Below are 144,179 nucleotides of genomic sequence, written 5' to 3'. Positions count from 1 at the left end.
TTAACATTTAAATTTAGAAATTGAAATGCTGCGTCAACAATAAACTGAAATAAATTTAAATCACCAAAATCATAAAAATTAACAAAAGCTCAAAAAAAACTCAAATAAAAATGAATTCTTGTAGAGCAACTTCAAAAATAAACAAATAAATGTATGTATGTATTTTTCTATTTTTGTTTATTTGATAAGTTGTTGTGTTTAAAAGTTGAACATCAATAAATATATTCTTTAAAGAAGATCATCTAAATAACTTTGTTTAATTGTACATAGAATGTGGAGATGGTGGTCTAGTGGGTTAAACCACTGAACTGGTAAATCAAAGGTTGCTGGTTTGATCCCAGCAGCCACCACCAGTGTCTCCTTGAGCAAGACACTTTACTCCATGTTGCTCCAGGGGGATTGTCCCTGTAATAAGTGCACTGTAAGTCACTTTGGATAAAAGCGTCTGCCAAATGACTAAATGTAAATGTAAAATGTACATAGGTTTACTCATTCTTAGTGAGATCTCCTCTCTGTGTCGAATTTTCATTTTTTTTGCATGATTCTGTGTAGTTTCATTATTGGAAAAATTTTATACATAAAACAAGTAATGACACTCTCTCTCTTGGTCTCTCTCTCTCTCAACCACTCACACAAACACGTGCACACTCACACACACGTGCACACACACACACACACACACACACACACGTGCACACTCACACACACGTGCACACACACACACGTGCAGGTATGATGCAGTGTGTGATATGTGTGGGTGATAAAGTCTTTGAGGTTTTCCTGCAGATGATGGCTGAGAAGGTCAGTTTTTTCAGATTCTCTCAGCAGTAGGATTTGTGATCATTGATTATTGATGATCGTACCGCTCACTGTTTCAGCCCAAGACTAAAGAGCACGAGGAGGAGCTTGAGCGACACGCACAGTTCCTATTGGTCAACTTTAACCACACCCACAAAAGGATCCGCAGGGTTGCAGACAAATATCTTTCTGGACTCGCTGAAACGTAAATGACTCCGTTGTTTTTGGTGGATCTCGGCTTTTTCGGCTGTTACTCTTCCAAAACCCCTTAGAAACCATTCAGCAAATCATGTTCTCAGACGTAGTTTTATGCTTGTAAGAGTTAGCTGTTAGATTAGCAATATATTGACATCTGCTTCTGTCCATGTCTCCTTCAGGTTTCCTCATCTCTTGTGGAGTGGAAGAGTTTTGAAGAGCATGTTGGATATCTTACAGACTCTGTCTCTCTCTCTCAGCGCTGTGAGTCTCCATTAGATCCTACGTGACCACAGTTAAACACATTTACACTTGTATGTCAGCCAAATAACACCATAGTCTGTTTCCATCTGACAGGACATTCATAAAGATCAGCCGTACTACGACATCCCCGACACTCCATACAGAATAACAGTACCAGACACACATGAGGCCAGAGAGGTGAGACCAAACCAAGCCTTACACGTGTCATAGATGAACTCTGTCTGAGACCGGTCTAAGCTCTGTGTTTTTTACTTAGGGCATTGTAAAAGACTTTGCCGCCCGCTGTGGAGAGATCTTGAAAGAGGCCATGAAATGGGCTGCTTCGGTCACCAAGTCCCATCTTCAGGTGAGCACAACACAGATCAAGGCACCACAGGACACCAGAGTATTTTTATAAGGAGCTACAGATGAATACATCTGTTCTTTGTGTTTTGTAGGAGTATCTGAATAAACATCAGAACTGGATGCCGGGTTTGTCACAGCACACCGGTCTGGCGATGGCCACCGAAAGTATTCTGAGTTTTGCAGGATACAACCGTCAGAGCTCAACGCTCGGGGTGAGAAAGCACACACGAGTCTCTGTTACTGCCCCCAAAACACCCATCATTCCTGTTACTGGAAAAGAATAAATGCTGTCATCGCGGTTACTGCCCAAAAAACTTCTCCAGTCATCCCTGTTACTGCCCCTAATCCCAACTCGTCATCCCTGTTACTGCCCTTAAACCCCACACATCATCCCTGTTACTGCCCTTAAACCCCACACATCATCCCTGTTACAGCAAACAAAAACCCGTCATCCATGTTACTTGCCAAAAAACTCCCTTCATCCCTGTTACTGCCCAAAACACGCATCATCTCTGCTTACACTGTGTTCTCAACACTAGATGCTAACTCAGATGGTTTGTGAGATTTTGAGCCAGATTAAGGTAAAACGAAGTATACAGAGGATCAAAATAAATCAATCTGGGAGAAATATTCACTGTTTATTAATGAAGATTTTACTGGTGATATTAAATAAATAAATAATCGTGTCACTTAGCATTAGAATGTTAAAACACTAGTGTAACAAATCTCCATAAAAGGGAAGGAAGGAGGCGGGAACCGGAAGACATTTTAAAACATTTAATAAAGTAATATAACAGCCGGCGGCCCCTAACGGACGATCGCCTGCGAACAAAACATAAATATAAATACAAATATAAATATAAAATTAACATGTGTCCGGGCCTGGTCCTCTTTCTTCGACGGTCCGGTCACTCGTTCCTTTTATATGCTCCCTATCTCCTACGTGATTCGAGCCCGGTGTGCGCACAACTGCTAATTCACAATTACTCACCGGACTCGAACCACGGTCTCGCCCCGCCTACTCTACTACAACTAGCAGCTCAGATTTAGGCTTCAGTAACAAAAACTTTATTTGAGTTTATCAATTTCATTCACTTTTTAAATCATTTTTATTCTCCCTTTCTATAAATCAATCAATAACTACTTAAACGTTCTAAAAAAAGTTAGGTGAAGCCTCTGCATTTTACACATTAATAAGTTTTAGTATCTGGTATATTTATTAAATATTAAATTATTTTGTTTATTTGGTGAAAGAAAGTGTGGTATGCATGGATATTTATGTTGTTTTAAATAAATTCCCCAAACTGTAGAGCGAGAAAACTTAGATTCTGTCATTCTCACACACATGTGCTAATTTGCATTTGACAGAAGATCTGTTAGTGTGTGTTAGTGTGTGTGGCTGATTTTGAGTGAAGTAAAAGGTAACACTTTAATTTCATTTGTAAGTCTCTATATTTGTTTATTTAATTTCATTTATGGTTTGTAAAGCATTGTCATTTTATTCTTTAATTTTATTTTTGGCTTTAAATGTTATGCTGATGTGTGTTGTGCCATATTACTCTTGTTTTATGTTGTCTGTACTCCATCACATCTGCTGGCCTGTTAACTCATCTGTGTGTGTGCCTGATTGGCTGGTCATAGGATTGGTGGGCGTGGTCTGCTATGTGACCCTCCCCCTTCCTCCCAGGCAGCTTTTCCTTAGGTTTGTAAAGCAGCGTTTATTTTTTTAATTGTTGTTTATTAACACTTTGATTGGTTGTACACTGATGTGATGACTGATGTGAATACACGGATGTGATGACACTGATGTGATGACACGGATGTGATGATAGTGATGTTTGAGTTTTATCATCTTCAGGTGACCCAGCTGACCGAAAGACCCACCTGTGTGAAGAAAGATTATTCCAACTTCATGGCATCTATGAACCTGAGGAACCGCTACACTGGAGAAGTACAAACACTTCATAGTGTTTATGATTTAACTTCATTACCTTAAATAGTTAACCACAAAAGTAAAAGACACATACAAAAAATATGTTTTGCATAAAGAAATTCCTGAGAAAGTCTGAAAAAATGTGAAAAATACAGACAAATCACAGCAATGAAAATGAGGATTTGCTCGTGCATTACAGTCATTTAAAAATATTTTAGATCCGTTTTGTTTCAATTTAATGTATTAAAGGGATAATTCACCCAAAAATGAAAATTCTGTCATCCTTTACTCACCCACTGATTGGAGATATTTGTAAGAATGTCAGTAACCGAACAGATCTCATCCCCCATTGACTCCCATAGTGTTTATTTTCCCTACTATGGCAGTGAATGGGCGATCTGTTTAGTTACCGACATTCTTACAAATATCTCCATTTGTGTTCAGCAGAACAAAGACATTTATACAGGTTTGAACAATCTGAGGGTAAATGATGACAGAATTTCGATTTTTGAGTGTATTATCCCTTTAATAAAAATATTTTAATAATGTGTTCTTTTGGAAATGAGACCTGGACATTAACTCAGACACTGTTTATTGTGTGTTTTGTGTATTTCATATGTTTTTCATGTGTGTAGGTGGCAGGGATGCTGCAGTTCGCCCGGGCGACACACAGCGAGTCAAATCTCAGTAAGCTGATGGTGTGTCAGATGTCTGAAGCTCTGAAGAAAAAAGATTCGGATGCTTTCACACAGAACATGTTTAAAATGACAGCGCTCCTCATCAGCACTAAAGGTAACTCACATCCACACTAAACATACGGATGATCTCTTAATGACAAACTTTCTCTCTGTCTGTCTGTTGTCAGAGCTGGATCTTCAGTTACTTCATCATCTGTGCTGGTCTCCTCTGAAGATGTTTGTGGAGCAGGGCATGGAGACGGCCATCGCGTGCTGGGAGTGGCTGCTCGCCGCACACGCCGGGATCGAAGTACAGGTGATGCTCCAGACGTGTGATTGACAGGTACAGCAGTGTGATGTGAAACACGGAGCTCACGCCGATGTGTGTGTAGTTTATGCGTGAGATGGCAGGAGCGTGGCAGATGACTGTGGAGCTGAAGATGGGTCTCTTCTCTGAGATGGAACCGGAGGCGGATCCTTTAGCAGCGTCAGAGGAGCGTCAGCCCGTCCCCCGGCCACCTGACGTCACCCCACATTCTCTCTGGATTGAGGTCTGTATCACACAAACTACTTTAACTCTCGTTGTCGTATACAGCAAACAAGCTTCTTAAAGTGTGCTCATTTTTTTCTATATGCATGGAAAACCTGGATAACCTTCTACAACCAGAGCGCACAGTACTGTACACTGTGTTTATTCTGACATACTGCATACTGTTTCAGATATCACTTCACAATAATACCTGATCACTACCTAGTGCTTTAGCAAACCATATTCAAATGTTGAAACCTTACCATAGTAAATATTATAGTGTACTACGGTTTATTAATTGACTGTAAGAAAAACCTGTACTACAGAATACTATAGTATGCATTACCAGAATGGGAAATGAAAATACTGTACTGTAGTATACCAAAGTTTACTATAGTAAATATTAACTTATACAACAGTATTAAGTGTCGATTCATTAATACTACAGAATACTATAGTATGCATTACCAGAATGGGAAGTTAAAGTATTCTACTTTTACACCACAGATTTCTATAGTAAATATTAGTACAATATATATAATATAGTATAATGGTATTCTACAGTATTGTTTATTCTGGGAGGCTTGTGATATGCATTAAAATAAACATGTAAACCTCACATCATCATAAAGTGTGTTTGTGTAGTTTTTAGTGCAGAGATTTGAAATCGCCAAGTACAGCAGTGCAGATCAGGTGGAGATCTTCATGGGTCTGCTTCAGAGAGCTCTCTCCATCAGTGTCGGTGGACCCAAGAGCGGTCTGAACCGTCATGTAGCTGCTATAGGACCCAGATTCAGGTGATGCTTCACACACACAACACCTCTGCATCTGTGCATGATTGACAGCGTTTATATGATCATTGATGCATTTCTTGAATGCGCACACTACACTGTGTTTCAGGCTCTTGACTCTGGCTCTTACTCTTCTGCATGCTGATGTTGTGACAAACGCCACCATTCGTAATGTCCTCAGAGAGAAAATCTACTCCACAGCTTTTGATTACTTCAGGTGAACAAACACAAACGCACAACAAGAAATAATGAAGGAATATATTTAGTTTTAGATGAGTTAATGCTGTGTGTGTGTGTGTGTGTGTGTCAGCGTGGCGCCGCGGTTCCCCACACAGCCAGACAAGCGTCTGCGTGAGGACATCAGTATTATTATAAAGTTTTACGCGTGTCTGCTGTCAGATAAGAAATATCTCACTGCTTCACAACTTGTACCACCAGGTAACAACTCCTCTACATTCAACTAAAGATTCTATTAAACAACATGGACATAATACTGGTATACTCTAGTATTAGTTTGTATATTGACTAAATAGTAAAATGGATTAACTGCAGTATTTACTATAGTAAACTATAGTGAATTGTAGTATACTACTATCAATAGACTCTAGCAAATGCTGTTGAATATGTCATAATAGTAAATTATAGCATAGTATAATATTTGTAGTATTATATCCATAGTGAATTGATACGCTAGTAAACACTGTAGTGTACTATAGTATATGTCATAATAAACTTTTGTAAATTATAGTATACTACAGTATTTGCAGTATTATATCTATAGTGAATTGATATACTATTGTACACTACAGGTTTTACTAGACCGTATGTCATAATAAACTTTTGTAAATTATAGTATACTACAGTATTTGCAGTATTATATCTATAGTGATCTGATACGCACTAGCAAATACTGTTCTGTACTATATGCCATAATAAACTGAAGGAAATTATAGTATACTGTAGTATTTGTAGTATTATATACATTTACATTTACATTTAGTCATTTAGCAGACGCTTTTATCCAAAGCGACTTACAAGTGGGGTAGATAATGGAAGCAATTAGGACAGCATAAGTACAACAAAAGCATAAGTGCAATCAAAAAGAAGACTAGTCTCATATAGCCTAACACAGTATACGGAACCATTCATACATTTTTTTATTTTTTATTTTTATTTTATTTTTTAAGAGTAGAGAAGAAAAGAGTCAGAACAGATCAGTCAGATGTTGGCGGAAGAGATGTGTTTTCAGGCGTTTCTTAAAGAAACTGTAACTGTAAAGTAAATGTAAATGTAAATGTATTATATATACATTGAATTGATACTTAATACCATAGTGTATGATAGTATATGTCATAATAAACTGTAGTAAATTATAGGATACTATAATATTTGTTGTATTATCTCTATAGTAAATTGATAAACAGTAGTAAATATTGCAGTGTGCTGAAGCATTTATTATAGTAAACTGATACGCTCTAGTAAATACTGTAGTGAACTATGTAGAACAGTATTTACTATAGTAAATGGGAGTATACAAAGTGTTGCTGTTGAATTAACTGTAGTACTTAGTTAAACTAGTGTAAATGATGTATTATACTTTGAAAACACTGTAGTATGGAGGAATTTTACCTTAGTTCACTACAGCCTTTGTCATGTGAAAATAGTCATATGAAGTGTAGTTGTGTTTGTGTCTTGTGTCAGATCCTCAGGATGTGTCTGTGCACAGTCTGTCTGTGATGGCGGTCAATGACTCCAGGAGCAGTCTGGACGCGGCCGTGGGCTCCAGACAGACGGTCACACAGGGCTGGATCAACACATACCCGCTGTCCAGTGGAGTCTCCACTCTCTCCAAAAAATCAGGTTCTCACACACAAAGATCTTACGTCTTCTCCCTTTTCTCCCTGATGATGCCGTGGAATGATATTGTACAAGATGATTCAATTCTCTCTCTCAGGTCTGTCGAAGAAGACAAACAGAGGAACACAGCTGCATAAGTACTTCATGAAGCGCAGAACACTGCTTCTGGCTCTGCTGGTGAGATATAATCTCAAATGTTCTCATGAATGTCTTTTACAGGATCGATTTAAGGTATCATTCAGACAGATGTGTTGTTTAATGTTCTTGTGTTGTGTGTTTGCGTAGGCGAGTGAGGTGGAGCGTTTGACCACATGGTACAGTCCTCTGGGCAGTCAGGAGCTTCAGATATCCGCTGAGCAGTCTGTGGAGACCAGCATCGCCAACTGGAGATCCAAATACATCAGTCTGACCGAGAAACAGTGGAAAGACAACGTGAACCTGGCCTGGAGCATCGCACCTTACCTCGCCCTACAACTGCCTGCCAGGTCTGTGTGTGTGTGATGACATCATCTGTGTCTTCTCTCATCAGATCACGTGTTCTGTATGTTGTCGTGTTTTAAAGGTTCAAGAACACAGAAGCCATTTTCTCAGAGGTGACACGTTTGGTTCGTCTCGATCCAGGAGCGGTCAGCGATATTCCTGAAGCTGTGAAGGTGAAACTCAAAACAAAAGAAATACTTCAAATATCAAAATAATACATCGTATACAGACTTTGATCTTCATGAGTTTTGTTCTTCAGTTCTTAGTGACGTGGCACACTATAGATGCCGATTCTCCAGAGTTGAGTCATATCTTATGCTGGGCTCCGGCCGACCCCCCCACAGGCCTGTCGTATTTCTCCAGCATGTATCCACCGCACCCACTGACCGCACAATACGCTGTTAAAGTCCTGCGCTCGTTCCCACCGGTACATCACACTAGAACACGCTCGCTGATGAAGTTCTTAATCAGAGACGATGCTTAATGTGTCATTCATGTGTCTTTCAACAGGACGCTATTCTCTTCTACATTCCTCAGATCGTTCAGGCTCTGCGCTATGACAAGGTATTTCAGTCCAAATCCACTGCAATTCACATTCTGCTCGATTCCAAACATCTTCTCCCAAATATGAACACTCGGTCATCATTTACTCGCCCTCATGCCATCCTGTAGCGGCCTTTGCTATGCACCAGGGTTAATGTTTAGGGGACTTGAGGGAAAAATGTCGTCAAAATTATAAAAAAAAGAAACTTAAAGAACTTTACTTTCAAAATATCCTGTTAGAGTAATTGAAATACATGCCACCATGGCATTAAATGCAACGTTATGAGATCGCTGGATAAAGGAAATCTTCTCCAAGCTATTTTTGCAAATGTATAAATGTCGGGGTAAGTGGGAAAATATGCTATTTGAAATATAAAGGAAACCGACTTATAAACTTTTGACAACATTTTCCATCTTTAACTTTAGATCTTTACAGCTTACATTTTCTTGTAAAAAATTAGCCTCAAAATGTTTCGTTTTTTTAAACAATCCTTTAGCAAAAATATTTAATGTAGTTAACCGCTTATATTTAATGTAGATTTATGAATAAAAACAAATAAGGATATTGAATAATATAAGGGTCACGTAATTATATAATATTATTATATATATATATTATATAAATAACTGTTATTTTAATAAATACACAATAGAAATAAAACAAAGACAAAATACCTGATATGAAAGGAACGAAATACTAACAAACCTTCTCTTATCCTTTTGTTTTCGCCATCGACTTGACTCGCCCTTAATAAGAAACTTTATGAAGCAGACGCGGCTTAACTCATCTGTAGCGTCCAACTGAACTAAATTTACTTTATTTCTTTAGAAAGAATATTTTAGTGATTGTAAAATAGTAACATAACCAAATAAAATAAAGGGTGGATAGAATTAACTTAACATGCTAGTGGCCGAAATACAGTGATTAAAAAATAAATTCGGGGCCTCGAACTGTTTCTTTGAAAAGACTTGCAAAGGTGCCATCCCTGATGTATATGAATTATTTTTAATTAAGTGAAACCTGGTAAAATATTACATTGAAATGTTTTGATGTTAATATGTGCGGGACACAAATGTTGAAGTTTAAAAGCACAAACATCATCATTAAAGTAATCCAGATGACTGGAGTGTGTTAATAAACGTCTTCTGAAGAGAAACCGCACATTTGTGAGAGAAAACTTGTCATATGTTGAGGGTATATAGCGGTCAAGGTCTCACATATTCATTGTCATAAGAGCACATATTTTATAGCAAATATTGGATAGTTTGTTTTAGTTCACTTTCTTCTGATAACTCGTGTTATGTGAACTACTAAATCTAAACGTGTGTGTGTAGATGGGATATGTGAGAGAATACATCTTGTGGGCGGCTCAGACGTCTCAGCTTCTCGCACATCAGTTCATCTGGAACATGAAGACCAACATCTTCACGGATGAGGAGGGACATCATAAAGATGGTGAGTTAAACTCCTCCTCATCTCTTCTCTCATCAGCCGTGGTGTTCATGTCGTGTTTGTTTTGTGTTTTTTCTAGCTGACATTGGGGATCTTCTGGAGCAGATGGTTGAGGAGATCATCGGTTCTCTGTCCGGTCCGGCCAAAGATTTCTACCAGCGAGAGTTTGACTTCTTCAATAAGATCACCAATGTCTCAGCCATTATAAAGTACACGAGACCCCCGTCTGACATCACTGACCACAGTCTGTATTTATTAGTTGATTAAGAAGTCGATCAAGTTTAATGTTAATAAAATTGTATTTATCTAGACCCATTCCTAAAGGAGACGCGCGCAGGAGAGCGTGTCTGAGAGCTCTGTCTGATATCAAAGTCCAGCCAGGTTATAAAAAACATCTCTTCAAAACCACAACAATCTGAACTTATGACAACTTTAAATATTGATTCTGAAACATTCTTGATGATGTTTTAGGCTGTTATCTGCCCAGTAACCCGGAGGCCATCGTCTTAGACATTGACTATAAATCTGGGACACCAATGCAGAGGTAGAGCGAACATTACGTCATCATCTTCTTCTTTAACAGCTGACGTCCATCTGATGCGTTTCACTTTGTGTTTGTCATTTCAGTGCCGCTAAAGCGCCGTATCTGGCCAAATTTAAGGTGAAACGCTGTGGAGTGAGTGAGCTGGAGAAAGAAGGTACAAACCCACTCCCTTCACGTCAAACGATATGTTGATCTTTCATTTTCAGATAGAAATGAAAGCTGTGCTACAGAACCGCTCTGTCTCCATCTGTGTCTGAAACAAACACTTTTGTGTCAATAGTCGATCTGTGTGTACGATGAACACAATTTCTGACAAAGATCTTTATGTATGTACTTAATACTGCTGTTTTGTTGGTTTTTAAATAACAACTGTAGTTTGCATCCAGTACAGTATATAAACATCAAGGGCCGGATTCACAAAACATTCTTAAAAAGAAATACTTCTTAACTGACATGTTTTTGTTATATTCAAACTTAAGAAAAATGCTAGGTATTCCCGAAAAAAAAAACTTGGTTTAAGAAAGTTCTTAAAATTGTTCTCAAGATTGATTTTAGGAAAAAATGAAGAAGAATCCAAATTCTCGAAACAAAAGCAGTCGTAAATATCATCTTAAAATTACGACAGACGGTAAGATGTTTGATACAAATATGTGGTTGTTTCACATGTGACAAGTATTGTTTTGAGCCGTTAACTTGCCATTAAGGAATATTCCCTTTCTGGGAAAAAGTGACTCGAAACGGAGAGGGTCACAAGTCTTATGCCATAGTATCATATCATTTTTAATGTATTTTAATACATTTATTTTTTTAACGCCAACATGCGGTCGTAGATGACGTTGAATGTTAATACAGTATATATATATATATATTAGTAGTGGGCCGTTAACGCCGTTAACGCAGTGAGACTATTATCGCGCGTTAAAAAAAATGTCGGCGTTAATCTATTCTCAAAGTTGGGTTGGGAGCTGGGTCTATACTACACAAGCTATGATGACTTTCACCTTGATATTTTAGCGCGGATGTATACCAGCTTAACTGCACTGTACGGGGCGAGAACGAGATTTTTCAACTCGCGTGATTCGCGTCATTCGCGGAAGCAGAAGCCGCCTCATCATCTCATAACCAGGGCTTCATTCGCGCGATTCGCGCAGCAAGTAGGTCTATTGGCTCTTTGCATTAACACATAAATCACTCGCGCTTGACACGCCATTCGCGTTTGGTCTGAACACAACATAACGTTACTGTGAAATTACCGCATCAAACGTGACGTGCTAACATGGATGCAGCTATGAAGCCGCCGGGTTTGCGTCAGGGAATATTAATTTTTAAGAAGCTTCCCAATAGAAACATCGACAAGACTAAGGTTGTTTGCACCTTGTGCAATGCGGAATTGGTTTAAAAAAAAACACTTTCTCTCAACAGGTAGTGGTCTAGCTTTAGTTGAAACCAGTAACTTTGTATTGAGATCTAATGTATTATGGCTCCTGTATGACATATCGCTTGTTGCTCCCTCACTCTTTGTAAGTCCCTTTGGATAAAAGCGTCTGCTAAATGACTAATGTAAATGTACTGTAGGAGCTCTTCCAGTCTCAAGTACCACCTAAACGCAAATCATCCCTTAGCTAATGCGGAAGTTCATCTTATTGAACATAATTTAATTTTCATCACCAATTATCATAGTAGAACAGCTTTCTCAAGCAGTTTGTGATGCATTTTGGAAACAGGAGATGAGCCCCTGGTCTAATGCGCCACCTGGCTTGAGAAACCCGTTCTCAAAGACTTACTTTTAGTCATTATTTGGGTAGTACACATATTCTGAATGCCTTCGGCAGAATTCAAATGAGCCATTTTAATCTAGATTAATCTAGATTAATTAATTAATCTATGCCCACCACTAATATATATATATGCTATATAAGTATGCAATGTGCTTGTTACATACATAAAAATAAACATCTACAGTTACCACATGAGCAAACGAGTGTTCATCTTATGAACTATCTTAGATATTGTCTTTAGAAAAGTTTTGTGAATCCGGCCCCAAGTGTATAAACATCAAAATATTTCCGATGTTTGTTTGGAGCTGAATTAATTGGATTAGCGTTTCCAACTAACCCATGTGTACAGTATGAGGTCTGAATACTTCACACTGTTGTCTGAACCAAGAACACTGTAAAAAGCAGAGGAAAACTGTGATAAACCCATGTTACTGTGACTAATCATGTGCCTTGAATTCACTGTCACATTACAAATACATGTATCGTGACACTTTTGAATGTTTTGTGGTGTGTTTGTGTAGGTTTACTGTGTCGAACAGACTCACTGGATGAAGCTGGCAGTGATGAAGAAGCGCAGAAGATCTGCTGGCAGGCGGCCATCTTTAAAGTAGGAGACGACTGCAGACAGGTGTGTGTTTGTCATTTATTTCTTATTATCTCATATAGATCCTCTCCTAAAATCTGATTGAATGAGCCACATTCAAAGTAGTCAATAAGCATATAACCTGTGACCTCACATCAGTTGAATTCTGTGTTCACGATCCTGTTTGCTTAGCAATCGTAAATAGCTTCCTGTTGACAGTGGAAGGGGAGGAGTTAACGGATGCTCCGCCCAAGCCGTCATTTGAGACAGACAGTCATGAAAGGACAGAAGTGCATTTTCAGATTTTAGCTAAAGATAATGAGGATACTCGAATTTTGAAAAGTGAACGACACAAATTGATAAACTGTTTACAATAAACGCTGCCTTATTTCATGAAAAAATAGGCCTTGTCATTTTTTATTTCTCTGGGACTTTAACTGTGATAGATGAAAGTATTGTGTTGTGTTTGTATCTGTAGGACATGTTGGCTCTACAGATCATTGGTTTGTTCAAGAACATCTTTCAGCTGGTGGGGTTGGATCTCTTCGTGTTTCCATACAGGGTCGTTGCGACAGCACCAGGAGTGAGTTTGACTTTTCTGTAGAAATATCTGTCTAAACGTCTTTGCACATACAGTGTGAATTTCGTTTGCGTTTTTTTGTATTTGTCGTTGATTTGTACGGTGTCTCTGAATTGTCAAAACGCCTCTCAAAATGTTTGCTACGGATGCAAAAAAACGCGAACCCAGTCATATACCATATTCCAAAATATCGGAGGCAGTCAGACTCAATGTTCAATGGCCTTGAGTCTGTATGTGTGTTGATGCGCCTGTGAGCTTTGTTTCTAGTGGCTGATAGTAAACTTCTTTTACTCTTCCGTGATCATGTGTGTCTCTCATGTGTGAATCATGTGATTGTATGTTCTGTTTATCATGCAGTGTGGAGTTATTGAATGTATTCCAGACTGTAAATCCAGAGATCAGCTCGGCCGACAGACAGATTTCGGGATGTACGATTATTTCCGCAACCAATATGGAGATGAATCCACACTGGCCTTCCAGAAGGTGAGACAAACCGCGTGCTATCAACGTGGATGAAAGATGTTTCGCTCACTCTCTCTCTCTCTGTCTGTGTGTCTCAGGCGAGGTATAACTTCATCAGGAGTATGGCTGCGTACAGTCTGTTGCTCTTTCTGCTTCAGATTAAAGACAGACACAATGGCAACATCATGTTAGACCGACAGGGACATCTCATTCACATCGGTGAGATCCTACAAACACACTGAAGTGCTCTGTGCACATGTGTGAAAACTCCAAACCTGAAGTTATTTTAATATCCAACTAACTTTAAAACGTAACAAGGCAGATTACATCAGATGTCGATTATGATTGGCTGTCGTGTGTTCGTGTCTGTTCGTCCTCTTCAGATTTCGGCTTCATGTTTGAAAGTTCTCCAGGTGGGAATCTGGGCTGGGAGCCGGACATCAAACTGACGGATGAGATGGTCATGATCATGGGAGGGAAGATGGAGGCCACGCCCTTCAAATGGTTCATGGAGATGTGTGTGCGCGGGTACCTGGCCGTCAGGTGACGTGTGTGTGTGTGTTTTGTTGTCATACAGTGTTAGTGTGTCAGAACTGGACAATGAATATATTTCTCTCATGCTGCAGGCCGTATATGGATGCTGTGGTTGCCTTGGTAACACTGATGTTGGATACAGGACTGCCCTGCTTCCGCGGTCAGACCATCAAACTGCTAAAGTGAGTTTAGAGCAATAAATCTCTGCTATACATTCAGACGTATAGAAATGTCATGCATTAGCATTTAAACATCAGGTATAAGGTAAACACTGTTTCTTGTTTTTAAGTCAATATTTAGTAGTAAAATAAAGAATAAAGTTATAAATTACATAAAAAATGTGTATCTCAGGCAGCGTTTTAATCCTGGAGTGAGTGAGAAAGAAGCAGCAGCTTTTATCATCAAAGTCATTCAGAACTGCTTTCTGAGTAGCAGGTCAGTCTCTCTCTCTCTCTCCCACACACACACACAAATGTAGTTTCTTATATTTTAAATGTTTAAATATAATTAATGATATAATATATAATGTAGTAAGAAACAAAAATGAAATGTATGTTTCAGGAGCAAAACATATGATATGATCCAGTACTATCAAAACCAGATTCCATACTGAAGACCAGACGACACCGTCTTTGTATGTGTTTGTATTTGTATTCATTTATTATATCAGCATTTGCTAACATGTAAGATGTGTATTTTATTCTCAGAATTGTAGTCATACCGCAAAACAATTAAAACCGTTATAAGATGAAAATGTCGATACAGTAAAGAAGTGTAAATGAAACTCTGCAGCAGTTTGTAATAGAGATTTCTGAATAGAATTAAACAGGACATGACTGAAGAATGAGTTTTAATTTGTTTAAGCACAAGCTAATGTGTCATGACCTTGGTTGGACTACTTTATTTTATAAAGCTTAACAAATTTCTCTGTGAACTAATGTGGACAGAAGGAGAAATCTTGATTGAATCAAGTTTTGATTGATTTTTGTTTATTTGTTCAGAGAGATAATTTAGAAGTTGAAATGTTTAATATTACTGTATGTGACTGTTGATTGTTGATAAGAGTAACACAATGTTTTTAATCTGTGGGTTCAATGACATCTGACCAATCAAAGCTGTTTTTTCTGCTTATGTTTTATGTTACTTGGTTGTGCTGTAGAACAATTCTTTTTGAACGCTTGTTTGTAATGTTAGTTTTGAAATGCATGTTCTGTAAAACTGAATTTATTAAATGTCTACAATATTTCTCCACATGTACGCATGCTTATTTAGTGAAATGTCCAACCCAAAACTGGACCTGCGATCCTCTCAATGAGGACTTAACCCTGAAACCCAGCAAAAATGTTTTGTTCCATCTGAATATGATTATGATCAATAATCTGAATATGTTCATCCCGCAAAAACTAAGCATCAAAGTGTCAATTCTGAGAGATTATTTCTGAATCATTCTGAATAGAATCAAAACAAAGTGAATTTTATGTATCTGATGGAAAGTCTTTGTTTGCTTCATTTGTGTACTTAAGCTTTGTTTTGCAAATGTGTCGTGACTGTGGCTGGACTGGACCTTACAGATCATTTTGTTTTGTTTATTACAGTTTGTCAGAAATCTGAAAGAAAAGATTCCTGCATCGTAAGATAACATTTGTTTTATTATATGTTATGATTAATTGGCCTGTACTGAACCAAACACAATTGTGTATAGAGAGCCTTCACCTTTACAATTTAACTCATTTTGTTCCAATATTGTACTGTTATGCCCCACACCCAAGTTCTGTACCTTGATTAGGAGAGATTTGCAAATCGACTTGAAAACTTGAAACATATTTTTTCCATTTATATATGTTTTCATCACGAACACAGTGAATGACGTGTTCATCATGAAAGAGAATCATTTTGAAAACTGCATGAAGTGAGACTTTAACACCGTAAAACAACCGTAAAGTAAATGTATACATTTCCAGATCCTGAATATATATATATAATTAAATACATCTGAATCACCAGTATAGCAAAGACATTGGGGTGGACACTGTAAGGTCAAATTTGTCACAACATTGTATGTAAATGGTATTTAGCAAAATACTTTTAATTTCCCCTTTTTTCCTCCTCTGAATGTTTTGATGACATTTATTTTCCTCTCAAATTCCCTAACAGAGTGACGTGCTTGTATGTATGACCCATAACACCCGTCCTGTTTAATCTGTCTATACCAGAATGTGATATGATGACCTTGCTATTGTTTCCTGAAAAGATGATAAACATATTTTGTTTTATTTTATTTTAAATTAAGTAAAGTTGCATTCTATATCTGGCAGTGATGTGTGACTCAAACAACATTTAATATAAAATGAAATGTAGGCAGTAAAAACAAATATTCTGTGCGGAGGAAATACAAATATCTCTTGAATCTCTTAAATTTGATGGTCTGCAAATTCCTACTAGAATGTTCTACAATTTGACATCATATCAGAATCAGAAGAGCTTTATTGCCAAGTGTGCTTGCACACACAATGATGTTTCTTTGTGTTGAATTTCTGTACTAGAAGCTTCTAACACCAATGACAATATAAAATATAATTCAATGTACAGTCTAAAGATATCGCCTGAGTGTCCTGAAGACTGTTCATTGGATGGATATCTGGCCAATGAACATCTGACACCCGATTAGACACACCTCCTTCAAATGATATAAATTGACCTGTTACTTGCACTTTCCCCATTTCAGTCTCCAGTCTGCGAAGAAAGAGATTTTAAAATCCACTAGAGAAGAAAACGAACACACACTTTTCTCAAACAGAATCATTGAAAAGCTGCCAGGTGTCAAGTCATATTGTCTGGAAGTCCGAATCATTCTTCAAGATGTCTCACGGTTCACTTGAATCCACAGCAATTCATATACAGACGCCTGACACGGCTGAATCAGACACAGCGGTAAATGAGAATACTTTATCTGCTCGGCTTCAGCTTTGGTTCACTCCTGTGAGATGTGTGTGGTCTCATGTATACCAGCTTTGTTCAGGTGTACATCAGATTGCTTCAGGTGTACATAAGATTTATTCAACAGTGAATCATTTGAAAGATGTTTACAGTTTTTAAAAAGTCTGGACAAAAGAACGAAGATTTATATTTCTGATACAAGTTTGAAAGATATTCAAAATTTTCACAAACTACAAGACAAAAGAACGAAGATTTATATTTCTGATACACGTTTGAAAGATATTCAAACTTTTTAAAAACTAAAAGACAAAAGAACGAAGATGAATATTTCTGAGACACAATTTGGAAAGATGTTCAAACTTTTTAAAAACTAAAAGACAAAAGAACGAAGATGAATATTTCTGAGACACAATTTGGAAAGATGTTCAAACTTTTCAAAGACTAAAAGACAAAAGAACGAAGATTTATATTTCTGATACACGTTTGAAAGATATTCAAACTTTTCAAAAACTAAAAGACAAAAGAACGAAGATGAATATTTCTGAGACACAATTTGGAAAGATGTTCAAACTTTTTAAAAACTAAAAGACAAAAGAACGAAGATGAATATTTCTGAGACACAATTTGGAAAGATGTTCAAACTTTTCAAAGACTAAAAGACAAAAGAACGAAGATTTATATTTCTGATACACGTTTGAAAGATGTTCAAACTTTTCAAAAAGTAAAAGACAAAAGAACGAAGATGAATATTTCTGAGACACAATTTGGAAAGATGTTCAAACTTTTCAAAGACTAAAAGACAAAAGAACGAAGATTTATATTTCTGATACACGTTTGAAAGATATTCAAACTTTTTAAAAACTAAAAGACAAAAGAGCGAAGATAAATATTTCTAATACACGTTTGAAAGATATTCAAACTTTTTAAAAACTAAAAGACAAAAGAACGAAGATGAATATTTCTGAGACACAATTTGGAAAGTTGTTCAAACTTTTTAAAAACTAAAAGACAAAAGAACGAAGATGAATATTTCTGAGACACAATTTGGAAAGATGTTCCAACTTTTCAAAAACTAAAAGACAAAAGAACGAAGATGAATATTTCTGAGACACAATTTGGAAAGATGTTCAAACTTTTTAAAAACTAAAAGACAAAAGAACGAAGATGAATATTTCTGAGACACAATTTGGAAAGATGTTCAAACTTTTTAAAAACTAAAAGACAAAAGAACGAAGATGAATATTTCTGAGACACAATTTGGAAAGATGTTCAAACTTTTCAAAGACTAAAAGACAAAAGAACGAAGATTTATATTTCTGATACACGTTTGAAAGATATTCAAACTTTTCAAAAACTAAAAGACAAAAGAACGAAGATGAATATTTCTGAGACACAATTTGGAAAGATGTTCAAACTTTTTAAAAACTAAAAGACAAAAGAACGAAGATGAATATTTCTGAGACACAATTTGGAAAGATGTTCAAACTTTTCAAAGACTAAAAGACAAAAGAACGAAGATTTATATTTCTGATACACGTTTGAAAGATGTTCAAACTTTTCAAAAAGTAAAAGACAAAAGAACGAAGATGAATATTTCTGAGACACAATTTGGAAAGATGTTCAAACTTTTCAAAGACTAAAAGACAAAAGAACGAAGATTTATATTTCTGATACACGTTTGAAAGATATTCAAACTTTTTAAAAACTAAAAGACAAAAGAGCGAAGATAAATATTTCTAATACACGTTTGAAAGATATTCAAACTTTTTAAAAACTAAAAGACAAAAGAACGAAGATGAATATTTCTGAGACACAATTTGGAAAGTTGTTCAAACTTTTTAAAAACTAAAAGACAAAAGAACGAAGATGAATATTTCTGAGACACAATTTGGAAAGATGTTCCAACTTTTCAAAAACTAAAAGACAAAAGAACGAAGATGAATATTTCTGAGACACAATTTGGAAAGATGTTCAAACTTTTTAAAAACTAAAAGACAAAAGAACGAAGATGAATATTTCTGAGACACAATTTGGAAAGATGTTCAAACTTTTTAAAAACTAAAAGACAAAAGAACGAAGATGAATATTTCTGAGACACAATTTGGAAAGATGTTCAAACTTTTCAAAAACTAAAAGACAAAAGAACGAAGAGGAGGAGTAATAGGAGTAATCTATATATATGACAAGAGATTTTGAAAGTTTGTTTCTGCCTGTCAGATGCCTGCTTTAACTTCAATATTTTGCATGTGAATTCTTATTTTATCATGGCAAGATGTACAAAATGTTTAACAGTTCATAAATTCTTAATACTTTTACCATTATTTAAAAGCTCATACATTTCATGTTTATTCATTATGTTGTTCATGCTCCTGTCAAGATTTTCATTGTCTCTTCGTGTGAACAATAAAAAAAATTAAAATAAGAATCTCAATGTGTGTTGTAATGTCCAATGTCAGATCAAAAGCAAAAGTTGCCCTTTATTGGATAATTGTGGTACTGCAGCTAAAACACTCACAGAAGACGCATCGTGTGATCTATCAAGCTCAAACTTCTTTACAAAATTGGTGGTACTTGGGACTTTGACGTTTTTAGGTCGAAACACATAGGATATTTAAAATAAAATCTAAACACTTCATTTTTATAGTTTGTTATAGCAATAAACATAAATGACAATAACTTTAAAAACAAAAGAAAACTTCGATAAACCCAGGGTACAATAACTAATCATGTGCCTTATTCTCTCCTCCATCACGTGTTTTATCTACCCCTCTGTCTTCCTTCTTTTCTTGCCCCTGTCTACTCTCATCAGTTCCTCTCTCTTCTTCACATTCCTCTCCTGTATCTTCAAGCCCTGTCTCCTCTCCACTCTCCTCTAATGTGGACTCACTAGGGCTAGCCTGAGAATCAACACCGAAGATGTCAGAAATGCACAAAAATAAACACAAAATATTATCAATACTCCACCATAAAGAAAAAGGTGATCCAGGACACAGACAAATGGCTAAAATTCATATTTATAATGGCAAAGAATTGAAGAAGTATTATATTGTTTCTTTATATTTGACAAGTGAGCAGTAAAGAAAAAAGACGCATGTACCATTTCGTATAATCACAAATGCAACATTTTAGGAACTGGAAAAAGCTTGTTGTGGAACTGACTTCACACAGGTGATCTTGAATAGGTTTTTAAGCTCATAATATTGTTTTAAATAAATTGTTAGATTGTTGTTGTCATTATTATTTTATAATCATTTACCAGTTGACCACTGATCAACAATAGAGTAAAACAGAGATTAAGATCATTGTGTGATTTATTCTTTCTTTTTTAACACAGAGTTAAAGTTGGGGTTAAGATTTAAATAATAATTTACATAGGCAACATAAAATAGTTGTTGTCTTTTTGAAAACTCACATACAGTTTTACACGCGCCAACAGGAAACGAATTGAGCTTTGTTTTAAATAAAGTTATACTTCTCAGTGGTGGCTTATTATCGCTGCAATTTGAAACAAAACAATGCAGAACGTGCAAGTCAGTCTCACCTCAACACAGTCAGACCAGTCCTGACATCTTCACTGGAGTCTCTTGTGAGTGTATGTGTTTGCATTAATTTATTATATCAGCATCAGAACTAATGTGGACAAAAGGATAAATCTTGTTTGAATCAAGTTTCGATTGACTTTTGTTTATTTGTTCACAGATTTTAGGTAAGAGAGAGATTTAAGAAGTTGAAATGTTTAATATTACTGTATGTGACTGTTGATTGTTGATAAGAGTAACACAATGTTTTTAATCTGTGGGTTCAATGACATCTGACCAATCAAAGTGTTTTTTTCTGCTTATGTTTTATGTTACTTGGTTGTGCTGTAGAACAATTCTTTTTGAACGCTTGTTTGTAATGTTAGTTTTGAAATGCATGTTCTATAAAACTGAATTTATTAAATGTCTACAATAGTTCTCCACATGTACGCATGCTTATTTAGTGAAATGTCCAACCCAAAACTGGACCTGTGATCCTCTCAATGAGGACTTAACCCTGAAACCCAGCAAAAATGTTTTGTTCCATCTGAATATGATTATGATCAATAATCTGAATATGTTCATCCCGCAAAAACTAAGCATCAAAGTGTCAATTCTGAGAGATTATTTCTGAATCATTCTGAATAGAATCAAAACAAAGTGAATTTTATGTATCTGATGGAAAGTCTTTGTTTGCTTCATTTGTGTACTTAAGCTTTGTTTTGCAAATGTGTCGTGACTGTGGCTGGACTGGACCTTACAGATCATTTTGTTTTGTTTATTACAGTTTGTCAGAAATCTGAAAGAAAAGATTCCTGCATCGTAAGATAACATTTGTTTTATTATATGTTATGATTAATTGGCCTGTACTGAACCAAACACAATTGTGTATAGAGAGCCTTCACCTTTACAATTTAACTCATTTTGTTCCAATATTGTACTGTTATGCCCCACACCCAAGTTCTGTACCTTGATTAGGAGAGATTTGCAAATCGACTTGAAAACTTGAAACATTTTTTTCCATTTATATATGTTTTCATCACGAACACAGTGAATGACGTGTTCATCATGAAAGAGAATCATTTTGAAAACTCCATGAAGTGAGACTTTAACACCGTAAAACAACCGTAAAGTAAATGTATACATTTCCAGATCCTGAATATATATATATAATTAAATACATCTGAATCACCAGTATAGCAAAGACATTGGGGTGGACACTGTAAGGTCAAATTTGTCACAAGATTGTATGTAAATGGCATTTAGCAAAATACTTTTAATTTCCCCTTTTTTCCTCCTCTGAATGTTTTGATGACATTTATTTTCCTCTCAAATTCCCTAACAGAGTGACGTGCTTGTATGTATGACCCATAACACCCGTCCTGTTTAATCTGTCTATACCAGAATGTGATATGATGACCTTGCTATTGTTTCCTGAAAAGATGATAAACATATTTTGTTTTATTTTATTTTAAATTAAGTAAAGTTGCATTCTATATCTGGCAGTGATGTGTGACTCAAACAACATTTAATATAAAATGAAATGTAGGCAGTAAAAACAAATATTCTGTGCGGAGGAAATACAAATATCTCTTGAATGTTCGCTAAATGTAAATTGAAGTAAATTTGATGGTCTGCAAATTCCTACTAGAATGTTCTACAATTTGACATCATATCAGAATCAGAAGAGCTTTATTGCCAAGTGTGCTTGCACACACAATGATGTTTCTTTGTGTTGAATTTCTGTACTAGAAGCTTCTAACACCAATGACAATATAAAATATAATTCAATGTACAGTCTAAAGATATCGCCTGAGTGTCCTGAAGACTGTTCATTGGATGGATATCTGGCCAATGAACATCTGACACCCGATTAGACACACCTCCTTCAAATGATATAAATTGACCTGTTACTTGCACTTTCCCCATTTCAGTCTCCAGTCTGCGAAGAAAGAGATTTTAAAATCCACTAGAGAAGAAAACGAACACACACTTTTCTCTAACAGAATCAGTGAAAAGCTGCCAGGTGTCAAGTCATATTGTCTGGAAGTCCGAATCATTCTTCAAGATGTCTCACGGTTCACTTGAATCCACAGCAATTCATATACAGACGCCTGACACGGCTGAATCAGACACAGCGGTAAATGAGAATACTTTATCTGCTCGGCTTCAGCTTTGGTTCACTCCTGTGAGATGTGTGTGGTCTCATGTATACCAGCTTTGTTCAGGTGTACATCAGATTGCTTCAGGTGTACATAAGATTTATTCAACAGTGAATCATTTGAAAGATGTTTACAGTTTTTAAAAAGTCTGGACAAAAGAACGAAGATTTATATTTCTGATACAAGTTTGAAAGATATTCAAAATTTTCACAAACTACAAGACAAAAGAACGAAGATTTATATTTCTGATACACGTTTGAAAGATATTCAAACTTTTTAAAAACTAAAAGACAAAAGAACGAAGATGAATATTTCTGAGACACAATTTGGAAAGATGTTCAAACTTTTCAAAAACTAAAAGACAAAAGAACGAAGATGAATATTTCTGAGACACAATTTGGAAAGATGTTCAAACTTTTTAAAAACTAAAAGACAAAAGAACGAAGATTTATATTTCTGATACACGTTTGAAAGATATTCAAAATTTTCACAAACTAAAAGACAAAGAGCGAAGATGAATATTTCTGAGACACAATTTGGAAAGATGTTCAAACTTTTTAAAAACTAAAGGACAAAAGAACGAAGATGAATATTTCTGAGACACAATTTGGAAAGATGTTCCAACTTTTCAAAAACTAAAAGACAAAAGAACGAAGATGAATATTTCTGAGACACAATTTGGAAAGATGTTCAAACTTTTCAAAGACTAAAAGACAAAAGAGCGAAGATAAATATTTCTAATACACGTTTGAAAGATATTCAAACTTTTTAAAAACTAAAAGACAAAAGAACGAAGATGAATATTTCTGAGACACAATTTGGAAAGTTGTTCAAACTTTTTAAAAACTAAAAGACAAAAGAACGAAGATAAATATTTCTAATACACGTTTGAAAGATATTCAAACTTTTTAAAAACTAAAAGACAAAAGAACGAAGATGAATATTTCTGAGACACAATTTGGAAAGTTGTTCAAACTTTTTAAAAACTAAAAGACAAAAGAACGAAGATGAATATTTCTGAGACACAATTTGGAAAGTTGTTCAAACTTTTTAAAAACTAAAAGACAAAAGAACGAAGATGAATATTTCTGAGACACAATTTGGAAAGATGTTCAAACTTTTTAAAAACTAAAAGACAAAAGAACGAAGATGAATATTTCTGAGACACAATTTGGAAAGATGTTCAAACTTTTTAAAAACTAAAAGACAAAAGAACGAAGATGAATATTTCTGAGACACAATTTGGAAAGATGTTCAAACTTTTTAAAAACTAAAAGACAAAAGAACGAAGATGAATATTTCTGAGACACAATTTGGAAAGATGTTCAAACTTTTCAAAGACTAAAAGACAAAAGAACGAAGATTTATATTTCTGATACACGTTTGAAAGATATTCAAACTTTTCAAAAACTAAAAGACAAAAGAACGAAGATGAATATTTCTGAGACACAATTTGGAAAGATGTTCAAACTTTTTAAAAACTAAAAGACAAAAGAACGAAGATGAATATTTCTGATACACGTTTGAAAGATATTCAAACTTTTTAAAAACTAAAAGACAAAAGAACGAAGATGAATATTTCTGAGACACAATTTGGAAAGATGTTCAAACTTTCTAAAAACTAAAAGACAAAAGAACGAAGATGAATATTTCTGAGACACAATTTGGAAAGATGTTCAAACTTTTCAAAGACTAAAAGACAAAAGAACGAAGATTTATATTTCTGATACACGTTTGAAAGATATTCAAACTTTTCAAAAACTAAAAGACAAAAGAACGAAGATGAATATTTCTGAGACACAATTTGGAAAGATGTTCAAACTTTTTAAAAACTAAAAGACAAAAGAACGAAGATGAATATTTCTGAGACACAATTTGGAAAGATGTTCAAACTTTCTAAAAACTAAAAGACAAAAGAACGAAGATGAATATTTCTGAGACACAATTTGGAAAGATGTTCAAACTTTTCAAAGACTAAAAGACAAAAGAACGAAGATTTATATTTCTGATACACGTTTGAAAGATGTTCAAACTTTTCAAAAAGTAAAAGACAAAAGAACGAAGATGAATATTTCTGAGACACAATTTGGAAAGATGTTCAAACTTTTCAAAGACTAAAAGACAAAAGAACGAAGATTTATATTTCTGATACACGTTTGAAAGATATTCAAACTTTTTAAAAACTAAAAGACAAAAGAGCGAAGATAAATATTTCTAATACACGTTTGAAAGATATTCAAACTTTTTAAAAACTAAAAGACAAAAGAACGAAGATGAATATTTCTGAGACACAATTTGGAAAGTTGTTCAAACTTTTTAAAAACTAAAAGACAAAAGAACGAAGATGAATATTTCTGAGACACAATTTGGAAAGATGTTCAAACTTTTTAAAAACTAAAAGACAAAAGAACGAAGATGAATATTTCTGAGACACAATTTGGAAAGATGTTCAAACTTTTTAAAAACTAAAAGACAAAAGAACGAAGATGAATATTTCTGAGACACAATTTGGAAAGATGTTCAAACTTTTCAAAAACTAAAAGACAAAAGAACGAAGAGGAGGAGTAATAGGAGTAATCTATATATATATGACAAGAGTTTTTGAAAGTTTGTTTCTGCCTGTCAGATGCCTGCTTTAACTTCAATATTTTGCATGTGAATTCTTATTTTATCATGGCAAGATGTACAAAATGTTTAACAGTTCATAAATTCTTAATACTTTTACCATTATTTAAAAGCTCATACATTTCATGTTTATTCATTATGTTGTTCATGCTCCTGTCAAGATTTTCATTGTCTCTTCGTGTGAACAATAAAAAAAATTAAAATAAGAATCTCAATGTGTGTTGTAATGTCCAATGTCAGATCAAAAGCAAAAGTTGCCCTTTATTGGATAATTGTGGTACTGCAGCTAAAACACTCACAGAAGACGCATCGTGTGATCTATCAAGCTCAAACTTCTTTACAAAATTGGTGGTACTTGGGACTTTGACGTTTTTAGGTCGAAACACATAGGATATTTAAAATAAAATCTAAACACTTCATTTTTATAGTTTGTTATAGCAATAAACATAAATGACAATAACTTTAAAAACAAAAGAAAACTTCGATAAACCCAGGGTACAATAACTAATCATGTGCCTTATTCTCTCCTCCATCACGTGTTTTATCTACCCCTCTGTCTTCCTTCTTTTCTTGCCCCTGTCTACTCTCATCAGTTCCTCTCTCTTCTTCACATTCCTCTCCTGTATCTTCAAGCCCTGTCTCCTCTCCACTCTCCTCTAATGTGGACTCACTAGGGCTAGCCTGAGAATCAACACCGAAGATGTCAGAAATGCACAAAAATAAACACAAAATATTATCAATACTCCACCATAAAGAAAAAGGTGATCCAGGACACAGACAAATGGCTAAAATTCATATTTATAATGGCAAAGAATTGAAGAAGTATTATATTGTTTCTTTATATTTGACAAGTGAGCAGTAAAGAAAAAAGACGCATGTACCATTTCGTATAATCACAAATGCAACATTTTAGGAACTGGAAAAAGCTTGTTGTGGAACTGACTTCACACAGGTGATCTTGAATAGGTTTTTAAGCTCATAATATTGTTTTAAATAAATTGTTAGATTGTTGTTGTCATTATTATTTTATAATCATTTACCAGTTGACCACTGATCAACAATAGAGTAAAACAGAGATTAAGATCATTGTGTGATTTATTCTTTCTTTTTTAACACAGAGTTAAAGTTGGGGTTAAGATTTAAATAATAATTTACATAGGCAACATAAAATAGTTGTTGTCTTTTTGAAAACTCACATACAGTTTTACACGCGCCAACAGGAAACGAATTGAGCTTTGTTTTAAATAAAGTTATACTTCTCAGTGGTGGCTTATTATCGCTGCAATTTGAAACAAAACAATGCAGAACGTGCAAGTCAGTCTCACCTCAACACAGTCAGACCAGTCCTGACATCTTCACTGGAGTCTCTTGTGAGTGTATGTGTTTGCATTAATTTATTATATCAGCATCAGAACTAATGTGGACAAAAGGATAAATCTTGTTTGAATCAAGTTTCGATTGACTTTTGTTTATTTGTTCACAGATTTTAGGTAAGAGAGAGATTTAAGAAGTTGAAATGTTTAATATTACTGTATGTGACTGTTGATTGTTGATAAGAGTAACACAATGTTTTTAATCTGTGGGTTCAATGACATCTGACCAATCAAAGTGTTTTTTTCTGCTTATGTTTTATGTTACTTGGTTGTGCTGTAGAACAATTCTTTTTGAACGCTTGTTTGTAATGTTAGTTTTGAAATGCATGTTCTATAAAACTGAATTTATTAAATGTCTACAATAGTTCTCCACATGTACGCATGCTTATTTAGTGAAATGTCCAACCCAAAACTGGACCTGTGATCCTCTCAATGAGGACTTAACCCTGAAACCCAGCAAAAATGTTTTGTTCCATCTGAATATGATTATGATCAATAATCTGAATATGTTCATCCCGCAAAAACTAAGCATCAAAGTGTCAATTCTGAGAGATTATTTCTGAATCATTCTGAATAGAATCAAAACAAAGTGAATTTTATGTATCTGATGGAAAGTCTTTGTTTGCTTCATTTGTGTACTTAAGCTTTGTTTTGCAAATGTGTCGTGACTGTGGCTGGACTGGACCTTACAGATCATTTTGGTTTGTTTATTACAGTTTGTCAGAAATCTGAAAGAAAAGATTCCTGCATCGTAAGATAACATTTGTTTTATTATATGTTATGATTAATTGGCCTGTACTGAACCAAACACAATTGTGTATAGAGAGCCTTCACCTTTACAATTTAACTCATTTTGTTCCAATATTGTACTGTTATGCCCCACACCCAAGTTCTGTACCTTGATTAGGAGAGATTTGCAAATCGACTTGAAAACTTGAAACATTTTTTTCCATTTATATATTTTTTCATCACGAACACAGTGAATGACGTGTTCATCATGAAAGAGAATCATTTTGAAAACTCCATGAAGTGAGACTTTAACACCGTAAAACAACCGTAAAGTAAATGTATACATTTCCAGATCCTGAATATATATATATAATTAAATACATCTGAATCACCAGTATAGCAAAGACATTGGGGTGGACACTGTAAGGTCAAATTTGTCACAAGATTGTATGTAAATGGCATTTAGCAAAATACTTTTAATTTCCCCTTTTTTCCTCCTCTGAATGTTTTGATGACATTTATTTTCCTCTCAAATTCCCTAACAGAGTGACGTGCTTGTATGTATGACCCATAACACCCGTCCTGTTTAATCTGTCTATACCAGAATGTGATATGATGACCTTGCTATTGTTTCCTGAAAAGATGATAAACATATTTTGTTTTATTTTATTTTAAATTAAGTAAAGTTGCATTCTATATCTGGCAGTGATGTGTGACTCAAACAACATTTAATATAAAATGAAATGTAGGCAGTAAAAACAAATATTCTGTGCGGAGGAAATACAAATATCTCTTGAATGTTCGCTAAATGTAAATTGAAGTAAATTTGATGGTCTGCAAATTCCTACTAGAATGTTCTACAATTTGACATCATATCAGAATCAGAAGAGCTTTATTGCCAAGTGTGCTTGCACACACAATGATGTTTCTTTGTGTTGAATTTCTGTACTAGAAGCTTCTAACACCAATGACAATATAAAATATAATTCAATGTACAGTCTAAAGATATCGCCTGAGTGTCCTGAAGACTGTTCATTGGATGGATATCTGGCCAATGAACATCTGACACCCGATTAGACACACCTCCTTCAAATGATATAAATTGACCTGTTACTTGCACTTTCCCCATTTCAGTCTCCAGTCTGCGAAGAAAGAGATTTTAAAATCCACTAGAGAAGAAAACGAACACACACTTTTCTCTAACAGAATCAGTGAAAAGCTGCCAGGTGTCAAGTCATATTGTCTGGAAGTCCGAATCATTCTTCAAGATGTCTCACGGTTCACTTGAATCCACAGCAATTCATATACAGACGCCTGACACGGCTGAATCAGACACAGCGGTAAATGAGAATACTTTATCTGCTCGGCTTCAGCTTTGGTTCACTCCTGTGAGATGTGTGTGGTCTCATGTATACCAGCTTTGTTCAGGTGTACATCAGATTGCTTCAGGTGTACATAAGATTTATTCAACAGTGAATCATTTGAAAGATGTTTACAGTTTTTAAAAAGTCTGGACAAAAGAACGAAGATTTATATTTCTGATACAAGTTTGAAAGATATTCAAAATTTTCACAAACTACAAGACAAAAGAACGAAGATTTATATTTCTGATACACGTTTGAAAGATATTCAAACTTTTTAAAAACTAAAAGACAAAAGAACGAAGATGAATATTTCTGAGACACAATTTGGAAAGATGTTCAAACTTTTCAAAAACTAAAAGACAAAAGAACGAAGATGAATATTTCTGAGACACAATTTGGAAAGATGTTCAAACTTTTTAAAAACTAAAAGACAAAAGAACGAAGATTTATATTTCTGATACACGTTTGAAAGATATTCAAAATTTTCACAAACTAAAAGACAAAGAGCGAAGATGAATATTTCTGAGACACAATTTGGAAAGATGTTCAAACTTTTTAAAAACTAAAGGACAAAAGAACGAAGATGAATATTTCTGAGACACAATTTGGAAAGATGTTCCAACTTTTCAAAAACTAAAAGACAAAAGAACGAAGATGAATATTTCTGAGACACAATTTGGAAAGATGTTCAAACTTTTCAAAGACTAAAAGACAAAAGAGCGAAGATAAATATTTCTAATACACGTTTGAAAGATATTCAAACTTTTCAAAGACTAAAAGACAAAAGAGCGAAGATAAATATTTCTAATACACGTTTGAAAGATATTCAAACTTTTTAAAAACTAAAAGACAAAAGAACGAAGATGAATATTTCTGAGACACAATTTGGAAAGTTGTTCAAACTTTTTAAAAACTAAAAGACAAAAGAACGAAGATGAATATTTCTGAGACACAATTTGGAAAGATGTTCAAACTTTTTAAAAACTAAAAGACAAAAGAACGAAGATGAATATTTCTGAGACACAATTTGGAAAGATGTTCAAACTTTTCAAAAACTAAAAGACAAAAGAACGAAGAGGAGGAGTAATAGGAGTAATCTATATATATATGACAAGAGTTTTTGAAAGTTTGTTTCTGCCTGTCAGATGCCTGCTTTAACTTCAATATTTTGCATGTGAATTCTTATTTTATCATGGCAAGATGTACAAAATGTTTAACAGTTCATAAATTCTTAATACTTTTACCATTATTTAAAAGCTCATACATTTCATGTTTATTCATTATGTTGTTCATGCTCCTGTCAAGATTTTCATTGTCTCTTCGTGTGAACAATAAAAAAAATTAAAATAAGAATCTCAATGTGTGTTGTAATGTCCAATGTCAGATCAAAAGCAAAAGTTGCCCTTTATTGGATAATTGTGGTACTGCAGCTAAAACACTCACAGAAGACGCATCGTGTGATCTATCAAGCTCAAACTTCTTTACAAAATTGGTGGTACTTGGGACTTTGACGTTTTTAGGTCGAAACACATAGGATATTTAAAATAAAATCTAAACACTTCATTTTTATAGTTTGTTATAGCAATAAACATAAATGACAATAACTTTAAAAACAAAAGAAAACTTCGATAAACCCAGGGTACAATAACTAATCATGTGCCTTATTCTCTCCTCCATCACGTGTTTTATCTACCCCTCTGTCTTCCTTCTTTTCTTGCCCCTGTCTACTCTCATCAGTTCCTCTCTCTTCTTCACATTCCTCTCCTGTATCTTCAAGCCCTGTCTCCTCTCCACTCTCCTCTAATGTGGACTCACTAGGGCTAGCCTGAGAATCAACACCGAAGATGTCAGAAATGCACAAAAATAAACACAAAATATTATCAATACTCCACCATAAAGAAAAAGGTGATCCAGGACACAGACAAATGGCTAAAATTCATATTTATAATGGCAAAGAATTGAAGAAGTATTATATTGTTTCTTTATATTTGACAAGTGAGCAGTAAAGAAAAAAGACGCATGTACCATTTCGTATAATCACAAATGCAACATTTTAGGAACTGGAAAAAGCTTGTTGTGGAACTGACTTCACACAGGTGATCTTGAATAGGTTTTTAAGCTCATAATATTGTTTTAAATAAATTGTTAGATTGTTGTTGTCATTATTATTTTATAATCATTTACCAGTTGACCACTGATCAACAATAGAGTAAAACAGAGATTAAGATCATTGTGTGATTTATTCTTTCTTTTTTAACACAGAGTTAAAGTTGGGGTTAAGATTTAAATAATAATTTACATAGGCAACATAAAATAGTTGTTGTCTTTTTGAAAACTCACATACAGTTTTACACGCGCCAACAGGAAACGAATTGAGCTTTGTTTTAAATAAAGTTATACTTCTCAGTGGTGGCTTATTATCGCTGCAATTTGAAACAAAACAATGCAGAACGTGCAAGTCAGTCTCACCTCAACACAGTCAGACCAGTCCTGACATCTTCACTGGAGTCTCTTGTGAGTGTATGTGTTTGCATTAATTTATTATATCAGCATCAGAACTAATGTGGACAAAAGGATAAATCTTGTTTGAATCAAGTTTCGATTGACTTTTGTTTATTTGTTCACAGATTTTAGGTAAGAGAGAGATTTAAGAAGTTGAAATGTTTAATATTACTGTATGTGACTGTTGATTGTTGATAAGAGTAACACAATGTTTTTAATCTGTGGGTTCAATGACATCTGACCAATCAAAGTGTTTTTTTCTGCTTATGTTTTATGTTACTTGGTTGTGCTGTAGAACAATTCTTTTTGAACGCTTGTTTGTAATGTTAGTTTTGAAATGCATGTTCTATAAAACTGAATTTATTAAATGTCTACAATAGTTCTCCACATGTACGCATGCTTATTTAGTGAAATGTCCAACCCAAAACTGGACCTGTGATCCTCTCAATGAGGACTTAACCCTGAAACCCAGCAAAAATGTTTTGTTCCATCTGAATATGATTATGATCAATAATCTGAATATGTTCATCCCGCAAAAACTAAGCATCAAAGTGTCAATTCTGAGAGATTATTTCTGAATCATTCTGAATAGAATCAAAACAAAGTGAATTTTATGTATCTGATGGAAAGTCTTTGTTTGCTTCATTTGTGTACTTAAGCTTTGTTTTGCAAATGTGTCGTGACTGTGGCTGGACTGGACCTTACAGATCATTTTGGTTTGTTTATTACAGTTTGTCAGAAATCTGAAAGAAAAGATTCCTGCATCGTAAGATAACATTTGTTTTATTATATGTTATGATTAATTGGCCTGTACTGAACCAAACACAATTGTGTATAGAGAGCCTTCACCTTTACAATTTAACTCATTTTGTTCCAATATTGTACTGTTATGCCCCACACCCAAGTTCTGTACCTTGATTAGGAGAGATTTGCAAATCGACTTGAAAACTTGAAACATTTTTTTCCATTTATATATTTTTTCATCACGAACACAGTGAATGACGTGTTCATCATGAAAGAGAATCATTTTGAAAACTCCATGAAGTGAGACTTTAACACCGTAAAACAACCGTAAAGTAAATGTATACATTTCCAGATCCTGAATATATATATATAATTAAATACATCTGAATCACCAGTATAGCAAAGACATTGGGGTGGACACTGTAAGGTCAAATTTGTCACAAGATTGTATGTAAATGGCATTTAGCAAAATACTTTTAATTTCCCCTTTTTTCCTCCTCTGAATGTTTTGATGACATTTATTTTCCTCTCAAATTCCCTAACAGAGTGACGTGCTTGTATGTATGACCCATAACACCCGTCCTGTTTAATCTGTCTATACCAGAATGTGATATGATGACCTTGCTATTGTTTCCTGAAAAGATGATAAACATATTTTGTTTTATTTTATTTTAAATTAAGTAAAGTTGCATTCTATATCTGGCAGTGATGTGTGACTCAAACAACATTTAATATAAAATGAAATGTAGGCAGTAAAAACAAATATTCTGTGCGGAGGAAATACAAATATCTCTTGAATGTTCGCTAAATGTAAATTGAAGTAAATTTGATGGTCTGCAAATTCCTACTAGAATGTTCTACAATTTGACATCATATCAGAATCAGAAGAGCTTTATTGCCAAGTGTGCTTGCACACACAATGATGTTTCTTTGTGTTGAATTTCTGTACTAGAAGCTTCTAACACCAATGACAATATAAAATATAATTCAATGTACAGTCTAAAGATATCGCCTGAGTGTCCTGAAGACTGTTCATTGGATGGATATCTGGCCAATGAACATCTGACACCCGATTAGACACACCTCCTTCAAATGATATAAATTGACCTGTTACTTGCACTTTCCCCATTTCAGTCTCCAGTCTGCGAAGAAAGAGATTTTAAAATCCACTAGAGAAGAAAACGAACACACACTTTTCTCTAACAGAATCAGTGAAAAGCTGCCAGGTGTCAAGTCATATTGTCTGGAAGTCCGAATCATTCTTCAAGATGTCTCACGGTTCACTTGAATCCACAGCAATTCATATACAGACGCCTGACACGGCTGAATCAGACACAGCGGTAAATGAGAATACTTTATCTGCTCGGCTTCAGCTTTGGTTCACTCCTGTGAGATGTGTGTGGTCTCATGTATACCAGCTTTGTTCAGGTGTACATCAGATTGCTTCAGGTGTACATAAGATTTATTCAACAGTGAATCATTTGAAAGATGTTTACAGTTTTTAAAAAGTCTGGACAAAAGAACGAAGATTTATATTTCTGATACAAGTTTGAAAGATATTCAAAATTTTCACAAACTACAAGACAAAAGAACGAAGATTTATATTTCTGATACACGTTTGAAAGATATTCAAACTTTTTAAAAACTAAAAGACAAAAGAACGAAGATGAATATTTCTGAGACACAATTTGGAAAGATGTTCAAACTTTTTAAAAACTAAAAGACAAAAGAACGAAGATGAATATTTCTGAGACACAATTTGGAAAGATGTTCAAACTTTTCAAAAACTAAAAGACAAAAGAACGAAGATGAATATTTCTGAGACACAATTTGGAAAGATGTTCAAACTTTTTAAAAACTAAAAGACAAAAGAACGAAGATTTATATTTCTGATACACGTTTGAAAGATATTCAAAATTTTCACAAACTAAAAGACAAAGAGCGAAGATGAATATTTCTGAGACACAATTTGGAAAGATGTTCAAACTTTTTAAAAACTAAAGGACAAAAGAACGAAGATGAATATTTCTGAGACACAATTTGGAAAGATGTTCCAACTTTTCAAAAACTAAAAGACAAAAGAACGAAGATGAATATTTCTGAGACACAATTTGGAAAGATGTTCAAACTTTTCAAAGACTAAAAGACAAAAGAGCGAAGATAAATATTTCTAATACACGTTTGAAAGATATTCAAACTTTTTAAAAACTAAAAGACAAAAGAACGAAGATGAATATTTCTGAGACACAATTTGGAAAGTTGTTCAAACTTTTTAAAAACTAAAAGACAAAAGAACGAAGATGAATATTTCTGAGACACAATTTGGAAAGTTGTTCAAACTTTTTAAAAACTAAAAGACAAAAGAACGAAGATGAATATTTCTGAGACACAATTTGGAAAGATGTTCAAACTTTTTAAAAACTAAAAGACAAAAGAACGAAGATGAATATTTCTGAGACACAATTTGGAAAGATGTTCAAACTTTTTAAAAACTAAAAGACAAAAGAACGAAGATGAATATTTCTGAGACACAATTTGGAAAGATGTTCAAACTTTTTAAAAACTAAAAGACAAAAGAACGAAGATGAATATTTCTGAGACACAATTTGGAAAGATGTTCAAACTTTTCAAAAACTAAAAGACAAAAGAACGAAGAGGAGGAGTAATAGGAGTAATCTATATATATGACAAGAGATTTTGAAAGTTTGTTTCTGCCTGTCAGATGCCTGCTTTAACTTCAATATTTTGCATGTGAATTCTTATTTTATCATGGCAAGATGTACAAAATGTTTAACAGTTCATAAATTCTTAATACTTTTACCATTATTTAAAAGCTCATACATTTCATGTTTATTCATTATGTTGTTCATGCTCCTGTCAAGATTTTCATTGTCTCTTCGTGTGAACAATAAAAAAAATTAAAATAAGAATCTCAATGTGTGTTGTAATGTCCAATGTCAGATCAAAAGCAAAAGTTGCCCTTTATTGGATAATTGTGGTACTGCAGCTAAAACACTCACAGAAGACGCATCGTGTGATCTATCAAGCTCAAACTTCTTTACAAAATTGGTGGTACTTGGGACTTTGACGTTTTTAGGTCGAAACACATAGGATATTTAAAATAAAATCTAAACACTTCATTTTTATAGTTTGTTATAGCAATAAACATAAATGACAATAACTTTAAAAACAAAAGAAAACTTCGATAAACCCAGGGTACAATAACTAATCATGTGCCTTATTCTCTCCTCCATCACGTGTTTTATCTACCCCTCTGTCTTCCTTCTTTTCTTGCCCCTGTCTACTCTCATCAGTTCCTCTCTCTTCTTCACATTCCTCTCCTGTATCTTCAAGCCCTGTCTCCTCTCCACTCTCCTCTAATGTGGACTCACTAGGGCTAGCCTGAGAATCAACACCGAAGATGTCAGAAATGCACAAAAATAAACACAAAATATTATCAATACTCCACCATAAAGAAAAAGGTGATCCAGGACACAGACAAATGGCTAAAATTCATATTTATAATGGCAAAGAATTGAAGAAGTATTATATTGTTTCTTTATATTTGACAAGTGAGCAGTAAAGAAAAAAGACGCATGTACCATTTCGTATAATCACAAATGCAACATTTTAGGAACTGGAAAAAGCTTGTTGTGGAACTGACTTCACACAGGTGATCTTGAATAGGTTTTTAAGCTCATAATATTGTTTTAAATAAATTGTTAGATTGTTGTTGTCATTATTATTTTATAATCATTTACCAGTTGACCACTGATCAACAATAGAGTAAAACAGAGATTAAGATCATTGTGTGATTTATTCTTTCTTTTTTAACACAGAGTTAAAGTTGGGGTTAAGATTTAAATAATAATTTACATAGGCAACATAAAATAGTTGTTGTCTTTTTGAAAACTCACATACAGTTTTACACGCGCCAACAGGAAACGAATTGAGCTTTGTTTTAAATAAAGTTATACTTCTCAGTGGTGGCTTATTATCGCTGCAATTTGAAACAAAACAATGCAGAACGTGCAAGTCAGTCTCACCTCAACACAGTCAGACCAGTCCTGACATCTTCACTGGAGTCTCTTGTGAGTGTATGTGTTTGCATTAATTTATTATATCAGCATCAGAACTAATGTGGACAAAAGGATAAATCTTGTTTGAATCAAGTTTCGATTGACTTTTGTTTATTTGTTCACAGATTTTAGGTAAGAGAGAGATTTAAGAAGTTGAAATGTTTAATATTACTGTATGTGACTGTTGATTGTTGATAAGAGTAACACAATGTTTTTAATCTGTGGGTTCAATGACATCTGACCAATCAAAGTGTTTTTTTCTGCTTATGTTTTATGTTACTTGGTTGTGCTGTAGAACAATTCTTTTTGAACGCTTGTTTGTAATGTTAGTTTTGAAATGCATGTTCTATAAAACTGAATTTATTAAATGTCTACAATAGTTCTCCACATGTACGCGTGCTTATTTAGTGAAATGTCCAACCCAAAACTGGACCTGCGATCCTCTCAATGAGGACTTAACCCTGAAACCCAGCAAAAATGTTTTGTTCCATCTGAATATGATTATGATCAAAACTCTGAATATGTTCATCCCGCAAAAACTAAGCATCAAAGTGTCAATTCTGAGAGATTATTTCTGAATCATTCTGAATAGAATCAAAACAAAGTGAATTTTATGTATCTGATGGAAAGTCTTTGTTTGCTTCATTTGTGTACTTAAGCTTTGTTTTGCAAATGTGTCGTGACTGTGGCTGGACTGGACCTTACAGATCATTTTGTTTTGTTTATTACAGTTTGTCAGAAATCTGAAAGAAAAGATTCCTGCATCGTAAGATAACATTTGTTTTATTATATGTTATGATTAATTGGCCTGTACTGAACCAAACACAATTGTGTATAGAGAGCCTTCACCTTTACAATTTAACTCATTTTGTTCCAATATTGTACTGTTATGCCCCACACCCAAGTTCTGTACCTTGATTAGGAGAGATTTGCAAATCGACTTGAAAACTTGAAACATTTTTTTCCATTTATATATTTTTTCATCACGAACACAGTGAATGACGTGTTCATCATGAAAGAGAATCATTTTGAAAACTCCATGAAGTGAGACTTTAACACCGTAAAACAACCGTAAAGTAAATGTATACATTTCCAGATCCTGAATATATATATATAATTAAATACATCTGAATCACCAGTATAGCAAAGACATTGGGGTGGACACTGTAAGGTCAAATTTGTCACAAGATTGTATGTAAATGGCATTTAGCAAAATACTTTTAATTTCCCCTTTTTTCCTCCTCTGAATGTTTTGATGACATTTATTTTCCTCTCAAATTCCCTAACAGAGTGACGTGCTTGTATGTATGACCCATAACACCCGTCCTGTTTAATCTGTCTATACCAGAATGTGATATGATGACCTTGCTATTGTTTCCTGAAAAGATGATAAACATATTTTGTTTTATTTTATTTTAAATTAAGTAAAGTTGCATTCTATATCTGGCAGTGATGTGTGACTCAAACAACATTTAATATAAAATGAAATGTAGGCAGTAAAAACAAATATTCTGTGCGGAGGAAATACAAATATCTCTTGAATGTTCGCTAAATGTAAATTGAAGTAAATTTGATGGTCTGCAAATTCCTACTAGAATGTTCTACAATTTGACATCATATCAGAATCAGAAGAGCTTTATTGCCAAGTGTGCTTGCACACACAATGATGTTTCTTTGTGTTGAATTTCTGTACTAGAAGCTTCTAACACCAATGACAATATAAAATATAATTCAATGTACAGTCTAAAGATATCGCCTGAGTGTCCTGAAGACTGTTCATTGGATGGATATCTGGCCAATGAACATCTGACACCCGATTAGACACACCTCCTTCAAATGATATAAATTGACCTGTTACTTGCACTTTCCCCATTTCAGTCTCCAGTCTGCGAAGAAAGAGATTTTAAAATCCACTAGAGAAGAAAACGAACACACACTTTTCTCTAACAGAATCAGTGAAAAGCTGCCAGGTGTCAAGTCATATTGTCTGGAAGTCCGAATCATTCTTCAAGATGTCTCACGGTTCACTTGAATCCACAGCAATTCATATACAGACGCCTGACACGGCTGAATCAGACACAGCGGTAAATGAGAATACTTTATCTGCTCGGCTTCAGCTTTGGTTCACTCCTGTGAGATGTGTGTGGTCTCATGTATACCAGCTTTGTTCAGGTGTACATCAGATTGCTTCAGGTGTACATAAGATTTATTCAACAGTGAATCATTTGAAAGATGTTTACAGTTTTTAAAAAGTCTGGACAAAAGAACGAAGATTTATATTTCTGATACAAGTTTGAAAGATATTCAAAATTTTCACAAACTACAAGACAAAAGAACGAAGATTTATATTTCTGATACACGTTTGAAAGATATTCAAACTTTTTAAAAACTAAAAGACAAAAGAACGAAGATGAATATTTCTGAGACACAATTTGGAAAGATGTTCAAACTTTTCAAAAACTAAAAGACAAAAGAACGAAGATGAATATTTCTGAGACACAATTTGGAAAGATGTTCAAACTTTTTAAAAACTAAAAGACAAAAGAACGAAGATTTATATTTCTGATACACGTTTGAAAGATGTTCAAACTTTTCAAAAACTAAAAGACAAAAGAACGAAGATTTATATTTCTGATACACGTTTGAAAGATATTCAAAATTTTCACAAACTAAAAGACAAAAGAACGAAGATGAATATTTCTGAGACACAATTTGGAAAGATGTTCAAACTTTTTAAAAACTAAAAGACAAAAGAACGAAGATGAATATTTCTGAGACACAATTTGGAAAGATGTTCAAACTTTTTAAAAACTAAAAGACAAAAGAACGAAGATGAATATTTCTGAGACACAATTTGGAAAGATGTTCCAACTTTTCAAAAACTAAAAGACAAAAGAACGAAGATGAATATTTCTGAGACACAATTTGGAAAGATGTTCAAACTTTTCAAAGACTAAAAGACAAAAGAGCGAAGATAAATATTTCTAATACACGTTTGAAAGATATTCAAACTTTTTAAAAACTAAAAGACAAAAGAACGAAGATGAATATTTCTGAGACACAATTTGGAAAGTTGTTCAAACTTTTTAAAAACTAAAAGACAAAAGAACGAAGATGAATATTTCTGAGACACAATTTGGAAAGATGTTCAAACTTTTTAAAAACTAAAAGACAAAAGAACGAAGATGAATATTTCTGAGACACAATTTGGAAAGATGTTCCAACTTTTCAAAAACTAAAAGACAAAAGAACGAAGATGAATATTTCTGAGACACAATTTGGAAAGATGTTCAAACTTTTCAAAGACTAAAAGACAAAAGAGCGAAGATAAATATTTCTAATACACGTTTGAAAGATATTCAAACTTTTTAAAAACTAAAAGACAAAAGAACGAAGATGAATATTTCTGAGACACAATTTGGAAAGATGTTCAAACTTTTTAAAAACTAAAAGACAAAAGAACGAAGATTTATATTTCTGATACACGTTTGAAAGATGTTCAAACTTTTCAAAAACTAAAAGACAAAAGAACGAAGATTTATATTTCTGATACACGTTTGAAAGATATTCAAAATTTTCACAAACTAAAAGACAAAAGAACGAAGATGAATATTTCTGAGACACAATTTGGAAAGATGTTCAAACTTTTTAAAAACTAAAAGACAAAAGAACGAAGATGAATATTTCTGAGACACAATTTGGAAAGATGTTCAAACTTTTTAAAAACTAAAAGACAAAAGAACGAAGATGAATATTTCTGAGACACAATTTGGAAAGATGTTCCAACTTTTCAAAAACTAAAAGACAAAAGAACGAAGATGAATATTTCTGAGACACAATTTGGAAAGATGTTCAAACTTTTCAAAGACTAAAAGACAAAAGAGCGAAGATAAATATTTCTAATACACGTTTGAAAGATATTCAAACTTTTTAAAAACTAAAAGACAAAAGAACGAAGATGAATATTTCTGAGACACAATTTGGAAAGATGTTCAAACTTTTTAAAAACTAAAAGACAAAAGAACGAAGATGAATATTTCTGAGACACAATTTGGAAAGATGTTCAAACTTTTTAAAAACTAAAAGACAAAAGAACGAAGATGAATATTTCTGAGACACAATTTGGAAAGATGTTCAAACTTTTTAAAAACTAAAAGACAAAAGAACGAAGATGAATATTTCTGAGACACAATTTGGAAAGATGTTCAAACTTTTCAAAAACTAAAAGACAAAAGAACGAAGAGGAGGAGTAATAGGAGTAATCTATATATATGACAAGAGTTTTTGAAAGTTTGTTTCTGCCTGTCAGATGCCTGCTTTAACTTCAATATTTTGCATGTGAATTCTTATTTTATCATGGCAAGATGTACAAAATGTTTAACAGTTCATAAATTCTTAATACTTTTACCATTATTTAAAAGCTCATACATTTCATGTTTATTCATTATGTTGTTCATGCTCCTGTCAAGATTTTCATTGTCTCTTCGTGTGAACAATAAAAAAAATTAAAATAAGAATCTCAATGTGTGTTGTAATGTCCAATGTCAGATCAAAAGCAAAAGTTGCCCTTTATTGGATAATTGTGGTACTGCAGCTAAAACACTCACAGAAGACGCATCGTGTGATCTATCAAGCTCAAACTTCTTTACAAAATTGGTGGTACTTGGGACTTTGACGTTTTTAGGTCGAAACACATAGGATATTTAAAATAAAATCTAAACACTTCATTTTTATAGTTTGTTATAGCAATAAACATAAATGACAATAACTTTAAAAACAAAAGAAAACTTCGATAAACCCAGGGTACAATAACTAATCATGTGCCTTATTCTCTCCTCCATCACGTGTTTTATCTACCCCTCTGTCTTCCTTCTTTTCTTGCCCCTGTCTACTCTCATCAGTTCCTCTCTCTTCTTCACATTCCTCTCCTGTATCTTCAAGCCCTGTCTCCTCTCCACTCTCCTCTAATGTGGACTCACTAGGGCTAGCCTGAGAATCAACACCGAAGATGTCAGAAATGCACAAAAATAAACACAAAATATTATCAATACTCCACCATAAAGAAAAAGGTGATCCAGGACACAGACAAATGGCTAAAATTCATATTTATAATGGCAAAGAATTGAAGAAGTATTATATTGTTTCTTTATATTTGACAAGTGAGCAGTAAAGAAAAAAGACGCATGTACCATTTCGTATAATCACAAATGCAACATTTTAGGAACTGGAAAAAGCTTGTTGTGGAACTGACTTCACACAGGTGATCTTGAATAGGTTTTTAAGCTCATAATATTGTTTTAAATAAATTGTTAGATTGTTGTTGTCATTATTATTTTATAATCATTTACCAGTTGACCACTGATCAACAATAGAGTAAAACAGAGATTAAGATCATTGTGTGATTTATTCTTTCTTTTTTAACACAGAGTTAAAGTTGGGGTTAAGATTTAAATAATAATTTACATAGGCAACATAAAATAGTTGTTGTCTTTTTGAAAACTCACATACAGTTTTACACGCGCCAACAGGAAACGAATTGAGCTTTGTTTTAAATAAAGTTATACTTCTCAGTGGTGGCTTATTATCGCTGCAATTTGAAACAAAACAATGCAGAACGTGCAAGTCAGTCTCACCTCAACACAGTCAGACCAGTCCTGACATCTTCACTGGAGTCTCTTGTGAGTGTATGTGTTTGCATTAATTTATTATATCAGCATCAGAACTAATGTGGACAAAAGGATAAATCTTGTTTGAATCAAGTTTCGATTGACTTTTGTTTATTTGTTCACAGATTTTAGGTAAGAGAGAGATTTAAGAAGTTGAAATGTTTAATATTACTGTATGTGACTGTTGATTGTTGATAAGAGTAACACAATGTTTTTAATCTGTGGGTTCAATGACATCTGACCAATCAAAGTGTTTTTTTCTGCTTATGTTTTATGTTACTTGGTTGTGCTGTAGAACAATTCTTTTTGAACGCTTGTTTGTAATGTTAGTTTTGAAATGCATGTTCTATAAAACTGAATTTATTAAATGTCTACAATAGTTCTCCACATGTACGCATGCTTATTTAGTGAAATGTCCAACCCAAAACTGGACCTGTGATCCTCTCAATGAGGACTTAACCCTGAAACCCAGCAAAAATGTTTTGTTCCATCTGAATATGATTATGATCAATAATCTGAATATGTTCATCCCGCAAAAACTAAGCATCAAAGTGTCAATTCTGAGAGATTATTTCTGAATCATTCTGAATAGAATCAAAACAAAGTGAATTTTATGTATCTGATGGAAAGTCTTTGTTTGCTTCATTTGTGTACTTAAGCTTTGTTTTGCAAATGTGTCGTGACTGTGGCTGGACTGGACCTTACAGATCATTTTGTTTTGTTTATTACAGTTTGTCAGAAATCTGAAAGAAAAGATTCCTGCATCGTAAGATAACATTTGTTTTATTATATGTTATGATTAATTGGCCTGTACTGAACCAAACACAATTGTGTATAGAGAGCCTTCACCTTTACAATTTAACTCATTTTGTTCCAATATTGTACTGTTATGCCCCACACCCAAGTTCTGTACCTTGATTAGGAGAGATTTGCAAATCGACTTGAAAACTTGAAACATATTTTTTCCATTTATATATGTTTTCATCACGAACACAGTGAATGACGTGTTCATCATGAAAGAGAATAATTTTGAAAACTCCATGAAGTGAGACTTTAACACCGTAAAACAACCGTAAAGTAAATGTATACATTTACAGATCCTGAATATATATTTACAATTTTACATTTTAGGCATTTGGCAGACGCTATTATCCAAAGCGACTTACGTTGCTTTATCCTATACATTTATACATACATTTTTCAAGATATTGAAACTTTATAAAAACTACAAGACAACAGAACGAAGATGCATATTTCAGAGACACATTTAAAAGATAATGAAACTTTTGAATAACAAGACAACTGAACAAAGATTCATATTTCAGAGACACATTTTAAAGATATTGAAACTTTTTAGAAACTGCAAGACAACAGAACAAAGATGCATATTTCTGAGACACATTTTTAAAGATATTGAAATTTGAAAAACTACAAGACAACAGAACGAAGAGGAGGAGTAATAGGATGAGTAATCTATTTATAAATGACTAGAGTTTTCGAAACTTTGTTTTCGCATGTCAGATGCCTGCTTTAACTTCAATATTGTGCATGTGAATTCTTATTTTATCATGGCATGATGTACAAATTTTTTAACAATTCATGAATTCTTAATATTTTTGCCATTATTTGAAAGTTCAAACATTTCATGTTTTTGTGATTTTGTTGTTCATGGTCCTGTCAAGATTTTTAATGTCTCTGTGTGAAGAATAAAAAAAGCAAAGGTTGCCCCAATTAGATTCATGTGGTACAGCAGCTAAAACACTCACAGAAGACACAATAGTAACGTTACTCCTGTTGGATGCAGCTCTGCTGCGCTGTTATGAACTTGAGGGCGCAAGAGGCGCGTGCCAGTTATGAACTTGAGTGTGCAGGAGGCGCGCACTGTTCCCACAACAGAGAGTTGCCTGCATGTGGCGTGTTAAATGTCGCTTGGCTTATTTAATCAAAAGATGTACAATATCCTGACTAAAAACGTAATAAAAACGCATATTTAAAAAGTAAACGGCATGTAAACCATTAATGTAAATCCCAAAAAATGATTAGTGATGACATTACGTGCCCGCAACGTGGTATTCACTTTACCTGTAGGTCATTACCAAAATAGTACGAATGTTTTACGTAACAGGACCGTCCTTGGTTGTCTTGTAATCGGTCATTTAATGATAATGAAAATACGTGCATGGGATGTCCCAGCTACGTTGTCAGCTTGTAAGTCGTGAAATTACCAAAAATGAACACGTCGTGTGTTAGCTGGGAATGCGTTTGAGGAAAATGAAAGTGATGATGTTGGAAATCCCCAGTCAGAAGGTTCTAGCTTTGACATCATATCACCTGAGATTTACCTGGCCAACTACTATCTGACATCTGTTTTGACACGCCACGCCCTCTCTTTATGGTATAAATTCACCTCAGACCAGAGCTCTTCGCTTGACTTTGTTTAAGCCAGAAGGGGAGTCAAGCACGCAAACTCGCTGAAGGACGCAAACTAACTACCGATAGAGTCTCGCACGAGACTCCACGTGAACGAGAAATCAAGCGACAAAATCACCGAGGAGAACTCAAGCCGCCACACGAGTATAAACACGTGTTCTATTACCATCTACAAATCTTGATCCATCATCATGTGCGGATCACGGGAATTCACTGAGGTGATGATTCCTGAAGTCACACAAGCGTCAGTCACCGCAGTAATGCAAACTGCTCTGACGCCGGTTCGGCAGTGGTTTGCCCGCGTCTGGTCGAAAACACATCTTCTATTTTCAGCGGTGTATCGAGTTGGTCGTCTTCTCTACGAAATTAAATTAACCCGTGATGCGTTGGGTGAGCTGTTTTCCACATAACCAATACATGGTTCAACAACATCCTAGCGCTATAACTTCTACTCTATTGATGACAAATGGATCGACATCGTCTTGCCTTGCTTAACTAATTCCTGCCCTGTTCTAAATCATTAAATTGATACATTAAAATACGATGTATTCGTTTGAATATGTTTTTACCTGAGTGACAATGATTTAGCCAACACTATTAAATTATAGATAAAAACACAATGTGTTTTCTGACTCAATTGATGTTGAACTACGGACGAAAACGCGATAAAAACAACAAACTAAACATCACGAACGAGAAAACAAGCGACAGAATGACCGAGGAGAACACGAGCCAGAACACGAGTACAAACATGTGTTCTATCATCATCAAACCCGGATCGTTTATGTCTCGCGGTTCACGGGAATTCACTGATGTGATAATTCCTGAAGTCACACAATCATCAGACACCGCAGTAATGCAAACTGCTTTCTCATTGACGGAGGTTCAGTGGTTTGACTGTTTATGGTCGAATACACACCTTCTAATTTCAGCGGTGTATAGAGTTTGTCGTCTTCTGTACGAAATAAATTTAACCCCTGATGGGTTTGGTGAGCTGTTTCCCACATATGGCAAAATCATACCAAGTCCAACACCATAGTTCAACAACGAGATAACTTAACAACTATTGATAACACACGGATCGACATCAGCTGGGCATGCTTAACTAATTCCGGCCCTGTTCTAAATAATTAAACATTCCCTCACCATCGATGCACGTTGCTATAAAACGATACATTAAAATACGGTTTATTCGTTTTAATATGTTTTTACCTGAGTGACCGACCGGTTACATAGTGCATAAGCACACACCATTACATTTTAATCATCTCTCTCCTCTCCTCGTGAGCGCGATCTCTTCACGCGCTCGTTAAAGCCTGTCTGTTTAGAAACTCAAAAGCATTATGACACAAGAAAACAATGGAAGTGTCTGAAACTCAAAACGGCAAACAAGATTAGATGGAATATTTTTATAATAATATTATTATTAGTTAACTTCCTGGTTACATATACAGTAAACTTTTTTCTTACATTTCTACTGCTTTTGTGCTAAAATGTGCTTGAACTTATTTTGTAACACTTTATATCACGGGTTCATATTTAATGGGTAGTTATGCAGAAACTAATGCAAAACAAATGGTTAGTACTGCATCAGCACTGTAGTCATAACTGATAACTAATAAGGAAGAAAGATGAACTAATCAGCAGGTAACAGCATATTGATGTTTAAGGGAAGTAACAATTATTTACTTATTACTTAATTAAAAGTCATTAATAAATTCATAATGTGCTTATTATGAATCTGGTGGACAATAGCTGAAGCTGTGTTTTCATTATTAACTATGAAGAATTTATTGGTTACTCATTATAAATTATACAAAAATATACAAATCTGTTCTTATTATGGAAGTATTCTGTGAAAATCATGATAACTTTTTAGTGATTACTCAGGTGTTACCATATCAGTATTAAGTTATTAATTATGATCCAAACAGTATTATAAACTGAAAGCCATGGTAACTATTTAATAATTATGGTCTTACCATATGTTAATGGATAGTTATTTTAAATTAGTTATTGTATATTTCTGCAGGAGACATATGTAGTTTGTTATTAACAACTATTAAATAAGTGTCTAATTGTAACTTACTTTAAACATTAGTATGCTGTTACCTGCTGATTAGTTCATCTTTCTTCCTTATTAGTTATCAGTTATGACTACAGTGTTAAAGCAGCACTGACCATTTGTTCTGCATTAGCTTCTGCTTAACTGCCTATTAAGTATGAAACAGTTTTATAAAGTGTTTAAACTTATTTCTTACATTTTTCCTGTCTCTATTTAGGGCTTTATTCTGTAAAGTTGCATTGCAACAATGCAAAATTGTGAAAGGAACTTGTAATAAGGTATTTATTATTTAAATATTGCATGATATTTAATGATGTGAGCAGAAAGAAATAAAAGTATGACTTGATTTACAAGTCTTCCTTATTTTTTATAAACGGTAAAACACCTTAAAATTGGTAAATAAACAAATGAATAAAAATACATTGAAAGCTCTCCTGTCGTCTGATAATAAAAGGGTTCTTTATAGCACCAAAAAGGGTTCTGCTATTGCTATCAGCCAAAGAACCCTTTGTTGGTACTATTTAGAACCAATTTTGTGGGGTACAGTAAGAACACGATGACTGCCACAAACTGTTTCCTGGTGAGTATGGCCTTGGTCGATCACACTGTTCTTCTGGAAGCCTGGGTTCTGAAAATCTTAAGGTTTTTGTTTCATGAACCTAGAGTTGTGTTGGTTGTCTGTGTATCACAAACCTGAACGATCTGGGCATCAACGACTTTTCATGTTCAGTCACAGCTGTGATGATTTATCTTTATATAGCTGTCTGCAACTCAAAGCCCTGTTAAACCGCTTGAGCCAAGAAGATCTTTCTTGTATTTGAATCTTCACCTCTGTGCTGTCTCATGTGTTTTAAAAATTTATCATGGACATGAATGAGACTGATTATGAAAATAAAGCTGTGGTCAGGTCAGTTAAGGGTATTGCATCAGTTCTGTGCTGCATATGCTGCGTTCAAGACACGTTGGATTTAGGATGTTTCCCACAACGAACCCTGGAAGTAACGTCTGGATTTAGAAACATTTAAAGTATTTAATATCATTAATGGATAATGTTACTAATAAATACAATGACCATTTTACAATAAATCATTAATATTGATATGTAAAACAAATGATAAAGTTGATGATTCTTCTGAATGGTTTGACAAAAGGTTAGACCCGCAGGTTTGAGACAAATCAAAATCTTGGGTTTGTTTTTTAATTTCATTTAAACAAACAGAGTGTAAGAACAAATAAGATTAAATTTAATGTAGAGATTTTAGTGGCATCTAGCAGTGAGGTTGAGAAATTGCAACCAACAGCCCACTCCACCCCTCACCCCTATCCTTTGATGCGGTGGCTGCACAAATCAAAGATGTCCAAAAAGAGGAAGAAGAAGAATATAGATAGAAACAGCTCCTTCTAAGGAAATAAAAACATGATGCTTCATCATGTAAGTTCTTAATACACCTCTGAAAACATTGTTATGTATATTATATTGCATTTCTGTCAATAGATCCTCCAAAAAATTATACATGGGAGTAAATACTCAGGTTTGTATGTTTTGTAAAACTGCCGAGGGTCATGTGTGCATAGAGCCCATTCCAATCACACGTTTTTGCATGCCGTACCTTTAAGAGTTGTGGGAACCTGTAAACAACACACACATATTAAGCATGAGGTCACTTGGCAGGCTTTTCTGAAATGATTTGAAATACATGTTGTATAGATGAAACTTCTGCTTGTTTCTAAATGTCTTCAGGGCAGGGCCTACGCAAGGGGGGTACGAGGCCCTGTGCGACCTTGCTGTGCGAGGCCCTCTAGAGAAGAGAATGGTTTTTGTGGAAGTATCAAAATGATTTTTCTAAAAAAAACAGTTTGGTTACTGACATTCTTCCAAATATCTTCCTTTGTGTTCGTCACAACAAAGAAACATATACAGGTTAGAAACAATTTGAGGGAGAGTAAATCAGGACAGAATTTCGTTTTTGTGTAAAAATTAGATCTCTTGTGTCTTTATCCAACAAAGGATTAATCTGGCAGTGATTTATATGTTGTGCTACACCCAACAAACACAACACAACCCAGAACATGGAAAAATACTTTACATGTCATGCTCACACTTGTATAGCATGATCTAAAGAAATCTGTTTATCGAATAACCCTTTTATGTAGCATACGGACATGGCCAAAAGTATTGGCACTGACATTAATGCTTCATTTCTGCTCAAACTGTCGTGGTGTTCATTCACACGGTTTAAAGATTATAATGCAGAGTGATCAAATGCATTTTAAATAATTGCAGAAAAAGCAACTCCCCAGATTTCAATCCCATATAGAGAACCTGTGGTCAAATGTAATTATTTCAGTTACAGACGTCTGAAACCTCTGAGAAGATTTATGTTTTATTGTTTAATGTCTATATTAGAATGACCTTTAAAATACTGTATACACAATAGAAAAAGTGATGATGTTGGAAATCCCCAGTCAGAAGGTTCTAGCTTTGACATCATATCACCTGAGATTTACCTGGCCAATTACTATCTGACATCTGTTTTGACACGCCCACTCTTTTTGGTATAAATTCACCTCAGACTAGAGCTTCTTTGCTTGACTAAGCTCAAGCCGAAGGGACCGACTGACCCACGCACGCACCACGCACGCATTGAGCGATCGACGAAAGTTTCTCGCTCGTACAAGTTGGGAACTTGACTTGCAAGAGACTCCACGTTGCGGACGTGCCTCGCACGAGACTCCAAGTTGCGATCGTGACTCGCACGAGACTCCACGTTGCGATCGTGACTCGCACGAGCCTCCACGTCGCGAACGTGCCTCGCACGAGACTCCAAGCGAACGAGAAATCAAGAGACAAAACCACCGAGGAGAACACAAGCCACCACACGAGTACAAACATGTGTTCTATTATCATCATCTACAAACCACCCGAATCGTTTATCATGACACGCGGATCACGGGAATTCACTGAGGTGATGATTCCTGAAGTCACACAAGCGTCAGTCACCGCAGTAATGCAAACTGCTCTGACGCCGGTTCGGCAGTGGTTTGCCCGCGTTTGGTCGAAAACACATCTTCTATTTTCAGCGGTGTATCGAGTTGGTCGTCTTCTGTACGAAATTAAATTAACCCGTGATGCGTTGGGTGAGCTGTTTTCCACATAACCAATACATGGTTCAACAACATCCTAGCGCTATAACTTCTACTCTATTGATGACAAATGGATCGACATCGTCTGGCCATGCTTAACTAATTCCTGCCTGTTCTAAATCATTAAATTGATACATTAAAATACGATGTATTCGTTTGAATATGTTTTTACCTGAGTGACAATGATTTAGCTAATACTATTAAATTATAGATAAAAACACAATGTGTTTTCTTACTCAATTGATGTTGAACTACGGACGAAAACGCGATAAAAACAACAAACTAAACATCACGAACGAGAAAACAAGCGACAGAATGACCGAGGAGAACACGAGCCAGAACACGAGTACAAACATGTGTTCTATCATCATCAAACCCGGATCGTTTATGTCTCGCGGTTCACGGGAATTCACTGATGTGATAATTCCTGAAGTCACACAATCATCAGACACCGCAGTAATGCAAACTGCTTTCTCATTGACGGAGGTTCAGTGGTTTGACTGTTTATGGTCGAATACACACCTTCTAATTTCAGCGGTGTATAGAGTTTGTCGTCTTCTGTACGAAATAAATTTAACCCCTGATGGGTTTGGTGAGCTGTTTCCCACATATGGCAAAATCATACCAAGTCCAACACCATAGTTCAACAACGAGATAACTTAACAACTATTGATAACACACGGATCGACATCAGCTGGGCATGCTTAACTAATTCCGGCCCTGTTCTAAATAATTAAACATTCCCTCACCATCGATGCACGTTGCTTTATCAAATAAATTGATACATTAAAACTCGTTTTAATGTGTTTTTACCTGAGTGACAATGCATACGCAAACACTATTAAATTATACATAAAACACACTATGTTTTTTTACTCGATGTTTGTGTCGTTTATTGGACTGGAAGTGTGAGTGGACGTGCTGTGGAAACTTTGAAGACCTCGAGGAACAAAGAGTGTAACGAACTCCCCCAACGAATTGTCTCATCAGGTCACTGACTTCCTCCGCCGTTGATTTGTGTTACCCTGTCAGATTTTGCCACATCCATACAAAGCAGGACAACGCCGTCCTCCAACCCAACCCCTAAACTTAAGTTATCCCCCCTACCCAATCACGACACCATTGCAAAATCTGATGAAAGTGAAAGTGATGATGCTGGAAATCCCCAGTCAGAAGTTTCTAGTGTTGACGTCATCTCACCTGAGATTTACCTGGCCAATTACTATCTGACATCTGTTTTGACACGCCACGCCCTCTCTTTATGGAATAAATTCTCCTCAGACGAAAGCTCTTTGCTTGACTTTGTTCAAGCCAGAAGGGGAGTCAAGTACGCTAACTCGCTCAAGGACGCAAACTAACTACCGATAGAGTCTCGCACGAGACTCCACGTGAACGAGAAATCAAGCGACAAAATCACCGAGGAGAACTCAAGCCGCCACACGAGTATAAACACGTGTTCTATTACCATCTACAAATCTTGATCCATCATCATGTGCGGATCACGGGAATTCACTGAGGTGATGATTCCTGAAGTCACACAAGCGTCAGTCACCGCAGTAATGCAAACTGCTCTGACGCCGGTTCGGCAGTGGTTTGCCCGCGTCTGGTCGAAAACACATCTTCTATTTTCAGCGGTGTATCGAGTTGGTCGTCTTCTCTACGAAATTAAATTAACCCGTGATGCGTTGGGTGAGCTGTTTTCCACATAACCAATACATGGTTCAACAACATCCTAGCGCTATAACTTCTACTCTATTGATGACAAATGGATCGACATCGTCTGGCCATGCTTAACTAATTCCTGCCGGTTCTAAATCATTAAATTGACACATTAAAATACGATGTATTCGTTTGAATATGTTTTTACCTGAGTGACAATGCATTAGTTAACACTATTAAATTATAGATAAAAACACAATGTGTTTTCTGACTCAATTGATGTTGAACTACGGACGAAAACGCGATAAAAACAACAAACTAAACATCACGAACGAGAAAACAAGCGACAGAATGACCGAGGAGAACACGAGCCAGAACACGAGTACAAACATGTGTTCTATCATCATCAAACCCGGATCGTTTATGTCTCGCGGTTCACGGGAATTCACTGATGTGATAATTCCTGAAGTCACACAATCATCAGACACCGCAGTAATGCAAACTGCTTTCTCATTGACGGAGGTTCAGTGGTTTGACTGTTTATGGTCGAATACACACCTTCTAATTTCAGCGGTGTATAGAGTTTGTCGTCTTCTGTACGAAATAAATTTAACCCCTGATGGGTTTGGTGAGCTGTTTCCCACATATGGCAAAATCATACCAAGTCCAACACCATAGTTCAACAACGAGATAACTTAACAACTATTGATAACACACGGATCGACATCGGCGGGGCATCCTAACTAATTCCTGCCCTGTTCTAAATAATTAAACATTCCCTCACCATCGATGCACGTTGCCATAAAACAATACATTAAAATAAATAAATAAAATAAATAAATTTAGAATATAATGACATTCCTTTTAGTGTATTTTTATTTACTAAGTTGATGTGTGAGACATTTTGGTGTAGCAGTCTGTTGGAAAGTCTTTAAGTCTTTATGCTGTTGCAACTTTGGAGACCTCGGAACACAAACCCGAGAAGTGGAACGAGTGTCTCATCAGCGCTGACTCTTAATCATCTCTCTCCTCTCCTCGTGAGCGCGATCTCTTCACGCGCTCGTTAAAGCCTGTCTGTTTAGAAACTCAAAAGCATTATAACACAAGAAAACAATGGAAGTGTCTGACACTCAAAACGGCAAACAAGATTAGATGGAATATTTTTATAATAATATTATTATTAGTTAACTTCCTGGTTACATATACAGTAAACTTTTTTCTTACATTTCTACTGCTTTTGTGCTAAAATGTGCTAGAACTTATTTTGTAACACTTTATATCACGGGTTCATATTTAATGGGTAGTTATGCAGAAACTAATGCAAAACAAATGGTTAGTACTGCATCAGCACTGTAGTCATAACTGATAACTAATAAGGAAGAAAGATGAACTAATCAGCAGGTAACAGCATATTGATGTTTAAGGGAAGTAACAATTATTTACTTATTACTTAATTAAAAGTCATTAATAAATTCATAATGTGCTTATTATGAATCTGGTGGACAATAGCTAAAGCTGTGTTGTCATTATTACCAAATTAAGAATTTATTGGTAACTCATTATAAAAAATATACAAATCTGTTCTTATTATGGAAGTATTCTGTGAAAATCATGATAACTTTTTAGTGATTACTCAGGTGTTACCATATCAGTATTAAGTTATTAATTATGATCCGAACAGTATTATAAACTGAAAGCCATGGTAACTTTTTAATAATTATGGTCTTACCATATGTTAATGGATAGTTATTTTAAATTAGTTATTGTATATTTCTGCAGGAGAAATACAGCATGTAGTTTGTTATTAACAACTATTAAATAAGTGTCTAATTGTAACTTACTTTAAACATTAGTATGCTGTTACCTGCTGATTAGTTCATCTTTCTTCCTTATTAGTTATCAGTTATGACTACAGTGTTAAAGCAGCACTGACCATTTGTTCTGCATTAGTTTCTGCTTAACTGCCTATTAAGTATGAAACAGTTTTATAAAGTGTTTAAACTTATTTCTTACATTTTTTCCTGTCTGTGTTTAGGGCTCTGTTTCATTCTGTAAAGTTGCTTTGCAACAATGCAAAATTGTGCAATGAACTTGTAATAAGGTAGGTATTTATAATTAAAATATTGCATGATATTTAATGATGTGAGCAGAAGGAAATAAAAATATGACTTGATTTACAAGTCTTCCTTATTTTTTATAAACGGTAAAACATCTTAAAATTGTTAAGATGTTTTACCGTTTAGATAAAATATATTTAGAATAAATTAACAAATGAATAAAAATACATTGAAAGCTCTCCTGTCGTCTGATAATAAAAGGTTTCTTTATAGCACCACAAAGGGTTCTGCTATTGCTATCAGCCAAAGAACCCTTTGTTGGTACTATTTAGAACCAATTTTGTGGAGTACAGTAAGAACACGATGACTGCCACAAACTGTTTCCTGGTGAGTATGGCCTTGTGTTGGTTGTCTGTGTATCACAAACCTGAACGATCTGGGCATCAACCACTTTTCATGTTCAGTCACAGCTGTGATGATTTATCTTTATATAGCTGTCTGCAACTCAAAGCCCTGTTAAACCGCTTGAGCCAAGAAGATCTTTCTTGTATTTGAATCTTCGCCTCTGTGCTGTCTCATGTGTTTATAATTTTTTCTCACGGACATGAATGAGACTGATTATGAAAATAAAGCTGTGGATATTTCAGCTATCTTTGTTGTTAATGCTGTGGATATTTCAGCAAAAAGTTTGCATAAATTTAACCACATCAGATTAAAGAGGGTAAACCTTTACTGTGCACATCTGTTACGATGTATCCAGATGGGTGAGAGATGGGCTCTTTTTTTTATCAGTAATGCCTTCGAGTCTCTTGTTCAATAAGTTTAACAACATTATTAAAAATGTAAACTTTATCATTCAATCATTCAATGAACTGTATATTGAATTTGACAAATCAACTGGATTACCTCCAGGCTCAAGTCAGCTGTCACTTTATTTTGACATATTAAAGTGTGATTCAGTTCCTTACAACTCACTGAACAATTCAATATTTTGGCTATAATAATATATATTATTCAGTTTTCAAATTTGAAACTGACAAAAGGAAATTTGTTGAAAGTTTTTTTTACTGTAAAACCTTTTTAGAAAAAACTTTGTAATGTGGCAGTTCCTAATAACTTTTAAGAAAAAAATTGTGTGGTTCAACTTGACAAAATCTTCAAACCTTTTAATAAATGTTTTCAACAAACACTTATTACTCATCCTGAAAGGTCTTCTCGCGGCTCGACGGTAGTAACAGAGGTAGTGTTGATCGTAGCATCTTCATGGTGGCTAAAATTAAACCTTCACAAATTTATTAAATGTCACTGAAATCGATCACCCTCTTGTGCTGCAGCCAACATTTTTATTCTTCCTCAAAGTGAGCGGATACGTACATAGAACGAGCACGGCATGGAGCGAGCATGCAACACATACATAAGGAATTGTCAAAAATAATAATATAAAATGTTATAATTTTCTTCATGTGTTATTATACACATCAGAAAATTGTATTTTGCTGGGTGAGAAACAAAAAACAAAAAAAACATTAAAAATAAAATTCAGGTCCGAACGGAGGCCTGTGAGGTCGCACATCTCAGAGGTCACACAGCCCTTACGACGGCTCGACTTCAGGCCACAGTGACAGGCAGCTCAAGGTTAAGAGTTTCATGTTTTGTCATAGTTTACTATTAAAAATAAAAGTATTTTTATTCTAAAAATTGTATGGTTTAAAAACATGATAGTATTTATAGTTTTTATTTTTAGGCAAAGTATCTCTTTAAGACAAAAAGAAGGATAAATGACTTATGTTTTTATTAATAGTTAGCCAAGAGTTTATTTTTATATGTTTTAATTTTGATTTCTGTGATCAGACTTACACAGTGTTACCAATCTTTGGGTCACATGACCTTGTATGTTAATTGATCAGTGGAATGTGTGGTGAAAGTCATGTAGCGACACGTTCTGCCTCTTCTTCTGGAATATGTGTTCTGTCAGAAATACTGAATTTATAAGCCTTAATGTCCACAATAATTCTTCTCCTTATGACATACTTAAAGCTGCAGTATGTAACCTTGGTATTTGACCACAAGAGGGCGCATTTCCAACAATAACAAAGGCGAAGCTTGATGACGCAATGAAGCAGGAGACGATGGGAGATGTCGTTTTAAATGAGTTTTCGCCAAAGCGATGTATCTAAATTGGATAAACGAATCATGATCACGGATGAGGTAATTTATTTGATTTTGTATTACCTGTATATCTGATCGTATTATTTTATGTCATCATAATTAATGAACTGCAAGGAACGTGAAATGTTATGCTATATTATCCCGTTACAACTTACAGCTATTTGTTAAATGATTTGTTGGGTTAATGTTGTGCAGTGTTACGTGTTTATGGTTAATGCCGTGTTGTTTAACGTGCTCAAACCAATCGTTCTAAAATAAATAATTGATTTGCTTACCTGTCTATCAATACACTCGCGAGAGCAGAGTCTCTGTCAAGTCCAAGATTGTCGCGCAGCTCTCTCCATCTCGAAAACGCCTGGCCGATATTTATCCTGGTTTTATTCCTCCGTTTGTCACACAGTCTGCGTGTATCCAAATATGGACGCTTCCGTTTTACTGGCACTTCAATACTCGCCAAAGAGTAATCGTGATCCATAACAACCACTTCCGCATTTGACCATGTGATATTCTGGTCTACACCGGAACAAAGTATAGAGCGGACATTGCGTCACTGAGAGGCGACATTTCTTTTCCGGGACGGCCAGTTATTTAAAATCGGAATTTCTCTGAAATAAAAAATCTTTAGAGACTTTTGAAATATTGTAAGTACACAACTGGTGGAAATATATCACACTGTGCAAGTTATTTTCTGAAATTTTATTACAAAATTATTACATACTGGAGCTTTAACTATTCATTATGTTTGATGTTCAATCAATCATAAAAAAGTAAAAAGGCAAATCATTTGAAATTTCTATGTTATTTCACTTTACATACAGCCAGTCTACTAGCTGTTACTATTGAGATCCTATCCAGTAAGAAAACAGTCTCCCACAAGTTTAGAAAAGCGTAAACAGGAACTGAAATCAAATAAGCGTCAATGTTTGTTTCCTTCTTTGTTTCTTTGTTCTTTTTTTTTATCTTTGCTTAACTTTAACTTTAAATATGAATCATATCTTAAGAGTACACTTTACGTCAGTGAACATGTCAGTGACATCCAAATGACAAGTCTTTGTGACATTGTTAACAAACAAGACAGTCAAAATGTTGTTGCCAATACAACAAGAGTTCACTGTTATAATATTTCCTGATGTTAACAATATCAGTATGACAAATTTTACTTTTAACACGCAGTTCCAAGTTACACATTACTTTGTGTTGTGACTGTAAGAGGTTGGACAGGATTCACTTTACACTTATACTAGTGGCCTGTCAAAAAAGAACCAGAACAAAGTAATTGTGACATCATTTTTATTTGAGCGTCTAGTTTTAATATAGAAACGTTTACTGTTCTTCAGGACAACTCTTAGTGGTAAAATAAAATGTTTTGTGAACACGGCCCATAATGTTTAAGAATGTAAATATTTGTAGGGATCATTGCTTTCCCCGGTTTGATGCTAGTCAAAGTTGTCAAGACTTTCTTATATTTTCTTTCAAAGAGGTCAGTATTGTGTAATTTCTGAGTGATTTTGGGCACAAACAAGACATATTTAGATTTATTTTACATACACTGGGCTCTGGTCTTCACCACACCACGATTCTTATGTCCCTGAGAAACCTGAACAATATTAAGGAGACATGTTCTGGTCCCAGTCATGCCTGAGGACCAAATTTGGGCATGTTTCGCCTTGTTACTATGACAACAATCTACATTGAGTTTTGCAAGGGAAAGCAGGTCATGATGTCCATTATGTAATTGTGGTGGACAAGAAATAACTAAACAGTATCAAGAAGACTTGTTCTGGCCCCAATCACACCTGATGACCAAATTTGAGCATGTTCCGCCCTGTTACTATGACTACAAGCTACAAACAGGTCATGATGACCTTGTGCTGAGCAGGTGCTGAGTGAGGATTATATAAAAATTCACAAAGATTTCTTTTTATTCATTCATTAATACCTAAAAAGTATTCAGAAGTATTCATAGGATCAGTAGGAATGTAAGTTTACATGTGTATCAGTGAAACATCTGAGAACACATTTAACTAAAAATAATTGCATACAAATTAGTTTGTGATGATGATTTAATGATTTGATGTTATGGTCGGTGTTCAATGATTATTCACATTAATGCACTTTATGTCATTTTAAGCATGTTTAGAGCACATTTGAGCACTTGTAACAATGTAAAATCCAGTGATGTTTCTGAGGCCTAAAAACCAGAGGCCTGAAAGTTTGTGACATGTTGTCCTTTCATAACCTTGAGTACTTTTCCACTGTTTATTGGGTGATGATCCAGCAGTTTTTGATGACTTCATACCTATTTGAATATTGCCCACGGAATTTATATATGTTTTGAAAATAAGACAATAACAAATGAACCACCGTTAGATACGTACCTCGTTGCCTACGAAATAAACATGGCAGATCAAAAGCCTTGGATGAGGAAAATAAGAGATAACGTGATTTCACCTGATTGGTTTTTGAGGAGAACTCTGAGAAGTTTTGCTATAACAGTAGACTGGAAGGCACTGGATTTTCAGATGCTCTGGGGAACATCTCACTTTGTTTGATTCAAACAAATAAAGTTAACTCTTTGACACCTGGATCTATAGCCTTGAACCCTTTGTTTACCTCGTCCAACCTAAATACTGAATGCTTTTTTTATTTACTACCTAACATTTACTTTGTCTCGTTCAGATATTCTTTGTCTTATTAGTATTTACCCATTTTCAACATATCCACATTTGTTTTTTTCCACATTTTTATGTTTGAAACATACTATGTATAAGGATTTCTGTTTCAGGAGGGAGTATACTGTGGATTTGTAGACTTTTAGGCGAGGAGGTGTGTTGTCTGGAAAGTGAAAAAACATTCATTTGCATGTGATTTGGCTTTGATTCATTTGTTTTTCAAATTTTGCTAAGAAATTGTTGGAGGCTGCCAGAATGTTATATAGACTGTAGTTTTGTAACAAAATTAGTCTCCTTGTCAATAGTGTCTGGAGTCTTCTGCAAACCGTGGGACTAAAAGGCGTAATAACATAATGGATCGACAACCAGACTTGAATAACAATGTGGTTTGGGTCTGCAGTGGAGAAGCTTATCATCAAAAACACACAATTTTATTGTATAAAATATTGTGTCACTCTAAGTATTTTTATTTAATGTCAATTTAGAAAGAGATTTTCTCTGGCAGCTTTGTAGAACTCAAAGAACAGACATGTTCTGTCTGTCTGTCCCAATAAGGGACAAGGGAAGGGCTTGATTTAAATCTGGATAAATAGGCAATAAAAGGGTAATCATGAGGCGTTGTATACAAAAAAACATTCTCACGCAAGTTTCACAAGTTAAAATAGGTATTGAAAAACACTCAATAGGTTGTGCGTTCACGTATTTCATCTTTAAATAAAAACACACACCAAGAATGTATTTTTTACATTTCATTTTATAACATTTACTCTATCAAAATAACGAATATAGATAAACCCCGTCCTTACCCTTCCTTGTCCAACTTCAGCATTGAAAGGTAAAAAGCTCAGTTTGAGTTCTGTCTGGTTTTGAGAGTGGCTATAACCACATCCATTCTCTGGACACCTGCGCACCTCTGTTCATTCTTCACATGCAAATTATACACTTATTATGACACATATAATAACTCTTATTGTTTTATTTTCAAATAAAAACACAAACCAATAATTTAGTTTTTTACATTTTATTTTATAGTGGATAATAGTAATACTAGTAATACTATCAGAGGTTGTTTGTTAAAGATGTTTTTTTGATCCATTAAAGTTGTCCAATCTGTAGATGGATGAATAGATATTTTCAAGGCACATTTGCAATTGCTCTTCCATATAACTGTAGTCAATTGAATATAGTATGTGTTCATCTCTGGGTGTCTTCCAGTTTTCCTATTTAGTTGTTCTTGAGAAATGTTGTAGTTTTGCTGTAGTTGTTGTAGACATTATGATGTGATCCACAATTCTCATACGATTGAGCAGATATCAGCCATGTTTTTAGCACCTGATCTTGAATGGGGAGGTGTCTAGTTTTAGTCAGGTGATTAGTAAACGTCCTCATCCAATGAAATGTGTTCAGGACACTCATGTGATTTGATGTAATATTCTAGAAAATTCTAATGGGGAAATTCCAATCCATATCTTTCAATTAATTTCTGTTAAAAGCCTTTTGGTTCTTTTGTTTTTTGTTGGTCGTGGCTTTCTGTTATGTCCCACGGTTCTTTTTGATCACACCATTCTTAAACTGTGATACTGTGGGAGTTATATATATTGTGTTGGTTTCATTCCCGTCACCTGCCTGTGTAATTATCCTTCGCTAGTGTTCCATCCTTTTGTACCTAGTTTCCTATTTCCCGTGCAGTTGCTTCATTACAAGTTCATTGTTTACCCCAGTTTTGCTACCTTGTTCCTGTTTCACCTTGCCTTGTCCTTGTCCTTCTTAATCTCTTGTGATCTTGTTTGTTTTGCCTCTCGTGGCATATTTTTGTGTTTTTACCCAAGTTTTGGGTTCTCGGTTGCCCCACCGTGGGAATATTATTTAATTAATGTATTTTTGTTACCTCTACTATGTGTGTTTGGGTTCTGCGTCAGATTCATGTGTTTAATAATATCTGTACACTTCACTTTGGTCTTTACTTTGATGTACAGTTCACAGGACACTTCACATTGTCACAGTGATTATATGTCGCCATTTACAGTATGTCGTAGTCATTTATATTTCTGTGTTTTGTGAGCTACAACTATGTTCTTTATTTGTTATGAGACCACAGCTTTTACTTAGCCACAACAAGCATATTGGATTAGCTTTATTTTTCATTTGTAAACATTCATCAGGCAAATTTTATATTTTTATTGGGATTTGAATGTGTAGCTATGCGTACTATGTAATTTTATGTTTTATGTTATTATTTTAAGAAATTAAGTAGCCTATATTGAAAAGTATAATTTTTTTTGTTGTGTTTACAGAATCAATTTCACATGATTTTAACCAGATTTCATAAGACATTGAATATAAATGAATGTAGTTCGTCTGGAATTCCCATACTAGAATATTCTAACATTGACATCATATCACATCCTGAAGACTGGCATTGGATGGATGTTTTTACCTGGCCAATGAATGTCTGACACCTGTGTAGACACCCAGTCACATGACTCGTAGGATTGTATATAGGTTTGTGATCGAGTCAGATTTAGCCAGATCATCTTCTTCATGGGCTCATTCTTCACCATGTCTTTTACTCCAAATGAATCTTGTCAGGTAAATATACAAATATCAGATATCACAGCTGAATCACAGACCGCAGAAGCACAGACTGCTTTGGAACGTCTAGAAATTGGGAAAACCGTGTACAAGATAGTGTGTGGTGTGGACCAGGTGCTGTCTGGTGCGTACAATGTCGTCTCTGGTGTACTCACCTTGTGGAACCTGTTGAACCGCAGGGCTCAATAACATGATGGATGGACAACCAGCGACCGGCGCCCGGTCCGGCCCATCGACCGGCACCCATCGACCGGTGCGGCCCATCGACCGGCACCCATCGACCGGTGCGGCCCATCGACCGGCGCCCGGTCCGGCCAATCGACCGGGGCCTGGTCCGGGCCATCGACCGGCACCCATCGACCGGTGTGGCCCATCGACCGGCACCCATCGACCGGTGCGGCCCATCGACCGGCGCCCGGTCCGGCCAATCGACCGGGGCCTGGTCCGGGCCATCGACCGGCACCCATCGACCCATCGACCGGCCCGGCCCATCGACCGGCCCGGCCCATCGACCGGCCCGGCCCATCGACCGGCCCGGCCCATCGACCGGCCCGGCCCATCGACCGGCGCCCGGTCCGGCCCAGCAACCGCCGCCCGGTTCGGCCCACCTACCGGCGCCGGTATAATAATTAATAATTAAAATCTAAAATATTGTGTCACTCTTTTTTGTCGTTTTATTTAATCAAATGACAGAATGTGATGTATAATGGCATGATGGCTCAATGACACTATGGCCAAACTCCAATGTTGGTGTCATTGTGGTTTGAGTCTGGCTCAGGTGTTTACCTGCAGGTTGACGTATCGATACCGATTCCAACAGAAACCAGCTGGCTCAACTCCAACAGCAGTGCCATTGTAGATTGAGTATTGGTCAGGTGATCGACCTCCTGTCCGTTCTACATTCCGCGTGCGACGTGAGATTCAACCTCCTTTACGTTCTACGTTCCGTGTGTGACATGAGATCGACCTCCTGAACGCTCTACGTTTTTTCTTCGATATTAAATGATGAAATAATAACATGTTAATTGTTTGTAATGTGTGTATTTAACCAAATGGCTGCATGTGGTTTGTGGTCAGTTGGAAAGACGTCTGTGTACAAAAGCACAGAGGCATCAGACACTTCCAGCATAACGTGTCTCATCACAGAGAAGATTGAGCTGACATGCTGTACGTTCTGTGTGACGTGAGATTGACATCCTGTACTAGTTGAAAACAAACATCCATCCCCTTCGTCTATCATGAGTATCAACACTTACAGTGTTCATTCATTTAAAATCTACTGTTTGAATGCATATTTTTATGTTCTTTAACACGTATCATTGATGTGGGTGTTTCTTGTTTCTGTTACAGTGAAAAAAGGTGACGTGTCACTGTAGACAAAGACTTTCCAGAACCTTCCCCATGAAAGAACATCATACTTAAAGACTGACACTACAGAATACATCTCCTCATGTGTCCGTGAAGCTCAGAACCCATATGAGCATCATTATGTTACAAGCACACAAGACCCTTCAGACTGCCCTCATTTATCCCATTTACTGCCATCATAGTGTTTAAAACACCGTCAGTAAACATAATGTCACTTACATAAACAAGTTCAGTATCAATGGTGTGACATATGTGGCATTTAAAAAAACCTGTCATACAGGTCTGTGATCACATGTTCCCCTAAAACCTCATTACAAACAAATGCCCAATGCCCAATCCCAACAACATTACACAAAACCAGTCTGTCAACATCAGATGCCTTTTCATTAGTTTTTATTATTATTGTTTCTTCAACTCTCTGGTTTGTGTTTCAAACCAGGCATATAAACATGTCCAGTAGGCTATCATAAAGGTAGAAGTTTTCTCAATTTAATATCATATCCGTCTGTGACTGAATGGTGTAATCTTCATCTTATTTAATAAGCATTCTGCATGTAAAGGACTGTGCATTTTACACGTTAATTATAATTAACATGTTATGGAAAGATTAAGGCATTTAATGCACCTGCCCCACCCTAGACATGAGAAGGTCATCTTACATTTCATACAGTTGACTGGAGAAAAAATATGATGCTCGCAACACCTTACTGCGTGATATAACATACAGAATACGCCTACTGTCAGAAAGAACCCAAAATTAAAGGCATTTGGGCAAAATTAACTTTTGTCCCATTTTAATTTAGTTATGCAATCACACAAGCACATAGGAGTGCTATTTTTGTCCAGAAAAGTAAGGCACATATCATACTGATGATAAATAAATAGAACAGTTAAATAAATAAGTATTTACAATTACAAAATATTTAATAGCATTGTCTGTTGAGTTTATTAATTAATCAGTGGCTCATTTATAAAGAGTCAGAGGATCCAACGAAATATTGACATTTACCGCCTCCTACTGGCAGTTTTTGATTCCTCAAAGAATTTTAACAGCATTCAAAATATATTATTACATGCAGTGTTTATATGTCATTGTTCTTGGTTAATAAAAAATATATGAAAAGGTCAGTCTCTCTTCTTCACATCTGATCAAAGACGTCTGCAGGTAATTTCTCAGATCTCTTTTTCTCTGTGTTACATTTTCTGTTTATCTCAACATATTTTTTGTAGATTTTATTTGTGTTTCATCCATTTTAATTTAGGCTTGATGTTTTCCTGTATTTATACTCTATTTATATGTACTCCTTTCTGGGAGTACACAGTCGTTTACAACCACTGGCGTCAGCGACAGTCTTGTGTCCCTTAGCAACCACATCACATCATCCCGCTCTCTCCAGAGATGGAGATAAAGATTAAAAGAGCTAAAGGGGATTTGTGAAAAGTTAATTATTAGTTAATGTTAACGAGTAAATCCCTTGAGAGGCATTCAGCGACGTAGTAAGAAACATAATACAGATGAACAGTGAAGATCAATTATACAGAAGATGTTGATTCTTAGAAAACTATTACATTTAATGATAAAAAGTGGATTACATATACACTCACACATTATAGGCTCAGTTTTAAATTACATATGTATATTCTTTGAACTGTGGAACCGAGTAAATGAATCAGAAAAATGGTTTAATGGCGCCATTTAGTGGAAAACATTTGATTAATTGTATTACATTTATCCTAAGATCATAAAGGGCTGATTATCTGATCTTATGACCATGGAAATGAGATTAATCATTTTTACAATGCAACATATTTTAATACGTAAATTAAATGAATGTCAAATTTTCAAGATGGAAAATGTTACATTTAGAAGAGGCCTATATCAAAAACGGACTGAAATAATTTCATAACATTTTAAATGGATGTTGCCGTAAAATAAAAACTATTACATTGTTTCTTTAATTTGTTGTGTTTTCTCTCATTAAAATGTTTAAAACAAACATGTTCTTTTTTAAAGTAGGTAATAAAGATGAAAAGATTTTCCTAAAGAAATGTATAATATTCTGTTTAACTAACAAAAGTCACTTCCAGAATGACAACACTCTTGTTGAGGGCAGCAACAGCTCTTAGGGTAAGTTTTAGCAATCCAATAAATTGTTTTGTGATGATTGTGAGTTTGTTTTGAAATTACTAATTGGTATTGTTATATCTAATTTTTCTAATAATGATATTAAAATAAAATCGCTTGCCCCCTTTAAGTTAACTGGAGCGGAGATAAGCTTTGTTCTCTTGTTATTTAATATTGTGTTTATAAATATGTTCTCTATTTCAGGTAAGGTATGACGTCATGAGACATGGCTGCATACTGTTTGTGTTTCTAGTCTATCAGAGAATAAAAGCAGACATACTAGCGGCATCATACAGTTTATGCTGGACAAACAGAGGTGCCTCGGGCTATAAGAGGATGCTGTGGTTGCCGTGGAAACGCTGATGTCAGATACTGGGCTGCCTTGCTTTCACAGTCAGACTGTTAGACAGGTGAGGTTAAGCGAGCAGGGCCTTCACAGTTGTGTGTAGATCATCAGAACAAACACTAGATGGCGTTGTGTCTTTTACATTTGTTGAAAAAAGGCAAAATGTTCATCTCCTTCTCTTCTTGAATGTTTATTGCGCGTAAGGAAAAATGTCTTACAATGGTTTACATCTAAAAGACATCAATAACACGTCTGTGCAACAGGGAATCAGATCAAATAAAATAATGATATATAACACATAAGTGTCAAATAGCAAAGATTTTTGATAGATGTAGATATAAATATGTGTGTTAATATATGTATTTGTAGAACAACAGAATCTGGCTTTTAATGCAAAGACTGACTTGAATGAACATGGATGGAATTATTACCATCATGTCAATGTCTGTATATATAGATGTAAACCATAAAAATGACCACAAAACATATTTTACAACAGTATAAGTCATGTATTACACATGTCAGTGTTAACCAAACATAAATATCTTCCCAAAATCCTTTTCACAAATTGCCAAAAAGAAACATCCCAGTAATTCTACTGGAGGGTATATTGTATTTCAAGTGAAATCTGTGTCTGTGAAACATTTCTGTGAAGTATTTTGCTTTATCATTTCCCTCGGTGAAGAATGTGATGTCCACAAAATCTGAGCTCTAAATTATTTTTATTTATTTATTGTCTTATGATGGAGGGGTCATTGTGTCACACTTTATCGCAGTGTTGGTTTATTTAACTCTCTTTGACTGTAAAGTCTAATGCTAAGCAAAATTTTCACGGTTGGTAATTTAATGGTACATGTTGACTTCTACGAACACAAATTGCAAAAAATGGCAACTAGGTGTTTGAATCAACCGCTCGTGATTGGCACATTTGGACCTCAATAGCCTGCAGCTGTGACAAACGAACCCTGGTTTCCTCATATTGTGTTTCGTTTTATAAGAAGTATTAAGTGTTAGATTCAGACGTGAGCTCGTCAAAAGGGAAAATCTGATCTCCTTCTGAAACTGCGCGTCTTTCCACGCGGGGGTTTAAGTCGAGCCTCTCTCAAGCGCACGCGCACTGTCTCCGACGGCCGCGCAACAGTCGCGCGGCGGAGGATGCGCACAATACAGCTCACATACAAAAGAACACGGCGGACTCCGAGTGTCTTCTGTTCCTTTAGTCTGTCCTAGAAAGACCTCATTCATCCAGTCTTTCGCTTGATGCCGCTCAGATGTGGTTTTTCTGTCCCATTATTCCGGATCAAACCTCCGGCGGAGTCGCGCATCACAGGTGAGTGTCTCCAGATTCCGTCTGTCTGCGTCCATCACGAGGTAAAACACACACTGACGTTAAATCAAACGAATGTAAATGCGCGCAGTCTCTTCGGGAATAAGACTGAATAAATAAACGCATCACGGCTTCACGCGTGCTCTTTTCCCGGAGATCCGCGCAGACGCATATTCCGCTGCTTTTCATCTCATTGCTATTATGTCAGACCTGGAGGAAAATCTGGCAGAGCTGATGTGATGCTCTGGTGAGATTGTGATAAACAGATCTAATGAATCCAGGAGGAGAGAATACTGGAGCCCATATGGAGAAGCAGCGGATCATTGGTTGGTAAATGAGGACGAATGGAGATGTATGTGCTCTTGTATAGAAATGGACCTCAGACAGCTGCTTGTGTTGAACGGAGATTCAATCGAGCAGATATCAGCAGTCACACATGCGGTTCTTTCACACGAGCTTCGGGTCGGAACATGCGCGGTGGTGTTGGGTTTATTATAGGGGGAGACACACGGGATCTTTAGCTCATGAATAATGACCTCGATATGATATAGGAGGAAAAATGCGCATAATATGACAGAGATAAAGAAGCCTTTAGACAGAGCTGTGTATCAGCAGATCTCTTCAGGTATTGATCACGGATGCTATTTGACCTGTTTGGTTCTCTCTCATTCATATGTCTGAAACATTTCTCCAGGTTCTGCTGATGGTACAGTATATTCTAAAAACACAGCTTTTTAAATTGTAATCCAGCACATTAAAACATTAAAAGAAATATTTTGTTTTCATATTCTATTTGTATTTCAAATAAATCTGTCCGTGGGTCTTCTGTGGAGCCTGATCGTAGAGCAGGTTGTACATAAATATACTTGGGAAATATAGACTTTTGTTTTTAAATAAGAACTATGAAAACAGAATGTGTTTCAGGTCTTTTCCAGATGACGGGACAGTGCACAGAAAAGATCAATTGTATACGTGACTCTTTCTTCAGTGGAACACTAAAGAAGATATTTTGAGAAATGTCTCTGTGGTTTTCTTCTCAAACAATGAAGTCAATGGGGTTCTATGGGGCTGTTTTTTTACCACCATTCTTCAAATTTTTTTCCTTTGTGTAAATCATACAGGAATGAGAAAAATGAGCAAATGATCAAGACATTTTTATGTGTTGTTGAATTATCCCTTTAAAGATCATGTGCAGTGACTTACTACATGTTATTTGTTGTTGTCGGTGGGATTTTCTTAATGATAATCAATTTGTTTGTCCATTAGACAATGTTACAGATCAATGGGAACTTTTCAGACTTTCAATGATGTTAATGAGATTCAGTAAATGTCAAATGAAAGGCCACCGTGACAGTACAATGACTCTCATGTTTTAAACACATGATCTTCATTACTCACAGCAGTCTGAACTCTTGATTCAGTTTAGTTGTTTCTGTATTTTCTGAAGGATCTGACTGTGTGCTGTCTGTTTCATTACAGTAATTGAACAGATTCCGGGATGAGAATCTTCATCTGTGTCTAGAGCTGATAAACCAGACATCAGGACCACACAAGAGTCCGGCAGAACCCTGTTATCTTCCTAACACCATATCACAATATCTTTCTGGATTGTTCCTCAGAAGGGGATGTTGGTCGTCGTGGAGACCATGATTACATCCAGAGCTGGAATATTACTGACTAACCTCGCTCGTTCAAGCAAACTCGATTGCAGTGACAGATCGCTCGTGTGAGTCAAACAGACTCTTGTTCTTGATACGCGGTGACCTCTATAGCACGGCGTGACGTTTAGATGCTTTAGTACCCGACGCAAGAGAACGCTTTTGGCCCTGCGGACGGCGGAGCTCAAATGAATTGAGAATCTTTAATCAAGACAGGTTTGGAATATTATTCTTTTGACGTTGGGACAGAATTCATCCTGAAGGACCGTTCGATGGCTCGGCCCGGCTCTGGTGTTCTGGTGTCGATGGGAGGGGGGGCGGGATATTCTCCCAGCATGGCCAGGGTGGTGGTCTGGGAATGGTTGAACGAACACGGCCACTGGAGGCCGTACGGCGCCGCAGTTTGTCATCACATCGAGAACGTCCTGAAGGGCGACGCACGCGGAACCGTCATACTGGGACAGGTGGACGAGCAGCTCGCGCCGTACGTCATAGACCTGCAGTCCATGCATCAGTTCAGACAGGACACAGGTGAGACACAAAGTTCCTTAAAAATGCAAGTTGAGTTTATGACATCAAAACACATTTGTGATATGTATCCTCTCTTGAGTTGAGCTAATAATTCACATGTCCTCATTCTCGTAATAGATTTTGCTGTGGTGGAAATCACTTTGAGGGACTCTTTTAGATTGCTGAACATTTTTCAATATACTGCAAATACACTGAAACTAAATTGAAGGCCTTAATTCTGTTTAAAAGCCCAATCAAATTGGCTTTACAAGTCATTTCAACTTACTTTTAAATGCTTTTACATGATTTTAATTCCATTTATTCCTTTAGTTAAGTTACAGCAACACATCGCTGAACAAAATGTTAAAGAGTGAGATGAAGTAATTATAATTCTGAAGACAATTTGAACTTAAAATGTGCATTTAGTAATCAAATTATTTACATGAACGGAATGTTTATAAATGACATTTGCATTGCATTTGGAGGTTATTTTGTGTGTAAAAGATAGAAATCCTCTGAGTATTCTACTGGAATCCTGTCGTCCTTTGTGCCTGATGTATTAATGTTGCACACACACAAACCAAACGGGCCAATTGAAAAGTGTTTTGCCAACATATCTGGATAAAAACATGCATACACAAACTTTAAAGATGAACTCTTTGTAAAGTTGACGCATGATGTCCCTTGACAACTGTGTGTTCCGTGTTTCTTGTGTGTGGTTGTTTTCCTCCATGTAATTTAGTTTGTGGTGTGTTGACGTGTAGTACGTGTGCATTACGGTGATGAATCTGCTGGTCTAGCAGGCGGTTGTTAAGGTCATATTGACATGGTTCAGCGCTGCACTCATTACTATAAATGGAAAGAGAAAATTACAGCAGCAGAATTCCTCGTTCCCGTGTGCTTGTTTAATGTGGGATACATGTTTCATACAGAATGCATGTGTTGACCGTGTATGATGCTAGAGCGTTACTACGTGGTTGCCATGGTATTCGAAGTGCATTTTTAACGTCTCTTATAAATTATTATCACAAGTTAATATCGTGATGTTTGATGTAGTGAACACCAGAGAAAGACTGAACGCTCTTCAAAATAAAGGTGTTTAAATGGCTCTTCACATAGAAGAACCATTTTTGGTTCCACAAGGAACCATTCTGTCAAAGGTTCTTTATGAGAGGTTCTTCAGATGTTAAATGTTCTTTATGGAACCAAAAGGTTCTTCAATGGCATCGAGGAACCGTTTGAAGCACCTTTTTTTAAGAGTGTAGAGAGAAACACAAGAGTGTGTTTAATGTGAGATTGTCAGACTGAATTGATCTGTGTTTGTCCCGAGAGAGACACTGTGGTTCGATTGTACCGCGGTAAAGCGTCTTCTCTTACATGTTTGCACACGGTCGGACAGATTTGAGAAGTGATGCGATAGATGATCCGGCACTCAAGAGCCTTAAATCCATATGAAATCTTATTATCCGTTTTAAATACGCATTCAAACATCTCTGGAGCTTTCAGTGGCTGGGAACCTTTATATTGTAAAATGAGAAACTGTTTAAAGATGAACAACTAAACATTGAACATCAGTCACTCTCACTCTGTGTCCTAGAAATAAAAATAACCCACTTGGGACAACTGCGAATCCTGTCAAAGAGGACTTTTATTTTGTCGTTCATTGTTTATCGGCTAGTTCACATTGCCAACAAACAGCCGGTTCCAGCAGTTGGCACAGCAGGTTTTGTTGAATCTGTGGATTTGTTGGGAAAGCGTGAAAATGACACTTATGCTTTCCATGATTTCACCAGCCAGAATGTTAGAAACGCTGCAGTTTGTTCCCAGAGAAAACTGTTACTGCTCACATGTTTCACAACGCCATGGTCATGGGTTCAATCCCAGGGATTGCACATACTCGGATATATCAAATGTATAGTATAATGCAGTATAAGTCGCTTTGGATAAAAGTGTTTAGTCTCTGTTTCTCCTCACATGAACAGGAGAAATCAAGAGAATCAAATGAGAATGTAATTGTGTGAACATAACGCTTCACACAATTAACTGAGCATAATCGTTGATATTAATGTTTTTAAACCACGCACAAAACTCCCAATAAAGTGGTAAAATCACAGCAAAGCTTAATTTTTTCAAACTGCCACTTTACAGGAAATACAAAACATTTTTTCACTGCATTTCTCCTCTTTAAACACTTTTTTTACCGAAACCAACAGACAAGCGTGAAGGGTAACCAATGATTTATAAACAAACGATCAAGAAATCAAAAATGGAGCAGCAAGGTCACAAAATGTAAATGTTTGTGTTCAGTGTTTAGACGATTGATTGTGTGCTTTGAAATACGGTGTTGAAGAAGTTCAATGGCAGCAGATTATAACATATTCAGTGTGTAAAGTAAAGACCTTATAAACATGCTGAAGTGACAGTAAAAACAAAAGCTCTGAACCAACAAAATAATCGTGATTATCTTTTTACCCATCATCCTTTAGCCCTACACTGTAAAACTTTACTGTAGTTTAGCAGCAGGTGTCGGTGACTTACTATAGATTTAATATACAATTTAGTTTTAAACATAAAGTTGACCTATTTCTTATATTTTCTTTCATCAAACATGACTAAGTATCTTATGTAAATGTATCGTTAGTTAAGAAGTTTCAAATACTTTTACTTAAAAACAAGACAAATATGCTCAGGAAGAATGTCATTTTTTGCAGTGTTGCTTTGCTTATGCCAGTCTCTTCTTGCTCATTTTTCTTGCTCGAGTTTTAATTTTGGTTAAAGTAGTTCAACTCAAATTGTGAACAGTACTAACAGGAAAGTAATTAAGTCTACAGTATGTTACCGGCAAACCTGCTGCCAAACTACAGCAAAGTTTTACAGTTTAGTTAATATTGAGATCTTCAGTAATATTGACTTTTGATTGCAGTCTTCTGAGAATCTATTTTATATAAATATCAGGACTGTCAAACGATTAATCGTGAATAATCACATCTAGAATAAAAGTTTGTGCTTACATATATGCATGTACTGTTCATATTCATTTTATATCATAAAAACATATACATTCATGTATAAACATTAAGGAAAAATGTACATGAACTTAATGATACAAAAATGTGAATACATTTTTATATTTGTCCTAAAATCATGTTTTTTATTATGTTACCATGTTTTATTGTATTAGTTAGCTGTATTTTTTTAGTTACTATGCCGTAAATCAAAATTGATTGATATTAATTGGAATGCACAATACAAAAACTATTATTCAGGATGCGATTAATCACAATGAATCATTTGACAGCCCTAATAAATAAATACATAAACAGATAACAATGTTCTTGACTCATGGTGTAAATCAGCTCATTATCATCCGTAAACTGTGAACGCGGCTTCAAATGAATATCTTAATGAGCAGTATCAAGATCAATTCTTTATTGTGTGACGCACTTGTTTGTGTCATGTGTCATTCATTCATGTTACAGTAGTTCACGATGTTAGAGGTCAGAGGTTTGATTCTCTCTCACACACACGCTCATGACTTTAGATGAAAGTGTCTGACAGATTCATGTACAGATGTTGATTCAGACAGAAGCAGAATGTGTTTCTTAAGCGTGTGGATTAGAACACACGGCTCATGGGGTTGATGTAGTCATCTCTAAACATGTGGGAGACAGCTGCTGTCATGTGTCCAGTCATTTGTACAATCTTACATGGATGCATGTGTGCTGTGTTGTTGACTTTGGCTGTTGTTGGTTGTTGTTTTAGTTCTGGGTCACCTTAGAGACAGCTAGATTTTTCACATCTCTGTTCAACCGTGAGAAAGTTGTCAGAGTTGGTCTCTCTCTCTGTGTGTGTGTGTGTGTGTGTTTCAAAGGCTCTTTACATGTGGTGTGTGGTCACAGATGTGTGTGCGTTCTTGAATGCAGGCTTACTGTATGCTTGCGTGTGTATTTCTTTTTGTGGGAAGTTTACGTGCCTCGAGTCTCATACCTGTAGATGTTTTACTGAACATGAGACTGATTTGATTCTATGTTTAACATCAGCAGTTTCCCAACACACACACACATGCACACACACACACACACACACACACCTGCACACACACGCACGCATGCACTCACACACAGACACGCACACACATATTGATATTGAGATCTTCAATAATATTGACTTTTGAAACTCTCGTTACAGACACAATTGTGAGATCTCTCACTCTTTCTCAGGAGATATATCTGAGACACACATGAGACTTAAGCAGAAGTTTCCATTTCTCTCTCTCTAGGAGAAATAATTGAGATATTAGAGAGTTCTTATCTTTGATCGTTCTTTATTATTTCACATTTTAAGTAATGGATCATATACAACTAGCCATGCATTAAAGGGTATCAATGCATGACGGGGCCAAGAACCACCTGATGTGAAGCGGATTAAAATCCTTTAATGCACGGCTAGCCGTGGTTTATCCCACTTATACCATGGTCACTTGCCAAGTTTCAGCTGTTATTGATATATGATTGTTATTCTCAGCTAATGTCAAAGACCCGTTTTTAATGCACACCTTCGAGCAAATCAGAATCCAGTATTCAAACTGACCATGGTATAACTCAAAATTTAAATCATCAATTAAACACAAGTTTCGTATTTGTTTGTATATATTAACAGTATGGTGTGTCTGTTGTATTATTATGAAACGGCCATGAGGCCGCTGAAGTGTACGGTCACAGTTTTCTCTTCTCATTAGGAAAGACGGCCAAAGGTGCTCTTAAAGTCTCCTCTGCGGTGTGAAACATACAAACCACGGCGTGTCAGATTGTTTGATTATAGACTCCGCCCACTGATGCTGTATGAGAAAAGTGGAGGCGTTCATCTTTGTTATCACAGGGGTTTTCCACAGAATGTGTTTGCGTGTGTTGGTTTTATGTTGCAGGAAATGCAGTGGTCTTATCTGAAACGCAGTCATGATGATGCTTTGCTGGGTAAAACATTTATTTCTCGTGATCTCTCTGAGTTAATAAGATCATCTGTGTGTGAGCGTGTGTGTGGGTAGGGTACACCCTACGGTATGGAGACAAAATGTCCCCATAAAGATGGCAATATCCAAAATCCTTGTGGGGACATTGAGGTATCAAGCATTTTTTCATCTAAAAGAGCAGAAACTTTGTTCGGTTTAGGGGGTGTGTTAGGGAATATGATATAAGTTTGTACAGTATAAAAACCATTGTCTCAATGGAATGTCCCCATAAAACATGGATACCCAACATCTGTGTGTGTGTGTGTGTTTGTGTGTAATGAGGTGTGGATAATTCACAGTGACGCTCACACACTGGGCTGTCGCCGGGGCAGCGGACACTTTGTGCACCAACGTCCTTTGGCACAGGACTGTCACGATGACTCTACACGTGTGTGTGTGTGTGTGAGAGTGTGTGTATGTTTGTGTGTGTGTGTTTGGTCTTATGCTCTGCAACTTTGAGTTTAATGCTGTTCTGCTCCGCAGCTAAACTGCACATTCTGCATCAGCTCTGCTAACCAACAGCCACAAGCACGCACAGACACAGTCAGGGGATTTGCTGATATTTGCCTGCTTAGTGTGACATCTGACTGGCATCTTTGAGAGAGATTTAGAGTTTAGCACTTTATAGCTTCAAAACATTTCACTCATCACAGGGTCGATGAGAGAGAGAGGGAGAGAGAGAGATGTATTTCCTTTTGTAAATATTTGTTTAAAGAAGCAGTATGTGATTCGATGATCTATTGACAGAAATGCAATATAATATACAAAACAATTTCTTCAGAGGTGTATATAGACCTTACGTAATGACCCGTTATGTTTGTATTACTTCAGGATGTACTCTCACAACTCAATCTGAACTGTGCCCGAGAACGTTTGACCCGCAAAGTCCGGTTCATTTGACTAGTGTGATCGCTCAGTATCGCGCCTGGGCACGGTTTGTTTATCGTCCAGTAGCCCTAAAGGGACAAACTACAAAGCTCAGCTTTATCATGGCTTACACCAGTGTTTCCCAAGCCAGTCCTACGTGGCACCCCTGACAGAATGTTTCTGATCTCTCCCAATATCAAACACCTGATTTAACTCATCAGACTGTTCATTAGAGAGACATTTCAAACATTCTGAGGGAAGCTGATGAGTTAAATCAGGTGTTTGATATTGGGAGAGATCAGAAACATTCTTTCAGGGGTGCCACGTAGGACTGGCTTGGGAAAGACTGGCTTAGACCACACAAATAATAAGTGAATAAGTGAAGACACACTGGTTTCAGATAAACAATGACACTCAAAACTCATGATACTCACATACTGATGTGAATCAAAGCAACATCCTCTTTTAGACCATCTTTCTCTCCAATGTCTCTCTGCTAGAAAGTATCTTCAAAGAGATTAAAGCGCATCTCTGCTGCATTGACTTTATAATATTAGAGCAGGAAGGACATTAAGTCACAGAGTGTGTGTCCTCGTATGTGTGTATGTGTGTGTTGTTATGTACTTACCCTTGTGATGTTCTGTATGTCACTATGAGTCAAGCTAACACCTCCAGACAGATATTGAGCGCCACGCAAAGAAAATGTGTTTTCCTATATATTTATTTTCAATATATTAAATCATTTAATATACATTTGAAACTATACAGAGTAATATATTATTAACATGTTACATCATTACAGAATATAAAAAAATACATAAAGAATTGCTGCTTTTCATATATTGATAAACATATCCTAAAGTCTTTTATATTTCATTATATTCAGTATATGACATGTCCGCTATATTTTAATGAATATTATTCCACTGTACACATTTAGCATTCTCACTAAAAGCACAGATTGACTTCTATCTGATATCTCTCTTCAGTGTGAAATAGTTTATAACGTAATAAAGAATAATACTGTAAGATTGTTCACATGAAGTTGAAGCCGATGAGAGTCGAGGTGTGAATGCGGGCAGTAATAAAGTTAGCGTTGTCTCTGGGTGATGGATTTGGATTTTGGTAATTCAAGGTCAGTTGTTTTGTTTCTTCTGATGTTGCTTTGAGGCTGGCCTGTGACTTTCTTTCTGTGTGTGTGTTTGCGTGTGTGTGGGTTTGTGTGTTTGCTTATTTCTGTGTGACTAAAATGTACAGCATGTTAGTGGATTGATCTCGAAATATCAATACTTTTAATGCTGATGTTGTATTAAGAGTATTACACAGAAATGTAGATTGTTTAAGATGCTTCACACACACACACTTCTCTTGGAATATGCGGCCGACTGTTAAATGAAGGGTGTGTGTGTGTGTTGTGTAATTGTTGTTTTAATGGTTTGTGTAACTGAACAGTGCCGATCTCTTTCACTCTCCATTCATCTTCCTCCCATCATCGGCCCGGAGGTCACGCTTTTCATCAGTCATGTCAGAAAACATCCGTCTGTCTTTTTCACTGCAACCATCAGTTCCTTTCTTTCCGTCTTTACTGTAAAACCTTGAGCAGATGATCTGTTTTTTTATTCGCAAAATAATAATTTTTTTATGTGCATTGTGGGCTTAATGAACTACACAACGTTTTCTGATGCAACCACCACGTAAGCTCAAATTCTCTATTGTCTGGTGAGAATCACCTTTAAATTTTTATCATCTGTGTTTCCTTCTGAAAACGAATCATTATTTGAACCGTAAAATAAGCATTAAACGTTATTTTACCATCTCTCTCTCGCTCCCTGTAGGCACAATGCGTCCCGTCCAGCGCAATTTCTACGACCCGTCCTCGGCTCCGGGCAAGGGCATCGTGTGGGAATGGGAAAACGATTGTGGATCTTGGACGGCTTATGACATGGAGTTGTGCGTCAGCGTTCAGAACGCGTATGAGAAGCAGCACCCGTGGCTGGACCTCAGCTCTCTCGGCTTCAGTTATGTGGTGGACTTTGACGGGATGTCCCAGACCAACCGCCAGAGTCAAAGAAAGCGCCGTATCCGCCGACGGATGGACCTAGCCTACCCGCTCATCGCCGGATCTATCCCTAAATCGCAATCCTGGCCGGTGGGCACCAACTCGGGCACGCCGTGCACGTGCCAGCAGTGCCTCCTGGTCCACAGCACACGGGTGGCGTCCAATGCCATCCTGGCCCTGCAGCAGAGGAGGAAGTTGTACGGGACGGAGGGTGGAGCCAAACAGACGGGAGCTGTCGTGAGACAGAGCAACACCTTCGCCGGCACTTCCCTCTGGTCTGCCTCGACAACCGTTGCCGGGGGTCATCATAACAACATGTCCATAGGGGGCGGAGGGGGTGGGAAGGTGGAGATGAGCGGGGTCAATTTCCATGCACCACAGCGCTGGTGACCCTCCCGACCAAACACTCGCTTACTATTAATGGACAGAATAACCTGAACCGCCCGGGGACGCAGCGAATCACGGTGACGGCAAACCGCGGAACCATCCCACCTGGGTAAGAGACAAACACATATACACTAGTGTAAATATATTGTGTATGAGCATTTTAACTAAAAATTATAGATTTCATGAAATCAAAAGAAAGCTGTTCTTTATTGTGTATGTGTACTGTTGTGTAGTGTTTACTATAGTAAACCAGAGCATTAGTGAAGTGTGCTGATACTACACTGTCAATGTATATTGAGTTTATTTTTGTATTATCTAGTATAGTGAATTGGAATAAACACAGTATACATTCATATTTACCATAGTAAAGTGCACTATTAGCAAAGTACTATTACAATATTAATGTGTACTTTAGTTGAATTTTAGTATTCTGTCGTATTATCTATAATATAGTGAATTGAAACCTGAAGTAATTACAGTATACATTAAGATTTATAATAGTAAAGTGTAGTATTAGGGAAGTATTATTACACTATTAATGTGTTCTTTAGTATTCTGTAGTAATACTGTATGTACACTTTAGTGATCTGTGGATAAGCTATAGTAAACGCTGTCATATACTTTATTATTTACTAAAGTAAGGTTAAAAAAGCAGGATAGAATCTTACTATAATTTTACTACTGTGGTAGACTTAAGTATTCATGAGATGTTTACTCTACGATTTAATGTATTAATCCAGTGCAGTGTCACTAAACTCCTCCCCTCACAGTGAATTGTGGGTAGTATCGTCCGTATACTGCCTTTTATATAGAACTTTTTACAATTTTGGGTTGTTGCAAAACAGCTTTACAAAAACATCTGTTGTAGTTGTGTCCTTTGGTCAGAGCCGTTGAACACAGAAACATTTATGAGTACTTTTTACTTGATTTGTTTATTTTTGGTGTTGGTATAACATTGTCTTTTAGTTTATAAGATGAATCGTCTTGAGCTGTTTAATAATCTATAATGTCCTTACACACGTACACATGCGCACACACATAAAGAGACACACAATCAGTGCTGCTGTCGTAAATCTATAAATCAGGTGTTTTCCGCTGTATGTGAGAATCATTCTGTGGCCCTGTGTGCGTGCGCGTGTGTGTGCGTGTGTGTGTGTGTGTGTGTGTGTGCGCGTGTTTTTTCATTTGCCTTCGATACACAGGGGAACATGAATAATAGATCAAAGCACACAGATGCCTCAACACAAGCACACACACACAAACACACACACACAGAGTAAAGCACTTGAGGAAGGGGTGTAAATTGTAGAAAATGTGAAAAAATGTCACTGATACCACACAAACACACACGTGCACACCCACACACGCCCACAAACGCACACACGTACACACACACTCACACAGAGTAAAGCACTTGAGGAAGGGGTGTAAATTGTAGTAAATGTGAAAAAATGTCACTGATACCACACAAACACACACGTGCACACCCACACACGCCCACAAACGCACACACGTACACACACACTCACACAGAGTAAAGCACTTGAGGAAGGGGTGTAAATTGTAGTAAATGTGAAAAAATGTCACTGATACCACACACACACCCACACTGAGGGACACACACACAGTCAAGGAAGTCTCAGCAGCTCGATGTGAACGTGTTTAAAGAGAGAGAGAGAGCGAGATCGAGAGAGAGAGAGAGAGTGAGGGAGAGGGAGAGGGAGAGGGAGAGGGAGAGGGAGAGGGAGAGGGAGAGGGAGAGAGAGAGAGAGAGAGAGAGAGAGAGAGAGAGAGAGAGTGAGTGAGAGAGAGAGAGAGAGAGAGAGCGAGAGCGAGAGAGAGAGAGAGAGTGAGGGAGAGGGAGAGGGAGAGGGAGAGGGAGAGGGAGAGGGAGAGGGAGAGGGAGAGGGAGAGGGAGAGGGAGAGAGAGAGAGAGAGAGAGAGAGAGAGAGAGAGAGAGAGAGAGTGAGAGAGAGAGAGAGAGCGAGAGCGAGAGCGAGAGCGAGAGCGAGAGCGAGAGAGAGAGAGAGAGAGAGAGAGAGAGCGAGAGCGAGAGCGAGAGCGAGAGAGAGCGAGAGCGAGAGCGAGAGTGAGAGAGAGAGAGAGAGAGAGACCGATAAGTTCACTTTGTTCCCAGGCGAGCGGTTCTACACACAGGATGAATGTGGTCAACACAACATAAACACACATGTGTAGATGCAGAACTGTAAACAGGTTTTCTCTCAGCTGTGAAACGCTTCTGTTCTCTTCTGCTTGTTAAACTTTCTCTCTCCACTGTGTGGTTCTGTCGGATCAGAATCAGAGAATCTTTAATCTTTCGCAAAACTCACACATTTCTAATCTTGCCTTCTTCTTTTACTTGTTAGCGCTTTTTATCATTCAAGTTTTTTATTGCTTTTTTGGAAATACAATAAAAGAAAAATAAATGACAGCATCCCCCTGCTAGTACGAGCTAACAACACCAAGGTCATAGGTTCAATCACAGGGATTGCGGATACTTGGAAACACATGTAAAGTATCATGAAATGTAAGTCGCTTTGGATAAAAGCGTCTCGCCAGATGCATAAATGTTGAATGTAAATGAACAGATTTCTATAGACACGGTTGGAGCAATAAAGGAAATATCAGACATATGAAAGTAATCTAGTCATTCTGAAGTATTACTATTATGTCTAAAACTCTGCCCATGGAGTCGACCCGTCCTCTTTGATACCATTTACTCTATTGAGCATAGATTCATAAGAAGCTATTTCAATCATTGGATTCGTCCATTGTTTCATTTCTGGGGTTTCACTGTCTTCCAATGTCTCAGAATAATCCTGCCGGCTGTTATAAGACTGTAACACAGTTCAAAGTAGCGAAGAAGGAGGCTTGAACCGACAAACGTTAAACAGCTTTTTCATCAAATAAATGAACAATAAAATGAAAGTAAAATGCCGGCAGCGACCTCACGGTCGACTGCAGGCCACACAAACATAATAAAAGCAAACCTAATGTCCAGGCCTGGTCCTGCTCCTCCTTTGATGCTTCCGATCTCCTCCGTGAGAGATGAGGGACCGCTGCAACACGCAGCTGACACTCATTATCACTCGCATCACCGGCCCTGCACTGTTCCATCTCGGCTCTCGTCCTGCCTTGCTCGTCACAAACCATTAAAACAGAAAAGACTCATTTAGAAACATATGGTCATTGGAACTTGTCACCCAGTAAAAAAATCCCAATTCATTACTTCTAAAGTAGTTCACCACTTGATAAAGGTGTGAAGATTTATAACGATTTTTTTAAACATCTTAGCATAGGATTGTCCTCCATGGGGCCATCTCCAGACAATATACCATCACGTATCTGTAAGACTCTTCGTTAAATTTTCATAAGACAATTTTACTTTAAATGTTATTTTTTTACCTATTTGAATTGCCGTCAGATAATTTGAATATTTTGTGTATTAAAACCCAGAGATCTCGAGTATGAATATTAGCCTTTCTTAAACATTAGCAAACATAACGAAACGGACTGCTGAGAGACCTGTCAGTCTTCAACACATGACAACAGGAATAGCAAGACAAAAAAAAGCCTGAAACGTCTTTGTGTGTGTGAGCACCTGTTGTGGTTTTGAGTTCTTTCGTTTCTTTGTAAAGACAGACAATAATTACACTTCAGTTTCATTTACCTGTCGTGTCATTTACCATCACCACAAGAGGGCAGAGTCTGACAGAGATGCCTTTATGAAAGATCACAGAAACAAGACATGAATCAAAGCAAAGTGAGATTCTGAAACTTCTAACATGGTTTATATTAGCTAAGGCAACACTTGTATAATTGGTCAAGTTTTGTGGAACCTTTGTTCAAAGTTTTAATAACCATTTTGGTTCCCTCCATCAAAGGTTCTTAAAAGGATCATTTCATTCAAGGATTATTAGGAACACCATACTAATACTGTGTTTGACCCCCTTTGGCCTTCAGAACTGCCTTAATTCTACGTGGCATTGATTCAACAAGGTGCTGAAAGCATTCTTTAGAAATGTTGGCCCATATTGATAGATAGCATCTTGCAGTTGATGGAGATTTGTGGGATGCACGAAGCTCCCGTTCCACCACATCCCAAAGATGCTCTATTGGGTTGAGATCTGGTGACTGTGGGGGCCATTTTAGTACAGTGAACTCATTGTCATGTTCAAGAAACCAATTTGAAATGATTGGAGCTTTGTGACATGGTGCATTATCCTGCTGGAAGTAGCCATCAGAGGATGGGTACATGGTGGTCATAAAGGGATGGACATGGTCAGAAACAATGCTCAGGTAGGCCGTGGCATTTAAACGATGCCCAATTGGCACTAAGGGGCCTAAAGTGTGCCAAGAAAACATCCCCCACACCATTACACAACCACCATAATTACATTAATGAGAAATTTAACAGGTGTTCATAATAATCCTTTAGGTGACGTGTATCCTTTTAACTAAAAAAGAAACATTTTGTGTTTCAGAAAGGTACATCTGATGTTAAAAGAGCTTGTCTGGTTTCATAAAGAACCTTTAGGGTTATTTTTAAGAATGTAGATATTAAGCTTTTACATTTATGCATTTGGCAGACACTTTTATCCAAAGTGACTTCATTGCATTATCCCCTTTACATTTGTTTTTAAGTATGTGTTAAACCCTGGGATCAAACCAACGACATTGTGTTGTTAGCATCATGCTCAGGAACGGTTTTACAGCTTTTGTTGATCTCATTACATAATTTACATTGTTATCATTAAACATAAATTGTTGCTTTTTATGTTCAGTTTAAATGATTGTTTTTAAAAGATTTTGATGTGAATACTGATAAGTGCCGTTTGAAGTTTTCTTTTAAAGTTAGCCTCCTGCTCCTTTGGTTTAGTGATTTCAGTTTAATGGCAATCAACTAAGTCCTCTTTGCCATTATAATGAAATCACTTTTATTATAAACATCAGAGGCTGATAAAAATATTTATTTTGGAAGGAAAATATACAAACACACACCTACATACACTTTTATATATATATATATATATATAAACATACATACACAAACAGTATATACATACATACACACACACACACACAAATACACACACCTACATACACGTATATACATACACGTACACATACATGCACATGCATACATATACATTCACACACGCACGCACACACACACACATATATACATACATACATTTACATATACATATATATAATCATACAGATACAGTAATTATACATACATATGTATGTGTATATATGTGATCACGAGTGTTTATTTCAGAAACTTTCAGTCTTCACGTCATCTCTGTATCTTCCTGTTTGGCTTCCTGTGAGAGAGAGAAAGCGAGCGTGTGTGAGATCAGAAGAGGAAGTGTCTGAAGTTTCTGTTTGTGTTTAGTGTTTAATGAGAGCAGGAGATATAATGGAGTCTGATGGAGACTTGGATGATGAATGGTATGGCACTTGAGATGTTTGTTAAGTCATGTTTATCTCCTCCTCTTTCTTATCTTTCATTCTTTCAAACTTGTATGCATTAGTGTATGTGGTTATCAGTTTCCTTCATGTAATCTCTGTCATGGTTTTATCATGATTCTGCCACTGTGTGTTTGATCAGACCTTTGTGTTATGTGGTTGTGTACGTAGTGAGTGTTTCTTTAGTAAAGTTTACAGTAACTGGAAATTGTCTTCCGGTGTGGAAGTAAGTCAGGCTTCAACATTTACAAACAAATACTGGATGTTTCCTGCTTCATATATGTATATACTTACTATTAGAAAATACAGTTTGGATGTTTTTTTAAAAGCAGATGTCCAGGTGATTCTCACAAAACCACTGAAACATGGCAGTTAAGATTTGAATTATAAAACATACAAGTGGGTACCGCAAAAAATGATCATTATAAAGATAATTGTGTTCTCCACCTAATTTTGAAATGGAAATGAATTATATATGTATTTTATTGCTTTTTGCTTATTGCCAAATTCTCATAAACATAATGCGAGTGCATGTTGTCAATTAAACAGAATATAATAAAAATATTGTAAAAGAAAGTGGTTGGATATTTTACTAGATTTTCTCAAATAACAAAAATGATTGACAGAATATTAATGTTAATAAAATGAAGAAGAGTGGAAGAAAGATGTGTTCAGGACTGATGTTCTCAACCCTTAACGTTTTTTAAAGACCGTTTAAACACACACAAAGACATTTACATTGAGTTTGATTTAATGTAAAGAAACACATCTACTAGAACCTTTTCAACGGCTAAGATGTTAACAAATTACTTTTATTTTTCTAGTTAAAATGTGATATTCTCTTTTCACGCTGTGTTCACAACTTTTCCCATCTCATGACTAATACATGTTGTTTTCCACATTTAAAAACATTTGACATGTAATATTTGATTAAAATATCATTAATGTCTTATCATCGATGATTAATAAAAGCTTAGACATCAAGGCTTCGCTTGTTTTGCGTAACATGCTATGAGAGTTAGTATAAATGGTTACGGTTATGAGAATTTTTAAGGCCTTTTTTAAAAATTGTGTTAAACTGTCAGTAACAGTTTTGATATCAATGCCTTTAAACATGTCACACCGAGTTGTTATTAAATATAACTCTTGGTTGTGTTATTTTCAGGTGAGGCAGTTATAAGATTTCTCTCAGGGTTAAGATCTCTCTCAATCCTGTCGCTGTTATTCATTTGAGTTCTTTTTAGTTTGAATCAGATGTGTCTGATGTCCTGATGTTGGCTGATCCGGTCAGAACCTTTAGTTTATAGAGCAGAAGTTTTGATGAGTGTAGATGGTTTGGAAATATTATGGTCTAGTTTTGATGTTAATTCAAGCTGTGTGATGAATGGCTGATGTGTTTGTGTTTGATTTCAGGGTTCCTGCTCTTCCAGTGAAGAACCTGACAGGATCAGGAACGCTTCATCCTGCATTAGCAGGTCACACTCAACACTCACATCTCAGTTGAACACATTATCATGTGTGTGTATGTGTTTGAATTCATCTCTCTCTTCCTCTTTGTGTTTCAGGGATGACTGGTATCCTGATGTGTGCCGCTGGGCTCCCTGTGTGTTTGACTCGAGCCCCTAAACCCATCCTGCACCCGCCGCCCGTCAACAAGAGTGATCTGAAACCTGTGCCCGGAATCAACAGCATCAGACGCAAGACCAAGAAAAAACACATACGCAGAGGTGTGTGTGTGCATTTGTGTGCATGCATGTCTGTGTGTGTGCGTCTGTGTGCATGTATATGTGCGTTCGTGCGTGCGAATGTGTGTCTGCGTTTACATGTGTGTGCATGCATGTCTGTGTGTGTGCGTCTGTGTGCATGTATATGTGCGTTCGTGTGTGCGAATGTGTGTCTGCGTTTACATGTGTGTGCATGTATGTGTGTGTGTATGTATGTGTGCTTGTCTGTATGCGTGTTTGTTCATGTGTCTGTGTGCATGCTTGTCTGTATGTGTGTGCGTGTATGTGTGTGTGTACGTACATGTGTGCTTGTCTGTATGCGTGTTTGTTCATGTGTCTGTGTGCATGCTTGTCTGTATGTGTGTGCGTGTATGTGTGTGTGTACGTACATGTGTGCTTGTCTGTATGCGTGTTTGTTCATGCGTCTGTGTGCGTGCTTGTCTGTATGTGTGTGCGTGTGTGTGTGCGTACATGTGTGCGCGTACATGTTTGTGCATGTCTGTGTGTGCGTGGATGTCTGTGTGTGTGCTTGTCTGTATGTGTTTATATATGTCTCTGTTTTTGTGTGTTTGCGCGTTAATGTGTGCATGTCTGTGTCTATGTGTGTGTGCATGTCTGTGTGCGTGCGTGTGTGTGTGTGTCCTTTTTTTGGCTGATCCAATCAGATGTTTGTTCATCATGAATGCAGTAGAGGTCACAGGATTTGTGTCACTATGATTTGTGTGCGTTTAGGTAAAAACCCTGAAGATGTCGTCCGGCGCTACACTGAAAAAATCAAAACGCTCCCAGATGAGGTGAATATATCATATCTGAACACACATTATTCACCAGCATCGTATTTGTTCAGCCATTTTCATTACATGTGTGTTGTGTTGATGTGTGTCAGGACTGCACTATCTGTATGGAGAGACTCAACACAGCGTCCGGATACGACGGCGTTCTGACCTTTAAGAGCCTCAAACCAGAGCTGGTGGGCAAACTGGGCAGATGCGGTCACATGTATCATCTCCTGTGTCTGGTGGCCATGTACAACAATGGAAATAAGGTTTGAACAAAACACACAACAGTCTGAGATTTTAATGGAACATTTCTCCAAAAGCACAAATTATTGATCTCTATGTGATTCGTTCTTGATGTTTCCGTTGAACATGAAAGTGGATATTTTGGGAAATGTCTCACTGGTTTTGTACTCATGGAGTTCAGTGTTGTTTGCTTATCAACATTCTTCAAAATATCTTCTTTTGTGTTCTGAAGAAGAAAGACATACAGGTTTGGAATCAACGATGAACACATCGTAATATTTGTTTGTTGTCATGTCAGGACGGGAGTCTACAGTGTCCCACCTGTAAGGCCATTTACGGAGAGAAGACGGGCACACAGCCGCCTGGGAAGATGGAATATCATGTGATTCCTCACTCTCTACCCGGTCACTCTGAGACCAAGACCATCAGCATCGTGTATGACATCCCTGCAGGAATACAGGTACATGTGTCATGATATCAGATTTACACTACATGAATATACCTGCAAAATCTTTTGAATGAAAAAAAGTCCAATTCATCTTTTATTCGGTTGATTTGGATCAGTCAGTGAATTACACTTTTCATCATTATGAATCTTACTGCAAAACGTCATTTTGTTATATTCCTTTAGCATATCAACCAGATACTGAGGATGAATAATTAACGGCATCATATGATTATTGATATCACACTTATTGTCTATACTGGTCGAGACGCACCTGGTCCAGAGAAACGAGCAGATGTATTTTATTTTTAATAGGTCAACCCTCACACATGTGCTCTCATTGGACGTTGTGTGAAACAGGAAGTGGTTGTGTGGTGATTTCCTGCTCATTCTAGGTCATTAACTTGCGTTGCGCACTACAGCCTCAGTATGCATCGTGCCCACTCATTTTCTTAATAGCGTTATTGCTATCATCAGCATCGACAGGGCAGGACGGGAAGATTTATAGCGGTCAGGTACATATCATGGGTTTCTTTTCATGATCACACAGTTAAAGTGGACGTGCTTATTTAAAGCTGTGTTCAGATTATTAATGACTTTGTGGCTGCAAGTCGCCAGTGGGCGTTCCCACTAGTGGTTACCTGAGTGACGACATCCACTGATCACATCAGCTCTACCAGAGCCATTGAGAGCGAGAGTCCTGCCAACGGAAGTCCAAAACACTGGAGTGTCACGTGATTAATGGAGCCTTCAGATAGTTCCAGGATGTTAGGTTTTCTTTCTAAATGGGTTGAGTCTTAAAATGGGTTTGAAGACTTCAGCTGGTCTGTTTAGTCACAGCTCAATACGTTACTAGTAACATCCGGGAACTACTGAACCTTGAACCATGAACCGCTGTCATGAGGTATCGAGTCCCCCTTCAAATTCGGTCCTCTTTAGGACCCCGATTGATTCTATTGGCTGAAAGGACGTCTGGGTTGGGTACTCTTTTTGCGCCTGATTACAATACTTACAAAGTTATATTACGATACACGTCACAAGTACTAAAATTAGCATTAGACGTCTTTTAATGGTTAGGCTACGTGGTTAGCTAGCGCTTGCGGAATAAAACTAGCTCTTGCCCTTATCCAACATTCACAAAAATGTGAATTTTTATACCAGTCGGGGTCCAAAAGGGGACCGAATTCGAGGGGGAATTCTATACCTCATGACACCGCCATTGCTGTGAAAAAAACTGTTCAATTGGAGTCAACGGAGTTCTCAAAGGCTCTGAGCTCTACCACCTTCCTATTGGCTGTCCACTGATCACGTTAGTCCTACCATCTTCCTATTGGCTGTCGCTTCTGAAAGTCGCTCTTCATTTGCATGAAGTTGAAGATTTCTCAACACATTTTGTCTAGTTTTTTTGCAAGCACAGTCTTCAGCAAGTTAAATAAAGTCTTTAATGAATGCAAAGAGAAGTGAAAATAGGAAGTGCATTAGACCTGCGTAGAGCGAGAGCTCTTAAAGGGGCCGCGCTCTTAAACGTGCTGCTGTGACTCCTGTCACTAATGTTAGTCAAAGAACAAAAGAAAAGAAGAAATCAATGTGATTTTGTAGCTTTAATGAGGATTCTTCGGTATTTCATGTAATAAGCAGTAAACACTGTGAATTCTTATTATAATCAAGAAAAAAAATTAAGACATCATTAGAATGTTGGTTTTCATTCATAAAGTGATGCTATTTTACTGCTAAGTATTTTAAGATTCCAAGTTATTTATTTATTTTAAAGTTTGAATGAATTAATATAACACATAGAAATGTATAGTCTGTTTATTATTTGACCTGTGTTTCTCTCTCTTTAAATGTTTTGCTTATAGTCAAATATGTTTTCTTTACAGCTGCTTTGTAAGAATGAAAATTGTAAAAACAGGGCTATATAAATAAAGTCGACTTGACTTGACTTGATGCTGTTAAAGAAACGTGTTGTTTCTACATAAATTTAAAATGTGAAATTATTAGAATGTAAAAGTATATTAAACATAAATGCTGTGTTTGATTATTTAGTTGAATTTTTATAATCGATTGACAGCACTAAAATAAACACCTTAAACAAAATAAAACTGCAAGAAAAGGGTGCGATTAATCACAATAAAAATGTAATCTATTGACACCCCTAGGAAAGATATATGCAGGGTCTATATACAACAAGCACATTTTATATACAGGGCCAAAAAGAAATGTTTCTTAGCGTCACAGTCTGGTGTCACATAATACATCTTTTATTTAAACGTTTTTTCATTATAAATCTGCTGTAAAAATGTGACTTCATGAGATGAAAGAGAGAGAGATCGTGAGTAACGTTTGATGAGTCTTTATTCACTCAGATGTTTTTACGCTCTTTTGATCTTCGTGTATAATGCTGTGATATCATCAGCGGGGGAGATGTTGATGTTGATGTTTATTGTGTGTCTTTGATGCCGTTTGCCTGCGGTGCTGAATAAAAGGACAGTTATAAATCCCAGCGGACCCTGAGCCGTCGAGTCTGTGGTTGTGTGTTGTGTGAAATCTGACTGTGTTTGTGTGTTTTACACAGACCAATGAACATCCAAATCCTGGGAAGAGATACAGCGCACGAGGATTTCCACGACATTGCTACCTGCCGGACAATGAGCACGGCAGAAGGGTGAGATTCTGTTCTTACGTCACGTGACGACCAGCAGTTTAAGAGTTTGCTTCCAAAATGACATAACTCTGTTTTTAAATGTATAAAATCAATGAATATCATTTAAAATAAAGTTGGTTTGTTTTGATTTAAGCCATAACAAGTGCGCACAAAGAGAGGTGTGTCTTCTTCTCATGACGTATGTAATAAAATGTATATAGCCTGTCTTCATCATGTTTGCCGATTGGTTAGGATACGGTGTTATACCATAACACTATAAAAACATTTAATAAACGGAGTTGACTCAATTTGGAACACAACTCTTCAAATATTTCAAATGATTAAAATTGTGTTTTTTTATCATTACACGGCACTCACCTCAGATTTTTCTGTTTCTTCTCTCAGGTGTTGAAGTTGCTTATCACAGCATGGGATCGTCGCTTGATCTTCACCATCGGGACGTCCAGCACCACGGGAGAGACGGACACGGTGGTGTGGAACGAGATTCACCACAAAACCGAGTTCGGCTCGAACCTCACGGGTCACGGATACCCCGACCCCAACTACCTGGACAACGTGACGAGAGAACTGGCGGCGCAGGGCGTGGGCGAAGACAACCTGAAGGACTGAGAGCTGCTCTGGGTCAACGAAGGTCACGTGACTGCATACACGACTCATTCAGAGGAGGAGTTTCATGACCTCTGACCTGAGAGGAGGAGCATCCTCACTGATCTCCCGTCAGATGATGTGGATGAATGACTCTTGTCTCTTTCCGACTCGCTTTCAGCTTTTTGTCTCTCGCTCTGTGAAAGTTACCCAGAATGCTGTGGGCTGAGTGCGCGGCGCATGGTGGGCGTGGCTAATGTTATGTGCTTATACATAATGCAATTTAATGAGGTTCACACCAAATTGTTGAACTGCAACATTTGTTTGAAAAGTTGACAGGAAGAAGTTTATAATGCATTTAAAAGCTCTTGAAAGAGTGTTTCTGTTTGTTTTATAAACGTCTCAACATCACCAAACACCGGCTGGGTTATCTGTCAGATATTTTGGTTTATAACTATCGATGAGTGTTTTTTGATTAGGTTGATCTTCAGTTTCATTGGTGATTTAAAATGAATATCTGATCGATCGAGTGATGTTTGTGACACAAGGCCAGATTTGTTCTGGGTCGCTCTCTAAAACCAGCTCGTAGGGAGATTGTTTTGCAACCGCTGCATTAAATCTCTGCACTTCAAAACATTCACATCTTTTGAACTTCACACCAATCAGCGCACTGCGGACGGATGAGACGCGAGCGCTCTTCTGTTTTCTCCAGCACATATGAAGTATTTATGACGACGATGAAGTTGATCTTCTTGAAATATGCAAGCATTCGTATTCAGTCTCTTTATTTCTCTTGTTTAGTCTGTGTTGGTCTTTTCGCGCTTCCTCGGCTGTGTTCAGAACTGAGATCTGGCATGCGTACCGAACACGACACACTATATACTGTATACTGTACTGCAACCATCAATCCCAGAGGAGAACGTTATTGCTCACAGGTTTCTCTTTAATAGCTCACACTACAAAAAAGACAATCTTACGAAGCATTTTTGTCTTGTTTTTAGTAAAAAATTCTCAAACTTCTTAAATCAATATACAATAAGGCTACTTGACAAGAAAAGTGACCTAAGAAGCGGTTTATACGATGTCGTTTTCTACTGAAAATGGAAAACTTTTTATGCGTTTTAACCATTTGTTTAGACGGAAATGGCGTTTTTGGGCGAGTGAAAACACAAGCTTATGACTGTATTAAAAAGCACATTTGGCTTATAACTGTGCATGTGTATGTGCCAAGGCACATCCTATTTATTACACAACAACATCGCCATCCGCTGGCCTGGCCTGCATACTACATCGTTTTATCCGTTTTCTTGGATCCGTGTAAATGCGGACTGTTTTGAGAATGCTGTCATGTGTATGTTAAACTTTTCAAAAACGCAAAGGAAAAACTTTTCAGTTTTTCATTGTTTAATAGTGTAAAGATATGAAGTCTCTTTGTAAGTAAGTTTATGGTAAAAACAAGCAAAAAAATCTTCCAATGGGGTGTGAAATTTAAATTTGAATTTAGGTTGACCTTTTTCTCAACTACTTAATTCAAGTTTATTTTTCTCACCCCTTTGGCAGATTTTTTTTGCATGTTTTTACCATAAACTTAATTCTTACATTTTTCTCCTTAAAAAGACACTAAATATCTTGATTTTAGAATGTTTAGATATTTGTACTACAAAACAAGACAAAAACACTTGTTTTGAGTTCTCCGTTCTTCTGAAAACAGAAATCTCAACTTAGTCTCAGATATTTTTTCTTAAAACAGTTCACGAAAAATAAAAAGAGAAACAAATGAGGGTGAAAGAAGAGTCTGGAGGTGGGCATGAATGTAGATTTTGGAGGATAAATCATCTGGATTTGAGTAAATGTGATGAGAAATGTTTAAGTTGATAATGAGATCTTCAATCCTATTGACGTATGGCTGCAGACGAGACAAATCTGAGCTCAAAATTTGTGAGATTTGTGAAACCCTTTATCTCAGTAGACATGTCTGAGACACAGAGACGACTTTTACATTTAATCTTCCGTTTCATCTCATTGGTGAAATTGAAATAATTTGCATTTTAATTCAGTTTATTTTTGCACATCTTTTGTTTAAAATCTCGGATGATGTACTTCATTCGTCACATTGAAAATAGAATAACAGACTGCGTTGCATTGTTTGATGTCTGGTTGTATGCTGCACGTCTCTTGTTGAGTACACAGATATAAGTGAGTGTAGTATGATGTATATAGTGTGCTGTTCTGAACGCAGATAAATCACAGCTCTCAAGGTTAAAGTCTTTTCAGAGACGTGTCGCGCTGCAGTTTTAACAGAGAAACACGCTCATTAAGCCGCCCGTGGAGACGAGAGCAGATCGCAGGTTATCCATCACGACCCGGGAGGCGTGTGTTATTGCCCTCCTTCTGTTCTTGCTTCCGTCCGTGTGCTGATGTCGGTCGTCTCTTTGGGTTTGTGACATCACAGGCTCGCGTCTCGCTGGGTTTGTGAAGGGCAGGTCATCCTTGACTGACGGCTGAAATGTAATTCTTCTTCTCCGTCTGCATTTATCATCAGACACGAGCGTCGCGTTTCAACTGAAAGCCAAAGACTGAATGTGGCTCAATTTCTCTGGGATTTGTTGAGCTTCTCTGTCTGTAAAGAAATCCCTTCACTCGACTCACGTCTGAATGTTTTTCTTGATCCCTGCGAAGCTCATAAAACACACAAAGTTTAGAGCGACGGATGTTTGTGAGTCATGTGAAAGGGTTTTGTCACGGATGTTGTGGAAAGCATCAGATCTTCTGTCTTCCTCGGTCCCGACCGCCGCTGCTGTCTGATGATTTTCTCCTCATGTGTTTTTCTGCCGCGTGCAACTTCAGTCGTCAGTGTCTTGTTATGCTTTAAAAGAAATGTATGAAGACAAATATAAACGAAAAACATATTTAAAAGTGTTCTATATATTCAAAGTGTATGTTTAAATTATTTTTATACTTGCTATGGCACACGTGTTCATTCACATTTATCTACACACACACATACACATGAACACACAAATGCAAACAAACACACTAACATACTAACATACACATTAACACACATATGAGCACACATGGAAACACACACCTACTCAGACATGAACACACAAACACACTCATGAACGCACGCACACAAACGAAAACACACAGAAAAAGACACACACACACACACACACACACACACACAAACATACACACATGAACACACACATGAACACACATCTGACAAAGTTTGTCAGTAATGTCAGGGACTGTTAAAATGTGTTTGGAGCGTCTAACACAAGTAAGCAATGATGGCGGTCGCTACACTGATGTCGTGTTCATGTCGAGGGTGGGACGGGCGTGACTAAAACCCTCCCTCACAAACGGGTCGTGTCCCGTTCTATATCTGCAGGGAATATTTCAATCATAAAACATTAATATGAACCATCTGACGTTAAAAACAAGAACAATGCTCGTGGAAATCTACATTTCACTGTAACTTTGAGACACGGCCGCATCTCACAGAATGTGTTTTCATGACACTCTGACCCTTCACACGAGCAGCTGACATGAACATGATGTTTTGTTTTGTTGAGATTGATATGAATGTTTTATTATATTATATCTGATTGTGTTTGTTTTTCATCTTCAGCAGTCCTGCAGTGTGACATTAATGCTTCAATATTCTGTGCAGTTTTCTGCAGGAATATGAGCTGATAGAAACGTGCATGCTAATATAACACGTGTGGTGTGAAATGTGTTTATTTAGAGTCACACTGCAGGACGCGACTCTTGCGTGTCAACTACACACCCTCCAGAAACTCATCTGAAGATTCTTAAGATGTAACCGGTTTGACTTCAGTCTTACACAAAAATAAAGGTGCTTAAAAGGTTCTTCAATAGACGTATTTTTCCGCCAAAGGCTCTTTAAAGAACCCTCTTTTTCTTACTTTTGTATAATCTGAAGAACCTTTTTTTGCCACAAAGAACCTTTTGTGAAACCGAAAAGGTTCTTCAGATGTTAACGGTTCTTTATGGAACCAGAAGGTTCTTCAATGGCATCAAGGAACCTTTTGAAGCATCGTTTTGTTCAAGAGAATAGGAGCAAAAACTTTGGGGAGGAATATGAAAAACTCTGTATTATAAACTAGGATTGTTGTTAAATCATGAACTGCTGTTGAATGTCCAGAAAGAATGCAACTGAAGTAGAACCAAGATGAAATCTGTGTAAGATTTGGTGTGATTATTGGATTGTTTTTAGTAGACCAGCAGACGCTGGTGTGATGGCCGATGCCGATTTCAAAGGTGATGAATTAGATTCTCTTCATTATGCCGAATGACATCATTCATCATTTGTCCCCACGGATCCACCAAAAATAACCCATTTTGACATGTTTGTGCTCATTATTGCGGGCGACGAGACTTCTTTCAGCTGCATGTTGTCTTTGATCTCTTAAATAATTGGTGAGAGATATGAACAGGCGTGGCTCGGCTGAAGATGAACAGATCTGGTGACATCACACCATATGGAGATCAAAGACCCGCTGGCTTTACTGATCCCGGCCAAGAGAAACAAACCAATCCTCACATTCACGCGTGTGTTATAAAATGCATTTGTGATGGAACTGAAATAGCATTTTTTGGAGCATGAGAATGTGTTCCACGAGAGAACGTGATGAGATACTGCTGAATCGTTTTATATCAGACACACATTTAAAGTGTGTCACCGCCTGAAAGTGCAGATCTCTCCTCTTTATCTGTCTTATAAACTATATTATTATGATTATGTTTCAGGTGATGTGAAGCGTTTGGTTGTAGGGATGCTGGTCTGTCCGTCGGTTGATGTCAAATAAAATGAATTTCATTCTTTCGCTCATTCATGTCACAGAACTCTGACAGGCAATAGAATTAACATTGACACTTGATTATCAAATATCAGACCACTTGTTGTTTGATGAAACAAAACCAAGGGCTTTTAAGAGACATGTCTTAATGAAACTTGTTATGATCTTGTTGCATGTCTGTGTTTCCAGTGAAATAAATCCGCTGAGAGGAGAATTATCAGAGCCATCGGTCTGTCTGTGTCTCTTTTAATCTTCTGATCTCTTCCATCTGTGTAAAATACACACTAATGACATCGTCTATAAAGTAATCCCGTTTCTCATTACTAATTCTTATTACACGGCTCATTTGAATGCTTGATTCTGATTGGCCACATTCCAAGGGTGATTATTTTCAAATAACAACCGCTCAAAACTAATAACACCCTATAACCCAGATGCTGCAAATCATTTTGAGAGGGAGGGTTTAATATTACACAGAAGTTAATTATAAACATGTCTTTTAATAACATACATGACCATTTTTAACAATTTGCCTATTTGTGATGTTTAAACGTCGTTTCTTACTTTAACACCCAAAGATTGCATTCGGTAATATTGAGCTAATCAAATATTTTAAATTCACATTTCATGTTCAGTTTTTTTCTCATGTGGCAAGTAGCGGTGAAATAAGCGGGATAATGTATAATCGGCCGAATGTTATCGCAAAATAAGCCCCGACAGTGTGATAGAATCAGTGTAGGGGATTATTTCTGCGATAACAACCGGCTGCCTGTACAATATCCCTTACATTTAAAAGCCGGACAATAGAAATTCAACTATCATTTTTACTTTACATTATTAAATCAGTCAAGATTAATGCACATTCAACATTTCCTGAAATAAGCTGTAAACATTAGTCTTCTATAAGATTTGATGTTTACACTTAACATTAAGGTTCCCTTCATAAAGCATTTATAAATGTGTTCATTAATGATTAATAAGTCATTTACAAATGCATTATAAAGCAGTGATATCTGGATAAATAAAACAAAAAGACTGAAGGGTGTTATGTTGCTTTTTCTGTCATATCTTATGTCACTTTTCAAACCATGTCGTTTACCTGATCTGATTCCGGTGTCCTCCAGAATGTCTTAAGATCGTGATCCTTTTCCAAAGCCGTTTTTTCTTACATACTAAGATCAACTCTTGCTCAAAACTTTTCATGTCATTTTAACACTAAACGCACAAAGGTTGTTCAAAACCATAAAACATTTATTTATTATTTATTGTAGAAACAGAATGCTGGCTCACAAGACTACATCTCTGATGTGAATCATATATTTAGAAGTATTGACAGCCCATGAAAGTGCACTTTAAAGAAAAGTGGATGCTTGTGAAGTTTTCACATTTATTGAGGTTTAATAACATGTGAGTTCAACATGTCACTATTTGACAGGTATTTCGTTAGAATCCCTTTTTAGATACACAGTTATAACTGCTTTATAATGCATTTGTAAATGACTTCTTAATCATGAATGAACACATTTGCAAATGCTTTATGAAGGGAACCCCATTTTATTGACTAACTCTTTTCAACTACTTTATAAAGCAAACTTACATTAAAATTTAGATTTACATTCAAAGAATGAATAAAGGTATGTTCAGTTTTTAATGTAATGCTTCTTGAGAAAATGTAATTTATTTAAAATGAAGATTAATCCCCATCTTTCCTCTAACCTGAAAAGTAGTTTAACAGCTAATTTACAGTAAATAAACCATCACACACGCCACTGATCCTAAAAAAATGCCGCAAGTTTCTTTCTGCAGTTTTGTGTAAACAGTTTTAATAGGCACAGCAGATAAAAAGCTCTCTGTGAATTTAACCAACAAAGGCATTATATTGTACACAACAATAAATGTTAAAAACTATATAAATTGGCGAAAAAAACAACAACAACACTATTTCATGGTCGTCTTGCACCAACATGCTCACATAACCAAAAAACACCATTTGGCACGTTGCAAAGTTTAACTTCAGCTTGTTTCACAGCCACAAACTTCTAAATTAGCTAAATTAGCCACAAACATCAAAACCATCATGTCCCAGTTTCACTTTTACACCAGTTACCTGAATCTGTGCACAGAAACATCTAGATCATGAGTCTTTTTTCCTCTTTACTAAACTTAAATAAACACCAAGCAGTCTGTAAAGTATCATCGGTAAATCAAACGAATGCTGATTTTACAAGATATATAAATGACTTTGTGCAAATATAAAAAAGATTACTATTACAGGATTAGTGGAGTCCAGAAACACTGTTCATTTGGTCAAAAACTAATTCACACCTGTTGGAAAAAAATCACGAAAGAAGTGTGTAGTCAAGTCATTCACGTGTTGAAGGGATTCTTCACCTGAAGATGAAAATTCTCCCATCATTTATTCATCCTCAAGTTGATCCAAATCTGGATTCATTACTTTGTTCTGATGAACACAAAGATAGATATTTGGAAGAATGTTAGTGACTGACATTTCTGGGACACCATTGACTGCCATAGTACACTGTACATTATTTTTACAGAATTTCCTATTTTATTTTACAGTTTTATTTCTGTATTTTTGAAATATGGTCAAAAATGTAAAAAATGGTCAAATTACAAAAAATGTACATTGTTTACTTAAATAAGTATCCTTATATAATTGACAAATACTTTTTATTGTATAGCCTACAAATAAAACCTATGTGACCTATGGTGGGTGTGACATTAATCAATTCATTCATATTAATATGCATGTTTATAATATATAGGATATATAAAAAAATTAATAGTATCTTAATTACATCGTTTTATTCTAACGTTTTGCCATCACACCATAGGACAAATTTTCATATTGATTGTTTTTTTCCGTAAATGAAAAATTAAAATGGCAGTGCACCAGAACTGTTTGCTTCTCTACATTCTTCAAAATATCTCATTTTGCCTTAAACAGAACAATAACATCTACAGGTTTGGGAAGTTATTTTTGGGGAAGTATCCCTTTGAATAGTTAATTCTGTGTGGGGTTTTTTCACAGGCTCACGCTGTTCAGCAAATGCCATGGCATGCATACGGCAGGATTAACAAACACACACATGTACACAGCAGGTTAGTAAAGCTACAGTGTGGCATCAGTTTAAAAAAACAGTAAAAACATACAAATAACATACAAATAATTCCTAGACATTCAGAAGCGGTGTTCATTAAAGACGTGTCATGAGTGCATTGCATAAGTTTCATGTTATAGTTCTGTGTACAGTGATAATCATGCGTGTGTTAGAGGAGGAGTTTCATTCTCTACAAGCTCATAATGAGTGAACCGCTCTCGTCTGTTTCTCGGCTCTTGAAGGATGAATGAGCTTCTTCTAAATCCAAAACAACATCCAGCAGACGAGCGGCGACGGCTCCTGCACGTTCTCCACGCTCCTGTACTGACACTAACACACATTCGTGAAGAACAGTGAGAACCGCTTACTGTCACAGTGTGTGTGTTAATGTGACGGAGTGCGTCTGACCTGATGACGGTTGATTGGTCTTCAATGAAGTCACTTCCTGTTCTGCTGTTTCCATTTCCTGTGTGTCCAGGTATTTCTTCCTGTGTCAGAAATACATGGAGCATGATGAAGCTGAAAGATGATGGCTTTTTGACAGTCAGTTGTCATGGTAATTATAGTGTTTGCTTTAGTTCTCTCAGTTCTTTCAGCACAACAGTGACACCTGCTGGACGATTTCACTTCTGCAGCAGATATCAGGTCTGTTCACACACACACACACACCTGAGTTTGTCTCGGCCCTGCAGAAGTTCTTTATATATGATCTGTGTTTCAGCATCAGGATCCAGCGGGTCGCTCCAGTCAGCCAGAGTCACAGCAGAATGAGTCCGACTGCAGCCTGCGGCTGACACACACACAGACACACACAGACACACACAGACACACACACCACTGATATGACTCAACTGTATTAGTTCATCACTCATTATTTATCATAAACAATATGAAAAACAGAACCATTGGGAGATGAAGAGAAACTGAAACACACTTCTATATAACATTACTGTGTCAGTACCATGGTAAAGTGATGATGTCACATTTGAATATTGAGTACCTGTACTGTCTGGCTGTAAGCAGCAGGTCCATTTGTTACTGCGGTACGCTCCAGGATGAAATGATGGAAGCATGTTGTCATTATAAACACTGACCTTCCTGATCGCTGACAGCCACTGATTCAGATCATTCACATTCTGAAACACACACACACACACAAACACACACACACATACACACACGGAGGCGCTGGTTAAAGTGAGTCATTTAAAACACATTAATTGTGTGTGTGCGTGTCTGCTTGCTTCAGTGTGTGTGCACACTGATTCAGGTTCAGGTTTAGGTTATAATCAGGTTTAGGTAATAATCAGGTTTAGGTTATAATCAGGTTTAGGTTATAATCAGATTTAGGTAATAATCAGGTTTAGATAATAATCAGGTTTAGGTTATAACCAGGTTTAGATTATAATCAGATTTAGGTAATAATCAGGTTTAGGTTATAATCAGGTTTAGGTTATAATCAGGTTCAGTTTATAATCAGATTTAGGTAATAATCAGGTTTAGGTAATAATCAGGTTTAGATTATAATCAGGTTTAGGTTATAATCAGGTTTAGGTTATAATCAGGTTTAGGTTATAATCAGGTTTAGGTAATAATCAGGTTTAGGTTATAATCAGGTTTAGGTTATAATCAGGTTTAGGTTATAATCAGGTTTAGGTAATAATCAGGTTTAGATTATAATCAGGTTTAGGTTATAATCAGGTTTAGGTTATAATCAGGTTTAGGTTATAATCAGGTTTAGGTTATAATCAGGTTCAGGTTATAATCAGGTTTAGGTAATAATCAGGTTTAGGTTATAATCAGGTTTAGGTTATAATCAGGTTTAGGTTATAATCAGGTTTAGGTTATAATCAGGTTTAGGTTATAATCAGGTTTAGATTATAATCAGGTTTAGGTTATAATCAGGTTTAGGTTATAATCAGGTTTAGGTTATAATCAGGTTTAGGTTATAATCAGGTTTAGGTTATAATCAGGTTTAGGTTATAATCAGGTTTAGGTAATAATCAGGTTTAGGTAATAATCAGGTTTAGGTTATAATCAGGTTTAGGTTATAATCAGGTTTAGGTTATAATCAGGTTTAGGTAATAATCAGGTTTAGGTAATAATCAGGTTTAGATTATAATCAGGTTTAGGTTATAATCAGGTTTAGGTTATAATCAGGTTCAGGTTATAATCAGGTTCAGGTTATAATCAGGTTTAGGTTATAATCAGGTTTAGGTTATAATCAGGTTTAGGTTATAATCAGGTTTAGGTAATAATCAGGTTTAGGTTATAATCAGGTTTAGGTTATAATCAGGTTTAGGTAATAATCAGGTTTAGGTTATAATCAGGTTTAGGTTATAATCAGGTTTAGGTTATAATCAGGTTTAGGTTATAATCAGGTTTAGGTTATAATCAGGTTTAGGTTATAATCAGGTTTAGGTTATAATCAGGTTTAGGTAATAATCAGGTTTAGGTTATAATCAGGTTTAGGTTATAATCAGGTTTAGGTTATAATCAGGTTTAGGTAATAATCAGGTTTAGGTTATAATCAGGTTTAGGTTATAATCAGGTTTAGGTTATAATCAGGTTTAGGTAATAATCAGGTTTAGGTAATAATCAGGTTTAGATTATAATCAGGTTTAGGTTATAATCAGGTTTAGGTTATAATCAGGTTTAGGTTATAATCAGGTTCAGGTTATAATCAGGTTTAGGTTATAATCAGGTTTAGGTTATAATCAGATTTAGGTTATAATCAGGTTTAGGTAATAATCAGGTTTAGATTATAATCAGGTTTAGGTTATAATCAGGTTTAGATTATAATCAGGTTTAGGTTATAATCAGGTTTAGGTTATAATCAGGTTTAGGTAATAATCAGGTTTAGGTTATAATCAGGTTTAGGTTATAATCAGGTTTAGGTTATAATCAGGTTTAGGTAATAATCAGGTTTAGGTTATAATCAGATTTAGGTAATAATCAGGTTTAGATTATAATCAGGTTTAGGTTATAATCAGGTTTAGGTAATAATCAGGTTTAGATTATAATCAGGTTTAGGTTATAATCAGGGTTTAGGTTATAATCAGATTTAGGTAATAATCAGGTTTAGATTATAATCAGGTTTAGGTTATAATCAGGTTTAGGTAATAATCAGGTTTAGGTTATAATCAGATTTAGGTAATAATCAGGTTTAGATTATAATCAGGTTTAGGTTATAATCAGGTTTAGGTAATAATCAGGTTTAGATTATAATCAGGTTTAGGTTATAATCAGGGTTTAGGTTATAATCAGATTTAGGTAATAATCAGGTTTAGATTATAATCAGGTTTAGGTTATAATCAGGTTTAGGTTATAATCAGGTTTAGGTAATAATCAGGTTTAGGTTATAATCAGATTTAGGTAATAATCAGGTTTAGATTATAATCAGGTTTAGGTTATAATCAGGTTTAGGTAATAATCAGGTTTAGATTATAATCAGGTTTAGGTTATAATCAGGGTTTAGGTTATAATCAGATTTAGGTAATAATCAGGTTTAGATTATAATCAGGTTTAGGTTATAATCAGGTTTAGGTTTATGATTAGGGTCAGGTACTCACTTCTGATGGTTAGGGTAAGGGGGTAGAGATTGCATTGCGTCAATGTATGTCCTCATAAAGATAGCTGTACAAACATCTGTGTGCGTGTGTGCGTGCATGCTCATATTGACTGTATGAGTATTTCAGAGTGTGTGTTTGTTTGTGTGTGTGTGTGTGTATGTAGACTGTGTGAGTGTGTGTATTACCTTGCATTGCAAATATGTGGTTTGTAGTTGTCCTTCTGTATCTTGTGTTACGACCTGCATGACGTTCTGGAGCTGAAAAGCGTTTTCATCCACTCGCTCCACAGCACACACACACTGGATGGGTATTGAAGTGCGCACCTGTAACACACACACACACACACATATACAGTGAGATAATGATGGCTGTTTACAAATGAACTGTGTAAATGTCTGTGTGTTTATGTGTGTGTTTGTGTCAGACCTGCCAGTCTGAGCTCTTGGCGTAGGACAGCGTCTCTGAGCTCAGCCAGAAGTATCGTTTCTTAAAGGCCAAGCGTTTGATGAGCTGTGGACCTTCTGCCGTGTATTTCTGCATGAATCCTTCTTTCACTGCGACTGAAGGTAAGAACACAGCACGCTGAGGAGCTCCACACACTGCACACACAACACACACTGTCAGGGCATTGTCATGTGTTGTGCTATGTAGTGCTAACAGTGAGTTTGACAATGTTCAATAATGTGAGTTTAACAGAGAGACTGAAGGAGACGTGAGCAGTGAGACATCTGCTTCACCGCTTCAGTACAGACAGCAGGTGGTGCACTCGTCCACACGACACACACATACTGTACACACACAAACACGTGTGTATCAAATGTCACGTCACACACATTTACAACTGACTGTGAAACATGACAACAGCAAACATGATCAATTTTAATCTTTGTGAAGAATTGCCATAGACTTCTATTGTTTAGATACTGAGCTAAAGGCATATCACCATCCCTAAACACAAACCTCACACAAATCATTCTGCACTTTCACATTGTCAAATACATGTTAAATACTTTTTTTAAATTAAAATTCGTTTGATTAATAATCAAGTTACATTGGAGATTCAGATCGTTACTTTTATTTTTTTGACACTGAAAACTCACTCAGATACACACACACACATACACACACACACACACACACACACACACACAGAGTAGGTGTGTTTGAGTAACTTCTTGTGTAGCTACAGTAACATCAAGTGTTGTTGTATTCACAGATGCATTAAATATTTAAGTGTTTGATGCTCTACAACAAGACTGTACACAGGAGTATACACAAACACACACAAGCATACACACACACCTGCACGCATACACACGAGCATACACACACTTGCACGCATACATACACACGAGCATACACACGTGCGCATTCACACACACATTCATACACACACACGCATACATAATCACACACACAAGCATACACACATGTGCGCATACAAATACATACACACACACACACACACACACACACACACCACACACGCATACATACACACACACACACACACCACACACGCATACATAAACACACACGAGAGCATACACAGACACGAGCATACACACACACGCGTACACAAACGAGCATACACACACACGTGCGTATACACGCACACACACACACACACACACACACACATGAGCATACACACGTCCACATACACACACGCCCACATACACACACACAAGCATACACACACAAGCATATACACACACCTGTGTGCATATACACGCCCATACATACACGAAACACACACACGCACACGTAGATACACACACACACACACACACACACTCTATATAATTATAATTACTACAGACACACACTGTTTGAGCACAACAGCTCATTTGTGTAATTCACAAGCTGGAGGTTCTGATCCAAATGTGTGATGCTCAGATGATACAGCTTGTGGATTACAGACGAGATGTTTCTTTAACACAAAACAAACACACACAACCAAACAAATGGAACATCCAATAAGCGAACGATCTATAAATAATGTTTAAGAGATATGTGTCGTCATGGTAACGTGTTGCTGGGGTCTGATGTTTGTGGGCATGTTCACCCTTCACTCACCGCTGTCGTACTCGATGTCTATAAGTTTGTCGAGGAAATCTTTGACAGAGGAGACGCTGCACAGAATGATGGAGTGCAGAGGAGTCATCCACTGTTCCTTCCCATGACCCAACTGAAGACCTAAATTACCCACACTCTGAAGAGCCTGAGAGAGAGAGAGAGAGAGATCAGCACCATTGACAGCTCTCTCTCTCTCACTGTGTGTGTGTATGCGTGCGCGTGTGTGGGTGCGTTTGTGTGTGTGTGTATGTATGCATGCGTGTGTGTATGCATGCATGTGTGTTCTTGTTTGGGTGTGTATTTTTGCATGTGTGTGTGCGTGTATATGTTTATGTGTATAAGTGTGTGTGTGCTCTTGTTTGTGTGTGTATTTGTGCATGTGTGTGTATATGTTTATGTGTATAAGTGTATGTGTGCTCTTGTTTGTGTGTGTATTTTTGCATGTGTGTGTGCGTGTATATGTTTATGTGTATAAGTGTGTGTGTGCTCTTGTTTGTGTGTGTATTTGTGCATGTGTGTGTGCATGTATATGTTTATGTGTATAAGTGTATGTGTGCTCTTGTTTGTGTGTGTATTTGTGCATGTGTGTATGCGTGCGTGTTTATGCGTATGTATTTGTGCATGTGTGTGTGTATGTATATGCGTGTGTGTTTGCGTGTGTGTGTGTGTTGGACCTTGGCGAGCAGCAGCAGTGTTCTGCCGGTGCATGTGTGTATGTGTATCAGTGTGTGTGTGTGTGTGTGTTTGTGTGTGTGTTGGACCTTGGCGAGCAGCAGCAGTGTTCTGCCGGTGCATGTGTGTGTGTGTATCAGTGTGTGTGTGTGTGTGTGTTTTTATGTGTGTGTTGGACCTTGGCGAGCAGCAGCAGTGTTCTGCCGGTGCGTGTGTCAGCGTGATGTTCTCTCAGCTGGAAGAGTTTAGGTGTCAGGATGGCGGGAGCGAACAGACGCAAGAAGAAAAACCCACTGATGGCCAAATACTTGACATCCTGCAGAGAGAACACACACACACACCTGACATTACATCACATCAGACACCAGACGAGATCAGACGTTTGATGAGCTTCTACCTCATTCTCTGGTTGTGGAAACTGTTCCTCCACTCGTTTATGAAGCTGTTTGAACACAAGTCTCATGACAGGAGGACACTGAGCCACAGAAGTGACCACGGCTTCCATGATGATGCTCAGATACGTCTGTAACAGACCCACACTGCTCTGCCGGATCTCAGCATCAGACACTGAACCTTTGAAAGAGATCCGTCTGGACACATGATGTTCACATTATTCACTTTATAAATGTGCAGATGTCTAATCAAAACTAAATGAAATTCACTTCCTCCACACATCATGAGATGCTCGCTGACATTTTACAGGTGGAAACAGCAAAAGTGCTATTTATACAAGCAAAGTTTTTAGAGTCCTCTTCTGTTGCCTGGCAACACCCCTTCTGTGTGTGTGTGTGTGTGTGTGTGTGTCTGTATGTGTGTGTGCGCACCTGGAGCGGCTGAGGTCTATCTTACACGGATCGAGTTCGATGTATTTCTTCTCCTCAAAGATGCGATTGATGATGGGCTTCAGAACATCATGTAAGTACAGCATCCCCACAGCCTGGCACACAAACACACAAACAAACATCACACTGCAGCCCACACACACATGTACACACATGTACACACACAGTTCTATTACACACACCTTCATGAACTGCTCCATTGCTTTAGAGGCCAATGAGTTTGAGCGGAACAGTGTGTTTGGATCTGCTGTTGGGACCGTACAGAAAACAAGACAACATTCATTCATCTGTTCATAAACATTCATCTACACCAGTGCTTCTCAAACTGGGGGTCCCAAGATGATGATTTGAGTTTGAGATTTTTGGGCATTTTATGAAATAATCAATATAAAACTGTAGGTGGTTGTTTTAAATGTTTTTTACAGCATGGCCATGTCAGTCCTGTTGAATATGAGAGTTGCGACACTTGCATAGACCTCGATTGGAGGAACAGACTGTGTAAGTAACTCACGTCATGGAGAGTCCGATAGATCCGACACTCCACTGAAGCCAATTCATTTCAATGTCTCCCAAACACATTTTCTATTCAGTTAGTGAAATAAAGTCATGTTTTAACATTTTAAAGGGTTTGCTGTTGATATTCAACAATAAAAATAAACACAAAGACTGATCTAATGTTCATAGTACTCCCAGAATAAAATGCTGCTATAAATGTAGTCGACGTAGTAATTAGTGTACACAGTGTTCTAATATTTAGATAAATTTATGCAAAAACAGTTGCTGTTGTCTGTCCTGCTACAAACCATTTATATCGACAGCACAGACTTGTTTGGAACTTTTGAGCGCTCTATGAACCAACACATGACCACACGGCAGCGAGTGTCTTAACTCTCATATTCAACTGCTCTGGGCTATGTGATGGGTGTTGATTTTGGGTGTTGCTAAGTGGTTGCTAAGTGGTTTTGCAAGAAAAAATGACATCCGATGACGTCTAACGTCTAAGGAAGTAGTGACTTTCAGCAACTTGTTAGCAACCGCCGTTTTTAAAACACAATAAGGCTTTAAATCATTTATTATAAAAAATGATAATCACAAGTGGGTTATAACTGGTGTGCTTTATGTCATAGAATAAAACGTGAACTATTTCGGACAATTTACCAAAAACCCATTCAAAATACCTTTAGACTTTGGAGCGATGGAACCTAAAGTCCTAAAATGCTAACTCACATCTGAGGTTTGCATATAAATACATGTCACCTCAGAGCTTACCTATAGGCTGACTCTTTAAGGGTGCGATCACACAGAATGCGCCTTTCATGTTCGAAAATGCGAGGGGCGCTGCTATTTTGGTTGGACAATGGAAGAAAGCACACATGACGTCAAGTGCTTTTCTGCTCAGAGTTGAGCCTAATATGCTACGCATAAGCAGCGCAAAACACTCCCTGCCAACTGAAAACAATTCAAAAGTGCCGCATCTCACAGGAAAAGACTGTTCTGCGTTCTGTCTGATCAGGCCCTTAATCTTCTGTCACTCACAGACGGACACGCCCATCTTATGATCGTCTGTTTCATTTAACGAACTGCGTCCTGTTGAGTTGCTATGGAAACTTGGACACTTTGTTTATCTGAGACACGAACGTAAACACCAGCCGAGGATCTAAAATCCCACGCGCTCACAGTGAGAAAAACAACATTAATGAAAGAGAGAGAGAGAGAGAGAGAGAGAGTCTGTGTAAATATAGCCGGGCCGAGGTTATCACACACGTACTGGTGTTGTGGACTTCTCGGGTGTTGAGATAATCCAGGAATGGCACAATGAGACCTTGGCCGAGGTAAATCTTCACCAGAGTCATGGCGATGTCCTGACGGCTCTCTCCTGTTGTGATCTCCTCCAGTAAAGTCAGAGGCGTGGGCTCATCCACCTGACAACAGGATCAGACCACAGTCAGCATCATTTCATCTTCATACACCCTTGACCAAAAGATCTGGGCAAAAATCTGAAATTAATTTATTGAATATGATGATGAAAAATACGTAAGGGATAAACCACGGATTTTAAGGCACGACGTGGAGCCCAAACCACCTATGTTAGAACTGTTATTGATGTTTACAGTGTCATTTTTGATCAAATGAAGCTTATTTTCCTCAGTTGATTAAAAACATTGATCAAACTGACCAGAACTGAACGGTTTTAATGCACAACTTCCAACCAATCAGAATCCAGTATTCAAACAGATCATGATAAACAGTATATTATATAAGTAAATGTAAATTTCATCTGTTTGATTCAATGTTTCTGATGGTTTGTTGTGTGTTTGGGTTAATTAATAATGACATTTTTTGCAATTATTTCACCACTGTCTTAACAACTTAATTTAAGTTTTTGTGTGTAAATGTTGTTGCTGACAGCAGGTGTGTGTGTGTGTGCGTGTGCGTGTGTGCACGTGTGTATGTGTGATGTACCTCAGATGGAGAAATGATGGTCTCCACCAGCAGATGCATCAGAGGCTGATAATACACCGAGGGAAGAATTCTCTCCTCCACCAAACGAACCTTCAGACGTAACGCACCCAGCTTGCCCCTGACACACACACACAGAGAGAGAGAGAGAGAGAGGTGATGCTCATCATGCAGGTGTTATCACAATATAAACTTTCATTTATTATTTATTCTCAACACAAGCCCTGAGAAACACAGTAACATGACGTTCACACGTTTATATTTACTACACTGAAACATTTTGCATACATAAATCAACTGAAAACACAACACAATATGTTCAGTTGTGACACTAACACTAGAGTTTGTGACATAAATGCGCACATGAAGAAGTTTGTGGTGTTTTGTAAACACTATTTCTTGGTTTGTTTTAAATCTAAAGTGCTACATATGACTGGGCTTCCTCTTGTAATGTAAGTCTATGGGATTGTTTTAACCACACACATACAGACACACACACACACACGCATGTTTACCCAGCGTCATCCTCCGTGTTTCCCAGCGGCTGCAGGCGAAACCATCCCTTCAGTACTGGACTTCTGGACAAACACGAGAGAGGAATCTCCACCTAAACAAACACACACACACATGTTCTGACGTGTTGTTGAGTCCTTACACATGAGAAACACAATGACATCAGTGTGTAAAGTGAGTCTCTGTGTGGTTTTGTGGGTGATGCATTAACTACACAAGATTGTTCTCTATTGATTCTATGATTCTTTATATCGTGTAAAAGTGTTATAGACAGCGGGACATCTACTCAAACATCTCTCTCTCTCTCTCTCTCTCTCTCTCTCAGCAGCGGGTAAAACATCAACTCTCTCTAAAAGCCATGACATCACACAGCAGATGATGGCTTCTGAAAATAACCTCTGTCTTCTGAATGAACTCCAGGTTTATTATTCTACACTGTGATCTTCATGGATGTCAAGAGAATGTTCCCTCCACTGGTATTTCATTCTTTTCCTCAGATTCTTGTCTGGTTCTTTGTTACTAATATCTAAAGGTAAACGTTCTTAAATCAAGTGACATTTACTTGAGAGTTAAATAACTTGAGATATGAAATCTTGTGTTCTGAAAAAAAGTTAAGGCTTAAATGCAGATAATCTCCCAATGGTGCAAGGAATATAATATTTGATAAAGGTTTTCTTGCACCACTGGCACAATTTGTTTTCAGAAAACAAGCGGGACAGTAATATATTATGTCATTGTGCTTCTCAAGTAATGAACATTGATTTAAAGAATGTTTAGATATTTCTACTTGAAAATATATTTCATTGTTTATGACTTATGTTTACATCGTTAATCTTATCATCCTATCTTTTCTATTCTATTCTATTCTATTCTATTCTATTCTATTATTGTCTATTCTATTCTCTTCCTATCTTATCTTATCTTATCATCTATTCTATTATTTTCTTTTCTTTTCTATACTATTCTATTCTTATTTTATCTTATCATCTATTCTATTATTTTCTTTTCTATACTATTCTATTCTTATTTTATCTTATCATCTATTCTTTTCTTAAGTATTCTTACAGCACTAAGAAACTTGGCCAACATGTAAGCCAGCGTTACCCAAAGTATTTAACCCATTTCATTCTGTGTATGGAGTCATGAGCCGTGAGCATGATTTGAGTTCAGGAGGAGACATTATGAGCGCTGAGGTGACACTGATATTTTCCTCATGTGAATTATTTAAAGTGTGTTCTCACCTTCCCCAGGAAATCATTCTTGCCCACCATATCCCAATCCCAGACCTCCACAGTGATGTTTCCATCAACATCATCTCCACCTTCATTCAAACACAACTCCAGATGTTCATCCCAGTGCGGGAAGCGTGTTTTCTTGATGATCTGACGCAAAAACAAACACACAACAAAGAAGATATTTCAGTTGATATCTGTCTGTAATAGATTGATGTCATGCCAGCAGCATTGCCAACCAAATGCAGACTGTGTTTATATTAACATGTAAACTCGTAAATGCATGTATTTCATATTTCCACACAGAATAAACCTCCCGATCCATCAGCTGTATTGAATGATGAGCACCGGATCGAGAGTCATGATCTCACCGATGTCTCAACGCTGAGATTGTTGTAGATGATTCTTGTGAATGGATCAGACGTCCCGGAAATATCACGCGGGGCCAAATCTCTGTGAGAAATAAAACATTCGCACAATTTAAGCAGCACTGTGATGGTAATGCGATGGTTGTGACATCACGACTCATCACAGCTTTCTCTCTTTAGACCCAACAAAGCAGCTTATTTAACATCTCAAATCTTGCTGCAGGACCCAGTTGGAATATGACAGTGAATGTTCTGGCATGAAACCTAAAACTTAAAGTCCTAAAGTCTAAACCAATCTGACATAATAACTCAGCTGATTGGTTCCTTCCGTTTTCTGCCCTTCACATTGAGCTGGAGTGATGCTGATGACGTCAGGAGATAGAACTGAGGAACCATCGGGCTCCATCAGTCTTTAGAAAGAAGATACAGATGATGAGAGATGAAGAAGAGAGATGTCTTAGTCTCACCGAGCCTCGATGACGTGACACTTCAGACAGGTTCTGTCCACATCTCTTTGCAGCTCCAGAGACAAATGAATCTCGCCCTGGATCTCTTCATCTGGATCAACACGAGTCAGATTCAACCAGTTATCAAAACCTACAGGAGAGAAAAAACATGTCACACATGACATTCTGTGTTGAATCATCTCAACTACAAACCCAGATTCGTCTCGTCTGCAATCATAAGTAAAGGAACATCTCAATATGAACTCAAACATCCAGACGATTTCACCCCGACAATCTACATTCATTTACACCTCCACGCTCTTCATTACACTCTCATTTGATTCTCTTTTTTACATCTTTCATTAGAAAAATCTGAGACTAAGTTGAGAAACTGAGAACTCCGTCTAATCTCTTAAACTATGAAAGAGCAACATTGAAGCAATAACATTTCTTCCGTGTTTGAATGATGTGCAGTATGCTGACTTGGGTTTACAGTCGCGATAAATCAGAAGTCTGAGATTTGAAAACTCTTCCCATGATCCTGTGGGTGAGTCAGTCGTGACGGGCGGCAGTGATTCATGCAGGGCAAGTGCATGCTGGGTAAAGATGTGAAAGCCTCTGTGGGGTGGCGTGGTCACTAAAACTGTACATCACATGTTTTTCTCATAAGAACGAGAAACGCCTCCGTATCAGATGAACAGACCTCTCTCCTGACTTAAACACAAACACGCTTTCAATATGTGACTTTACACTGTATCACAAACTGTTTTCTTAAATTCCTCAACATATTAAATTCTAGAATGAACAATATAATAAAAAAGAAAAGAAGAAATGCATGAATAAATAAAATTTTCCATAAATCGCATTAAAATAAGATGTGAAATCAGATCACCTCTGAACCACATCACAGAAGAACAACATCTGACTTTAGCACGAGAAAGTGTTTACCTTTAGCTTGAGCCGCGATCACTTCTTTGCTCAGAGAGATTTTCCCGATAACGTCATCATGACTGTGACATAAAAAAATCCAGTGTCAAGTACAGTTTCATGATCCAACACAATGAAGACACATGACTATAATTGTGATTTAACGAGACAACATGAAAGAAAGAATCTGCATTAAGCTGTCCGTGTGACACGTCTGTGTGCTCGTCTACATCAGAGATCGGCATTAACACCGAAACACTCTGAGAGTCGATCGTTCAGATGTCATTGTGAAGAGGAAAGACTGTCCCGCCTGCTGTCAGCTGTTAGTTTACTCATCCAATCTCACACTTTACACTCGCTCCTTCTGTAAGAAGGTATCAGAAGCACCCTTTAAACTGACATCTCTGTCAGAATCCTCCCACCCTCATTTCACTTCAAACTTCTGTGACTCTTTCCATGTTTCATAAGACGAAATGCACGATGATTTTTTACTAAAAGACATCATCAGGTTGGGATTTGAACTCCTCCTGCTGTCTAATTGAAAATGAGCTTTGCGCTAACACGATGACAAATGACCTTCTGGGTGATCGCTCAAAATCTGTGTTTTCAAAGCACATTTTATTACCCAATGTTGTCCTCGTCCATCACATAGAAGGTGAGCGAGTGGAAGCCGGTGGGCAGATGAAGGGAATATTCTTCCCCCCAGAACGGATTCAGGTTCTTCCAGATGGTCGCTGTCCTGTATGGAGCACAGAAGAAACCTTTCATTTCTCAAAAAACACAATTGCCAAGCTTCAACCATCACGCAGTATAAAAGATTTACGCAGTTTACGTGTGAGTTTGTGAATTTGCCCGGATACAGAAAGCATTCAAATGACCGCAAGTGACGATGATGGAAAACAATCAATCGGTTCACCCCGTTTCTCAAAGGGACGCTCGGTCATTTCCATTTCAAAAGACACAAAGCGTTTTAAATATGCACCGCGCCAGGTGTGCAGAATCAAATATACGCCATCTAAAAGACGAACACACACATTTACTGAACACACAAATCATTTTGTGTCATTGGAGGGGGTCTTCCAATTGTTTAGTTGATCTCCATGGTAACGGGATGATGCTGTAAAGAGCTGATGCTTGATGGTGATACAGAAGAAATGTGTGTGTGTGTGTGTCTGTGTGCGCGTGTGTGTGTGTTTGTGTGTGTTTGTGTGTGTGTGTGTGTGTGTGTGTGTGTGGGGGGGTGTGTGTGTGTGTGTGTGTGTGTGTGTGTGTGTGTGTGTGTGTGTGTGTGTGTGTGTGTGCGTGTGTGTGCGTGCGTGTGTGTGGGGGGGTCATAACAAAAATCACAGCACATGACAATCCCTCATTAACTCTTTCAGTGTGAAATAGTGAAGAATGATATATGTCCCCGACCATCATTATGTCTATTATTAAGCAGAACACATTTTAATTGATTACAAAATGTGTCATGCATTATTGTTTACAAATAAAACACTAAATTCAATCTAAATAAGGACATACCATATCTATTAAATAAAAAAATGTATAAATACCACAAACGCTTTCTAATATACAATAATAAACTACACCAAAGTTGACATAAAAACCGTTTTGCATACAGTAAATACAAATATTTTTTCGTATTCTAACAATTTTTCAATTTAGAGACAAAAGAATGAAATGAAGACTCACCTGGCCACAACTTCATTGTCAACTTTGATGAGACAGTACGGATCACTGGTCCCAGAACTGTCGAAAAACAACACGAGCATGTCAAGAGCATCACTCCAGATGCGCACAAACACATCGAGACTAAACAGATACTTACACATCTTTAGCGGGCAGATTTCTTCCTTCAACGATGCGAAAGTACAGAGAGCTGTTTCTGGCCATGATCAATGATCGATATCATGACACTGATAATAGCGACGCGTCTCTCACTGACGCTCCTGTTGCGCGCTGCGCGTCAAACACCCACATGAGAGACGCAGTGGGTTCGAGCTCGAGCTGCTCAAGCGTTCTGCGTTCAATACCTTACAAGAGCTGGACTACCAGATCTGACCAAAACATGACAAACATCTCAGGACAGTGCTGGACCGGTGTTGAGTTTACTGTCAAACACTTGTCCTACACGATCTACATTCATTACCGAATGATTGCAACGTCTCCAAAATAATGGAATAAAAAATACAATAAAATTGAGAAATCCGTTTAAGAGGACTATCCTCCGTAGAATAAACTGCAGAATAAAATCCAGAGATGCTGTGGTCAAATCCACACTCTTCACGCAAGCATCATTTGTGTAAATCCACGGAGGAATTCACGTGCTATTCCGTATATTTGATGCCGTGTCTAGTCTATATCCACATCACCGGTTATGAATAAGCTATCTGTGTGTTTTCTGTACTCATCGGTTTCTCAGATGACAGAAGACACTGTAACACAGCGAGTCGTGATCCCTCCAGTGTGCTCTCAGATCATGAAGAGAATTAATGAGATGCTGATGAGAAACTGTGTAAACAGCGACATCTGCTGGTGTGCGCGGCGCAGTGCAACGAGATCACAATTAACGGACAGGTATAAACGATTACACACTTGAAATATACGCAGTTTGTGAAATAAAGAAACTCTAGTTTCCAATAAAAAATACTTATAAATATGAAATATGTAGAAAATGTAAATAATTTGGGTTGAAACATTATAAATTGTTTTCTAGAGTGTTGACATTAATATTTAATCAGCAGACTATTTTACCCAAAGTGACATAAAATACTTAAAATAAAACAACGAAGCGATTCACCTTAAGTAGGCATTAAAGTGGAAAAGATACAAAGTTTTAACCATTTATATCTATGGTTTTCAGAGAAATATAAACAAGAGGTGTAATTAGAATCAATTGTTTAAAGGATTTTAGTCTGTAAAAATAAAAATAGTAGTTTATATTTGTAGAGCAATTAATACTACAATCAAAAAATATTTGAGAGTTAACTTTATATCATGAGAACTGAGAGTTAACAAACGAGAAAACACAGCAAGAAAACTCTCAGGCACATAAAGGGGCAGTCCTGTGTGCTGGAGGACCCCAGACGCATGCGCAGAACCTGCTCATGTTTCAAAACAATCACACTACATGTGTGTTCATATTTAAACTTGACACACCACATACATTCTCTTTCAAACGTTAGAAAGGTGAGATCGCTTTCAACTTAATCATGTTTAAACCTATTAGGATGTTTTTGCGGGTTTTAAAGCGATTATTTACGGCGATTTTACCATGAAACAGTTGTCAACAGCAATATGTTTTAGGACACCAATGGAGCATAAATAATACCTTAATTTACACACATATACAAATTGATCTGTATGTAAACACAAGCAGCATTTTTCTGGAAACATCTATTTATTTATCTTTACGCACGTCATTGCAATGTGTCGCCGCTATCCTGTGTTATGACGTATGTATGAAATGTTAAACGTGTTTTTTACTTTAATTGACGTGTTCATGTATGAGGGCGTATCTAGTCATCATTTAGAGTTCGCAAAGTGTGTTTTATAGTGAATAGAGTTTCTTTTCTTAAAGAGATTGAGTTAGTTAAAATCATGTTTTTATTGTGTATTCCAATTAATGTCAATCAAACTGCAGTTGGTTTGTTTTGATTTAAGCCATAGTAATTCAACATATACAGCCAACTAACACAATAAAACACAATAAAAACATGATCACATAATAAAAAACTTTATTTTGGGAAGTATTTAAAAATGTCTTTTAGGAAATAAACTCTTCATTTGTTTTTCAGATAATAGATTCTGAATGGGGGATGGACACATACAGTTTGATTGATGATCAGTCTGATGCCGCTAGACAACAGGAGAGACATTATTACCTGCTGTCAGAACTTCAGTCACTGGTGAAGGACCTTCCCAGGTACAAACATCACATCACATTACTCCAGCACAACACCATCACATCTTTAGCTGTGTAATGTTTTTCTTTGATGTCGATAGGCATTTGTAAACGTGGATCTAAAGATGATTTTTGAGGATGATGTGTTTGTTTGCTTCAGCTCGTTTCAGCAGCGCCTGTCATATACGACGCTCAGCGATCTTGCTCAGGCTCTCATCGACGGGACGGTGTATGAAATAGTTCAAGGACTGCTGGATATTCAACACCTGACAGAGAAAAACCTCTACAACCAGAGACAGAAACTACACTGTGAACACAGAGGTGTGTTTGGGTGTGTGTGTCTACAGCTCTGACTGTTCTTTTGAGGGCTGTCGTTTTTATAACTATTATATACTGTATATATATATATATATATACTATATATGAAGAGTTTGGTTCCAAAATGAGAAAACTCTGTTTAATTAAAAAAATATATATATATATATATATTGTGGATTCCAATCAACATCTATCAAACATCAGTTGGTTTGTTTTGTTTTAGGCCACAATAACTAAAAAACAGCTAATTAACACAATAGAAAACATAACATATTAAAAACCATGATATGAGAAAATTGTTGAATGTCATTTTGGAACCAAACTCTTCATATAACCTTTATACTATTGCAGCTGCGAGAGGTGGTTTTGTATGTGTGGCTATGAGATGCTGGAAGTAAAGAGCTATTATTGTCTGTCTGTCTCAGCGCTCAAGCAAGAATTGCTTCGAAAACACAGACAAGCTCTGCAGACTTGCAAGTCTCATAACGTGGCCGTTCTGAAAAGTAACCAGCGAACTGAAACTGAGGTAAAACCACCTGTGTGTGTTTGTGTTTCATATAGTCAAACACTGTCTCACTCACTCTTATGTGTTTCAGGCTCTGGAGCATCGAGTGAGAGAAGAGCAGAGGATGATGGATGAGAAGATTGTTGCTGAAATGGATCAGAAAGTTCTGGACCAACAGAACACGCTGGAGAAAGCAGGTGTTTCTGGATTCTACATCACCACTAACCCACAGGTTATACTCATGTTCTCTTTAACGCTCTTAAACTGTTGAGTTGAACTTCTGGGAATTATTTTCTTGATAAAAATGACTGTTCTGCAGGTGTGAGCACAGCATTTTAATGCATCATGTCATGTAGGAGAATGTCTCATATGGCAATGATGAATCATATATACATAGAAATAGAGAAATCAAATAGACGCTCCCACACCCTGCTGAGAATCACAATTAAAACTGTACAACTACGCTGCAGATCTAGAAGTGTGTGTGTGTGTGAGTGCAGATTCAGTTTGTATATTGTCTTCTCGGCCTTCCAGGAGCTGATGATGCAGATGAATCTTCTGGAGCTGATTCTGAAGCTGCAGCAGAAAGAGATGGTTTCAGGAACACTGCCCTGAGAACAGCTGGAGTGAATCATGATGTCTGATGCTGCTGTGTTCATAGACACACACACATCAAGCTTTCAATCTAAAAAATGATTCATGCAGAGATTCACACTGGATTCAGTTCACTGGATTCTCACTGGTTGTTCAGCGAGATGTTGGTTTCTTCTGAATGTTATTGGTCTGGACTTTGAAAAGATACACCTGTGGACGTTAAGTTAATGGAATGCAAATAAAATATGATCATGCAGAACCTTTATTTTGATGATGAATATTGTTTGTCATTTGTTTGTACAATAGCTTGAACTTTAAATGTTTAGTTCACTGTTGTGGTTGTCTTCAGATGTGTAGCTTATGGATGCTCATGTTTGGTTAAATTCTCTGTTGTTTTTGAAAAATTAATAAAAATATATTTTTCTTTATTTGTGGACATCAGTTTTTTAAAGTCCCCGTGAACCGGATGTTGAACCGGTTGAAAAAGTTTTTTTTTCCGGTTGAATTATTGAGTGAACTGAATCAGTTTTTACTTCCGTATTCTGACGCGTTTCAAAGGATAAAATGAGTGGGCGTGTCTTGCGTTTTTCACGGCGATTTGATTGGATGTGTAAAGACAGCTCATTGATTTTGAAATGAATCTGGGGCCAAAACGTGTCATTCACGTAATTAGAGATGGAAAGTCATTTAAGGGCGCAAATGCATTTTCAGATTTTATTGATTTTATATGCATTTTAAAAGGGAAATGACCCACATTGATTTTTTCAAAAACGCTGCAATATTTCATGAAAAAATTAGAATTTTTAATTTCAATGGGACTTTAACAAAATGAGCTGCATCATGAGGTTATTTTCGGTTTATTTTTCAACCTCAGTTAAGCTTAACTTAATTTAAGAGGATAGTCAGTATTATATATTTGGAGAATGTTAAATCCTCTGACTTAAGAATTGCCTAAAAGGAATGGCTTTTGCTACAGATCTGATTAATTTTACAATTATTTAGCATAAACACGAATATATGTTCAAACTTATTTTTGGCTCTAATATAGAAACAACAAAATTGTACAAAGTTGTTCTATAACAAAACGAGTTTACTAATTTCTTCAATGTATTTAAAAGACTTAATGAAACGATATAATTTCAAAATATTTTCTCTCAGGTGTTCACTGACAATATTTTTGAGTTTTCTTGAAAAGCTCCTAAACATTTTTATCAATAACACAATTAATACATTTTTAAATATGAAGCGTCTGGATCCACTTACTGGCGTGTTGCGGGCGCCATCTTGTGTCGAGACGCGGGACGTCATTCAGCGCGAGCCTCAAAGTGGAGTAGAGACGCTTCATGGTTTCGGGCAAATTTACTAAATATTTACTGATATCATAAATATTTTACGATTTAATTGTTTATGATGCGATTTAATAACACGGTCTCTCTCCCTCAGCCTCGTCCGATTGGCAAATGAGATCCGTATCAATGAAGCTAATCAAAATGACTAAATGGTGAATTCCCAGAACTTCCCCCGAGGCATTTTTTTGCATACCGAAGGTAATATGCTTCATTTATACGTAAGTTGAATGATTTTATTTTAGTAACGTAAGTTGTATTGAATTTTAAGTTAAATGTTTGACGGAAACAGAGGGGTGGAGTCAAGCAGATGATTGACAGAAATCACCTGCGAGGAGAAGTGAACGTAAACGGTGATGGACACCAGAAAAGATTCATCAGAACCTCTGGATCTTAACAAAAAAGTAGATCGAAATCACACCCTCTTGAAATCAGGTACAAGACATTTGTGTGTGTGTGTTTGTGTGTGTGTGTGTGTGTGTGTGTGTTTGTTTCTCATCGTCCAGATGTTTTTGTCATATGAATGAACGACAGGTTTGCATGCTTTCAGTACAGAAGGATGCCGTTGTGTTGTTGAGTCATACAGTGAGCTTCTGCTGATGTTTATTCAGCTTATTTTAAGGATTATAAATCACCTTACAGCAGTGAACATCCTCTGCAATCGATTGCTTTGATTGAAGCACCACATTATGTATTTAACCCAGAATTGACCAAAAAACAACAACAACCAAAAAACACAACAAACCCAAAAGCACCGCAATAAAAAACTGTATTTAAGTTGTGAATTTTATTTTTTCAACCTTTATATGTAACCCTTAAAAAAAAAAACAGCATATGCATGGTTAGATATGTTTTGATGCAATTGCAAAACGTTTTTTAAAAGGAAACGGTGGAGCGGTTGAACGCCCTCTTGTGATGACGCAAAAGTTGAACTATGGCAGCTGTGATGGCCATTCTTTGTGTTCTTTTTGAAGAACTTTCGGAGCCAGATGAAATCGGTGTAAATACGTGTTGAATACTGCAAAATACATCTCTTCTAATATCTTCAATAGTTGTGTTTACCGAGCTGCAACAGACACATTTAAACTACTTTACTTGGACCCATTGTGCGAGCTGTCTCTTTAATACCGTGTGGGTTATATTAATGTTGCTGCTGATTGGGCGGATGTTCTTGACACGCCCTCCAAACAAGAGAAAACCTTTCTCAAAGCCTGTTGCACACCGTTTCCTGGAAACATGCCGTTCAACCCGGAAACCGTAGCAAAACGTTGCGCACCGGTTTAAACCAGCACATGACCAAATTAAACCAGCACATGACCAGCTTAAACCAGCAAACCAGCATTAAAACATACCAAACCAAGATATGCTGTTTATTTCAACAGGGAAGGATTCAGGAGATGTAATAAAGTCTGTATGACTGTATATTTTAATATAAACTGAGACAGTTGTTGACAATTCAATTCAAGTTTATTTATATAGCGCTTTTCACAATGTGCATTGTTCCAAAGAAGCTTTACAGATGCAAACAGGAAAAACACAGCACAGTGCATTGTGTTTATAGAACGAGCAAGATCATTCTAATAAATAATATCTAATTAATAAATAAATAAATGCAGTCTCCTGGTGATCAAGCCAACACTGCCCTGCTGTGGCGAGGAACCCAAACTCCAATGATTGATTAATGGAGAAAAAAAAGACCCGGTCCCACTCCACGATCGAAACCAGAAAACAGAGGAACAACCGGGGAAAATAGTACATTTACATTACATTTACATTAGTCATTTAGCAGACGCTTTTATCCAAAGCGACTTACAAAGAGTTAAGGAGCAACAAGCGATATGTCATACAGGAGCCATAATACATTAGATCTCAATACAAAGTTACTGGTTTCAACTAAAGCTAGACCACTACCTGTTGAGAGAAAGGGTTAGTTTTTTTTTACAGTAATGGCATGTTGTAACTTTATTCCTCTGTTGTCCGACTTCGACCACAAAACAAGACCAAACCGGACCCACACAGCCCCAGCAAATAAATCCCCCCAACCACATCCAAAAAAAAAACCCCACTCCCCTCAAACACCAACCCAGAAACCTCCAATCAGGGCCATTGAATCCAGCTATAACTTTACAACAGTTGACACACTGTAAATTAATACTATATACAGTTGAAAGAAAAAGTATGTGAACCCTTTGGGCTTACTTGGATTTCTTCATAAATTGGTCATAAAATGTGTTCTGATCTTCATCTAAGTCACAACAATAGAGAAACACAGTCTGCTTAAACTAATACCGCACAAACATTATACGTTTTCATGTTTTTATTGAACACAACATGTAAACATTCATAATGCAGGGTGGAAAAAGTATGTGAAACCCTAAGCTAATGACTTCTCCAAGAGCTAATTGGAGCCAGGAGTCAGCCAACCTGGGGTCCAATCAATGTGATGAGATTGGATGTGTTGATTAAAGCTGGCCTGTCCAATAAAAAACACACACCAGTTTTGAGTTTGCTGTTCTGAAGAAGCGTTGTCTGATGTGAACCATGCCTCGCACAAAAGAGCTCTCAGAAGACCTACGATCAAGAATTATTGACTTACATAAAGCTGGAAAGGGCTACAAAAGTATATCTAAAAGCCTTGATGTCCATGTGTCCACGGTAAGACAGATTGTCTACAAATGGAGAAAGTTCAGCACTGTTGCTACACTCCCTAGGCGTGGTCGTCCTGTAAAGATGACTGCAAGAGCACAGCGCAGAATGCTCAATGAGGTGAAGAAGAATCCTAGAGTGTCAGCTAAACACTTACAGAAATCTCTGGCACATGCTAACATTTTTGTTGACAAATCTACAATAAGGAAAACATTAAACAAGAATGGACTTCATGGGAGGACACCAAGGAGGAAGACACTGCTGTCCAAAAAAAAACATGGCAGCACGTTTGAAGTTTGCAAAAGAGCACCTGGATGTTCCACAGCACTACTGGCAAAACATTCTGTGGACAGATGAAACCAAAATTGAGTTGTTTGGAAAGAACACACAACGCTATGTGTGGAGAACAAAAGGCACAGCACACCAACATCAAAACCTCATCCCAACTGTGAAATATGGTGGAGGGGGCATCATGGTTTGGGGCTGCTTTGCTGCCTCAGGCCCTGGACGGATTACTGTCATCGATGGAAAAATGAATTCCAAAGTTTATCAAGACATTGTGCAGGAAAACTTAAGACCATCTGTCCGCCAACTGAAGCTTAACAGAGGATGGACGATGCAACAGGACAACGACTCAAAGCATAGAAGTAAATCAACAACAGAATGGCTTCAACAGAAGAAAATACGCCTTCTGGACTGGCCCAGTCAGAGTCCTGACCTCAACCCGATTGAGATGCTGTGGCATGACCTCAAGAGAGCGATTCACACCAGACATCCCAAGAATATTGCTGAACTGAAACACTTTTGTAAAGAGGAATGGTCCAAAATTTCTCCTGACCGTTGTGCAGGTCTGATCTGCAACTATAGGAAACGTTTGGTTGAGGTTATTGCTGCCAAAGGAGGGTCAACCAGTTATTAAACCCAAAGGTTCACATACTTTTTTCACCCTGCACTATGAATGTTTACATGTTGTGTTCAATAAAAACATGAAAACGTATAATGTTTGTGCGGTATTAGTTTAAGCAGACTGTGTTTCTCTATTGTTGTGACTTCTGATGAAGATCAGAACACATTTTATGACCAATTTATGAAGAAATCCAAGTAAGCCCAAAGGGTTCACATACTTTTTCTTTCAACTGTAGCTATAAAATGAATGTGGATATCGTTCAGATGGTTACACACCTGTGATTAATGATTGTTGGTGTTCTGAGCTCAGTTTGTGACATCTCTCTCTAAAGGACTACTGAGGTGTTTTCTGAGAGACAGTCTCTGTTTAGTGGATGTGCGCTTTGGCTTTGTTATTATTTCTCTTTCGTGTGTAAATCTGGAGACATTGCTCTGTTTATTTTAAAGTTGGATTATGATTGTGCACACATTTGAATATCTTTTTGGCTGTTGTGGCTCATAGTCGTATAATCCGTCAGTATTAAACTGTCATTCGGAGAATGTTTAAACCTTAAAAGCACTTTGAACCACAGATTGATGTTCTTCAGCTGAGCTGATCCAAACACATTGAGGAATTCAGTGAGGAGAACTGGATGAGCTCTTGAAACAGGTGTGATGGGATGGAACGTTTCATCAGCACATTAATAACCCTAAGACTGGATTTGTCACACACAGAACAGGAAACAGCAGAAGTCTGCACTTCCTGTGAGTCCGTCATGCAATGTACAGCAGCTCGACCACACAGAGTGTGATGAATGGAGGGGATTTTCAGTACAGGGTGTGTTTGCAGAGATAATATTGAGCTCTGAACACATACACATGTGTGTCTGAGTATGTGTGCATTTACTGCGTGCTGCCATTGGGAGGCAGAGCACAACAACAGATGACTTTCAGACACACTTAATGAAACAAAAAGAAAACGCACAAAGAGCTGCAAAGTTAATGCAAAATCAACTACAGTATAATAGAAGACAGAATGTCTGAATTTTGACTGATTCAGTGAGTAAACTCATTCCCTCAATTTAATTGAGTAATGGCTCTCAATAACGTCAATATTTAAATTCACTAAACTTGGTAAAGTTGATTAAATGTATTGAATGATTTGTTTATTAGAAACATCCTTAGTTGAAAGGGAGTTGTTGTATTTGTTGCGTTGATTTTATTAGCGACAGGCAAATGTTATCATTTTTATTTTGTTGTTGTAGATTGTTGATTGACTGTGAGATGTGCGGAACGTTCTGTATTTCTCCGTAGCTTAACAGCGAACACTGTCAATGAGTATTTTGGTACTATTTTCTGTCCACATCTGAAAAATTATGTAAATGTAGAACTGTTTTTCTAGAACAGTATTACGAGTTACACGTGTGTTTATTGATTTTTTTGACTTTGCAGTTATAAAGAATCATGTTTTTTTTTTACTGCTAGTAAATTCTGTAGAGCAGCTGGTTTACAGCCTTGCATGATTCTTTGTTGGTCATCAGCAGGATTCAATGATCGTTCTTTACAGCTCATCATAAAAACACGCTGTTCACTTCATTCCTGTTGCGCGGCCCAAATTCTGTGTTCTGCACGTCAAAGGCAAATTAGGACAGAAGTTTCACATTCAAACATTCACAAAAGCCTTTCAGGCAGGAGTTAGTCCAGATTCACATTTTGTATGTGTGCTCTATTGTGTTGCGCTGGGATTTGCCCTGAGATCAGCTGGACTCTGCTGAAAATGAAGTGAAGCTCTCCAGCGTTTCTCGCACACAAGGAAAAATAATGAACGTCCAAGAAAACACTGAAAATGTGCATTGTATGATTTCGAAATAGTCCAGAACCAAACCAGAGCGGGTGATGTAAATAATGAAGTGCAGATATACTTCATTCCTTCACTTAAAACAGGGATGCAACCATATGTACATTTAGGCCGATAACCGATGATTTATTTACACTGGAAGTCGATAACCGATATCAAGGCCGATGCACGGTATATCTAAATATTAATATAACATTTACTGAGACTGCATCTAAAGGCAAAAAGTAGACGACAAAACATAGACTAAAGAAAACAAGGCAACCATCAGTTCTCTTTTTTCCCCCGAACATCATGTACTAAGTCTACTTTACACAAGTTTAAGATTCTTAAGCTTCTTCAGATATAATGTTTTAGTTAATAAACAAATTAAAAATGTTCTTCCAGTGCAAGCCCAGAAAAGTGTTCTCAATAGCCACAAGTCTATCTTGTCTCAAGACAGAAAGCATTCAGACATCAGTCGGCTTCAAACAATATGCGTTTGTTCCTAAATTTACACATTCATAAATATCTACATACTGTACATACATCAGTAATGCTTATAACAGTGAGTTAATGATCATGACAGAAAGACAGTGCTGTACTGGATCTTAACTGTGAGCAGCGCTCCTTAAGTCATTTAACCAGAGATAATTATTCATAATTTATCAGCTGTAATATATCAGCCTAAATTTTGTTATCGTCCGATACTGATAACATAAAAAATGAACATTAATCTGCCGATACCGATATGGACAATCATTTATTGTGCATCCCTAATAGGGCCGGGCGATACATTGCGATTCATGCTAATTATACACTTCTAAATGGATTCTGAAATGGATTCAATGTTTTATGCACAGCTCTTCCATGAACTACGGCCCCAAGTACTGCTCAATCGAAAATCACTACGAGATTGAGTAGTTTATAATGTACATTTGTAAAAGCAACACTCGTCAAACATCATCACTATAAATCAACTTTATTATCATGAAAATACCTGAAAAGGTTTGAAGAACAGCGATAGAATATGACCACAGGCATTTCCTGGAACTAATCGTTCTTCTTCTGTTTCCCATATTCTGAGTTTCTGCACAAGAGCGCCCTCTGGCTTTCAGAAGTGGCGGCATTTAACCGTGAGTCATTGAGAAACTGAGAGAATAAGAATCGCACTATATATCGCCAGCCCTAATCCCTAATTTAAATGCATTTTTCTCTTAATTAAAATTTCTGAGTTTTACTTCTTTTGCCAAAAATATTATTTTTACTCTGCATCTTTGTTGTTGCATTATTTTTGGACAAAAGCAGTAAGTAGAATGTGGAATTAGGAAGAACATTTTTGGAGTTTTAGTTCTGTTAGTAACTTTTCTGAATAAGATACACGTCTCTATCCTCTTGTGCTTTTAGACATAGTGGTATGGATGGGTTGCTTTAATGCTTTTTATAACATAAATGGATGTGAGCTGTATTGCAGTAAATGAGGGTGCATTATCTACAACATCAGCCTAAAACTTTGACTCAATAACTCAAGTATTTGCTATTTTAGCTCATGTGACCTATAAGTGACGTCGGCTGAACGGGGAAAGGCACTGCAAAGTATTACATTTTGATGAAATATGATGAAGATAAGGGCCATAAAGCTGCATTAGGAACGTAAATAAGGTGAATTTTGAATTAAATTGAGCCTGGAGAGTCTTTTAATATTCGCTTCACCTTCAGACAAGAGCATTAATACAGATGCCTGAAATGTCTTTGTGGCTCATGGTCTACAGAGGATTTTCTTATTCCTGAGAATAGATTATATTTGATGTTTTTGTGTCTAATGTGACCTTGTTGGTTTGGGACAGTTGTGTATTTCTCTACATCTGTCTCTAATGTGAAATTCACAATACGACCCAGTAAAAAAAAATAAGTTTGTTGTCATGAGAGATTAGAAGAAATTGGGACAAATGTTAAAGGAAGGCAGTGTAATTTCTTTTCGACTCTATAAACGGACATTGTTTTCATGAATAAACAAACAGACATTGTTTTTATCCTGCAGGGAAAAGAACGACAGAATTTAATTTACCAGACATCTTCATTGCAGTTTTTTTTCCTGATCAACATTTAGTGAAGCTGTTGTTGTAGATATGTTTCTAAGAACGGGATATTCAGCGTATCGCCACAGAGCAGATCTGTGAGTTTTAAATCCCCGTCTTGAGTTTGCCGGCTTGTGATTGACAGTCTGTCTTAAGGAATGAGGGATGCTTGGCAGCGGCTGGTAAAATGGGCACGAGGGTGTCTCGAGGCATTTTCCCTTTACACCTTTGCATCGGATGACAGTCAGAAGCTGTCAGATTGAAACCCCCCACAAAAGTGCTGCATTTTGGCACCGTTCAGTGATAGAATGGAGCACATTTCTCTCACTTTTGTTTCTCTCCATGAATGTCCATTTTTATTTAAAAGTACTTTATTGGCATATATTGTGTTTTGTTACAATATAGCAAGAGCATTTTACATATAAATATTTCACATAATTTTTCACATTGTAATAGCACTTATTGTTATTGTGATATTGTGTATTTCTTGTCTCTACTTGTTTTGTATATGAAGAGTTTGCTTCCAAAATGAGATAGTTGTAGTTGGTTTGTTTTGATTTAAACCATAATAACTAAAAAAATACAGCTAACTAACACAATAAAACTAGGGCTGTCAATAGATTAGTCAAGATTAATCGCATCAATAATAAAAGTTTGTGTTTACATAATATATATTTGTGCAGTGTACATATTCATTTTGTATAATAACACACACACACATACATGCATACAATGAAGAAAAATATACAATTTTTTAAACATTTAAATTATTGGTAAACATACATAAATACATATAAACTAGTAAATATTTCCTAAATATGTATACATGTGTGTGTATGTGTTTATAAATAACAAAATATATACACACAGTGCACAGACAAATATTATAAATAACACAAACTTTTATTCTGGATGCAATTAATCACGATTAATCGTTTGACAGCCCTTAATAAAACACAATAAAAACATTTTAACATAATAGAAAACATGTTTTTTTTTACACGAAGTTACCTCATTTTGGATTCAAACTCTTCTATACAATATCACTATTTAGTTGTAAAAAATAATGAAATAGTTGTGTATTGGAAAGGGCTTTCAGATCATGCGATATCACGATAGATATGTCACGAAACAATTTATCGAAACAAACAATACATATTGAGTCACAGAAGAGAAGCAGCGCCAAATGTTCAATATTAAAGAACACAGTTGATCCGGTGCGTAGATTAAAAAAACTATTGCCACAAAGAAAAAGTAAAAATCCGCACAAAGTTATATACAAGGCTTTCACCTCCTCAAAAATATTTATTTAATGCTTCATCAGCGGCCATAAAAAACACTGAAAAGTGCAAAATGTTTTCGAGACGACAGAGAAAGAGCTGTGTCTTGAAACATTTTCACTTTTCACTGGTCTTTATATTATTATATATTGCGATACTTTTGAAAATACAAAATGTAAAAAAAAATAAAGCTGAAAAAACAACTAGCTCTGGACCACCTTTATTAACATCCCACCAATAGAATCCATCCCACGCCAGAAGACACGATTCTAGTTTCAATTAAAAACAATGCAATTCCCATTATAAACCAAACGTCGGCTCTGGAAGCCGGAGCATCTCGCTCATACTTGTGACATGGCCATATGAACGTCATTAAAAAAATGTATCGTTAGGTTGGACTTACGACACACTACTATAAAAAATTGCGATAGTTTACTGTTGATATTTTAGCACAGCCCTTAAATATATAAATGTTAAAAATTGATTTTGCACTTTTTTCACATCTCATATTTACCGTCACTTTACTCTCTCAGTCTCTCTCTTTATAATATGTCTGTCAGTCTCATTCTGTGACTCACTCCTTAAAAAAAACTAATCATGGTTTACTTACAAATACAATAAAACACACGATGACTGCGCATTTACTATAAAATCATGGTTAATTGTCATCATTTTCACTTTCTTTATCTGTTTATGTCTCTCTCTCTCTCTCTCTCTCTCTCTCCGTCTCTCATGGAATCAATCCAGTGATCTGAGTGCTGGAGATGAGTTTGTATCCAGAGGTCAGCGCCGGTCCAGTGGATAAGACCGCTGAGAAAAGTCTCTTATCAAATCTGCAGAAGGACGTTCCTCTGACCTTCACAAACATTCAGACCCCCACAGATCCCTCCTCACTGTCCGTACAGTTCAGATAATCATTTATTTGTTACATTTATTTTGTCAAATTGTGAAGGCTATGATTTTCATGTCATTTGCGCATCAACATAATAAACAGAAACACATTTACAGAAATACACTGAAATACTTCAGCAAAATGTCTGTTCTGCTGGATAATAGAGCGTTCCCAACCAAACGCGACTTGTGTGAATAAATCACGCTATTCACGCATAGTTGGACATTTTGAGTTTTCAAGTTTGGTGGGAACGCTGCATAAGGCTGTTGTTGTGGTTACCTAGAGGAAACACTTATTGCTCACCGGTGTCTCTTTCATAGCTCAGGAGATTTGATGGATTTCTCAGTTTTGTTTCATTTAAGTCTCAACGTGTTGAAAACAAATGAAAGTTTAATTGTGTGAACAAGCGAAGAGTCTGGAGGTGTAAATAAATGTAGGTTGTAGAGGTGAAATCATCTGGATTTGAGTAGATCTGATGAGAAATGTTTGAGTTGATATTGAGATCTTCAATCATTTTGACTTTTGATAGCAGATGAGACGAATCTGAGCTCAGTTTGACACGTTGTTTTCATCTCTTCTTAAACTCTAATGACTCTTTTTCTCAGGAGAAATATCTGAGACACGGATGATGAGACTTAAGCAAAAGTTTCTATTAAGAGATATTAAGGAGATCTGTTGTCTAGGTTTTATAATTAGGTTTTATGTAGCTTTATTTTCTAGTGTGTGTGTTTCGATATGTGGTTGGTTGTTCACTGGTCCAAATGACAGAACATGAAGTTCGTTCTCTGAAGAGCATTTATGTTCCTCATTAAAGTGAGATCAATAAAGGCAGAAACATTTGGCAGATTTTGGAGAGAAACCAGAGACAGCGTGGGTTTGAACGGGTGGCAGAGGAAAGCTTTGAGTGGCACGAACAGGTGCACGTGGCGGTTTGTAGGTCTCGCTTCTTTAGCCAATGATGCTCTGTGATGACAGTTACAGAAATGGACTTCATCCCATTTGGACTGTGGTGTTGAACGCGTCCACCTGTCCTCCTGGCCATAGTGCCATATGCAGCCACAGATGATGAAACGGCAGGAATAACAGAGCTGTCATAACACCGCCGGTGCTATCTCCATTACTCTCCTCTTCTGACGCTTTGAGGGTTTATGTAACGGACATTCTCTAAAACATTCAGTGCAGTGAAATCCTAACATTTACAATGAATATAAGAAAGATTTCATTAGTGAAATCTGGAAAGTTTTAAAAATGCAAAACCATGAAATATAATGAAAAATTAGTGCTTAAAGTGACTGTTGGACCTTACAGGACCATGTGTTCATGGATATTCCACAGGGTTTTCACCTCTAATTGGTAAATGATATAAGAGTCAAATAACCCATAATGCCGTTGTGCTGCAGGGGAATTAGTTGAGTTAATGATGAATGTACTGCAGCTCTTAGCAGTCACATTAAAAACAATCAATATGCAAACCAATCAATCGTCTCGATTTTCCAGATCTGTGTATCTGCTTATTTACTGTAGACACCGTAAGTTTCACGTAAACTGTGTGTGTGAAGTTGTTTTCACATTACCGCACAAACTGAGTCATTAAACTTCATTATTATTAATACTGTGGTGAAACATCTGTTTACTACAGTACGGCCCTACTGAGGAACATCGCTTTTTAAAACATGTGTAGATCTCATCGTGTCTCTCAGCAGAAGAATCAGTGATATTTTGGGGACTTAACCTTTCTAATGTATTTCTGAATGGTTCGTCAGTGAATATCATAAACGCACACTATCGCATCAACAGAGTCAATGCACGTGCATGCAGTGTTGGGTGTAACTTGTTTATAAGTAACTAGTTACTGTAATTTAATTACTTCCATCCATCCATTTTCTACCGCTTATCCGAACTACCTCGGGTCACGGGGAGCCTGCACCTATCTCAGGAGTCATCGGGCATCAAGGCAGGATACACCCTGGATGGAGTGCCAACCCATCGCAGGGCACACACACTCACTCATTCATTCACTCACGCACTCACACCCTACGGACAATTTTTCCAGATCAACCTTTTGCCAATCAACCGTGCATGTCTTTGGACCAGGGGAGGAAACCGGAGTACCCGGAGGAAACCCCCGAGGCACAGGGAGAACATGCAAACTCCACACACACACACAAGTCGGAAGCGGGAATCGAACCCCCAACCCTGGAGGTGTGAGGCGAACGTGCTAACCACTAAGCCACCGTGCCCCCCAATTTAATTACTTTTCCCATGAAAAACTAAATTAAGGAATTTCTTACATTTTTTCTGTAGTTTAATGACAGTTACTTCTGATGTAATTCAACTAAATACTGTGTGTAATATATGTGTGTGCAATAGTGGAATTAACATTAAAATTCAAAGTCTAACTTTAAAATCTGTGCTTTATGTAAGTAGTTTTATATTATTTATTTGAATGAGTTAAAAGAGCCATTTCATGTATATCTTTGAATCACTTAACCAAGCAAGGTTGATCTAGGATATAGAAAGTCATTACTAATAAGTAATTAAATACTTTTTGGAGAGAGTAACTAGTACAGTAATCTAATTACACTATTGAATATGTAATAAGTAACTACTAATTCAATACTTTTTCCCAACACTGTGTGCATGCCACCTGAGCGCTGTGTAACACCGTGTTTACACCTGGCACGACGTGACCCAACAAAATACATTAGAAATACATAAGATCATTTTGTCCACATTGGAAGTGTCACAGCGAACAAACAGGTTGTCTTGTCACGTCCGGTGTATACGCAGTGTAAGATATCACAGCGCATGCACAAAACTCCCATCAGCGTTCCAAATGCAAAACTGTACAAGTGTTCCAAAGTGCAGAGTGTCACATTATGGTATTAGAAAGCGTTTGGCTGAATCATCTGCTGGTCGTTTATCACCTCCGCGGGACCCTCCACTACCGCCTGGCCCCTGATTCACATCTAAATCGCCACGGCCCACTGCTCTCATCACACACACACACACCGATTACTGCCACTAAACCCTCCAGCATATGTGTGTGCTCACGGACTGACACGTTCAGCTGGGATGGAAGAAGATTTGCTTTGCTCCTGGTGTGTTGAGCAGTTCTCTGCGGCGATGTGACCCTGAACCAACATTAGAATGACCTTGAAGATCCTCTTAGGACGGAGATGATGCTGTGCTAGATTAAAGTATGAAAGTCACTTTACACCCAGCGTGAAACACAAATAAGAGCCGGACATCAGCACAAAAATGCCTGCCAGTTCTGTGGTCATGTTACGGATGTCTGGTCTTGGATATTTTTTCTCACTGCTTTGGTTGTCCCCCTCACTTTAAATAAGTAAATAACAAGTCACCGTCATCTCAGAGCAGTGCTTTTCATTCCAGATAATTCAGTCAGGATTTGATGCAGTATTTTTCGGACACTCTTTCTGAAATTTAGTGTAAGTGAATTAGATTTTTTATTGCACTTGCAATAAAATACGTAAAGTCTCGTGCAGCAATAAACCTGTTTGCATATGAGATTTCGCAAGTGGATTAAATAAGTTTGATGTTTGATATTCAACCAGGGGTGCCCCATCATGTGTATGTTTAATTCATTACAGTTTGATGCTGACTGGAGCATTCTGTTGTTTACTTCGTGAAGTTCACTCAAACCACTCACTATTTTTTTTATATCCCTTAGAAGGCACACTAGGTTTTGGAGCAGAGCGCGCGTTTGTCACACATTAGCTTGCGGTCCTGATGCTGTGGGATTGTCCAGGACTGTCTCCCTTCTGTTGTCAGGGAAACGTCCCTGGAAGACCCACATGCTTTAGAGCGACTCACATCGATGAGAAGATGAGACACGCAGATAATCAGCAGACCCTACACTGTAACGAATTGCTGTAAAAACTACAGCGTTATTTTACAGAAGCTGACTGTATTTTAAATAATACAGAATATTGCTGTAAAGTGCAATGCATTCTGGGGTCACGTGACGGATTAACTCAATGTACAGAATATTGCTGTAAATTTCAAATCTACAATGGCGGGATGATCTTCAACAGTCGAGATTGGGGTAGTGCGCAAAATGAATGATTCACACCTGTGGTAAGTAACTTATTACGTATTTTTTTTTCCATATTTGGTAACTATCATACTGGTAACTTTATATAGAGGTATCTAAATTCGCGGTTCATATTGCTAACCCCGGATTCAACCTCCATCCGCGGGGACCGAAGGAGTCTTGCGGGGTTTCAGCAGCGCCGTCGCGGTAAGATTTCAAACATTCTCCGTCGCTATAGCACCTGAGGACAGAAGTTGTTCATGTTATTTAGAGTTTTTGTTCACACCAGGAGTGAAGGCGTATGTGACGAGCTACAGTTCATTGTATTAGTAAGTTGACGGTTGTTTTTTTAATGTTGAACATCGCGCCCGCCGTAGACTCGGTAAAAGTTACATGCTTCGACAGTTGGGATACCACACTCGCTCGTGATTATTTTGTGTTGTAATTCAAATTTGCAAATGCAGTCATCCGTTAAATCGAGCGCCCAAATTAAAATGAGTCACCATAGCTTGAGGTAAGTCGATGTTCACGGAGGATAGCCCGGTAAAGTGATTAATGTACGTAACCATCTAGATATACAGTTTATGTATCGGAGGCCAGCTGAGAGCTTGAGCAAAAGACGTTAGCGACACCCTCATTGTATAGCAGGCCTGTCTCCCAAATAGGACCGTTGGAGGGTGGGAGTGAGACCCGTTACAAAATACTAGTGTGACAATTTCTTGACCGTGACATCCCTAACGTTAGTTGGATTACATTTCTGTATAAGTACGGTTTTAAGTGTAAGTTACTCTGTTTAATTTGCTTAGAGTTTGTTTGTAGAGTCACTTATACTAAAATGTAGTTAAAATGTAAAATGCTTAAAGATAATTGTATAGTCACTATTAACTATTACTATTGTCACATGTATAATTGTTTGTTTTAGGACACACTTTGCCATGCAGGCCACTGGATGCTGACTACTGAAGGTTAGGTTGTGTGTGACGGTGCTCAGCACAGCTTCATGTCTGGCCTTCCCACTCTGTTCATAGCATGTTACATATTCAATCATGAGTACCAGGATGGGGCAGCATGTACTTGGAGTCCAATGAAAGGTATTAATTGAACAACTTCCTTACCTGCATTTTATAGATATGTTAATGTTATATACCTGTTAAGACCTTTAAAACAATATTTCTCAACGAGAGATGCAATTTTTTTGGGCAAATTATTTAGAAGTCTCCCCTATTTAACACTAGCAAGCTGATGATTTAATTCATGTGTTTTAATATAATATATTTTGTACATTTAATATATAACATTTAGTTTTTCCTGACTCTTTGTAGATATTAATCCAGAGAGTGGAACAAGCAGCGTCATCTAAAATGCCAGGATACAGAAGAAACAGGTTGCAGTGAACCCACATGTCGCCGCTCTTCTAAACACAATGATGAATATTCAGTGTAATCGATGAAAAGTAAGAAGCACACACACACACACACACACACACACAGAGACACACACGCACACACACACACACACACACACACAGATCTCATCATTGAATTACATCATTTTATTATTCTCTGACTGTATATGTTGTCCTCTGTTTTTCTCTGACTATAAATTGAATATCTAACATTATTCTCTTGTTTCGTTTCCATAGTTCCAGCTACTTGTTGTGCTCTGATGGATCAAGATGTGGACCGTTTTACAGACTCACTTGGGCCTTGTTTTGCAATGTTGTTTCATGATGGTAATGTTGGTTAACGTGTTGTTTAAACATGAGTGTTTAAAGAGCCATGTTGGATACTATGAAGTTCTTACTGAATAAAATTATTTCATGTACAACAACGTACACAATTTGTCTGTAATGTATTTTTGTATCAATTAAAAAAAAATAAACACTGTATATCCAGTATGCAAAACATACTGGATATACAGTGATTTATGTATTTCTTCTAAATAAAGTAAATTAAAATCATGCAATTTGCTGTAAAAAATACAGCATTATACTGTTGCTATTCAAAATTACAGTTTTTCCTGTATTCTGCAATTACAGTAAATGGCTGTAAATTAAATTACAGTACTGTGGCTGTACAATTTACAGTAACTGGCTGGCAACCCTGCTGCCAGTAGTTTACTGTAAATTTTACAGGATTTTTTTTACAGTGTAGGGCTCAGATCATCAACCCGAAGCCAACTGATCATGCTCCCGAATCATCACTTATCACCACAGAATGACTTTATAATGGCTGAACGATGACGGTTTCATTTCTGGACCTTGTCTTGCTTTAAACAACGGTGTAATTAAACTTAGAAAACAGACACATTTTCTGTTGCGTGCCAATAAGAACAATTGGACCCTGGGGTGTTGACGTCATTATGAATGTTTGCACATGGACGGTGTGCACGACTGCTTCCATTCGGGCTGAAGAGACCGACAGCTTCTGTCCTAGTCTTCACATGAGTCAAACTACAGTCACTGAGTCAAACTGAGCTCAGATTTGTCTCGTCTGCAATCAAAAGTCAAAATGATTGAAGATCTCAATATCAACTCAAACATTTCTAATTAAAATGACTTTTAGGAGTAGTTCACTTTCAAATAAATGTTCATGATCATTTAATCACCCCCATGTCATCCAAGATGTTTATGTATTTATTTCTGTAGTGGTAAAGAAATGAAGGATTTTGATGAAAACATAAAGTGACTTCAATGGACTCCAAACGCATGAAGGTCAAAATGACAGTTTCTGTGCAGATTCAAGGGGACTTAAACAATACTAGATGATAAATAAGGGTCTTATCTAGAAACGATCGCTCATTTTCTTAAAAAAAATGATATGCTTTATAAATACAAATGCTTTCCTTGCTCTGTTCTGCGATGCGCGATCATGACTTCACGTAATACGTAGTTTTACTAACGTAGTTGCGGGCTACAACACACACCGGGCGGATAGAACGGCAGAGGAATCCGGTAAGACAAGAGGAGGTGGACTGTGCATTTATGTCAATAAAGCTTGGTGCACGAACTCTGTTATTGTCCAGAGACACTGCTCGGCTAACCTTGAGTTTCTCATGGTTAAATGTAGACCGTTTTATCTGCCACGGGAATTCACGTCAACCATTATAACGGCAGCTTACATTCCACCGGATGCTGATGCCAAGCTTGCTATGAAAGAACTTCATGCAGCCATCAGTAAACAACAGACTGCTCACCCGGAGGCTGCATTTATTGTTGCGGGAGATTTTAATCACTCAAACTTAAAGACAGTGCTCCCTAAATTTCACCAGCATGTTTCCTGCCACACAAGAGGAAACAAAACTTTGGATCATGTCTATACAAACATGGCTGAAGCTTACGCCGCGACACCCCTCCCCCACCTGGGTCAATCTGATCACCTTTCTTTGTTCCTCACCCCCAAGTATTCACCTCTCATTAATCGTGTGAAGCCATCAGTGAAAACCATCAAGGTGTGGCCTGCGGGGGCAGACTTCACACTCCAGGAAAGGTTTCTACACACAGACTGGAGTATGTTTGCTTCTCATGCCACCAGTGGCTCTCACACGGATATAGACAGCTACACCTCCTCTGTATTGGACTACATCAATACCACCATTGATAGTGTCACAACTCAAAAGCAGATCACCATATACCCTAATCAGAAGCCATGGATGAACAAGGAAGTGCGCCTTCTGTTGAAAGCACGCAACACCGCCTTCAGATCAGGTGATGGACAGGCCTATAGTACTTCCAGGGCAAATCTGAAGAGGGGCATCAAAAAGGCCAAGCACTGCTACAAGTTAAAGCTAGAGGAGCTTTTTACCAATTCTGACCCTCGACGCATGTGGCAGGGCATCCAGGCCATTAGTGACTATAAACCCAACCACTCCATCCCCATTACCACAGATGCTGCCTTTCTGAACGAGCTTAATGACTTTTATGCACGCTTTGAGAGAGACAATAAGGAACCCGCCACCAGGCTCACACCTTCCACCGACCACCCAATCATCACACTAAATTCCACAGATGTTTTCACTGCACTAAGCCGGATAAACGCGCGCAAGGCTGCTGGCCCTGATGGCATCCCTGGTCGCGTACTCAGGGCATGTGCGGAGCAGCTCGCTGGGGTCTTCACGGACATCTTCAACCTGTCCCTCGCCCAAGCAGTGGTTCCAGCATGTTTCAAATCCACCTCCATTGTGCCCATTCCAAAACATTCCAGCCCGACATGCCTGAACGACTACCGCCCTGTAGCACTCACACCTATTGTTATGAAGTGCTTCGAGCCGCTGGTCCTGTCACACCTAAAAGACTCTCTACCATCCACACTGGACCATACCAATTTGCCTACCGTAGCAATAGGAGCACAGATGATGCGGTGTCCATGGCGCTGCACTCCGTGCTCACACATCTGGACAATAAGGACACTTATGCACGCATGCTGTTTGTAGACTTCAGCTCTGCATTCAATACCGTCATCCCTTCCAAGCTAATCATCAAACTTGGAAACCTAGGCATTAACAATTCAACCTGCAACTGGATTATGGATTTCCTGACGAACAGGCCTCAGCTTGTTAGGTTAGGCAACATCTGCTCCTCCACAACCACCCTCAACACTGGTGTACCACAGGGCTGCGTACTGAGCCCCTTTCTCTACTCCCTTTTCACACTCGACTGCAGACCTGTGAATGGATCTAACTCCTTCATCAAGTTCGCAGACGATACAACAGTGATTGGTCTCATCAGCAACAACGATGAGACTGCTTACAGGGAGGAGGTACGGCACCTGGCCACATGGTGCTCAAACAACAACCTGCTCCTTAACACCTCCAAGACAAAGGAGATCATCGTGGACTTCAGGAAAGCGAAAGGAGGCACACACGACCCCATCCACATTAACGGGACGGCTGTTGAACGTGTTTCCAGTTTTAAGTTCCTGGGGACCCACATTTCGGAGGACCTGTCCTGGACCACCAACACCTCATGCCTGGTCAAGAAGGCTCATCAGCGTCTCTTCTTTCTGAGGACACTGAAGAAGAACCAACTGTCTTCAACTATCCTGGTGAACTTCTATCGCTGCACGATAGAGAGCATCCTGACCAACTGTGTCACAGTATGGTACGGGAACTGTTCTGTTGCTGAGCGCAACACTGTTGTCTGCTCCCCACTGATTTCACTACCTCTCATAACTTTAACTTTAATGCTGCTATTACAATGTTTACATTGCACTACAGGGCTGCCATGCATGACTGAACTGTACACACCAGTACTTCATGTATCTGCTCTACCGGACTGTTTACACACACTCAGCATCATTTGCACTCTATTCTGCTCACTTGCACACCAGGAATATTACACTGAATGCTCATTTGCACTAATGGACTACTCTCATAACTGCATTAACTCATCTACTGCACTGTAACTTTAATAACTGCATTAACTCATCTACTGCACTGTAACTTTAATAACGGCATTAACTCATCTACTGCACTGTAACTTTAATAACGGCATTAACTCATCTACTGCACTGTAACTTTAATAACGGCATTAACTCATCTACTGCACTGTAACTTTAATAACGGCATTAACTCATCTACTGCACTGTAACTTTAATAACTGCATTAACTCATCTACTGCACTGTAACTTTAATAACTGCATTAACTCATCTACTGCACTGTAACTTTAATAACTGCATTAACTCATCTACTGCACTGTAACTTTAATAACGGCATTAACTCATCTACTGCACTGTAACTTTAATAACTGCATTAACTCATCTACTGCACTGTAACTTTAATAACTGCATTAACTCATCTACTGCACTGTAACTTTAATAACTGCATTAACTCATCTACTGCACTGTAACTTTAATAACTGCACTAACTCAGCTACTGCACTCTAACTCATCTATTGCATTGCATCTATCGCATAACTAACTGCATCTACTCATCTATTGCACTATAGCTTCATAACTGCATTAACTCATCTACTGCACTGTAACTTTAATAACTGCATTAACTCATCTACTGCACTGTAACTTTAATAACGGCATTAACTCATCTACTGCACTGTAACTTTAATAACGGCATTAACTCATCTACTGCACTGTAACTTTAATAACTCTATTAACTCATCTACTGCACTGTAACTTTAATAACGGCATTAACTCATCTACTGCACTGTAACTTTAATAACTGCATTAACTCATCTACTGCACTGTAACTTTCATAACTGCATTAACTCATCTACTGCACTGTAACTTTAATAACTGCATTAACTCATCTACTGCACTGTAACTTTAATAACTGCATTAACTCATCTACTGCACTGTAACTTTAATAACGGCATTAACTCATCTACTGCACTGTAACTTTCATAACTGCATTAACTCATCTACTGCACTGTAACTTTAATAACTGCATTAACTCATCTACTGCACTGTAACTTTCATAACTGCATTAACTCATCTACTGCACTGTAACTTTAATAACGGCATTAACTCATCTACTGCACTGTAACTTTAATAACTGCATTAACTCATCTACTGCACTGTAACTTTAATAACTGCATTAACTCATCTACTGCACTGTAACTTTAATAACTGCATTAACTCATCTACTGCACTGTAACTTTAATAACTGCATTAACTCATCAACTGCACTGTAACTTTAATAACGGCATTAACTCATCTACTGCACTGTAACTTTAATAACGGCATTAACTCATCTACTGCACTGTAACTTTAATAACGGCATTAACTCATCTACTGCACTGTAACTTTAATAACGGCATTAACTCATCTACTGCACTGTAACTTTAATAACGGCATTAACTCATCTACTGCACTGTAACTTTCATAACTGCATTAACTCATCTACTGCACTGTAACTTTCATAACTGCATTAACTCATCTACTGCATTAACTCATCTAATAACTGCATTAACTCATCTACTGCACTGTAACTTTCATAACTGCATTAACTCATCTACTGCACTGTAACTTTAATAACGGCATTAACTCATCTACTGCACTGTAACTTTAATAACGGCATTAACTCATCTACTGCACTGTAACTTTAATAACTGCATTAACTCATCTACTGCACTGTAACTTTAATAACTGCATTAACTCATCTACTGCACTGTAACTTTAATAACTGCATTAACTCATCTACTGCACTGTAACTTTAATAACGGCATTAACTCATCAACTGCACTGTAACTTTAATAACGGCATTAACTCATCAACTGCACTGTAACTTTAATAACGGCATTAACTCATCTACTGCAATGTAACTTTAATAACGGCATTAACTCATCTACTGCACTGTAACTTTAATAACGGCATTAACTCATCTACTGCACTGTAACTTTAATAACGGCATTAACTCATCTACTGCACTGTAACTTTAATAACGGCATTAACTCATCTACTGCACTGTAACTTTAATAACGGCATTAACTCATCTACTGCACTGTAACTTTAATAACTGCATTAACTCATCTACTGCACTGTAACTTTAATAACTGCACTAACTCAGCTACTGCACTCTAACTCATCTATTGCATTGCATCTATCGCATAACTAACTGCATCTACTCATCTATTGCACTATAGCTTCATAGCTGCACTAACTCATCTACTGCACTGTAACTGTATATCTGCATCTACTCATGTATTGCACTGTACCTTTAATAACCACATTAACTCATCTACTGCACTGTAACTTTAATAGCTAATGTCTGTAATTAATGCACACTCAAGTCACTTGCACTATTGTATAGTCTATATTGTTATCTGTTCATAACCTCCTGTACATTAATGTTCACAGTATATAGCCTTCTGTATATATTGTTCATAGTACATACCGATTGTCATATTTTTATAGTACATGCCCATCGTAAATTATTTTCCTAATATTGTATTCTGTATTTATTCACACTGTATATCTGCACTTGCTAATTGCACTTCTGGTTAGACCTAAACTACATTTCGTTACACTGTACTTGTATATGTGTAATGACAATAAAGTTGAATCTAATCTAATCTTATTACCTTGCTTTTCAAGGTAGTAATATATTTTGTGAAGTCATGAACACGCATCAGAGCAAGGCATTTCTAAACAAATAAATACATTAACATCTTGGATGACATGAGGGTGAGTAAATATCATGAACATTTATTTTGAAAATGAACTACTAAGTCCAGATATTCATTTTACACCTCCATATTCTTCATGTGTTTCAACAATCACACTCTCATTTGTGTCCGTTTTATTTCTCCTGATCAATGTTAGGAGAAACATTTGAGACTAAGCTGACATCAAATGCTCAAAATCTCCATTAAAATATGAAATATTTTGGTTTTCCTCGGGTCAGTGTGGGTTCAAAAAAGCTCACGTCTCTATGATATTCTCTCATCATGACTCCGGTCTCTCCTTTATGTTTGTAGGTCTGTGAGATTTCTTCCATTTGTATTTAAAAGCAGATTTGAGACCGTTTAAGTGTCATTGATGTACACACGTGACACATGAGGTTTAACACAACAAGCTACACTAATAGTGATGATGTCATTGAAACGTGTCCATCCGATAACAACAAGACATTTGTACTTACTTTAAGATATTAAAATGAACTGTGTGTTGTAGTTTCTCTGCTGTTTCATTCACTGTGATTATTTAGGGCACTTGTATTATGCACAGTTATCTGGACTTTATTTCTCCTGAAAGTGTATGGAGAGTAACCACATGACCGGTGTTGCGATGAACAAAAGATGGCCATTTCTCAGTCTGTATCGTCCCTGAAGGACTTTCTCTCGTTCAGTATTCTTGTGAACCGACGCGGCATTGAGCTCGAGAGCTCACCGGAGCAATTACCCCAGATGGAGAAAAAGAGATTGTGATCAAACGCAAGATTGTAAATTCACTCCAGATATCTCTCATGCCAGTCTATACTTGCATACTTCATTTTCCTTTCTGTCTCTTAATTTCACACACAGACCATGTGCACGTTTATCTACACGCCACACAAACTCAAGTCTTTTAGGAGACACAAAACAGTTTGCTTGAGCACCCAGATTTTATGTTGTACAATAGGAATCTTATATAGCCTGTGTTGACTTTTTCGTTATCACTGTAAACTCAAATAAGTTGGGCAAACTCTTGAGGCAATCAGTTACATCAAGTCTTTTGAGTTACGATCTTCCAAATATTAAATAAGCAGAACTATCAAGTTTTGAGTTTGTTGTACTCATGCATGTTAAAGGGGTCATTTGACGCGGCTAAAACCAATATTCTTCTTTACTTTAGATGTAATACAATGTGTAAACACAATTTCAGGTTGAAAAACGCTGTATTTTTCACATACTGTGCATGTTTGTATCTCCTCTTTGCTCCGCCTCTCTGAAACGCGCTGATATTTTACAAACCTCATCACTCTGAAAAGCGAGGTGTGCTCTGATTGGCCAGGTAACTAGTGTGTAGTGATTGGTCGAATACTGCACAGAAATGTTAAGCCTCTTACCATATTGATGAGCAAACTGACCCAAGAAAATAAGTCTTGTTTTGGTAAAAAAAAAAAAATCAGTGAATTTGAAAATCTGCCAATGGGGTAAGAAAAATGATCTTGAATTGAGTGACTAAGAAAAAGTTATACCAAGAACATAAGGAAATAAGTCTTGTTTTTAGTCAAATTTAGTGAATTTGTGCTTAAAACAAGAAAAATAATCTTGAATTAAGGTTTACATTTTGCCTAGTCACTAAATTCAAGATTATTTTACCTACCCCATTGGCAGATTTTTTTGTTGTTGCTTGTTTTAATTACAAATTCACTGAAATTGAAGAAGACTTATTTTCTCAGGTCAGTTTGCTCATCAAGAAAATGAATCTTGATTCAAGAATCTTTTGACATTTTTACTGGAAAGCAAGATTTGTTTTTTGCAGTGAACATTTAGGTTTACAGTGTTGTCTAGTTTTATTTCTAGTGTTGTTGTTTTTTTAGATGAGAGCGTGTTGGCTTCTGTCAAATGTGCACATCTTCTGTCAAAACACCATTGAGTTTGTTTGAACACAAAACCCTTGACATGATGCTTTTATCACAGCTCATGTGCTTTTTATTTGAATGATATCTGTCATTTTTGACATTGTTTTTCCCTGTGACTCTGTTAAATTAGACCTCACGCTCCATTATAGCGTCATAACCTACAAACACTAGTCTAATATCTGCATGTATTTATTCAGCAGATGCTTTTAATCAGAGTGATTCACAAACTGTGGTAATATCTGTAGATTAAATTAAAGTCGTAATGAGCGGTCAGATTTAATCGTCCATTTTTCTGTGATGTAAATGGGGAGTAGCAGATAATAATGTGAAGCCAAACCATCTCTTATCACAGTTATCTGATCTCAATGCCACAATTAATATCATTACAGGCGTACAGAATATTACGGCTATTTTTAGTTAATTATCTAATGATTCATTAGACGCCTGTAGACCGCACAGAGAGCTCCGCTTCAGTCAGTGTGACAAATGCACAATCATGTGTTGATTTGGGTCTTAGATCTTTCACACAGTAAATAGACGACTCCATTTCAAAGCTCCTGATTCAATCTCTTCATTCCATGTCAAGACTTTATAAGACTGTGTAATTAAAATATTTTGAAATAGAAATAAATGTAATTTTTAATTGATGTAGTGAAATTTTATAAAAACCAACAGTTCAAAAATATGACTTATATATTTGTATATTTAAGAATAATATGAATATATTATATTATGCTTATACATTCATGCTTTATATGATGTGTTTAGTTTCAGAGTGGAAGACCTGTTTGATTATGTCATCTCCAATGCATCATGGGAGTAGAAAGTCATTGGTGCGCTACTGTGTGCATCTCTCGTTTCCACGGTAACAGCAGCTTCTCTGATTGGGGATTTGTCTTTACGACTGAGGGTAATTACTTTCTTTCTTTGTAACAGAGTTCATCTATTAAACGTGTTTATTTTTTCAAATGTTGTTGAAATCAAACTGGATAATCATGTCTTCAGAAGCAGATTTCATCATTTCTGAGTCCGACATAATTTCTGTTTATACATCGTTGAGTTAAAAACGATTTATCTTTAGAGGAAATAAACTGGATTTGTCTCTCCGGTGTTTTTGGGGCGTACTATGCAGTAAACCAATCAGAGTCTCATCTCTCGTTCCCTTTAGGAGCCAGTTACGCTCGCGCCATAGTGGATTCACTATTTCGGGCTGAAACTAGCAAAAACACTTGCACCGCATTGCTCCGGGGTGTACGATAGGGCCCAAACTATTCAATGATGCTTTATGGTGTACTTTTAGACCTGGACAGATGTCACCTTTGTTGTATATTCAGTTGAATAAGATCAGATTCTTTTGCTGTGAGTATAGAATGTTCTTTTTATTCAACACAACAAACATTCAGTGTCTGATGTCAGGTCACTTCATGTCAAATATTATGTCTTAACTTTCTCATGACATTATAATCCAGAAGTTTATAGACAAGTTTACGGATAAAGGTCCGGACGTGCAGATTCTTCTCATCTGCTGACTGTTTTGTTGAGGTCATCTCTTAGAAGCGTTCTGAAGTTCTCTCATAGGCGCTTATCTGTGCACTTATGTCACCATACAGTGCTCGCGTCCTCCGATAACATGCTGATGTAGGCCGGTAATGTGATTTTGTAGAAATTTGCTTCTCTCGAGCCAGGTCAACTCGGAGCTTTTGAAAAATAAACTGCTTTCGAGTGCTGCGCTGGCAGATGGCGGAAATCTCGCTTAGCACGGCAGGGGTGCGTTTTTTTTGCGTTCTTTTCTGGCCGGTACCCACCCGATGGCACAGGTGAAACCATTTACAGTCTCACGTTACCTCACCCATCCACACTGAAACAGTTATCACCGATGACACCCATCGTAATTGCTAATTACACGCCTCGGCAACCACATTTTCTCACTCTCAACACTCTTCTCTCTTAATTCTGAGAAAAAAATCTAAAGAGGCGTTCGATCTTCTATTCATGCTTGATTTTGAGACGTGTGTCATTTTATAAAAAGTGAGACAGTAATTCAACAAGTGAACTGCTTTAAGTGATTTTCTACATGTCATGATGTTCCATTTACATTTTGATTAATTTGTGAAAATTCTGATTTTTTTATAAAAATGGAAACATGACTTCCTACACTGTAAAAAAAAACAAATTATCTCTCAGCTCCAGCGTTAGGAATATACTGTAAAATCATATTTTTCCTGTAAAATTACAGGATATAAGGATACATAATCAATTGTTTTCTCAGTTTTTTCTTGTAAAATGTGTGGTCTTTTCTGTTATTTTACGGTTATTGAAAGTATTTCAAAAACACATTAAAAAACAATCTGTTTTTTATATTTTATGTGGAAATCTGTAAAAAAATAACAGAAAAATCTGTAAAATTACAGCAATTATTTTTACAGTGATTTATAAAACAATATAATACTAATACAATCTCATGGCAATTCGCAACTATTTTACAATGTGACTAATATAAATGTGCACGATCTCAGTTTGTTTTGGTGTGATCTGCTTTTGCACCATTGAGGGTTGAGTTTAGCATTGGGACTTTCTTCCAATAATTGTTCAGTTCTTTTATTGGTTAGATATTTGCAAAACCCAGAGACAAAAGTAAAGGGGGACTTATAATAATTATTTATGGTATAAAATACAAATCAGGACATATGGAGATGCGAGGTTTCAGAAGGACAGCAGCGATTTAGGATAATAAATGGCTTTTGTGTGTTTCACATAGTCTAACAGCAATGATAAATATATATTTTATGTGCAGTGAATGATGATGACAGATTCAAATGGGAACTTATAAGACACCTAAAGTAAACAGGTTTCAGGTTAAATACCCTTTAGATGGGCCAAGTAAAGTTTTTTGAACTGATTTAACTCAACCTCAGCTATTTTACAAAAGTAGCGATGTCATATGAATATAGTACTATGTGAAATGTACAAAACATGATTATTAGAAAAAAGCAAGAGTGAGACTCCACCCCTAAACCAAACCATCTCTGGGGTAAAAGCAGGTAGTCAGAGCAGTTAAGAGAGAGAGTCGCGACAGCATAATTTCAATATTTCATGTGCCACATGATTCATGGGGCCAGTAAGTTATGTTTTCTCTTTAAATGCTTTATTTCATTAAATTACATTAAATGATCTTTGGGTTAAAAATTCGTTACTAGTAACAACTAGCAACAACGAAGTTGACGCAACTCTCTCTCTCAATGTCTCTGATGGTAGTAAAACTAAACATGTGGTGTGAATATGATGAGACCGTGTTGGTAGATTTGTTGAACGGATGTTTAACCTCTGTGTAATACTGCACAACCAGAGGCCAACCTCAAGTCATGACTGTTATAATTATCTTAATATTTCATCTCATCCAGTGTTTCGTTGGAATGACAGATAATGAGATTGATAATGAAAGTAAAATGCCAGCGGTTAATGAAGCACAAAGAGACGTGAGAGATGGAAAGAGCTCTCTGATGGATCAGTGATGATAAACGCTCGCTCTCTCAAGCTTACAGTCTCCAATCATCTGCTGGAAAATACATTCTGAAAGGTCACGTTGATGCTACACATCTGCACCACGCTACGATCGCTTTGGGACCGCTCTGTAAATATGTAGATCTTGTGTATTCAGGTGGAAAGATCTTTCGAAATGTTTTGAAGGTTACACTGGGTTGAGATGCAACTTCTCTGAATGTGTAAGGTTTGCTTTATTCACACGGTTGATGATAAAAGAGCACTGTAACTCTGACTCTTTGTTATTCTCCAATTATATTCTGCACTTCTCAATGGCATCTTTCATTCAACGTGACATTTCTAAAGCATCGTTTCCTTTCTTTCTCTGCCTTTCATCCTCTTGTAGTTCATCAAACGTCTGTTTTTTGAGTTAAAGTTCTGATCATTTCCTCATCACTCTTGATCTTACTTCTCCAGACACAACACATGCTTCCCCACTGGTCACATTCCGCCACAACCTACGAACGTTCTCTCCCACCTGCTTATCCTCTGCGGTCTCCGCCACGCTCCCTCCCTCTGAACAGCTCTCTCAGTTGGATACTAACAAAGCCACCGACACTCTTTGCTCCACACTAACTTCCTGCTTAGACAGCTGATGCCCTCTTACATCTAGGCCAGCCCGTGCACCCCCTTCTGCCCCCTGATTTTCTGATGTTCTCAGAGAGCATCACGCCAGGCTCAGGTCTGCTGTGAGAAAGTGGTGCAAATCGAAAGATCCTATTGACCTCTTCCACCATCAGTTTCTCTTCTTTCTCTGCTGATGTCTCCTCTGTGAAAACTCATTCCTACCACTCTAAGATCAACAACTTGCCT

The 144,179-nt window shown here is 36.9% G+C and overlaps 4 protein-coding genes and 2 long non-coding RNA genes across 12 annotated transcripts in view; 5 read left to right on the top strand and 1 right to left on the bottom strand.

Annotated features, from left to right (window-relative positions):
• The window catches only part of pi4kab (phosphatidylinositol 4-kinase, catalytic, alpha b), a 32,561-nt gene extending 16,964 nt beyond the window's left edge, over positions 1-15,597 (top strand). For both annotated transcript variants that reach the window (XM_056772530.1, XM_056772529.1), the window contains 32 exons: positions 731-801; positions 879-1,003; positions 1,176-1,257; positions 1,351-1,434; positions 1,514-1,603; positions 1,695-1,814; positions 3,461-3,553; positions 4,171-4,327; positions 4,401-4,528; positions 4,605-4,763; positions 5,387-5,538; positions 5,642-5,749; positions 5,843-5,970; positions 7,234-7,392; positions 7,487-7,566; positions 7,675-7,874; positions 7,952-8,042; positions 8,129-8,296; positions 8,380-8,433; positions 9,748-9,868; positions 9,945-10,074; positions 10,176-10,246; positions 10,337-10,409; positions 10,493-10,563; positions 12,709-12,815; positions 13,249-13,353; positions 13,708-13,833; positions 13,911-14,031; positions 14,196-14,355; positions 14,439-14,528; positions 14,698-14,781; positions 14,908-15,597. In XM_056772530.1, the coding sequence (XP_056628508.1) occupies positions 731-801; positions 879-1,003; positions 1,176-1,257; positions 1,351-1,434; positions 1,514-1,603; positions 1,695-1,814; positions 3,461-3,553; positions 4,171-4,327; positions 4,401-4,528; positions 4,605-4,763; positions 5,387-5,538; positions 5,642-5,749; positions 5,843-5,970; positions 7,234-7,392; positions 7,487-7,566; positions 7,675-7,874; positions 7,952-8,042; positions 8,129-8,296; positions 8,380-8,433; positions 9,748-9,868; positions 9,945-10,074; positions 10,176-10,246; positions 10,337-10,409; positions 10,493-10,563; positions 12,709-12,815; positions 13,249-13,353; positions 13,708-13,833; positions 13,911-14,031; positions 14,196-14,355; positions 14,439-14,528; positions 14,698-14,781; positions 14,908-14,959 (3,560 nt within the window). In that variant the 3' untranslated portion in view covers positions 14,960-15,597. The remainder of the gene's footprint in view (positions 1-730; positions 802-878; positions 1,004-1,175; positions 1,258-1,350; positions 1,435-1,513; positions 1,604-1,694; positions 1,815-3,460; positions 3,554-4,170; positions 4,328-4,400; positions 4,529-4,604; positions 4,764-5,386; positions 5,539-5,641; positions 5,750-5,842; positions 5,971-7,233; positions 7,393-7,486; positions 7,567-7,674; positions 7,875-7,951; positions 8,043-8,128; positions 8,297-8,379; positions 8,434-9,747; positions 9,869-9,944; positions 10,075-10,175; positions 10,247-10,336; positions 10,410-10,492; positions 10,564-12,708; positions 12,816-13,248; positions 13,354-13,707; positions 13,834-13,910; positions 14,032-14,195; positions 14,356-14,438; positions 14,529-14,697; positions 14,782-14,907) is intronic.
• A 50,210-nt stretch (positions 15,598-65,807) lies between these two features.
• On the top strand, positions 65,808-93,455 carry dtx1 (deltex 1, E3 ubiquitin ligase). The gene is given in 11 exon segments (XM_056773194.1): positions 65,808-66,002; positions 67,479-68,188; positions 75,878-76,479; positions 76,482-76,597; positions 83,377-83,438; positions 83,529-83,690; positions 84,420-84,481; positions 84,574-84,732; positions 85,008-85,169; positions 87,730-87,819; positions 88,204-93,455. Coding segments are annotated over 10 exon segments (1,899 nt in total). The 5' UTR covers positions 65,808-66,002; positions 67,479-67,929; the 3' UTR covers positions 88,429-93,455.
• Positions 93,456-94,999: 1,544 nt separating this feature from the next.
• Positions 95,000-111,929, bottom strand: LOC130407093 (rasGAP-activating-like protein 1). Of its 2 annotated transcripts, XM_056729750.1 has the most exons (21): positions 111,295-111,929; positions 111,159-111,215; positions 110,092-110,205; positions 109,488-109,549; positions 108,561-108,690; positions 108,097-108,178; positions 107,735-107,875; positions 106,496-106,587; positions 105,984-106,101; positions 105,289-105,442; positions 103,703-103,767; positions 103,503-103,615; positions 103,076-103,268; positions 102,857-102,994; positions 102,007-102,151; positions 100,354-100,526; positions 100,113-100,250; positions 97,356-97,491; positions 97,025-97,145; positions 96,764-96,843; positions 95,000-96,685 (listed from the first exon to the last, which is right to left on the bottom strand). In XM_056729750.1, exons 1-21 carry the CDS (start codon positions 111,357-111,359, stop codon positions 96,546-96,548), a joined length of 2,457 nt encoding a protein of 818 aa, XP_056585728.1. In that variant the 5' UTR covers positions 111,360-111,929; the 3' UTR covers positions 95,000-96,545. The 2 variants fall into 2 exon arrangements, with proteins under 2 accessions (XP_056585728.1, XP_056585729.1); XM_056729751.1 differs by lacking the exons at positions 110,092-110,205; positions 111,159-111,215; positions 111,295-111,929 and having other exon boundaries at positions 108,561-109,249; positions 109,488-109,529.
• Positions 111,930-112,544: 615 nt separating this feature from the next.
• Positions 112,545-115,215, top strand: dgcr6 (DiGeorge syndrome critical region gene 6). Of its 2 annotated transcripts, none has more exons than XM_056729549.1 (6): positions 112,545-112,655; positions 113,264-113,391; positions 113,531-113,691; positions 114,114-114,214; positions 114,285-114,390; positions 114,728-115,215. In XM_056729549.1, the coding sequence occupies exons 1-6, from the start codon at positions 112,557-112,559 to the stop codon at positions 114,835-114,837; spliced, it is 705 nt and encodes a 234-aa protein (XP_056585527.1). In that variant the 5' UTR covers positions 112,545-112,556; the 3' UTR covers positions 114,838-115,215. The 2 variants fall into 2 exon arrangements, with proteins under 2 accessions (XP_056585527.1, XP_056585526.1); XM_056729548.1 differs by having other exon boundaries at positions 114,285-114,425.
• An 822-nt stretch (positions 115,216-116,037) lies between these two features.
• Positions 116,038-126,006, top strand: LOC130406866 (uncharacterized). 4 transcript variants are annotated; one of them, XR_008904543.1, is made up of 4 exons: positions 116,038-116,133; positions 116,231-116,334; positions 116,426-116,568; positions 125,604-126,006. It is a non-coding gene; the product is annotated as an uncharacterized LOC130406866 (long non-coding RNA). The 4 variants fall into 4 exon arrangements; XR_008904545.1 differs by having other exon boundaries at positions 116,405-116,568; XR_008904546.1 differs by having other exon boundaries at positions 116,100-116,334.
• A 3,634-nt stretch (positions 126,007-129,640) lies between these two features.
• On the top strand, positions 129,641-131,767 carry LOC130406865 (uncharacterized). The gene is made up of 3 exons (XR_008904542.1): positions 129,641-130,896; positions 131,128-131,258; positions 131,448-131,767. It is a non-coding gene; the product is annotated as an uncharacterized LOC130406865 (long non-coding RNA).
• Positions 131,768-144,179: the final 12,412 nt, after the last annotated feature.

The sequence above is a fragment of the Triplophysa dalaica genome, chromosome 18 (genome assembly GCF_015846415.1).
Source record: "Triplophysa dalaica isolate WHDGS20190420 chromosome 18, ASM1584641v1, whole genome shotgun sequence".
In the NCBI taxonomy this organism is placed as follows: domain Eukaryota; kingdom Metazoa; phylum Chordata; class Actinopteri; order Cypriniformes; family Nemacheilidae; genus Triplophysa; species Triplophysa dalaica.
Note: the sequence above shows the minus strand (reverse complement) of the source record. Positions and strands in the feature narration are given on the sequence as shown.

What these genes read in the sequence shown, in the direction of transcription:
- LOC130407093 (XM_056729750.1), bottom strand. Translation starts at nt 111,359, where the DNA reads ATGGCCAGAAACAGCTCTCTGTACTTTCGCATCGTTGAAGGAAGAAAT. An exon ending in TGTCACGTCATCGAGGCTCG is followed by an intron (nt 108,179 to 108,560) that starts GTGAGACTAAGA and finishes TATTTCTCACAG; the next exon opens with AGATTTGGCCCCGCGTGATA. An exon ending in CCATCATTTCTCCATCTGAG is followed by an intron (nt 105,443 to 105,983) that starts GTACATCACACA and finishes TCCTGTTGTCAG; the next exon opens with GTGGATGAGCCCACGCCTCT.
- dgcr6 (XM_056729548.1), top strand. Translation starts at nt 112,557, where the DNA reads ATGCGCAGAACCTGCTCATGTTTCAAAACAATCACACTACATGTGTGT. An exon ending in ACTACACTGTGAACACAGAG is followed by an intron (nt 113,692 to 114,113) that starts GTGTGTTTGGGT and finishes TGTCTGTCTCAG; the next exon opens with CGCTCAAGCAAGAATTGCTT. An exon ending in ACCAGCGAACTGAAACTGAG is followed by an intron (nt 114,215 to 114,284) that starts GTAAAACCACCT and finishes TATGTGTTTCAG; the next exon opens with GCTCTGGAGCATCGAGTGAG.